Source organism: Oryctolagus cuniculus, chromosome 8, assembly GCF_051225735.1.
Source record: "Oryctolagus cuniculus isolate XC-2025 breed Fujian yellow rabbit chromosome 8, ASM5122573v1, whole genome shotgun sequence".
NCBI classification, from domain to species: Eukaryota; Metazoa; Chordata; class Mammalia; order Lagomorpha; family Leporidae; genus Oryctolagus; species Oryctolagus cuniculus.
This window is the reverse complement of record NC_142874.1, coordinates 1,077,596-1,221,774: the sequence shown is the minus strand read 5'-3', so window position 1 is coordinate 1,221,774 and position 144,179 is coordinate 1,077,596. Positions and strand designations below refer to the sequence as shown.

The window sequence follows — 144,179 nt, the reverse complement described above, 5'->3', positions numbered from 1 at the left end:
TTTAAGTATCTTTTGCAGGGCCGGACAAGTGGCCACAAAGTCTTTCAATTTCTGTTTGCTATGAAAAGTCTTTATTTCACCTTCATTCACAAATGAGAGCTTGGCAGGATATAATATTCTGGGCTGGCAATTTTTCTCTCTTAGCACCTGTGCTATGTCTCGCCATTCCCTCCTAGCCTGTAGGTTTCTGATGAGAAGTCTGCTGTGAGTCTGATTGGAGATCCTCTGAGAGTAATCTGAGGTTTCTCTCTTGCACATTTTAGGATCTTTTCTTTATGTTTCACTGTGGTAAGTTTAATTACCATGTGTCGTGGTGAGGATCTCTTTTGGTCGTGTTTATTGGGGGTTCTATGAGCTTCCTGTACTAGGATGTCTCTGTCCTTCTCCAAACCTGGAAAGTTCTCTGCTAGTATCTCACTAAAAAGGCCTTTTAATCCTTTCTCTCTCTCCATGCCTTCAGGAACTCCTAGAACTCGAATGTTGGTTTTTTTAATAGTATCCTGTAGATTCCCAACAATATTTTTTAGATTTCTAATTTCCTCTTCTTTTCTTTGGTTTGACTGTATGTTTTCCTGTGCTCTATCTTCTAAGTCCGATATTCTCTCTTCTGCTTCACCCATTCTGTTTTTAAGGCTTTCTAATGTGTTTGTCATTTGATCTATTGAGCTCTTCATTTCATTTTGATTTCTCTTCACTATCACACTTTCCTGTTCTACTAGTTTCTGAGTTTCATTTTGATTCTTCCTTAAAATTTAATTTTCACGAGAGAGATTTTCAATCTTGTCCAATAAGGATTTCTGTAGTTCAAGGATTTGCTTTTGAAAACTTCTAAATGTTCTTATCATAAATTTTTTGAAATCCGTATCTTGCATTTCTTCTATCTCATCATCTTCATAATCTTGGTTTGGGGTGTTTTGTTTATTTGGAGGCATCATAGTGTCATCGTTGATCTTGTTCCCTCGATTTCTGTGTTTGTTACTTGGCATAGTTAATTCTTCTTGCATCACTGTGCGTTTTTTTATTATTTTATACTATGTCCGTGTTAAGTGGACTGCCTGCTGTTGGAGGAGCTTGGAGGCTTGAGATGGGTGCGGCCTGAGAGCTCTGCTTGGTTCTTCCTGGTTAAGGGTGTGCAAAGGTGACACCCTCAGGTTATGTATGGTAAATCTCTCTCTTTTTATTTATTTATTTATTTATTTTATTTATTCAGGGGGTAAGTAACACCGCATGGCACAGCTGTGCAGAATTGATGGTATTTAGCTTCCAGTCTCTGGCTTCTACCCACAGCGTCCATTTAGGCTCCTCTGGACTCCCACTGGGTTGCCTAGGCTACTGAATTGTAGTGACTCAGTTCCTTAGCTCTCCCCCATTGATATGTAAATCCAGAAAGGGGGCCTGCTCTTTGTCTCTTGGGAATTCTTCAAGCCTTGCAGCCTTGCAACCTTTGCAAGGTTAGGGGGAAGAGAAACCCCCAAGCTTTTTTTTTCCTTCTTTCCAGTAGTGAGTTTGCTGCACTTTCCGGCCCCCATCTAGATTCTGGCCCCCGTTTCCCCACCAATGTCTCGGGTTATTGAGCTCACCTCCCCTTCCAGCGCCGATGTGTGGACTCGGAGCCCTGGACGTCCCAAGTCTCCCCGCTGTTGTCTGTGTGGCATGAACTCCCCTTCGAGCACTGGCGCGCAGACCCTGTAGCTTCCATGGCTCAGTCCCGTGGCTTGGCTTCCGCGCAGCGGGCGACCTTGTTCTCCCAGTAGGTCCTCCGATTCACAGCCACTCGATCCAGAAGAGTTTCCTCTGCAATATTTTCCTGGTTCTTTTTTCTGAGGCTACCGTAACTCCCCTTTTATTAAACTAAATTTTCCCGGACTATCGGTGCACACCCTCACTATTCCGCCATCTTGCCTTTCTTATTTTTTTTAAAGGATTTATTTTATTTATTTGAAAGAGTTACAGAGAGAGGTAGACAGAGAGGTCTTCCATCTGCTGGTTCACTCCCCAGATGGTTGCAACGGCCGGAGCTGCACCAATCTGAAGCCAGGAGCCAGGAACTTCCTCCAGGTCTCCCATGTGGATGCAGAGTCCCAAGGACTTCAAATTCTTAATTCCATTGTGATTTCTTCTGTGACCCACTGGATACTGAGGGATATGCTACTGATTTTTCATGTATTTTCCGACCTGTCAAATGTCCTTTTGTTTTTGATTTTCAGGCTTTCAAAAGTTGTTTTCTTTGGGAGCCAGAAACATGGGTAGTGTTATCCATCTGCTGGTTTGCTCTTCAAATGCTTGTAACAGCTGAGCCTTTTCCGGCCACACTGAACTCAATCCAGGTTCCTCACATAACTGGCAAGGACCAAAGTGCTTGAGCTACTAACTGCTTTTTCTCAGCATTCACATTGGTGGGAACTGGAAAGGGAAACAGAGCCAAGACTTGAACCTAGGTAATATAATATACAATGGGCATACCAAATGATATCTTAACTACCAGGCAACTCATCCCTAATTTTTCAATTGAAATCCCTCATGGCCAGAGGAAATATTTTATGGTTTAAATCCTTTCAACTTTATTTAGGCTATTACATGATCTAGTAAACAGTCTTCTCTGGCAAATGTTGCATACATACTCAAATGGAATGCATTATTGAATGGTATAAAATAAACACTTTGTTATTATAGAGTGTAAATTTTCTATATCCTTTTCAGGCTTTTTTGGTAGTAGTACTTCCATTATTGAAAGGTGGATATTGGCATCTCGGAGCACTGTTGTTTTATGGTTTATTTGTCCATATGTTTTTGTCCATTTTATTTAATTTTAAAAAGCTTTGTTAAATATATATATATATGACATATTTAATACATATTGGATGATCATTTTGCTACTTCATATTTCTTGTTTATTTTTAGTGGCATCTTTTGCCTTAAAGTCTAATATGGGGGTATAGTAGTTGAAGGTGCCGCCTACACAGCCAGGATCCCATATGGGCTCCAATTCAAACCCCAGCTGCTACAATTCCAATTCATCTTTCTGTTATGGCCTGGGAAAGCAGTAGAAAATGCCCAAGTTCTTGGGACCATGCACGCACATGGCAGACCTGGAAGAGGCTCCTGGCTTTGGATTGGTGCAGCTCTAAACCTTGTGGCCATCTGGGGAGTGAACCAGTGGATGGAAGACTTCTCTCTCTCTCTCTCTCTCTGCCTCTGCCTCTGCCTCTCTGTAACTCTACCTTTCAAATAAATAAATCTTAAAAAAAATCTATTCTGGGGGTGATGTGACATACTGGGTAAAGCCACTGCCAGCAGTGCCAGCATCCTATATAGGCACCAGTAGAAGATGTTCCATGTCCTTGAGCCCCTTTATTTACGAAGGAGACCCTGAAGAAGTTCCTGCATTCTGGCTTCAGACTGGCTAAACTCTGGCTGTTGTGGCCATTTAGGGAGTTAACCAGCAGATGGAACATCTGTGTTTGTCTCTCCCTCTTCCTCTCTATAACTCTTACTTCCAAATAAATTAATAAATCTTTAAAACAAAAAGATGAAAAGTTTAGTCTGAGCATTGTTTGCTAGTATAACCATCATTCTTACATGCTGGAAATTGTGTTTTTAATTTCTGATCATTTTGCATCTTTGAATCTTAAGTGTTATCTCTTGTATATGATGTATTACTTGAACTTATCTGCTGTTTTGTTTTAATGGACAAAATTTGCCTTTTTAAAAAAGATTTCTTTCTTTACTTTTTAAAAATAACCTTGTCTTTTAATTCCTTTCACCATGTGCTTTTCTTAAAGATTTATTTAATTTATTTGAAAGGGAAAGATACAGACAGAGGGAAGACAGAGACAGAGAGATCTTCCATACACTGATCACTTCCCAAATGGCCATAATAGCCAGGGATGGGCCAGGCTGAAACCAGGAGCCAGGAGATTCTTCCAGGTCTCCCACATGGGGTCAGGGGCCCAAGTACTTGAACCATCCTCTGTTGCTTTCCCAGGCACATTAGCAGGGAGTTGGAACAGAAATGGAGCAGCTGGGACTGAAACCAGTGCCATTTAGGGATCCTGGTGCTGCAGGCAGTGACTTAACTTGCTGTACCACAGCTCTGGCCTTAACATTTTAAAATCTTAATTTATTAATATTCTCATTTTGATGTTTGATTAAAAATCTCACTCAAATATAATGTGTCTTGGGGGCAGGTGTTGTGGTATAGCAAATTAGACCACCACTAGGAATACCTGCATACTATATTGGAGTGCCTGGGGTGAAGTCCCACCTGTGTTTCTGATCCAGCTCCCTGAAAATGTACACCCTGGAGACAGAAAGTGATGGATCAACATTTGGATCCCTGACACCCAAGTGGGAAGATCAGATAGGGTTCTATGCATCAGGATTTGGACTGACTCAAGCCTGGCTGTTTTAGGCATCTGGGAAAGTGATCAAGTGTATGCAAGTTCTCTTTGTCTCTGTCACTCAGCCTTTCCAATAAATAAAAATGTTACAATAAATATACCTTAATAGTAGACAATGTGGGGCCAGCACCGTGGCTCACTTGATTAATCCTCCACCTGCAGTGCCAGCATCCCATATGGGCACCTGGATCTAGTCCCAGTTGCTCCTCTTCCAGTCCAGCTCTCTGCTGTGGCTCAGGAGGGCATTGGAGGATGGCCCAGGTGCTTGAGTCCCTGCACCCGCATAGGAGACCAGGAGGAGGCACCTAGATCCTGGCTTCAGATCAGTGTAGCTCTGGCCATGGTGGCCATTTTGGGGGGTGAACCAATGGAAGGAAGATCTTTCTGTCTCTATCTATCAAATAATAATAAAAAAAATAGACAATGTGTCCTGGGCTTAAACATGCCCCATTTCCTGTCTACCACCTTTCCCCCAAACAAGTTTAGAATCAATACTGGCAGAGGGCCTTTTGTGTAAACTGGTCCAAGAACTTGCTTTTTCCTTACCTTCCTTACTTCTGTCTAGTGATGGGATGATTGCTTTGCTTAACATCTTAGAATTAAAGTGTTTAGGAGCTCTCATTTCTTTTGCACCATTGGCAGCCTCATTTGCATTGCCACTATTTAGATATTCAGTCTCAACAGTTTCAGTTGGTTTTAGTAGTTCTTACTTTGATGGTAGATTTTTTTTTTTTTGCTGGTCTTGGAGGGTTTCCCCTGGATAAGTGGTGGATATGTTTTGAGCCCAAGCTTAGAGGTCATGACTCAGGGTAGAGTGGTTGTGAAGATGGTCCAAGTCCTTGGGCCCGTGCACCCATGTGGGAGACCCAGAAGAATTTCCTGGCTCCTGGCTTCAGATCAGCATACTCTGGCTATTGTGGCCACCTGGGAAGTGAACCAGCAGATGGAAGACTCTCTCTCTGCCTCTCCTTCTTTCTCTGTGTAACTCTGACTTTCAGATAAATAAATAAATCTGTAAAAAAGGATGTCAAAAATTAACTTAATCTGCCAAGCAAATGGACAGCCAAGGGCAATATCTGTCTGCATTTCACTAACTGACCCTCTTCTTTCCAGGGGGATGGGCATTCCTTTTAAAGTCAGACAACAGGAAAAGATGTTTCAAAACTGTAGCTATCTTATTTCTCAGGTGTTCACGTATGCTCTACTGTCCTAATACATACACAGTACTGTCCTCTGATTTTTGAAACCCAGTTGACCCATCAATAAGAGTTAGATGCCTTCTTTTGCCCCTGATTTTCTGTCTGTAAATAGTTTTACATTACTTGAAAGCCTGCAACTATTTTGAAGAGGGAGCTGTATGAATACCTACACTTTTTCACTCTGATGTGTAATAAAAGTGTATATATAAATACATAATTATGTAATTATATTTATATGAGGATGCATCAGAAAGTTTATGGAAAACAAAAGAGAAGTTTATTTTGTTAAAATATTGTTGAACCCATGAATGGTATTTTTATTGATTGCATTTTTCATGAACTTTTTGAAGAGCAACTTATTTGCATGAGTTTTAACATTTGGTTTTCAATTTGGATTTCAATCAAAATAAACACAGCTTTTACTTCCATTTGCCACCACCTTTTAAAATTGCCCTTGCATATGTATACATGTATTTATACATGATCCAACTTGGTTATATTTTCCATACAAGAATATTTTTGCTCCAGAAAGTTATCTAATTTTCCCCAAATTCAGTTAAAATGATTTACTTTGTTGACATTAGTGGCAGGAAACATTGCTCTGAGTCAAAAATAATTCATTTTATTATTTTATTTTCTATTATCATGCATGTTTTTATGGTGCTATTAGTTACAAACTTTGCTATTTTATATATAATTTTAAAATCACAAGCAAATACAAACATATTTAATTCTCCTGGGGGAAGTCTGAATTATACATTTAGTCTGAAAGCTGCAATAACTGGAGGTTACTGCCAAACTATAGCTGTGGTGCCTCTGGGTCTACCAGGTCAAAAGGATTTCCATCAGCACAGCACAGCCCTGCAGACCTGGGTGGAATTCCAAGGGTTGACAGACACATTTGAGCAAGGGGTTGCCAGCTCCTCTGCCCCCAGAGGCTGAAGTTACCCTGGGAATCAGAGTGCATCCACCTGCCTATGTGAAAGCACAGTTCCATCCCTTAGAACCCCATTCAGCCTAGAAACTGGCTCTGGTTTTGCAGGGGTGTCTTTAGAATAAGATTTGGCTGGAACGCTTCCTACATCCATGTTAACACATGATTATTCTCTCCACCTCTTTCTGCATGCCCAGGACTTCTGCAGCAGTCCATGTGTGTGCAACACTGTTAACTGTAGAGAAAATGGTGTTATTTAGGAGTTTTAAAATATGCATTTGCCTGCTAATAGTTTACTTTCAGAGACCCATTATGTCACTATGCATACTTACATTATTTTAAGCATGTGTAATGCTGGGTGTGTACAGTATAGTACTGAATGTGTAATTTGAATCAAGTGTAGTGCTCTTTGTTCAACCTGGATGGCCTTGCAGAAATGCTTCCTGTGTTACTTGCAGCTTTTTGTGTGGCAGCTGGGGGTGGGGAGAACAACCTTAAAATGGTGGCCCCTGGGATCTCATGATCCCAAGCTATGCTTGAAGCATTCTCATCCCCAGCACTGGACATTTCAAAGTGAACTATTACAGGACAGAATTTCTATGAAATGGAAACTGTATGAGGAGCCACTTATAGAGTAGATTTTAGTAATAGTAGGAAGCTAAGGAATAAATATCTGATATTAAGCAAAAAAAAAAAAGATAACTTCATTGTCAATAAACATCCAGAAAAAATTTAAAAAAAATCCTGTTTCTTTAAAATGGTGAATTATCAGACTGGCCTAGTGTGGCATTGCAAAACTGTATACAGAACATTTCCAGGATGAATACAGATTTTTCAGGGTATTGATTACTTCACAAAAAAAAACAAACGAAATGACTACAGTTACCCTAGGGCTAGAGTTGCCTTATACTATATTTATATATGCATAGGTTACATTTAAATATTCAAAGAACAAACAAAAAGAATGGGTGCATATGTAATGAATTAAAACAGTGATTATTTGAGAATTAGTAATTTTTAGGAGCAATAATAGAATAACAAGCACATATAAGGAAATTTACCATAAAATAGTCTTCTGCAAATATACTACAAATGAAAATAAGATAAGAAATTGCAAAATGTAAATGAAACAAATATCTTGCTACTTTCTAAATAACCATGATGGAAAGATGTCAAAATATAGAAGTACTCTATTGAAACTTCTAAATATCAACAGTAAATTAATGGTCCTATAAAAATCCAGATTTATTTATTTATTTATTTATTTGAAAGAGTTACACACAGAGAGAAAGAGAGGCAGAGAGAGAGAGATCTTTCATCCGCTGGTTCACTCCACAATTGGTCACAATGGCCAGAGCTGTGCCCATCTGAAGTCAGGAGTCAGGAGCTTCCTTTGGGTTTCCCACGTGGGTGCAGGGGCCCAAGGACTTGGGCCAACTTCCACTGCTTTCCCAGGCCATAGTAGAGCGCTGGATCAGAAGTAGAGCAACCAGGTTCTCAAACTGCCACCCATATAGGATTTTGGCACTGCTGGTGGCAGCTTTACCAAATACACCACAGTGCTGGCCTCAGGGAAAATTATCTTACCAGGAAATGGTTAACGCTCAGTCTTTTCTAAGATGGCTCTGGAAAACTGTGTTCATGAATATCCCCAGGGAAATAATTAAAAATTTCAAGGGATTTAATTGTTTTACAATGATAAAGACAATCCAGATAGCCATGAATTCATACTGCTAGGATTAACTTATATTAGCATAATAAAGATATATATAGAGGTGAGCCAAAACTGCCATGGCTCACTAGGCTAATCCTCCATCTGTAGCACTGGCACCCCAGGTTCTAGTCCTGGTTGGGGCACCAGATTCTGTCCCGGTTGCTCCTCTTCCAGTCCAGCTCTCTGCTGTGGCCCTGGAAGGCAGTGGAGGATGGCCTAAGTGCATGGGCCCTGTACCCACATGGGAGACCAGGAGGAAGCACCTGGCTCCTGGTGTCAGATCAGCACAGCGCACCAGCAGTAGTGGCCATTTTTGGGGGGGTGAACCAACAGAAAAGGAAGACCTTTCTCTCTGTCTCTCTCTCTCACTAAATCTGCCTGTCAAAAAAAAAAGTTTACTCTCTTGTACACCCTGGTTAACATCTCTCCAATCAGAACTGGCATGTCCACTGATTCTAATAATACACAGGTTACTAATAGGCCCTTGTGTTATTAATTGCTGAACCCAATATATGACTAGCCACCTAAAAGCAGTTAAGTTGATGATACTTAGAACACAATGTAGTTCCTAAACCAAGAAGAATTGATGACTTGACTCCCAAACAAAACCAGTGGGGAATGCGATAGGCTGACTTAAAAAATTGGAAACTTAGGAAATTTGTGATAGAATGACTTAAGAAAATTTTTCCACAGGATAGATATAAAACTTGAGTGTGGTTTGTTTATATGCCTGTAACCAGCATGTTTTTGGCTTCTGTACAACTGCTTGCTTGCTTGCCAGACAGTAGTTTTTGCCTTTGAAAATTCCCCCACTGACGCCATGGCTCACAAGGCTAATCCTCCACCTGCAGCGCCAGCACCCTGGGTCTAGTCCCGGTTGGGGTGCCAGATTCTGTCCTGGTTGCTCCTCTTCCAGTCCAACTCTCTGCTGTAGCCCGGGAAGGCAGTGGAAGATGGCCAAGTCCTTCGGTCCTGCACCCACATGGGAGACTAGAAGGAAGCACCTGGTTCCTGGCTTCAGATTGGCACAGTGTGCCAGCTGTAGTGGCCATTTGGGGGGTGAACCAATGGAAAAGGAAGACCTTTCTCTCTGTCTCCCTCTCTCACTATCTAGGTCTGCCTGTCAAAAAATAATTCCCCAAAAATGCAACTCAGGGCTGTCTTCTCTGGACTTGTTCTGTGAGCAGGACAGCCACCAGCTGGCTACTAAAGACTCCTCAATTTGATTTCATTGATTACAGTGGACTTTGTTTGATGTCCCTGACAACAGAAGGTAATATAGAAACAGTATAAAAATTGCATGGACATATTATTTGTGTATAGTTATAAATACTGCTTTATGATTTTATCATGCACATTATAATATACCACTTTCCCCATGCTATAATCATTGCCATGAATCCATTTTGTCATATTAATATATCTGTTTTCATAAAACTAAATACAAAATACCTCATTATAAGCTCTAGTCACCCACTGTGCTGTGAAACATTAAAATTTATTTATTCTATATTTTGATATTCCTTATCTAACCATTCTTTAGCCCACCCCCATAATTAAGAGTCTCTAGTAACTATTACTCCAATTTCAGGTCAGACAGGGTGCTGGATGAACATGACTGTGGGATCCTTGGGTGACAGGACTGTGAAAATACTGTGGCTGTGTGGGAGGCTGCAGGCTGTGACTGAGACTTTGGGCATCAATGTGGGTGGCTCTACATGCTCATAGCTACCTTATTTTCTGGTGAGGGTCATTGCTGCAGAATACATGTTCACAGGGAGTACTGCTTAGATTCTTTGTGTTGTTCTTGTGGCAGCAAGGATGAGCCCACTGGGGCTCATGCACAGGCATTGGTCTCCATTGAGGAGAGGAGGTGAGCATAAGAATATGGCAACAGAGCAGGACAAATCTTCCTTCATATATATAAAAAAAGAGATTTACCACACTTAACTTGGGTGTCACCTATGGGGAACAATTCGGACTAGACTAAGTTACTGGAATTAAGACTTATTCTATGCATCTGCTCTCCCACAATATGGCGCTGGGAGAGAAGAAAACAGCTTTTACACAGCTGCCTCCAGTTCAGCCAATAAACTGTAGGACTTGCTCCTGATTGGAGGAGAGCAGCGTGTTCGGCGTGTGGGCAGCTGAGTTAGGATTGGTGGAGGAGGACTATAAAGGAGGAGAGAGACGGCATGCACCAGGAACATCTAAGGGGAACATCTAAGGGGAACACCTGTGCAGCCCCCGAGAGAGCTGGCCGGCGGTGTGCCGCTCCCCTGCGGAAGTGGGGAAAGTGGCCAGGGGGAACCGCCCTTCCACGGAGGTGGAAGGGACAGTAGCCAACCCAGGAAGAACCAGCAGCAAACACGGGGAGGGCCGAGCAGACGAAAGAACAGCGCAGGGTCCTGTGTCGTTCCTCCACAAAGAGGGGGAGCGACATAATGGTGCCGTGACTCGGATAGGAAACCTAGGATGGATAGGAAACCTAGGACGGATAGGAAACCTAGGACGGATAGGAAACCTAGGACGGATAGGAAACTTAGGAGGGAAGAAACGGGAAGAAGTGGAAAATATCGGAGAGAGAGACTAGCAAACAGCCTAGGGAAAAGCTGGACGATAAAGGTGCCGGAAGAAGCTATTGAAAACCTAGGCATAGACTCAGATACGGACTATGGGGGGAAGCTGGGAGAAATCTCTAAGGTCGAAAGCGAAAGTGAAAGCTAGAACAAACAGACTCGGATGCGGACTGTGGGGAGAGGCCAGGAGAAATGAGGGAGGAGTATTGTTGGAGGAAAGCTTGGGGAAACATACCGGGTAGAGAAAAATGTTAGGGAAATTGAAGCCGCGGGGGGCAGGCCGAGGCGGAGACGAAAGCCACTTTGGGATTCTCAAGTTAGCCCGGGAATAGGGGGCGAAAAGTTGAAACCAGAAGCGGAAACGTAAGCCAGATTGGGATCCGTCTGATTAGCCCGGGGAGCAAAGGACGGGAAGCCAAATCGTGGGGCGGAGACGTGAGCTGGGTTGAATTTGCAAGGTTAGCCCGGGGAACTTAGATTGAATGCTAGTGGCGGAGACGTAGGCTACGCTGTGTGACTCGCGGAGGCTGCCGTGCGCAGAGAGAGTGTGCGGGGCACAAGTAGATAGGGAACGCTGGGCTAAGTGCGAGACCGCGGAGTGTGCGCACAAAGCCGAGCCGCGCAGATGAGAGAGACGCGGGCTGAAGCGGCTCAGCCGGAAAGCCGCCGAGAAACAGCCTCGGGGCAGGCGCCGGGAAGCCGCGGGGATAAGAGAAACAGAAGTTTAGAAGTAAAATGAGAGAAATAGGAATGCTGGAAGATAGAAGTAAAATGGGAGAAATAGGAATGCCCGGAGATAGAGAAATAGAGAAATAGAAAGGCCTCCCTACAATACTGCAATGAGAAGGCTTGGATTCGGTCTGCCCGATTAGTGAGGCGATGAGCACCTGTGGGCGGCTAGCAGCTTATGCGCCGCAGGTCACCGAAGACAGGCACGAATTAACATCAATAAGGCCTCCCCACAACACTGCAATGTGAGAGCTTGGATTCGGTCTGCCTGATTAAGTGAGGCGATGAGCACCTGCGGGCGGCTAGCAGCTTATGCGCCGCAGGTCACCGAAGACAGGCACGATTTAACATCAGTAAGGCCTCCCCACAATACAGCAATTAGGAGGCTTGGATTCGGTCTGCCTGATTAAGGCGGTAAGCACCAGCAGGCGGCTCGACCAGAGTATGAGCCGCAGGTCACCGAACACAGGCACGCATCAGCGCCTAAAAACCTCCTCACAACATGGCGAAGAGAGGACCCGGATTCGGTTTGCCTGATTGATAGGACTTGTAAGAACCTGTGGCAACTCTAGCAAGTAGAGCAGAGTGTGTGCCGCGGGACACCGAAGACAGGCGCGTATCAACGCCAAAAAATAAAAAGAAAGGGGGATCTGTGGGGAGCAATTCGGACTAGACTAAGTTACTGGAATTAAGACTTATTCTATGCATCTGCTCTCCCACAATATGGCGCTGGGAGAGAAGAAAACAGCTTTTACACAGCTGCCTCCAGTTCAACCAATAAACTGTAGGACTTGCTCCTGATTGGAGAGCAGTGTACTCGGCGTGTGGGCAGCCGAGTTAGGATTGGCGGAGGAGGACTATAAAGGAGGAGAGAGACGGCATGCACCAGGAACCTCTAAGGGGAACATCTAAGGGGAACACCTGTGCAGCCCCCGGGAGAGCTGGCCGGCGGTGTGCCGCTCCCCTGCGGAAGTGGGGAATGTGGCAGGGGGAACTGCCCTTCCACGGAGGTGGAAGGGACAGTAGCCAACCCGGGAAGAACCAGCAGCAAACCCGGGGAGGGCCGAGCAGACGAAAGAACAGCGCAGGGTCCTGTGTCGTTCCTCCACAAAGAGGGGGAGCGACAGTCACCCTGGACACTCCCTTCACTTGAAACACTGTGCAGAACTCCCTGACCACACCCAGCATTCAACTCTAGGTATTCACTGAAAGAACACTCTTCTAAGCCAAAGAAGCAGAGTCCAAATATAAAAGACATCACAGAGGAAAAATAAACTAACAAGTATCACCACAAATGTCTAATAATAAATGAAACAATTCAATAAACAAGAAAATGGAAGACAACATGATGATCTCAAAAGGACAAAACTCTTAAATAATAGAATGTGAAGAATAGATGGAAGAAATAGCAGAAATGGAATTCAATAAATTAATCATAGAACTGTAAGTAATCAAAAACAAATTCATGAACTAATATCCAAACATGACAAAAAAGTTTCCCCATGAAATTGAGATTTTAAAATGAAATCAAATTAATTATTGGATATGAAGAATTCAAGGAACAAAAATAAATACAGTGGAAAGCCTCTCGATGAGGCAGTGGAATAGACTCAATGAGGCAGAAGAAAGAATATACAAGTTAGAAGACAAGTCTCTGGAAAATTTACAGTCAGAAAAAAAGAAAAAAGGAAGAAGAAATTACAGAAAACTTCCTTAATTTAGAGAAAGGAAGGGATGTCCAAGTACAGGAAAAACACAGAGCTCTTAATGGACATGACCAGAAAAGATTTTCACCATGACACATTGAAGTCAAACTCTTCACAGTAAAACATAAAAATAGATTGTAAAATGTGCGCCAGAGAAACACCAATTTACTTTCAGAAGATCTCCAATTAGACTCACATCAGACTTCTCATCAGAAACCCTACAGGCTAAGAGAGAATGTCAAGATGTATTCCAAGTCTTAAGCAAAAAAAATTGTCAACCCAGAATACTATACTCAGCAAAGCTCTCACTTACAAATAAAGGTGAAATAAAGAACTTTCATAACAATCAGAAATCAAGAGTTTGTCACTGCTCCTACAGCCATAAAAAATATGCTTTAGGATGTGCTATACACAGAAACATAGTCATCGCTACAAAAGGTGAAACCAGAAAATCTCCAAGTAAAAGTTTAAAGGAAAGCCAAAGTAAACAATATGAATATTTATGGAAAAATGGCAGGGCCAAGTTGTTACTTATCAATATTCACCTTGAATGTAAATGGCCTCAACTCTCTGGTTAAAAGATAAAGAGTGGCTGAATGGATTAAAAAACAAAACCCATCTAATTGCTGCATATAAGAAAAACATCCCCCAAACAAAAACACATGCAGACTGAAAGTAAACAGATGAAAAAAGTTATTCCATGTTAACAGATGGTATAGCCATCCTAATATTATACAAAATAGACTTTAACATAAAAAAAATTTAAAGAGACAAAGAAGGTATCAATTCAACAGGAGTATGTGACTACTGTTAATGGAGTTAAAGGGAGCCATAAACCCCAATACAATTGTAATGGGGTCTTTAATACTCTACTTGAAGCAAAGAACTAATCAACCAGATTGAAAATCAGCAAGAAACAACAGAGCTAATAGACCCTATAGAACAAAATAATCTAACAGATATCTACAGAACTTTTCATTTTAGATTTATTTACTTATGTGAAAGTCAGAGTTACACACAAAGAAAAGGAGAGGGAGAAAGAGAGAGAGAGAGAGAGAGAGAGAGAGAGAGAGAGAGAGAGGGATCTTCCATCTGCTGGTTCACTCATCAATTGGCTGGAATGCCCTGAGCTATGCCGATCCAAAGCCAGGAGTCAGGAGCTTCTTCTGGGTCTCCCATGAGGGTTCAGGGGCCCAAGGACTTGGGTCATTTTCAATGCTTTCCCAGGTTATAACAGAGAGCTGGATCAGAAGTGGAGCAGCCTAGATTCAAACCGGTGCCCATATGGGATGCTGGCACTGCAGGTGGCAGCTTTACCTGCTATGCCCCAGTGTCAGCTCCAACAGAATTTTTCATCCTACAGATGCAGAATATACATTCTCCTCACTAGTGCATGCAACTTTCTCTAGGGTAGACCACATACTAGGCCACAAAGTAAGTCTCAGCAAATTCAAAAAAACTGAAATCATACTATGTTTCTTCTATAACCACAAAGGAATGAAGCTGGAAATCAACAACTCAAGCATCTCTAGACCACATGCAAACACATGGAGACTGGACAATATGATCCTGAATGAACAGTGGGTCACTGAAGAAATAAAAATAGAAAAAAATTCTGGAATGAATAAAGATGACAATACAATATATGAAAACTTCTGGGATACAGCAAAAGAAGTGTTAAGAGGAAAGTTTATAGCAACTGGTCACTACTTCAAGAAATTGGAGGGGCCAGCACTGTGGTGCAGTGGGTTAATGCCCTGGCCTGAAGCACCGGCATCCCATTTGGGCACCAGTTCTAGTCCCGGCTGCTCCTCTTCTGATCCAGCTCTCTGCTATGACCTGGGAAAGCAGTAGAAGATGGCCCAAGTGCTTGGGCTCCTGCACCCGTGTGGGAGACCTGGAGAAAGCTTCTGGCTTCTGGCTCCTGGCTTTGGATCAGAGCAGCTCCAGCCATTGCGGCCAACTGGGGAGTGAACCAGCAAATGGAAGACCTTTCTCTCTCTGACTCTGCCTCTCTGTAACTCTGCCTTTCAAATAAATAAATAAATCTTTTTTAAAAAAAGAAAGATATTGGAAAGGAACCAAATAAATGAGCTATCAATGCATCTCAAGGTCCTAGAAAAACAACCATAAAACAACCCAAAATTAGTAGGAGGAAGAAAAACCTTAAAACTAGAGAAAAAATAAACAAAACTGAAACCAAAAAAGAATACAAAAGATCAGCAAAATGAAAAGCAGGTTTTTTGAAAAAATAAACAAAATTGAAACAACACTGGCCTAATTAACCAAAAAAGAGGAAGAATACAAAGAAATAAAAGTAGAGCTGGAAAAGGAAATGTAACAGTGGATACCAATGAAATAAAAAGAATCATTAGCAATTACCACAAAGAACAGTATGCCAACTAATCGGGAAACCTAGAAGAAATGGTTAATTTTCTGGACTCATAAAACTTACCTAAATTGAACCATGAGGACACAGAAAACCTAAACAGACCAAAAAACAAGATAGAAATTGAATCAGTAATAAAGACCCTCCCAGCAAAAAAAAGCACAGGACTGATGGCTTTACTGCTGAATTCTACCAGACATTTAAAGAACAAACTCCAATTCTTCTAAACCTATTCAAAACAATTGAAAGAGGGAATCCTGCTAAACTCCTTTATGACACAAGATATACTGCATAACATTTATAATCAAAACATCCAAGAATTTGCAGGATGGACAGGCCAATTAAACAGAATAGAAACTCCAAAAATCAATCCACACATCTACAACCAAATTATCTTTGACAAAGGGGCTAAAATCAATCCCTGGGACAAGGATATTCTCTTCAACAAATGGTACTGGGAAATCTGGGATTCCACATGCAGAAGTATGAAACAAGAATATTACCCTACTCTCTACAAAAAATCCATTCAAAATGTATTAATGACCTAAATCTATGACTCAATATCATCATATTATTAAATAATTCTTTGGGAAACCCTACAAGCCACTGGCATGGACCAAGAGTTCTTGGAAAAGACCCCGTATGCTCAGCGAATCAAAACCAAAATTGCCAAATGGGATTACATCAATTTGAGATGTAATTTCTGCACTGCAAAACAAACAAACAAAAAAAAACCCTTAGCAAAGTGAATAGGCCACCAACAGAATGGGAGAAATTATTTGCAAACCATGCCACTGATAAAGGATTAATAACCAGAATCTACTAAGAGATCAAGAAACTCCACAACAGCAAAACAAAAAACCCAGTTAAACAGTCATTTTTTCAAAATGGGAAATCCAAATGGCCAATAGGCACATGAAAAAATGCTCACATTCACTAGCTATGAGGAAAATACAATCAAAACCACAATGAAGTTTCAGTTCACCCACATATGAATGGCTTTCATACAGAAATCAACAAATAACAAATTCTGGTGAGAATGTGGAGAAAAAGGTACTCTAATCCACTGTGGGTGGAATTGTAAACTGGTATAGCCACTGTGGAAGACAGTATCAAGATACCTCAGTAACAAGAATATAGAACTACCATATAACCCAGCCATTCCTCTCCTGGGATTTTTATCCAGAGGGAATGAAATTTACATATGCAAGAGTACCTGTACCCCCATATTTATTGCAGCTCAATTCATAACAGATAAGATATGCAATCAATCCAAATGTCCATCAACTAAAGATGAAATAAATTATGGGGTATGTACACCACAGAACACTTACTACTCAGCAGTTAAAAAAAAATGGAATCCTTTCAGTTGGAACAAAATGGATGTAATTGGACAAATCATACTTAGTGAAATAAGCCAACCCCAAAAGGACAAATACAATCTCTGATATTTGATAACTAATAGAACACCTAAATGGTAATCTATAGAAGTAGAATTAACATTTTAAGATTTCATGACTTTGAATAGCACTTGTCTTGACTGTGGAGAAATTTTTTTTCATACAACTTGTGAAAATCACACACACACACACACACACACACAGAAAATATTCCAGATTGCATACAAGAGAGCAAACATGATTTGTAACACCTAAGACATATCTTGCAAGCAAAAGACATTCTGAGGTATTCACAAAAATGCCAAAGTAAAACTCAGTGACGTTCAGATTATAAAATAAAGATATAAGTATCAAATATATTCCTGTGTATCAAAAATAAACATTATGAAAGTACAATTAGCATTAACATTCAATGTAGCATTAAAGTGAAAATACCACTAAGAAAAATAAAAAAAAACTTGGATTTCATATTTGAAAAATACAAAATATAAGAACATGCAATTTTTAAAATAAAGCAGTGATTTCAGTAAGAGACTTAAATTTTAATACAGCAAAAAATAGTAGTCATTTGAAATGCAATCAAATCTTCAGGAAGATATAAATTCATATATAGTAAAATGACTGATTCAGCCATAGATAAATGTTGACAGGGACATTAAGAACACGGAAGCATCATATACCTAAATAAAATAGTGCAGGCATTATGAAAAATAATTTGACAGTTTTTCAGCATGTTCTACATGGGACTATTTATAGCTTCAGCAGGTTATCTCCCAGGTAGGCCATTAAAAGATACAAAATTTATATGCCCATAATGGCTCACTGCAGCAATATTCATGAAAGCCAAATATGAAAGCAACCCAAATACTAATGTGCAAGAAAAACAGAGTCCAGTATATCTTTTATAATGGCATACTATTTGGCAATAAAAATTAATTAAGAAATGAAAGACCACAAAAATAATGAAAGTCAAAATATTTTTTTAAAAAAGAGAGAAGAAATCAGAAACAAAACCCCACACATTGTATCATATTCAAAAAATGGCTAATCTCTGGATTTGAGTTTAGATTAATGCCTGTCTGCAGCTAATGGTGGATGAGAATTTAATGTAGTTACCTAGTCAATGGAACTTATGTTGGCAACATAAAATGAGGTCAGATCCCAGACACAGCTATGCTGAGAGATCAAGGTCTGGGACAGAGACCTTGCTTCCAATGTCTTCTGAAAACTTGGGGAATCAGGTCACCCTGGGAAGAAAAGAGGAGCCAGGCACCTCATAAATGACAGCCTCTCACCTGCATGAACCCCAACACACAGCCTGGATTCTCTCTAGTGACCAACTGGTCCCCACTGCACTATCAGGGAAAATGCAAGGCTGCCACCACACAGGTGCCCAGAGATGACTCCCGGACTCCTGGGCCAACAAGTCCCTGCCAGGAAGGGACAAGACTTGTGGAGTCCAGGTGCCAGCCCAGCCCTGAAACTGTGGACAGAGGAGCTGAGGGAAGCACTGTGCCAGTAGCAAGATGGGACCACAGACTCCAGAGCCCTCACCACCTTCCCCATCTCTGCATGCCTGCCCTGTGCTCATCTTCTCATGGCTGCTGAGGGGTGCGGAATTCTGTGGAGAAAGACTGTCTGAGAACAATGGATGAATTTCCCAGCAGCACAACCCCCTCCTAGGACCTCTCTCTGCCATAGAACTGGACAACGATTAATATGTCAAGATCCCATGTGATTATGTAATATTTATTCCACCGCCACTGATTGGACAGTTTAGATAGCATGTACAACATCACAAAAGATGCAACCAATCACCATCCTCACAGCGCTGACGTGCCAGATGGGAAAAAATAAGAGGGGAGTCCTGGGTTCAGTACCAAAACTTCATTCTCTATGGCTCTGCCCTACCTGTAGTGGGAGGGCTTTTCACCCCTGGTTCTACCTCCTGCTGGGCTTCCTCCTGCTTTCTGGTCCCTGTCACTCAGAGGATCCTACCTGGAGGTCACAGCACCTGTTTCAGGTGAATTACAATCTAATGGCTATTTACTGGCATCTGAGCCTTCTTTTCAGCTTGCATGTGACACATTTCTCTGTTGAGACTGTTGGGCACCAAAAAATATGTTGTGCCCAGATCATTAGATCTCCGCAGAGACCCCAGAGAGTCGACCACACTGAACTGCAAAAGTAAGGTTTACTCGGGAGTACAAGCCGTGACAGGGACCTCATCCATCCAACCAGCACAGTGGAGGAAGGAATGAGGCCCCGGTCTTTGGGAGAGTTTTTAAAGGAAAAAAGGGCTACATCAGCAGGAACAAGAGTTACATACAGCATGGAAGCTTTGGGTACAGGGAGTTACTTTGTTTAGCAATCTCTACTGTGCTGTCCGTGGTCTACCGAGCTAGCTGTCCCTGGTAAGCTTTGATATCTCCAGAATGCCTGAATGCCTGCTTTTACAAGGATTCAGGTCTGCTATGGGAAATGGAGGCTGCTTTTTTTATTGTTTTAAAATGGAGTCACTTTGGTTCTTCAGAGACATTTGTGAGTGTTTTTTTTTAAATAGTGACTTAAAGAACATTTAAAGACATCGCATTATTTACTCATTTCCCTTTCCCTTTTCATTTTTTTCTAATTTGCCTATTGTCTTAATTTTCTATTCACTTCCTGCTCATGTGTGTGTGTATGTGAGAGTGTGTCTTTCCAGTAATCTCATTTATAAGTTGTATTTGTTTTTGTATTTCATGGATTAGCCATTATATAAACATCATCCAATATATTCATATTTTACTGCTCAGAAATTGACATTTAAACCTTATACTTCCTTTTTTATTGTAATATTTCACTGACTACTCCTGCAGTAGAAAGTTGAAGAGATAGTGCAGGCATCAGGGACTAGGTTTACCCCTAGAGAAAACAATTTCAATGATTCTGCATTAGTGGTGGTTGTTGTAGGTTCCCTTCTCTGTTGATTAGATTAAGACACTGGATTGTTGTTTTCTTTGTTACTCTGTATTTTTTTTTAACTGGATGCTGAACTTTGCTTTTAAACATGTTACCAGAGTGAGCATGTGATTTTTGTCGCTCCCCCTCTTCGTGGAGGGACAACACAGGACCCTGCGTTGTTCTTTTGTCTGCTCGGCCCTTCCCGGGTTTGCTGCTGGTTCTTCCTGGGTTGGCTGCCGTCCCTTCCACCTCTATGGAAGGGTGGTGCCCCCTGCCACTTTCCCCACTTCCACGGGGGAGTGGCACACTGCTGGCCGGCTCTCTCGGGGGCTGCTCAGATGTTCCTAGGTGTTCCCCTTAGATGTTCCTGGTGCATGTTGTCTCTCTCCTCCTTTATAGTCCTCTTCCACCAATCCCAACTCTGCTACCCACATGCCGAGTACGCTGCTCTCGTGCAATCAGGAGCAGGATCAGCTCCTGCAGGTTATTGGTCAAACTGGAGGCAGCTGCGTAGAAGCTGTTTACTCCTCTCCCAGTGCCATATTGTGGGAGAGCAGATGCATAGAATAAGTCTTAATTCCAGTAACTTAGTCTAGTCCGAGTTGCTCCCCACAATTTTCTTCTTGTAATTTTTTACCTGCCTGGATGACTTGTAAGGGAATCTTAACAACCCTTGCATTTTTATTATATATTGCTTACTTTTGATTTTTTATGTTTTCATATGTAATTTCATTTATTATATTAATATTTTGTTTAGGATAGTTCTAGCTCTGTTTTTGAAAGGGATACTTTTAAGAAACTTAATTTTTCTTTCAAGTCATGTTCCACCTGCATCATTATCAATGTAATGCTGATTTTCCAAAAGAAATTTTAAACCTTTCTCTGTTTATTTCTACTTTGGGTAGGTCTGGGAAACATAGATTTTTCTTCCTAAAAGTTTGAATTATTCTGTAAATGTGGATCAAAATTTAGATTTTTGTGACTCTTTTCCTTCCTGTACTCTTTGGAACAGGGTCACTATGAATAGCCCATGCTTAAGAAGTAGAGTTGACACATATCCTTGAGGTTGGAATTTGTTTGGGATTCTTTGCCTGGAAGTATTATCTCTCATTTATTTATGTATTCAGTCATTCATCCATGTCACTGTTGATTCAGCAATATTTACTTTATATTTTGAATATTTCCAATTACACAGAAAATACACATTATGAAAAAAGAACCCTATACATGTGTATGTTATTATTTAACTTATTCCAGTTTTGGCCATTGGGGAATTTTTCATCTGGTTCCATTGTCACACCCCCTCATGATGGAATTATTTATTCATTAGGGGAACATCTTATTCGCTGGCACTGTGACATGTCCCAGGCTCATATTTGTATATCTCCTTGCCTGAGACAGACTCAGCCATTTTTCCAAAGAGCCCTGGATCCTTTGATTGTAGAATAGTTTTGGAAATCAAGATCTGGGCACTATGTATGTTCAATGCTGCTGGGTTGTTGTTACTTCCAAGCCCTATCAGCTGTCAGAGCAAGGGAATGTATGTAAACAACTCCGTATATATGGATTTATAAATATTCCTATCCTTTATCTATCTATCGTAAGCTGAATGTGTTCTCATTGTTGTCTCCAACTCCAATCCTTGACCACAAGAATCTTCTTAGTCATCTCCCTTTGATTTTCTGTAAACTTCCTTTCCAGAATCCTAATTTTAAAACATTTCTGGAGGCCAGCATTGAGGTGCAGTAGGTTAAGCCACTAGCTGTGATGCTGGCATCTCATATGATCATTGGTTCAAGTACTGGCTGCTCCACTTCTGATCCAGCTCCCTTTTAATTTACCCTGGCAAAGCAGCAGAAGAAGGGCAAGTACTTGACTCCTACCATCCATGTGGGAGACCTGGATAGAGTTCTTGGCTCCTGGCTTCTGCATGGCCCAGTGCTGGCCATCGTGGCCATTTGGAGAGTGGACCATCAGATGGAAGATCTCGCTTTTCTCTCTTTCTCCCTCACCATCTCTATAACTGCCTTTAAACTATATAAATATTTTTAAGATTTTCCTTAACTTCATTCTAAAATGTGTCTCTGTTTATATGTATGTGTTATATGTACATCACAGAACATTTGGAAATGTAATATAGGCTATGGGTAGAGATCAAACCTCCTCCTATAGTTAGTCACTTAACATTTACACACAGATAACCACATATATACATATACTTTTACAAAGAAAACTATGACCAAGGTAGACATGGTATTTTGTAGTCTATTTTTCCTACTCAACAGTGTGTAATGAACTTTTCCCTTCAAGTTGTTAACTATTCTTTTTAAAGGTCATAATTTTAATTGGCTGAAAATATTAACCTTTCCTTTTGACCACTTAAGTTTTACAATTTTTCTATGATGAATAACTATAGTAAACACTCTTCATATAAGTCATTATGCATATGTCTGATTTTTAAGTTTAGACTGCATTATGTAAGTTGAACTACTAAGCCTGAGAGGTAATTACTGGGTCCCAGAGTAGTGGCATTTTAAGGACTATGGTAAAAAATGCTAACCTTCCCTATAGAAAAGAGAGCAGTAATTTATCTAGCTACCAAAATTGTAGAAGAGTAATTTTCTTGAGAAAATGCTTAGTAATAAGAGGTATTGAAAAATTTTAAAAGAATCAACTGAGTCATTAAAATGTCATCTCATTGTTTTGCATTAAACTTGTTTCATTATTAATGTGTGAATTTTATTTCCTAAGTTAATTGTATATTTATATTTCTTCATTTCTATACTGCATTTACTAATTTTAAAATAGTTTATACTTAAATGGATGGAGGGGCCGGTGCTGTGGCATAGTGGCTAAATCTGCCATCTGCCGTGCTGGTATTCCTTTTGGGTACTGATTCAAGACCTGACTGCTCCACTTCCTATCCAGAAACCTGCTGTAGCCTGGGAAAGCTGTAGAAGTTGGCCCAAGTCTTGGGCCCCTTCACCCCTATGGGAGACCTGGAAGAAGCTCCTGACCCCTGGTTTCAGACTGGTCCAGCTCTGATTGGCTGGGCCAATTGGGGATTAAACTAACAGATGGAAGACCTCTCTCTCTCTTTCTCTCTCTCTCTCTCTCTCTCTCCCCTCCCCCCCTCTCTGCCTCTCTGTAACTGTGTCTTTCAAATAAATAAATAAATCTTTAAAAATTTTTAAATGAATGGAACAAATTTATATATTTCATATATATGGTTTTAAGAGAATAATGATATTCCCCACTTTACCTTCTCTCTCTCCCTCTCTCCCTCCCTCCTTCTTTTCTTATTTTCCTTTTTATTTTTAAAACGACATTCTGTTTCTTTAAGATTTATTCATTTTATTTGAAACTCAGAGATACACAGAGAGAGAAAGACAGGCACAGACCCCCAGAGACACCTGGGACCCCCAGAGACTCCCCTGAGAACCTGAGATTCCCTGAGACCCCAGAGACCCCCCCCCAGAAATCCCCAGAGTCCCCCAGAGATCACCAGAGAGCCCTGACCCCCTGAGACCCGCTGAGACCCCCAGACACCCCCTGAGACCCTCAGAGATGCCTAGGACCCCAGAGACACTTGGGACCCCCAGAAACTCTCAGAGACCCCCAGAGAACCCCTGGACCTCCAGTGACTCCAAGAGAGGCCCAGGGACCCCCTGAGATCCCAGAGACTGTGAGAGAACCTCAGAGACCCCCAGAGAGACCAGAGACCCTGAGAGACCCCCAAAAGACCCCATAGACCCTCACAGACACCTGGGACCCTCAGAGACTGTCCTGAGACACGCTGAGATCCCAAGAGACCCCCTGGGACCCCCAGAGATTTCCAAGACACCCAGAGATGCCCAGGGACCCCCTGAGGCCCCCAGAGATCTCCTGGGACAACAAAGAATCTCAGAGACCCCCCAGAGACCCTGAAATACTTGGGACACCAGAAGTGGACTGAAAGTGACTTAGGAACCTGGAAGTGGACCAGAAGTGAGTCTGAGAACCATGAAGCTGACTGGAAGTGACATGAAATGGACTGAAAGTGAAATTAGGAACCTGGAAGTGGATCAGAAGTGACCCTGGGAACCCAGAAGTGGACCTGGAAATACCGGAAGTGACTCTGTGAACCTGAAAATGAACCAGAAGTGGGTTTAAAATGACTGGAAGTGGGTCTGGGAACCCATATGTGGTCTGGAAGTCTACTGGCAGTGGGCCCAGGAACCCAGAAGTGGGCCAGATGTGACTGGCAGGAGGGAAGGAGGGAAGGAAGGAAAGAGTGAAAGAAGGGAAGGAAGGAAGGAGGAAGGGAGGAAAGAAAGGAGTGAAGGAAGAAAGGAAGGAAGGAAAGGAGGGAGGGAGAAAGGAAGGGGAAAGGAGGGAAGGAAGGAAGGAAGGATGGAGGGAAGGAAGAAAGAAGGAGGGAGGGAAGGAATGAGGAAAGGAATGAGGGAAGGAAGGAAGGAAGGAGGGAGGAAAGGAAGGAAAGAAGGAATTCATGAGTCAAGCTGAAATTCCTGCTGAGTCATCATAACATTTCTGCTGACTCATCATTATTACATACCCACTCACTCAGCATTATTATTTACCTAGTGAGTCATCATTATTACACACCTGGTGAGTCATCATTTCATACTTGCTGAGTCATGACTATTATACACTTAGTTACACACCTGCTAATGCATCACTATTGCATACCTTCTGAGTCATCATTATTACATACCTGCTGACTCATCATTATTACATACCCAGTGAGTCATCCTGACATATACACTCAGTCATCCTACTATAATTGCTGAGTCATCCTACTATACATGCTGAATCATTCTACTATACTTGCAGAGTCATCCTACTACACTTCCTGAGTCATCATTTCACACCCACTGACTCATCATTACCTGCCTGCTGATGCATCATTAACATACATGGTAAGACATTATTACACACCAGCTGAACCATTGTTATGACATACCTGGTGAGTCATCGTTATTACACACCTGCGGAGTCACCATTTCAAACCTACTCATTCATCATTACATATCAACTCAGACATCGTTCTGTACCTACTGACTCACCATTTCATACATGCTGAGTCATCATTACCTACCACAAGTACACACCTACAGTCATAAAACTACACCTACTAAGTCATACTCCTTGACCTACTGAGTTGTACTTCTAAAATTGCCAAGTCATGCTTCTAGACTTCCTGAGTCATGCTTCTAACACTAACCCAAACCCAAATCCCAAACCAACCCTAACCCTAACACCAAACCTAACCTGCTGAGTCATGGCACTAGGCCTGCTGAGTCATGCTTCTAACCCTAACCCTTACCCAACCCCAACCCCAACCCTAACCTAGCCCCTACCCCTACCCGAACCCAAACCTGAAACCTAACCATAAACTCAACCCTAACCCTAACACTAAGCCATACCCCAACCCCAACCCCAACCCTGGCCTTGGCTCCCAGGCCCAGCCCCAACCCCAACACCAGCCCCAGCCCCAGCCCCAACCCTAACCCCAACCCTAACCTGACCCTAACCCTAACCCAACCCTAACCCTAGCCCTAGCCCTAACCCTAACCCCAACCCTAACCCTAACCCTAACCTAACCATAACCCTAACCCTAGCCCTAGCCCTAACCCTAACCCCAACTTTAGGGTTGTTGTTTTATCTGTGTACGCTTAGAAATAGGTGAGTTTGTTGATCGACTTATGGATGGTTCTGTGGATTAATTGTCCATGTCCCACCTTAGAGGACCCGTGTTCAAATCCCAGCCCTGGCTCCCCAGTCTGGCCTCCTGCTCTTGCTGACCCCCGGAAGGCAGTGTAGATGGATAGAGTCCCGGGAGGCAGTGTAGATGGATACCAAACCCCGGGAGGCAGTGGCCATGACATCATAAAGACAGCAATGTCATTATGAGAATTTAGAAGGCAGTGAGTTGACACAGACTATGGACTTTGGGCCAAGCGTGGAGGGCTCAGCAGAGAGAGAGAGGAGGGTTAAGGGTGTGCTGGTGACACCTCCTCTAGTTGGGGGTAGGGAGGAGAGATGGCTGCAGTGTCTATCCTGAGGGGCCCGCAAGCCACCAGCCTTTTTCTCACACCACGTCTGGTTCATTTGGACACTGCACAGCGGGTGAGTGGACCCTGACTCCCCCTGCTGGGGACCAGGATGGAGGTCCTGGGGGTGGGCTCAGGGCTCCATGCACCTGTAGAGACCTGGATGGATTTCAGGCTCAGGACCATTTGTGCACCTGCTGAAACCCGGATGGAGCTCCTGGGGACCCCGTGCACCTGCTGAGACCCGGATGGATTTCTGAGTCAGGGCCCTTTGTGTACCTGCTGAGACCCAGATGGATTTCTGGGTCAGGGCCCCTGTGCACCTACTGAGACCCGGATGGAGGTTCTGGGGGCAGGCTCAGGGCCCTGTACATCTGCTGAGACCTGGATGGATTTCAGGCTCAGGGCCCCACAATCCTCCCTGAACAGTGGTTCATGAAATCTGTGTTTTTTGTTGTTGTTGTTGTTTCCTCTCTAGTCTGCGTCTCTGCCGTGAAGCCGTGGGTCTGTCGGCTGCTCAGCCTCCTGTGTGTGGCATTGTCCTGGGCCCTGGCCTTGAGCCTCGTCTGCAGCACCTCGTGGCACCTCTAGGAGTTCTGCAGCAATTTGGTGCCCTTTGTGTCCATCGAGTTCTGGGCGGCCGTCTACTACCAGTGGGTCAACGTGTCGGGGGCCCTGCGGGCGGTGCCCATGTGCAGCCACATCGACGGCAGCTGGGTGCTCCCGGCCAAGATGGAGTATGGCCGGGACCTGCTGTTCTTCACCAACTTTGCCAAGGCTGCGGCGCTGCTGCTGGGTTGGGCCCAGCCAGGGTTCCGGGAGCTGCCGGAGCTAGACTCCAAGACATCCACCTTGTTCCTGGCACTAAGTGGCGGCTGCACCTTGACCGCCATGACCTGGAACGTGGCAGCTGATCGGTGGGGGCACAACGCCCTGGGCTTCCCCTTCCTGCTGCACTTCCCCACATCCAGGGAGAGCCTGGCGAGGGCGCACGGCACCTACGTGCTGCCTCTGAGCCTGGCCACCGCCGCGCTGACACTGGCCGGTGCCCTCCTGGGAGGTGTCCTGGTACAGCGGCATAAGCAGGTAGCGCCTGGAGCAGACAACCTGGGCTGATAACCCCGCCCCCTGGGCTGAGAGCCCCCAACCAGGGCTTTTTTTTTTTTTGTCCCCTTCCAAGTCTTCTTATCATGAATATGCAAATATTGCAAACATCTGAAAAAAAATTCCGAGAACCAAAACACTTCTGGCCCCAAGCATTTCGGATAAGGGACACTCAGCCCGTGCAAACCTGCGGCGGGCACCATTTGTAGAGCCTCATGTCAAGTCCCCACAAATTTTTTATGTTCTCAGAAGTGCTGTAAGTGCCAGCATAATGCCAGCAGACAGAAATAGCTCTGAGGAAGGCTCCTGCCTCCATCGTGGCAGGACCAGGGTCTCTGCTGGAACAGTTGGCACGCTGTGCTCTTGCTGGCCGAGTGTGTGGCTCCAAACGGCACAGCTCTTCCCACCCGGCACATCCCATCTCGTCTGTTGTAGCTTAGTATCTCCAGCCCAAGTCAACATCTTGCCCCGAGAGCCCCGCCCCCGGCCTGGGCGGAGAGCCCTGCCCCCCTGGGCTGAGAGCTCCCCCACCTGCACTGAGAACTCCACCTGGGCTGAAAACACCACCCTACCTGGGAAAAGAGAGCCCCCCATCTGGGCTGAGCACCCCCTACCTGGGCTGAGAGCCCCCCCACCTGAGCTGAGAGCACCCCCCCACCTGAGCTGAGAGCACCCCCAATCCTCCTTTGGAAAATTTTTTAAAGAAATTTTGGCATCCTTGGCTCTTGTCTACCGAGTCCATGTCCTAGCACAGCGTCCTGCGCCCTCTGCCATCCACTGGGTCCATTCCTGAAATGCCCACAGCAACAGCTACCGAGTGGGGCCAGGCTGGAGTCAGGAGCCTGGAGCTCTCCATCCGGGTCTCTAGCAGGTGCACAGGGCCCCTGCGGCCTCCATCCAGGTCTCTAGGGGCTCCATCTGGATCTCTAGGGGCTCCATCCGGGTCTCTATCAGGTGCATGGGCTCCATATGGGTCTCTAGGGACTCCATCTGGGTCCTCCAGGGCTCCATCTGGTCTCTGGGGCTCCATCTGGGTCCCCCAGGGCTCCATCCGGGTCTCTATCAGGTACATGGGGCTCCATACGGGTCTCTAGGGCTTCCATCCTGGTTCCCCCAGGAGCTCCATCCGGGTCTCTAGCAGGTGCACCGGGCCCCCAGGACTGGAATGCATGTAAACAGTGACAGGCAGACAGAAGAAAAGAGGAAACACAAAATGGAGGTTGTGGAGACCATTCATGCATTTTACACTTGGGTGATGATTTATAACGCCTAATAAAATGTAACCTATATGTTGAGTTATTATGACAAGAAAAAAAACATGAAAGAATCAAGATGGTGGGCAGCAGCGTTGCACAGGGGGCGGAGCTGCCTGGGAGGCGTGACCGTCGCGGGCCCCGCCCTTCCGAGGAACAAACATGGCCGCTTGGAGCTTGGCCTCCTCGAGCCCCGCCCCTCCCGAGAAACCAAGATGTCAGCTCGCAGCGGGAACGGAGGGGCGGCCGGCACGGTGACTCCGCACTGGCTGATGGCGCGGCCAGGCGGGGCCAGGATGCCAAGGCTGAGCGGGGGCGGCCGGCGGCGGGGACGGGGACCGCAGGGCGATGCCGCCCGGGAGTCGCCATCCCCGTCCCCGCCGCCCTCACCGCCCGCGTCCCCAGCGCCCGCAGCGCCTCAGCCACCGCTGCCGCCAGCCCGGGAGAGCCCTGAGCTGCCGCTGCCCGCCGGCTGGGAGCGGACGAGCGACTACGACGGCCTCCTCTTCTACATCGACCACGACACGAGTCAGACCTCGTGGATGGACCCCGCGACCGGTCAGTGTGGGGTCATCGACAGCGCCCCGGGTCCGGAAGGCAGGGGTGGAACCCATCCCCAGGGCCCTGGGCTCCGTGTGACCCCCTGGGAGGGTCCAGGCCGCCAGATCCCTCCCCCAGGGCCCTGGGCTCTGTGTGGTGTCCCCAGGAGGGTCCAGGTCGCCCCGACCCCATCCCCAGGGCCGTGGGCTCGGTGTGACCCCCTGGGAGGATCCAGGTAGCCCCGACCTCACCCCCAGGGCCCTGGGCTCTGTGTGGGGTCCCCAGGAGGGTCCAGGTCGCCCCGACCCCATCCCCAGGGCCGTGGGCTCGGTGTGACCCCCTGGGAGGATCCAGGTAGCCCCGACCTCACCCCCAGGTCCCTGGGCTCAGTGTAGGGTCCCTGGGAGGGTCCAGGTCACCCCGATCCCACCCCTAGGGCCCTGGCCTCCCTCCAGTCACCTTTCGCAGGGCGGACACTGTGTTCCCTCACATCACCCGCCATTCCGGCCCTTGGAATTTCCTCTCCCGAGCTCATGGGCTGATGGACGGCCCTGTCTTCCTGTCCCTGTCCTGGACCTCTGGGAATACCCCTCCCACCCCCCCGGAACACCCAACCCACCCCAGTGCCTGATTCCCATCCTGTGAGACCAGGTGTAGTTGGCTTCGTGGCTCTGTTCCCATAGCCATTGAGGGAAAGCATCTGTCCAAGCCCAGAATTGAGCTCGGATCCACTGCCTGTCACTCTGAGAACGGCCGGCCCCCTCTTTGTCACTCTGAGCCAAGTCACACCCCCTCCCTGTCACTGTGAGCCAAATCGCGCCCCCTCCCTGTCACTCTCACCCAAGTCCCGCCCCCTGCCTGTCACTCTGAGCCTGGCCCTGCTCCCTCCCTGTCTCTCTAAATCAAGCCCCATCCCCTACCTGTCACTCTTGAGCCCGGCCCCGCCCCCTCCAGTCACTCTGACCCAAGTTCCTGCCCCCTGCCTGTCAGCCAGTAGAGGGGATTGGCAGTAAGATGAGGTTGGTAAACTGTATTTTGACTGTAATGAGAATGAAGCACCACCAGAAAGCATAGATGACATTCACTTACGGAAAGGAAGGGGTGTGGTGCATCTAGGCAGATGCACAGCCCTAGGACATTTCCAGCTAAGGATGTGTCTTTGGTTACAAAGAGTAAATCAGGGACCTTCTGGAGCTCAGCCACTGGAATCAGCTGATGGCATTGTGGAGTTCCATTTCACCATGCCCTTTCTTTTTTTTTTTTTTAATTTAATTTTATTTTTTTTTAATTTTTTGACAGGCAGAGTGGACAATGAGAGAGAGAGAGACAGAGAGAAAGGTCTTCCTTTTGCCGTTGGTTCACCCTCCAATGGCTGCTGCGGCCGGTGCGCTGTGGCCAGCGCACCGCGCTGATCCGATGGCAGGAGCCAGGAGCCAGGTGCTTTTCCTGGTCTCCCATGGGGTGCAGGGCCCAAGCACCTGGGCCATCCTCCACTGCACTCCCTGGCCACAGCAGAGAGCTGGCCTGGAAGAGGGGCAACCGGGACAGAATCCGGCGCCCCAACCGGGACTAGAACCCGGTGTGCTGGCGCCACTAGGCGGAGGATTAGCCTAGTGAGCCATGGCGCTGGCCCACCATGCCCTTTCAAATACTCAAAGCAGATATATCTGCCATGAAATGGATAGTGTTTTCACATATTCCAATAAATCAATCAAATTTGTGCCGAGGGTTAACTTAAAATTCAAAGTCTCTTGAACATATGTGTTATTTATATTGTACCTTCAGTTTCTGTTTTTTTTTTTAATATAGATGGCAGATTAAAAATAAGTAAATAAAATTCTTCATTGCTATAAATTCTCTAGATTATTATCTATTCTACTTTGACCAATAAGCTTGCTTCTTGCTCTTCAAAGTTTTGGAAACCAACTTATTTTCTAGTCTAAATCTTGTTCAAAGATGTCATGATGGGATACCTCATTGTAACTTTCATGAGGTAACACTATACTACTTTTTATTCTCTTTCCAATTTTTTTTTTACATTTTATTTCAGATTAGTTTTAAATTTATAAAAGATAAATTGTGAAGTGGTTATACAAAGAGTTCCCATATATCCTTCTCCCCATTTCCTTTGTTAACATCTCATAAACTAAACTCGGCTTCCCTTTTTTTTTTTTTTTTTAATCTGGAAACCTTTTATCCTTCCTATTCTGACCAGCCTCTAGTAATCAACATTCTGTGTTCAGGTTGGTTTTTTTCCCTTTTAGCTTTAGCTCCCACGTGTAAAGGAGAATGTATGCTACCTGTCTTTCTGTGTCTGGCTTATTTCACTCAATGTGGTGTCCTCCAGTCTCATCAGTTTTGCTGTAAATGACAGGATTTCATTCATTTTTTAAACCTGAATTCCACTCTGTGTGTGTGTGTGTGTGTGTGTATGAGATTTTTCTTTATACATTAGAGAAATGGACAGTGTGGTTTATTCCATATCTTGGATACTGTGAACAATGTTGTTATAAAAGTATATTCATTTTTTTGGGGGGGTATATACCCAGATGTGGATTTCTGGATTTTATGGCAGATCCTTTTCCAGTTTTTTAGAAATGTCCATGCAGTTTTCCACAGTGGCTGAACTAATTTAGTTACACCAAAGTATGTAAGGGTTCCCTTTTCTCCATATACTTGCTAGAATTTCTCTCTATGTCTCTCTCTGTCTCTCTCTCTGTCTCTCTCTCTCTCTCTCTCTCTCAGAATAGCCATTCTGACAGGATGAGGCGATACCTCATTGTGGTTTTGATTTGCATTTCTTATTTTGAGAACTATTAGGTCCTTTGCCAATTTCTTAAATTATTTGGTTGTTTTTTTGCTATTGAACTTTTTTTTAAGATTTATTTTATTTATTTGAAAGACATAGTTACAAAGGGGGGGGGGGAGAGAGAGAGAGAGAGAGAAGTCTTCCATCCACTGAGTCACTCCCCAAATGGCCACAACAGCCAGAGCTGAGCCTATCCAAAACCAGGATCCAGAATCTTCTTGCAGATCCCCCTTGTTGGTGCAGGGGCCCAAGGACTTAGGCCATCCTCAGTTGCTTTCCCAAGTACATTAGTGAGGAGTTGGATTGGAAGTGGAGCAACCAGGACATGCACAGGCACCCATATTGGATACTGGTGCTTCAGGCCAGTCCTTTAACCTGCTGTGCCACAGCAGCTTCACAGTTGTCGAGTTTTTGAGTTGTTGCTATATTTTGGATATTAATCCTCCCTATCACAATGGGTTACAAATATTTTTGACTGTTTTGTTGGATGTCTCATCTTTACTGATTGCATCCATTTCTGCATAGAGCTTCTTAGTCCAATTTTCCTGATTTTTACTTCCTTTTGAGTTATGTCCTTAGAGCTACACATTTACAAATCTAATTAGAAATGCATTTTGACTGATTATCATATCTGAAAGCATATTTGTCTTGTATAGATTTGGTATAGGTTGTTTATGTCAGAGTCATTGAGCCAGTAGATTTGTTATCATATTTATGAACATTCTGCTAGCATCCAAACTTGGATTTCTAATACTAGATTTTTTTCCTTTGCTGGTTATTATGTTTTCACATTAATGGTTGTAATCATGTTCTCTCTTGCACTGACATTGTGAAGTTTTGGTAGGATAAGCCTCTTGTAAATTTTCCTTCACTCTTGACATATGATGACCCCATTAAAATGAAGATTTCAGACCTGGAATTTTTTGCCTTATATATATTATATTTTATCTTTCTTAAAGTCTAATTGAAGTCATAGAAAACTCCCCTTTTGTTTTTTAAATTATTCCAGTTTAATAAAATTATTTGATTATTAAACTCCATATTTAAGTTCTTCCTTAATTTTATTTAAGCAATTACATTTTTATTTCAAAGAGCTGTTATTCTTTCTCATTTTTCTTTTCTGTACCATTCTTATATTGTTCTGTGCAATATACAATTCCTTGCAAATACCTAGAAAAACTAGAAATTTGCTGCTGTATATTTAATCTTTCCCGGAAACTATGTTGATCATTCATCAACTAATTCATTTTTGATTGATGACTATGTTATATATAGTTTTGTATCTTTATATAGATGGGTGGTTGTCTCTTCAGGTGTAAATACGAAGCTCATGTGAAACTGTGACATTCTAAGCTATTTCATTTCTATATGCAAACAATATTCTGAGTATTCCCTAGATTCTGCTTCTAAAAGGGAAGGCAGTTGAGAGTCAATGTGTTGGATAATGACAAAGCTTTGCTTTACAGTGAAGCCTGAGTCCTGGATGATAAAATCCTCCATCAGTGCCAGGAAGTGCATAATGCCTAGTAATTAGGCATTCAATGTTTATACCAGGTGACTTAATAAATATTTCTGTGGAGACCATGAATGTTACTGAAACTATCCTAAATTTTAGATTATAAAATGATGATTGTATCTTTATGGGATATACCCTGGATTGAGCATTTAGTTATTTTATATGAGCAATAAGAAAAAGATATTAAATACTCTTTTGGCTCTGTTATAAATTATGTATGACTTACAATGTATATCTCTAATAGTCTAGAGATTCAGAGTATTCAGCATGCATGCATAATAAATTTCATGTAAAATATCAGTCCATCGAAATTTTTTCAAGAAGATTTGTTAAATGTATGACTGAAAAAATTGGAATTTATTACAATTGATTGTGAATTCTTTTTTTAAGATTTATTTTATTTATTTGAAATACAGAGCTACAGAGAGAGATAGAGGCAGAGAGAAGGGTCTTCGTCTGCTGGTTCACTCTCCAGATGGCCACAATGGATAGAGGTTCAATAGATAGTTGGTTCACCCCTCATTGGCCAGTGCGGCTGGTGCGCTGCACTGATCCAAAGCCAAGAGCCAGGTGCTTCTCCTGGTCTCCCATGTGGGTGCAGGGCCCAAGCACTTCGGCCATCCTCTACTGCATTCCTGGGCCCCAGCAGAGAGCTGGACTGGAAGAGAAGCAACCGGGACTAGAACCCAGTGTGCTGGCACTGCAGGCGGAGGATTAACCTATTGATCCATGGTGCTGACCAATTCTTTAGTGGTAAATTTAATTTATCTTTCACTTTTTTCTGATTTAATTTTGTAAATAATGAAGTAGAACAGAGAGAAATTCAAATCATCTTCTTTAAAAAGGAACAAAATTTACATTTCACCACATTTCATATTGGAAACAGAAATAAAGTTTCAAAAAGACTTTAAAATAGTTATTTTAAAATACTGAATTTATTATTTAACAATAGAAGATGATATTGTTATGCCATAATATAAATATGTGAATCTTATTTCATAAGAATTAGAAACTAACTAGAATACATGTGGCCACAAACTTTCCTCTCACATTTCTAAATCTCAGAACTGCTGCTTTGATCCAGGTATTACAATGTCTAGAGATATTTGACAAAAATAATAATTTTTAAGTAAATGTTAGCAATATCAATGCATGCGATATGTTATAAAGTTTCTAAATTGTAATACCTTTTCAAAAATTTTATCATATAGGTACATTATTATACACTGACTATATGACACTATCATTTTAAGCAATATAGAACATATGTATACATTCAGCACTCATTTCCCAGAATCCATTTGGTAAGTGAATTGAAAAAAGCAAATGGCATTAATAGTCCTTTTCCTACAGAAACTCATGAGTTGAGGGTACTTCAAAAAGTTCATGGGAATATATTTGTGAGATACCTAAACATGGATTTCAATTTTTATACCAAATAAATTTATCATTTAATTCAATTTCTCATGAACTTAAAGTATCCTTTTATATGGCATTGGTCCCAAAAAGACAAGTACCATGTTTTCCCTGATCTAAGGTATCAAACAGAGTACAAAAAAATCTATAGAAGTGAAATTTCCACTTTGAGATTGGATGATTGTTTACAGTCCTTGTCTATACTGTTGAGGAACAGTGTTTTTTTCTTCTTACTATTTATTGAACTCTTAGTGTATGGTTATTCTTATGAGTATCTACTTTATGCTTATACTGATGAGAATCTACTTTATGCTTTATACCCACATATATGCTGTGGTATATTATATCTGAGTTACTTTTTTTTTGAGTTGTTTTGCTGATAAATAGAAGTATAATTGATTTACAACTTATGATCAAAAGTAAAAATTGATATTATCTCTCATTTCAGTATTTAATATATAGCTCAGATATAGTAATCTGTTGTGGGATTTTTCTTTGTAAGATTGTTTCATAGTTGTGGTAAGATTTATGCCGTATATTTTATCTGTTCATTTTTGAAAGTGCTATTTTCTTAGCGATTTATCTCTTTGGTCTAGCTTTTCAAACTTATTGATGTAAATTTTCTTGTAATTCCCTCTTAGCATTTCAATATTATATTAGATTTTCAGGTTTGTAGTTATGACACTTTTTGATCATTGTTGTTGAATATCTGCATTTCTTTCCTTTATTCTTTTTAGTTTTGTCAGCTAGTTGGTTAGATTATCAAAGGAATCAACACCTGCCTTTGTTGCCTTATGTTTTATACATTTTTTTTTTTTGACAGGCAGAGTGGACAGTGAGAGAGAGAGACAGACAGAGAGAAAGGTCTTCTTTTGCCGTTGGTTCACCCTCCAATGGCCACCACCGCCGGCGCGCTGCGGCTGGCACACTGTGCTGATCCGATGGCAGGAGCCAGGTACTTATCCTGGTCTCCCATGGGGTACAGGGCCCAAGCACTTGGGCCATCCTCCACTGCACTCCCTGGCCACAGCAGAGAGCCAGCCTGGAAGAGGGGCGACCGGGACAGAATCTGGCGCCCCGACCGGAACTAGAACCCGGTGTGCCTGCGCCACAAGGCGGAGCATTAGCCTAGTGAGCCGCAGCACCGGCATGTGTTATATATTTTCTATTCCATTATTTCCCAAAGTTATCCTTATGATATTTATTATTCTTGTCTTCTTTTAGCTTATTTTTTATTTACACAAGTTCTTATTTTTTTATTTTTTTAAAAAGATTTATTTAGTTATCTTAAAGGGAGAGAGAGAGAGTTCTTCTCTGCACTGGTTCACATCACATCTGCTATTTGCAACAGCTGGCACTGGCCAAGCTGAAGCCAGGAGCCCATAACTTAATTTCAGCCTCCCACATTGGTGGCAAGAGTCCAAGAACTTAGATAATCTTCCACTGCTTTCTAAAGCACATTAGCAAAGAGATCAGAAGCTAAGCAGCTGGGACTTGAACCAGTACTCCAAATGGGATGTAGGCATTGGAGGAGGCAGTTTAGCTATCCTCACAATGCCAGCCCCTTTATACAACTTCTTGGGTTAGTTTTTTTTTTTTTTTATTATCTGACAGAATTACAGACAGTGAGAGAGAGAGAGACAGAGAGAAAGATCTACCTTCTGTTGGTTCACTCCCCAAATGGCTGTTATGGAGCTGCACCGATCCAAAGCCAGGAGCCAGGTTCTTCTTCCTGGTCTCCCGTGTGGGTGCAGGCGCCCAAGCACTTGGGCCATCCTTCACTGCTTTCCCAGGCCACAGCAGAGAGCTGGACTGCAAGAGGTGCAATCGGGACTAGAACCGGTGCCCATATGGGATGCCAGTGCCACAGGCAGAGGATTAACCTAGTGAGCCAAGGCACCGGACCCAAGTTAGATTTTTAATCATTAATTTTCTGTTGTGTTCTTTTGGTCATATAGGCATTTTAGGTAATATTGTGTCAACACTCATATAAACATTTCCAAGTTTTGTTTTCTAACATTTTGATTACATTTATTATAAAATTTTTACTTAATTCCACTGTTATTGTTATTTTTGAAGAATGAGTTACTTAGGTGTTAGCTGGATATGTTTTCTTTGTTGTATTATATTTCCAGTGCCAAGAAAAGTATTTTTTTCATTTCTGAATAATTTTTTGCAGTACTCTTGTTCCAGGTTACTCATTCAGACAACATTGGCACTGGTTTTGAAGCACCTAAAATGTATACATTCACATAAATTTATAAATGTGTACATAAAATGGATAATAAATATGTATATTGCATCAAATCCTTCATTTGCTTAATATTGAAAATGATGCTTGTAGCATCATGAATGTCAAAAAGCAGATTATAGAGTGGTGCCGTGGCTCACTAGGTTAATCCTCTGCCTGCGGCGCCGGCACCCCAGGTTCTAGTCCCAGTTGAGGTGCCGGTTCTGTTCCCGTTGCTCCTCTTCCAGTCCAGCTCTCTGCTGTGGCCCGGGAAGGCAGTGGAGGGTGGCCCAAGTGCTTGGGCCCTGCACCCACATGGGAGACCAGGAGGAAGTACCTGGCTCCTAGCTTCAGACCAGCACAGTGTGCTGGCCATAGCAGCCATTTGAGGGGTGAACCAATGGAAGGAAGACTTTTCTCTCTGTCTCTCTCTCACTGTCTAACTCTCCCTGTCAAAAAAAGAATTAAAAAAAGCAGATTATTTGTGAAATGGGAACAATTAACTTACAGGAATAACTGCAATGAGGAACATGCCTAGGGTAACAGTTATATATTTACATGTATTTCACAGTGAACATAATGAAATGATCATATTTCAATATAAAATTTTAAAGTACATTATAGGACCAACACAAATAACTATAAAGAATTCATGTTACACTATATTACGTTTAGCACTGCTTTTGCTAGACTTTGCTTAGTCATTGCAAATACAGATTTCCTAGGCTAAATATGGTAAATCCCAGGGAGTTTCAGTTAATTTTGTGTCAACATGTTTAATTAGTTAACATGCTATCTAAAACTGGGAAACTACCTCATTTTTATTATTTTAATATTTTTCCGTAGCCGTCATCCTCTGATTTACAGGCATGAGAAATGACATTTTGTTATTTTCATACAAGAAAGAGAAATTATTACTTAGTTATTTATTTGTTATCAACAATGTGACTCATTTTCATAATTACAAAACAACTAAATAGTCAAGTTAGGAAATGCATCAAAATCAGCATCTTGTTAGCTAAAATAAATATTTTTTTCTTTTCTTTTTTTTGTAATTTCAGTTATTTTTTAACTTTTATTTAATGAATATAAATTTCCAAAGTACAGAATATGGATTACAATGGCTTCCCCCCCATAACGTCCCTCTCACCCGCAACCCTCCCCTTATCCACTCCCTCTCCCCTTCCATTCACATCAAGATTCATTTTTAATTCTCTTTATATACTGAAGATCAGTTTAGCATACATTAAATAAAGATTTCAACAGTTTGCTCCCACACAGAAACATAAAGTGAAAAAAACTGTTTGAGTACTAGTTATAGCATTAAATCTCAATGTACAGCACACTAAGGACAAAGATCCTACATGAGGAGTAAGTGCACAGTGACTCCTGTTGTTGACTTAACAAATTGACACTCTTGTTTATGGCATCAGTAATCTCCCTATGCTCCAGTCATGAGTTTCCAAGGCTATGGAAGCATTTTGAGTTCACCAACTCTTATCTTATTTGGACAAGGTCATAGTCCAAGTGGAAGTTCTCTCCTCCCTTCAGAGAAAGGTACCTCCTTCTTTGATGACCCATTCTTTCCACTGGGATCTCACTCGCAGAGATCTTTCATTTAGGTTTTTTTTTGTTTGTTTGTTTACCCCCAGAGTGTCTTGGCTTTCCATGCCTGAAATACTCTCATGGGCCTTTCAGCCGGATCCGCATGCCTTAGGGGCTGATTATGAGGCCAGAGTGCTGTTTAGGACATTTGCCATTCTATGGGTCTGCTGTGTATCTCACTTCCCATGTTGGATCATCCTCTCCCTTTTTGATTCTATCAGCTAGTATTTGCAGACACTATTCTTATTTATGTGATCTCTTTGGTTCTTAGTCCTATCATAAAATAAATATTACTACTCTATTGAATTCAAAATTTAGAGAATTTTTCGAAAGATTTATTTATTTATTTGAAAGGCAGAGTTACACAAAGAGAAAGAGGCACAGAAAAAGAGGTCTTCCATCCTCTTGTTCACTCCCCAATTGGCTGCAATAGCTGGAGCTGTGCCAACCTGAAGTCAGGAGCCAGGAGCTTCTTCCGGGTCTCCCACATGGATGCAGGGACCCTAGCACTTGGGCCATCTTCTACTGCTTTCTCAGGCCACAGCAGAGAGCTGGATCAGAAGTGGAGCAGCCAGAACTCGAACCGTTGCCCATGTGGGATGCTGGCACTGTGGGCGACGGCTTTACCCACTATGCCACAGTGCCAGCCCCTCAAAATTTAAAGAATTTGAAGATTCTTCTTCTGAAAAATATCTTTCTTTTTTTTTAAAGAAAATGTTATTTGTTTTATTTGAATGGAAAAGGGACAGAGACACACAGAGAGAGACAGAGAAACAAATCTCCCATTCACTGGTTCATTCATCAGATTTCTGTGACAGTGAGGCTCTGATTTTGGGTTTTCCACATGAGTGGCAGGAACCCAACAACTTGAAACTTCACAGTAATCTTGAATTCCTGTATAATTAGTCTTCCAAATTTCTTCTTCATTTTATGTATTTTGTTGACTATTCTGTCTTTATTTCCAAATAATTTATAGAATTATTTTGTTGATATTGACAAAATAGTAAAATAGTTTGCTTGGGATAATACAGATTTTGTTGGCTTTAGAGATCAGGTTGGGAAGAATGAATGAATCTTTCCACACTTCAGGTAGAAATATCTCTGAATTTATCTTTTTAAAGATTTATTTATTTGAAAGGCAGAGTTACAGAGAGGCAGAGAGTCAGAGAGGCAGAAATAGAGAGAGAGAGAAAGAGGAAGAGAGAGAGAGAAAGCGAAGGAGTCAGTCTTCCATCCACTGAATCACTCCCCAGTTGGCAGCAATGGCTGGAGCTGGGCCAATCTAAGCCAGGAGCCAGAAGCGTCTTCTGGGTGTCCAATGTGGATGCAGGGGCCCAGGGACTTGCACCATCTTCTACTGCTTTCCCAGACTACAGCAGAAAGCTGGATTGGAAGTGGAGCCACCAGACAGGAACCAATGCCCAAATGGGATGCTGGCACTGCAGGTGGTGGCTTTACCTGCTGCACCACAGTGCTGGCTCCTGAATTTATTTATATAGCTTATTATTTTTGAGAGTTTTCTGATATTGCACTTGTACATCTTCTATGTATTTTGTATCCAAATATTTCATTTTATGCTAATTAAATGGTATTGTATCATTAATCATGCATTCTAAGTTTAAACAATTGATGTTTGTATGTTAACATTTTAGCCTGAAATTTGGCTATAAGTGTATGTTAGTTCAGAATTTTTTTCTCGGTACCTAGGAATTTTGGGGATAGATGGTACAATAATCAGTGAAAACATTTAGTTGCTTCCCTAAAACTCTATCTCTTTGGTATCCTTTTTGGTTCTTACTGCACTAGCTAGGTTTAACATTATGATGTTGCATAGAAAAGTTCTGAAGTAGCATCCATACGTTGTTCTTCATGGTGGAGAAAGCTACAGTTTCTTACCTTTATGTATGATGTCAACTATAGGGTTGTTTTGTAGATGCTATTTATGAAGTTGTAGAAATGCTCCTGATTCCTAATTTACTGAGAGTTATTGCAATAAATGTGTATTAGATTTTGTTGAATGCTTCAACAATTTATAATGTATAGCTTTTCTTCTTTTATTGGTGCGTAGTTTGGTTACAATTTTTGACTTTTGAATCTTGAATTGGCCTCATATAACTCAATTTTGATAACATTTCTCCAGAGCATGTTGTGTTTATATATTATTGTATTTAATTTGCTAATAGTTGAGGATTTTAGACCTATATTCATAAGAGTTAAGGCTGAGTTTTCTTTCATGTTATGATTTTATGTGGTTTGGTTTTACTCTAACACTGATTGCATAAAATGAATTAGGAGGTATCCCCTCTGCTTCTTTGTTTTTGAAGAGATTTCAGAGAAATAGTATATTTCTTCATTTTAGCATTTGTTATAATTCACTAGTAAAACCATTTGGATCTGTTACTTTGTGATTTGGGATGATATTAACAACTATTTCTTCAATTTCTCCTCTAGTTTTACAGGACTTTTCAGACTATTTTTGTCTCCCTACAAGATCATTTTTAATTGGGTATTTCTGCATTTGCCATTAGGTTGCTTAACTTTTGAATTTTAGTATCTCATATATTTTGGATTTTAACATTTTATTATATGTAGCATTTGGAAATATTTTTGCTCAGTCTGCAGAGTGTCTTTTCAATCTGTTGATTGCTGAAGAAGCTTTTTAGTTTGATGTAACCCCACTTGTCTATATTTGCTTTTATTCCAATACTTTTGCAGTCATATCCAAAAAATCTTTGCCATGTTAACGTTAAGCTTTCCCTCTGCATACCTTTATAGAATCATTTTCTTAAGATTTGTTTTATTTGCAGGAAAGGCAGAATGACAGAGACAGGGGGAGAAAGGGAAGGAGAGAGAGAGTGCAAGAGCCAGGAGTCAGGGACTTCATCCAGGTCTTTCATGTGGATGGCAGTAGCTTCTTTTTGAAGACCAATTCACTGTATGTGCATGGATTTATTTTTGGGATCTCTATTCTGTTCCATAGTCTGTTTAGGCCAGTAGTATGTTTTATTACTGTAGCATTAAAATCATTTTTAAATTTTTTTTATTTCTTTATTTGAGAGTTAGAGTTATAGACAGAGAGGAGAGACAGAGAGAAAGGTCTTCCATCCTTTGGTTCACTCCCCAAATGGGCATAATGGCCAGAGTTGTGTTGATCCACAGCCAGGAGACATTACCTCCCTTTGGGTCTCCCATGTGGGTGCAGGGACCCAATCACTTGGGCCATCTTCCACTGCTTTCTGAGGCAATAGCAGAGAGCTGGATCTGAAGAGGATCAGCAGGGATGAGATGGGATGTTGGCACCACAGGTGAAGGCTTACCCCACTACGTCACAGTGCCCACCCTTGTAATTCATTTTTAAATCAAGAAGAATTATATCTTCCTCCAGTGTTTTCTTTGCTCAAGTTTGTGTGCTTATTATATTATATTGTGGTCACAACTGAACTTTAGAATTGTTTCCTGTATTTATATAAAGGATATTGATCTTCTTGTAGGGATTGCATAGATCAGTTTATATGCCATTTTCCTTTTAATAATGATTCTTCCAAATCACGATTAGAGGATGATCTCCTATTTGTGTATCTAATTTTATCATTGATATTTTGAAATTGTCAGTATGGAAGTGTTTCACCTCTTTGGTTAATAGTATTACTGAGTATTTTATTATTTTTGTTGCTATTGTGCCTGAGTTTGCTTTTTTATCCTTAATTCTTTTTTCTTTTTAATTTTTATTTGAAAGAATTATAAAGAGGGAGAGGCAGAGAGAGAGAGGGAGGGAGGGAGAGAGAGAGAGATTGAGAGATTGAGAGAGAGAGAGAGATTATCCATCCTGTGGTTCAATCCCCAAATGGCTGCAATGGCCAGAACTGGGCCAGGCCCAAGCCAGGAGCTGGGGGGCTTCATCTGGGACTCCCATGTGGTTACAGGGTCCCAAGGACTGGGCTATTTTTTGCTCTTTTCTGTGGCACATTAGCAGGGATCTGGATTGGAAGTGGAGCAGCCGGGAGTTAAACTGTCACCCACACGGGGTGCCAGTGTTGCAGGCCTGTCCCTTAATACATTTTAACAAATTTAGAAGTATTATTTAAAAATGTGTCATTAATCTCCACATATACTGAGATTTTTCTGACTATATTTCAAATGCTGATTTCAAGTTTAAATCATCATCAACTGATAGACTGAATAATTTTTATTTCACTAATTTATTAAGGTATATTTTATTCACCAAAATGTGGTTTATCTTTTTTCATTATCTATGCGAAGTTGAGAAGAGTGAATGTTCTGCTGTTCGTGGCTGAAATATATTATTAATGTTAATTCAATCTTTTTGATTTATGATCTTGTTCATTTCAAATATGTTTTCTGAGTTTGAACTTGTGGAATCTATAAATTACTAAAATACAGGTTTGGAAATCTCCAAATATAACATGATGTCTATTCTTCCTTATAGTTCTCTCAGTTTTGGCCTCATGTATTTTGATGCTCTGATATAAGCTACTAACATACTAAAGAAACTTTTGTCTTATAGGAGATCCTTATTTGATATGTCTGATAACTTACCTGGCCTTGAAATATCCTTTATTTTAAATTAGCATAGATATTCCAGTTTTGTGTGTTTTTTTTTTTAGATTAGTGTTATTGTGCTCTTTCTCTTTTCATGTCTGTGCCCTTATATTTAAAGGGGGTTTCTTAGAGACAACATGTAGAAGGATCTTGCTTTTATGTCTCCCTATCCTGTGGTTGTCCATGTCTTTAAGCTGATAGAATATTCACATTGATAGTGATTATTGGCATCATTTAATTCCTGTCTGTTTGTGATTCTTTTCTATTTATTATTACTGTTCTTTGTTTCCCTTTTCTATCCTTATCTCATTTCTGCTTTCTCAGATTTTAATTGTTTATTTTGAAAGTACATTCCTTCTTCTATTTTAACAAATATACTTCTTTAAAAATTATTTTTAGGGATTGTCCTAAAATTTTTGATATGCATTTACAGCTAGTCTAAGTGCATTTTTAAATAACACTATGCTATATCCTGGGTAGTCTAAATGACACATATCAAGATATTATCAATATTATCTTCTCTGATATCTATTATAATATTGTCACTCATTTAATTTATGTATATATTAAATTCACCTAATATTTCTTCTATTATAACTTGAGAGTTGTCATTTAGGTCAATTAAGGATAGAAGAAATAAAAATTTATTTTTACTTTGATTTATTTCCTCCTTGACACTGTTCATTATATAAATCTTTGCTTTATGACCTATATTATTTTCTTTTCTATGAATAACTTATTTTATGATAAACCTCCTCTACTTTCTTGTCATATGTCTTTTTTCTACTTCCTGAAGAATAATTTCATTATCCATAAATTTCTAAGTCTGTTTTTCTTTCAATAGATTAAATATTTCACTCCTTGCTTACATGGCTTCTGAAGAGAAATCCAATACATTCCTTCCCCTCCACCTCCTTTAAGGTTAATGTAATCATTTTCTTCCAGTTTATTTCATTTCAAGATTTTCACTTTAGGGTTTTTTACAGTTTAATATGATTTGACCTTGTGTTAATTTGCATACCTTTTATCCTGAATGCTGTTCTGTAGGCTTCTGGGATCCATAGTTCAGAATCTATCTTTAATTTGGGAAAACTTCATCCATTTTCAGTTTTTGGGATGTTTCTGTTGGCATGTCTCAAACTCACTGATATTTTTCACCACTTGACTGAGTGTAGTCTACTGATAAACCTAAAAAAGGCATTGTTTTTTTCATTTGTGTACAGTTATTTAGATGTTCAGTATTTTCTGCTGATTCTTTGTTAACATTATCATATCTCTGCTTATGTTACCCACTATATTTGCATTTGTAAACATGTTTTCATTTCAGTCGTTACCATGTAGTTGTATTTATTACATATTTCTTATCTACTAATTTCCAAAAACACACCCTGTCTAGATCTGATCCTGTTTCTTACTTGATCTTTTCAAACTAAGATTTCTCTTGGCTTCTAACATGACTTACAGTTTTTGTTAATATGTGGAACTTATGTGTACATTTTTTCTTACTTTACATTATTCATTGGTTTTGTTTTCCATTTTTCCTGATTAATCCTTTTTTTTTCTTCCCAAGAATTTTTCTGAAATACAGTATCTGTTTCATAGCTCTTTCCATTTTTACTCATTACTGTTGTACTGGAGGAGTCCTGTTGATGTGACATAAAATATGGCTGAGCAAAGTATTCCACGATGTTACTGAATTCTGGGGATTTGATCTTTGTAGTTGTTAGATTCTTTTGCTTATCTTTCTGGGTGACACAGTAAGACTAAAGAGATTTGAAATTGTCTCATTGCCATTCTCCAGGTTCATGAGGTCCTGATAAACTTATTTTCTCTTGGGAAGGAGGAGCTTGTCATTAAGAAACTTTGGAGCATATTTCAAAATGGTTGTTTCCCTCTTCCTGCTGCTTGAATAAAGACCTTTCTCATCTCTTTACTGTGAGAAATTGATGTGGTTCCTGGAACTGAAATTCACAAAAATGTGGAGTACCCCAAGACTGTGGCTCAAAGGAGTTTTCAGTCTCAAAGCCAATCTACACTTAGCTTCCCTCAGTTCGCTAAAACTCCATACTGCACATTTTTCTATAAAAACACTATAAGAAATGATTTTAAATATTTCTATCAAAGTAAATGATAATGTTTAAAAAGATAGATATATTTAGCCTGATTGGGCATTAAATAATTTATGCATATGTTGAAATAAATAATCTGATGGCTACTTACAATTTTTATTTAAGTTAATTTTTTTAAATAATGAAAATAGGGGCCAGTGTTGTGTTGTGACACAATATGGAAAGCTGCTATTTGTAATACCATCATCCTATGTTGGAGTGCTGATTTGAATCCCTGCTGCTCTGTGTGGGGAGCAATTCAGACTAGACTAAGTTACTGGAATTAAGACTTATTCTATGCATCTGCTCTCCCACAATATGGCGCTGGGAGAGAAGAAAACAGCTTTTACACAGCTGCCTCCAGTTCAACCAATAAACTGTAGGACTTGCTCCTGATTGGAGAGCAGCGTACTCGGCGTGTGGGCAGCCGAGTTGGGATTGGCGGAGGAGGACTATAAAGGAGCAGAGAGACGGCATGCACCAGGAACATCTAAGGGGAACATCTAAGGGGAACACCTGTGCAGCCCCCGAGAGAGCCGGCCGGCGGTGTGCCGCTCCCCTGCGGAAGTGGGGAATGTGGCAGGGGGAAACCGCCCTTCCACGGAGGTGGAAGGGACAGTAGCCAACCCGGGAAGAACCAGCAGCAAACCCGGGGAGGGCTGAGCAGACGAAAGAACAGCGCAGGGTCCTGTGTCGTTCCTCCACGAAGAGGGGGAGCGACATAATGGTGCCATGACTCGGATGTGAAGCCTAGGCAGGGCTTAGTGTCGTTCCTCCACGAAGAGGGGGAGCGACATAATGGTGCCGTGACTCGGATATGAAGCCTAGGCAGGGTTTAGTGTCGTTCCTCCACGAAGAGGGGGAGCGACATAATGGTGCCGTGACTCAGATAGGAAACCTAGGACAGATAGGAAACTTAGGAGGGAAGAAACGGGAAGAAGTGGAAAATATCGGAGAGAGAGACTAGCAAACAGCCTAGGGAAAAGCCGGACGAAAAAGGTGCCGGAAGGAGCTATTGAAAGCCTAGGCATAGACTCAGATACGGACTACGGGGGGAAGCTGGGAGAAATCTCTAAGGTCGAAAGCGAAAGTGAAAGCTAGAACAAACAGACTCGGATGCGGACTGTGGGGAGAGGCCAGGAGAAATGAGGGAGGAGTATTGTTGGAAGAAAGCTTGGGGAAACATACCGGGTAGAGAAAAATGTTAGGGAAATTGAAGCCGCGGGGGGCAGGCCGAGGCGGAGACGAAAGCCACTTTGGGATTCTCAAGTTAGCCTGGGAATAGGGGGCGAAAAGTTGAAACCAGAAGCAGAAACGTAAGCCAGATTGGGATCCGTCTGATTAGCCCGGGGAGCAAAGGACGGGAAGCCAAATCGTGGGGCGGAGACGTGAGCTGGGTTGAATTCGCCAGGCTAGCCCGGGGAACTTGGATTGAATGCTAGTGGTGGAGACGTGAGCTGACGCTGTGTGATTCGCGGAGGCTGCCGCGCGCAGAGAGAGCATGCGGGGCTCAAGTAGATAGGGAACGCTGGGCTAGTGCGAAGCTGCGCAGATGAGAGAGGTGCGGGCTGAAGCGGCTCAGAGCCGGAAAGCTGCCGAGAAGCAGCCTCGGGGCGGGCGCCCCCGGGAAGCCGCAGGGATAAGAGAAACAGAAGTTTAGAAGTAAAATGAGAGAAATAGGAATGCTGGAAGATAGAAGTAAAATGGGAGAAATAGGAATGCCCGGAGATAGAGAAATAGAGAAATAGAAAGGCCTCCCCACAACATGGCAATGAGAAAGCTTGGATTCGGTCTGCCTGATTAAGTGAGGCGATGAGCACCTGCGGGCGGCTAGCAGCTTATGCGCCGCAGGTCACCGAAGACAGGCACGATTTAACATCAGTAAGGCCTCCCCACAATACAGCAATTAGGAGGCTTGGATTCGGTCTGCCTGATTAAGGCGGTAAGCACCAGCAGGCGGCTCGACCAGAGTATGAGCCGCAGGTCACCAAACACAGGCATGCATCAGCGCCTAAAAACCTCCTCACAACATGGTGAAGAGAGGACCCGGATTCGGTTTGCCTGATTGATAGGACTTGTAAGAACCTGTGGCAACTCTAGCAAGTAGAGCAGAGTGTGTGCCGCGGGACACCGAAGACAGGCGCGTATCAACGCCAAAAAATAAAAAGAAAGGGGGATCTGTGGGGAGCAATTCGGACTAGACTAAGTTACTGGAATTAAGACTTATTCTATGCATCTGCTCTCCCACAATATGGCGCTGGGAGAGGAGTAAACAGCTTTTACACAGCTGCCTCCAGTTCAACCAATAAACTGTAGGACTTGCTCCTGATTGGAGAGCAGCGTACTCGGCGTGTGGGCAGCCAAGTTGGGATTGGCGGAGGAGGACTATAAAGGAGGAGAGAGACGGCATGCACCAGGAACCTCTAAGGGGAACATCTAAGGGGAACACCTGTGCAGCCCCCGAGAGAGCCGGCCGGCGGTGTGCCGCTCCCCTGCAGAAGTGGGGAATGTGGCAGGGGGAACCGCCCTTCCACGGAGGTGGAAGGGACAGTAGCCAACCCGGGAAGAACCAGCAGCAAACCCGGGGAGGGCTGAGCAGACGAAAGAACAGCGCAGGGTCCTGTGTCGTTCCTCCACGAAGAGGGGGAGCAACATAATGGTGCCGTGACTCGGATGTGAAGCCTAGGCAGGGCTTAGTGTCGTTCCTCCATGAAGAGGGGGAGCGACACTCTGGTTCAAATACATCTCCCTGCTAATGCACCTGGATAGACAGTGGAAAATGGCCCAAATTCTTGGGCCCCCACAATGCATGTGGGACATCAGGATGCAGTTCCTGGCTTTTGGCTTCAGCCTAGCCCAAACCTAACTCTTGTGGCTATTTGGGGAATAAATCAGCAGATTAAAGACCTTTCTTATGGTGTTTGGGTGCTGTGGTGTAGCAGGTAAAGCTGCTGCCTTCAGTGCCGGCATCCCATATGGGTGCCGGTTTGAATCCTGGCTGCTCCACTTCTGATCCAGCTCTCTGCTATGGCCTGGGAAAGCAGTATAAGATGATCCCTGTACCCATTTGGGAGACCTGGAAGAAGCTCCTGGCTCCTGGCTTCAGATGAGAACTGCTCCGGCCATTGTGGCCCATTGGGAGTGAACCAGCACATGGAAGACTTCTGTCTCTCTCTCTCTGTCTCTCTCTCTCTCTGTTTCTCTCTCCTTCTACTCACTCTCTGTGTAACTCTTTCAAATAAATAAAGAAATCTTTTTAAAAGAGACCTCACTCTCTCTCCCTCATTTTCTGTCTCTTTCTCTGTCACTCTGCCTTTCAAATAAATAAATATATAAATAAATACTTAATAAAATTAAACAAAAATTAGCTATGTACCAATGAATCCTAAATTTATATATTTATTCTGGACCTCTTCTTTTTACTCACTTCTATTAATCTGCTGTACAATAACCCATTTAAATGTTTAATAAGAACATTCTCTAATCTGACATTCATCTCAATAGCTGAGAATTTCAATTTTCAATTGTCCAACTGCAAATAATCATAGTGATGCTCATCAACTCCTCAATCATCTTCTCTCTCTTTTCCTTTCACATAAACTAATTAATACATAAAAACCTCCCTGTTACTGTCTTTGAAATATTTCCCTTATATGACAATTTTTGACCCTATCCTTTCCTAGCACTCTGGTTCATGTAATCACCATTTTTATTATGGGTTATTGAAATAGGCAGCTCTATTGTCTTTACTTCAATTGCATAGTTTTCCATTTTCAATACTCTCTATCTGGTTTTATTATTAATTTAGAAAATAGAGCAATTTACTTTCAAATGAAATTAAAGCATGTCATTCCACTTACAGAATTCTCTGATTGCCATTATTTCAGAACTAAACTTAAATCCTTTACCATGATCTAGAAGACATTCTCAAACTTACTTCCTGCTGTATTTTTATTGCTTTTATGTTAATGATGAAATTGGGTATTTTGAATTGGTCCTCTGGACCCAGTTTAGATGATTCCAATTTTGCTATAAAATCCAAGCATCATAATCCAGAGCCATTTCATTAAATGCTTTCTTCTCTCCATCAGCCTGATCAGCATGTTCACCTTGGCCACATCTAAGTCGGAGTTGCTTCACAGCTTGTCTGATCTGGTGATAGCTGGCCTTGACATCCTCAAGAAATGCAAGTGTGTGTGGCCTTCCGTCTTCCTCATGGAAGCTCTGCTGTCAGGGGGAATTGATGGCATGCCAATCCAACTTGTTTCTCCTGGAGGTGCACTTTCAGGGATCTTTGGGCTTCCTCCAGAGTTACACTGTTTTATTTGTTTTTCTTCATTCTTTCCTTCCTTCTTCCCTCCCTATGTTTTTTTTCCTTTTCCTCCTCTTCCTCTTTGTCCACCTCTACTTCTACTACTACTACTACTGCTACTACTACTACTACTACTACTGCTACTACTACTACTACTTCTCCTTCCTTCTCTTTTGCTCTTTCTCCCTTCTTCCCTCCCTTTCTCTATCTCTCTCTCCATTTCTCTCCCTCTCTCCCTGTCTCTCTATTACAGGTGGCTGTAGATAGCTTTCAGTGCTGTTTTCTTGTCCTCAGCATTTGCCTTGACATCCACTTTGGAAGGGGCAGGAGCTTTTTTGTTTTGGTGCCATCTTGTTCAAAAAGGCCATATTTTCTCACTTTGTTTAAATATAACTTATGAGTCATTTTGTTTCAGAATTACACTGAAGGAGGAAAATCTAGTCACTCTGTATTTTTTTTTTGAAGATTTTCTTATGTATTGGAAAGGCAGTTACAGAGAGAGAAGGAGAAACAGAAAAAGAGAAGAGAGAGAGAGAGATCTTCTATTGGCTGATTCACTTTGCAAATGGCAGCAGTGGCCAGGACTGGCCAGGATGAAGCTAGAGGCTTCATCTGGATCTCCTACATTGGTGGCAGGGGCCCGTACCCCTACTCCATCTTCTCATCTTCTGCTTTTCTTGAGCCACCAATAGGGAGCTGGATAGGGCATGGAAGAGGTGGGACTCAAACAGGTGGCCTTATGGGATTTCAGTGTTGCAGGCTGTGGCTTTACCAGTTACACCAGGATGCTGGTTCTAGTTATTATGAAAATTTATATAGTTAAGTATGTGAAAGTTTTAAGCAAACAATATCCTATGTCTATTGTCATTAACAGGAAGTTTGTAGAAAAATATATCTTGTAGCACTTTTTATCAGTGAAAAATGTATGTATTTTGGTAGTCAACCTCATTCACTATCTCATAGTTTTAAATAAAAATACCATCTGGTGCTGTGGCTCAGTAGGCTAATCCTTCACCTGCAGTGCCGGCACACCAGGTTCTAGTCCCGGTCGGGGCACAAGATTCTATCCTGGTTGCTCCTCTTCCAGTCCAGCTCTCTGCTGTGGCCTGGGAGTGCAGTGGAGGATGCCCCAGGTTCTTGGATCAGCACAGTGCACCGGCTGCAGCGCGCCGGCCACAGTGGCCATTGGGGGGGTGAGCCAACGGAAAAGGAAGACCTTTCTCTCTGTCTCTCTCTCTCACTGTCCACTCTGCCTGTCCAAAAAAATTATAAAAAAATCAAAAGACTATGTTATGTTGAAAGAATCACATCACCTCCTGAGTTATAATAGGAAAATAAACAATGCAATATTAAAATAAACTAGTATATGCTCTGAAAACATATTTAACCTCTCTTAATGGCATAAATAGTAATTAAAACATTAAACATTGATACACATATATATGTAAAACATTTACTCATAACAGAAGATAAATAGTATAAATGGTATAGAATATTAGCAATGGGTTTCCATCCTCAAGCCAAGTTTAATTGTTTGGTAGTGACTGGTTCAAACATGTTGATTGTGAGTAATGACTTCTCAGGAATGATTGCTATGGAGTTCAGAGGGAAGAACTGAATTAAAGATAGTGTGCTTCACTGTCTGTGTGTCTCATCAGTTATGGTAGAGAGACCTAACATTATTTTTCTCTCAGACATGTAGTTTACCTATTTTCCAGTTGAAGACACATAGATATGAATACAAAAAGGATAGTAACAAATATATAATATAGGCATTAGGTATATTAAATTTCATGTACTGGCATTAAAATGAATAGGTATCATTAAAAAGTGAGTATGACAGACTCCAAAGATTATGCAATGCTAATTTGTGTTTTTGATACTGATCTTCTGTAATTTGAATCTTGCTTCTACAACATACCAAGTACACGATGCTAGTAAATATTCTTAACAAAATATGAATAACAACTCACTTCATAGGGTTATGTTATTGAAAAAATCACCTTAATACAGTAAGTAAAATCAACATTGTTATGAAAATTAAAGTGTATTTTAAAGGCATCTGCCTAAATAACCTGGATATTTTGCTACCAGTTACAATGGAAGTGGATATAGAGCTTGTTAGCTTCCAAGATGTCTTATTAATTGCAAAGGGGGACCCTAGATTTTATCTTTTTCTAATTTTTTAAAATTTAAAGTAAACAACATTAATGTGTTTAATATATACAGATTTAGGGACATAATGATACTTTCTACCCTACCCTCCCTCTGACCAACACCCCCATCCTTCCTCATTCTTCCTCTCTCATTCCCTCTTAATTTTTACAATGATATATTTTCAGTTTTTGTTATGCTCATAAGATTAACTTTTTCATATGCTGATTTCCTTTTCCTTGGGTAAATTTTCAAGAGTGAGAATGCTCATCTTATAGTATATCTATTTTTATCTTTCCAAGGTATCTCCATTCTTTTGAATTCCTTTTCAGGCATTTCATCAATCTCTTGATCTTCATTCTTTTAATTAATTAATTTTTTTGACAGGCAGAGTGGACAGTGAGAGAGACAGAGAGAAAGGTCTTCCTTTTCCGTTGGTTCACCCCCCAATGGCTGCTGTGGCCGGTGGGCTGTGGTTGGTGCACCGTGCTCATCTGAAGCCAGTAGCCAGGTGCTTCTCCTGGTCTCCCATGTGGGCACAGGGCCCAAAGGCCTGGGCCATCCTCCACTGTACTCCTGGGCCACAGCAGAGAGCTGGCCTGGAAGAGGAGCAACCAGGACCGAATCCAGCGCCCCAATTGGGACTGGAACCCAGAGGATTAGCCTATTGAGCCACGGCTCTGGCCTTCATCTTCACATTCTAATATTGATGTGTTGTCGTGTTTCTTTGGGAAAATCATGCTTTCTTTCTTATTCTGATTTCCTGCCTTTCTGCATTTATTTTTAGTCTTTTGTAAAAAACTTGGTGTTCTCCTCTGATGGATTTCATCTTTAAACCATGCCTCTGTGGCTTAGTGAATTGTCTGTTCTTTCAGATGCTTCTCCCCAACCGGTACTAGAACCCCAGGGTACTGGCACTGCAGGCAGAGAATTAGCCTAGTGAGCCATGGCCCCAGAACAATATGATGTTCTAATACATGAATACCATTTGCAATGATCAAATCAGAATATTTAGCACACCCATGAACTCAGATATTTATTTCTCCATTGTGGTGAGTACAATAAAAATTATGTTAATTTTTACAAGATCATTTTGACTTGAATGTAAGCAATGCTTAACATAAGGTTAAGTTACAGCTATGCAAAACAAGGAGGATATTATTGCACCAAATGAAAGAGATAATTGGGAGGTTGTTACAGTACTGAGTTCATTTTCTGTTGCTGTAACTGGTTAATTTATAATGAGGTTGATTTTGGCTGCTGATTCTGGAAGCCAGTGGGTTCTAGAGCATGGCCACAGCATCTGGCAGATAGGTAACCATATGCATAGAGGAGACAAAGCATGTAGCATTCCCAGGCTTCACAGCAACTTGTCCTTGAAGTAACTAATCCAGTGTTGCAAGAGCAATAACTCACACACCTCTGAGAAGAAACCCAGTCCTTCCAGGACAACATGAATCCTAAATGACCTAATGACTCCTGAAAGTCCTCACTTCCTGATACCGTATAAAAGACAATCAAATTTCAACATGTGTTACGGAGAAAACCATATTCAAACCTAGCATAGTGCAGAGAAACTAACAAATTGTAAAGGAAAAATGATTTTGAAAGGTAGGAAGTTTCTGATTGGATGCTGGAGATGAATCAGACTCCACAAAAGGATTAATGAATATAAATCATATTTAGGGCACAATAAGAGATGCTAGGGAAGAAAGTAAGATAAACGAGAAATATCCAAATGAGAACTTTTCCATTTTAGTCCTTTCCAAAAACATGAGCACATATCTAGGAATAGTTCCAATTCTGTGAAAACCTGAAAGTCACATTTGAAGAATGCTTAATGAATGTGAAAGTGATTTTTCACAAAAGACAAAGGATCTTTTAGGTAGTAAAGTAGCTGTTAGATTGATGTGAGGTATTTTTTTTTCAAATTGGACAATGAGTAGATATCATAGGTAAAGACTTCTGAATCCAACTTAATAATCAAACATAAAATAAATTTAAATTTGATTTTGTATATAAAATCAACAACTAAAAATACATGATAGTGGTTGGCATTATGACACGGTTGGTTATGTCAGTTTGCTGCTCTGCTTCTCATTCAGCTCCCTGCTAATGCACCTGGGAAAGAAGTACAATGGAGCTTGAATGCTTGGCCTTTGCCACCTTTGTGGGAAATCCAGATGGATTTCAAGTTTCTTGGCTTCAGGCTGTCCCAGAGTTGTCCCTTGCAACCATTTGAGTAGTGAACCAGCAGATTGAATATCTCTGTCTGTCCCTCTGTCTCTGTAAACTCTGAATTTTAAGTAAATAAATAAATAAAATATTTTAAAAAGCATGTGAAATAAATCACATATTGTTGCTTATCCCTTATCTTAGAAAAATACTGTTCACAATTTTGTAATTTAGTTCATTCAGATGAAATCTGAATTCCATTCTTAAGCAATGCTAACCAAGATAAATGAAAACATGTCCACAGAAAAACTTCTACACGAATATTCCTTCCCATAGTTTTTCACTGTAGTTGGTGAACAAAAATCTACTTGGAGGTAGAAATGGGAAACAAGCCAGAGTGTTAGGGGTATGTCAAGACTTTTCCTAGGAACTGATAGAATCAGCCATTGTTTTCTGGGTAGGTTCTGGGTAGCTGGGCAATATGTTGAGAGGAAATGGGATCCCAGAGGAATATAACTTCTTCTGGTGGTAATACCCATTTTTCTGGATCTGAGATAGGTGGGGCTTCCTTTTATAATATGGATAATACATCTATTCTTGATACTTTTAATGATTCTTTTGCACAAGTTATTTTATTCTTTTTCTAAACTGGAACAGATTCTAAACATGAAATCTCTTCAGTAACAGATTAAGTACTTCAGAAATCATAATTTTTCTGTTTTTTAGAGGCAACTTAAGCCAGTAAATTTAGTCTCAGTAATTGCTGATTTGTAAGGATTTATTGCTGAGTATCAAAATAGGGTTTTCTCCATTTTTGACAGCTTTAAAAATATGGTAGTGGGGCTGGTACTGTGGAACAGCAGGTTAAAGCCCTGGCCTGCAGTGCCGGCATCCCATATGGGTGCTGGTTTGAGGCTCGGCTGCTCCACTTCCAATCCAGCACTCTGCTATAACCTGGGAAAGCAGAAGAGGTGGCCAAGTCCTTGGGCCCCTGCATCTGCATGGGAGACCTGGAAGAAGCTCCTGGCTCCTGGCCTCAGATCAGCTCCGCTCTGGCCATTGCAGTCATCTGGGGAGTGAGCCAGCAAATGGAAGACCTACCTCTGGCTCTATCACTCTCTGAAACTCTTTCAAAAAATAAAATAAATCTTTTAAATAAATAAACAAAATACGGTTGTTATTCAATTTCATAGATGTTATAGGGGTATCAATTGTCATGTGCTTTGAAATTCTAACACAAAATGAGAATCATATTACTTAACATATCAACAAAACATGTTAAAAATTAAAAATAACATAAAAATCCATCAACTGATGAATGGAAAATCACAAATATATCTGTTCAATGAAACATTATTTGGCCATAAAAAGGAATGAAGTTATACATACTACAACATGATTTTTTTTTAATGATTTTTTTATTTATTTGAGAGGCAGAGTTACAGAGAGAGGGAGAAACAGAGAAAGGTCTTCCATCCATTAGTTTAAATGGCCACTATTGCAGGAGCTGGGCCAGTACAAAGCCAGGAGCCAGGAGCTTCTTCTGGGTCTTCCATGCAGGTGCAAGGACCCAAGCAATTTGATTGGACTGTATTCTACTGCTTTCCCAGGCCATTAGCAAAGAACTAGATCAGAAGAGAAGCAGCTGGGACAAAAGCCTGTACCCCTAATGGAATATCAGCACCATAGGCAGAGGCTTAACCCCCTGCACCACAGCACTGGCCCCCATGGATGTGTTTTGAAAGCATTATGCTAAATGAAAGAAGCTGTTCACAAAAAACAAACAAACAAACAACAAAATACCATGTTGTATGATTCCACTTATATAAAATGTTTAGAATCAGCTAAGCAATAATATTTTGAATCATTGAGTTTCTTCCTTTTGTGGCTCATATTCCCTCCAGCCCTGCTACCAATCCCATATATTCCTCCTGGTTGAAAAAAGTCTTCCTTTTCTCTCAGTATGTTATTTGTTTCTTATGTTATGTGCCAGCAAATATTTGAATTTTGCTTAAATTATTTTGGCAGGAACCAATTTTAGTACATATCCTTAAATATATTTATGGGTGAATAAACATGATAGTTTTTCTTGTCCCTAGCTATAGATACAAAGCCAATTTGGGAAACATTTGGCTACATATCACTACTTTTTTTCCCTAATAAGTCTACCACTGTACTGATCAACTTGTATGCCCTAGGGACATTTCCTGATGTAGTATCCCCAGCAGGGTCCTTTTTAGTCATTTGGAGTTGGCTTACAGCATGAGACCTGTTTGTCATTCCTGAGATGAATGTAACTGAAATCTAGAAAATTTTAGAATATGACATTTTGTTTCATTATATCTCTTGGAGAGCATGTCAAAAAAAGGTAATTTATTTTGTTATATTATTAAAAGTGAAACTTCCTAAGAAGTTAAAAAAATTTTTTTTGACAGGCAGAGATAGACAGTGAGAGAGAGAGACAGAGAGAAAGGTCTTCCTTTTCTGTTGGCTCACCCCCCAAATGGCCGCTACAGCCAGCATGCTGCACTGATCCGAAGCCAGGAGCCAGTTGCTTCCTCCTGGTCTCCCATGCGGGAGCAGGGCCCAAGCATTTGGGCCATTCTCCACTGCCTTCCCAGGCCACAGGAGAGAGCAGGACTGGAAGAGGGGTAACCAGGACAGAACCTGTGCCCCAACCAGAACTAGAACCCGGAGTGCTGGCACCACAGGCGGAGGATTAGCCTAGTGAGCAGCGGCACTGGCCAAGAAGTTAAACTTTAATATAATGATAATAGTTGTGGATGGTTAGATTTATATAATGTTTACCTTCAACCTGAAAAATCCTCCTTTTTCTTTTGTTTTTAAAATTGAAATCATCATTACCAGAAGGGAAGAAACTGTTAACTTCTGTGGCTTAGGAGCTAAATATTACCCTCTGTCTCCCTCTCTCTCTCTTGTTTTTTTGTAATAATAATTTTCTTAAATCATTCAAATCTTGGAAAAGACATGAATTAGTGTTTAAACTTGCTTCATTTTTATCTTTGGTAAATGGAATAGTGGCAAACAGAATTGCTTCTTTTGAATAGCTATGCAAGGTCAAAAGTGAAGACTTCCTATTTATTTAACTGTCATATTGAAAGGAAACTGGAAGGATTTCTTTTAGTACAGTGTAATGTGAAAATTCATAAGGTTAGAAATAATTCCCATCCCAACTGAAAACTCATAGGTAACTTTTAAAAAAGATTGAATTACAGTTTTCATTTCTGTGATTTCAACAGAGAAAGCAGTAGGGAGAATACCTCACTGAATGTTCTCCCTCATTTCTGAATAATTACTACATTCTTTGAATAATGACCTTGTCAGGTGACACTTTACTGGGAAGGCCAGAGAGCATATGATTTTCGAAGTGCTTGAATTCATGCATAGTAATTGCACCTGTTTTTTTTTTAAAGTAGCATTTTGACTAAGTGAATCCTTTAACTTTTAGTGGTACTCTAATATTGGCTCAAGTGAGTATTTGCCCTTGATATATTGATTGAAAAACAGAAAAATCATTTTGAGCTTTGATGTTTGGGGAAACTTTAAATTTATTGGTTCGTGGCATTTTTGTGTGTTAAAATATATTTTAATCTCTAAAAAGAAAGATGGAGACTAATCAAAGCAGTGTCTATTTGACTATTATACAAGTTAATAAATGAATATTTTGTTCTGATTGCTGTCGCTCGCTCCGCAGGCTTGCGGAGGAGCTGCAACGGATTTGCTGTTGTCTCTTTCCCCGGTCTTCCCTGGATTAGCTGCCACACCCCCCACCTCCACGGAGGGGAGGCACCCCGCCACTTCCCCCACTTCTGTGGAGGAGCAGCAACCCACTGGCCGGCTCTCTCAGGGGTTCCTCAGGGGTTCCCTCAGGTGTTCCTCTGGCATGTTGTCTCTCTCCTCCTTTATAGTCCTCTTCCACCAATCCCGACTCTGCTGGCATTCTCTCCCCACGCACTGAGCACGCTGCTCTCCTCCAATCAGGGGCAGGATCAGCTCCTGCAGCTTGTTAGTTGATTTGGTGAGGCAGCTGTGTGGAAGTTGTTTACTCCCTCTCAGCGCCATATGGTGGGAGATCAGATGCATAGCGTTAGTCTTAGCAGTTCCAGTAATTTAGTCTAGTCTCGGTAATCTCAGTATTTATCCTCAGTATTTATTTGTCCATAGTCTTGGTATTTATTTGTCTCCTGGGTGATGGGCCCTGCTCCCCACAGATTCCCCCTTCTTTTTATTCTTTGGCGTTGATACATGCCTGTCTTCGGTGCCCCACGGTGCACACTCTATTCTGCTCTGCTCTGCCCACAGGTGCTTATCGCCTTACTAATCAGGCAGACTGAACCTGGGTTTTCTCATTGCCATGTTGTGGGGAGGCTTTTAGGTGCTGATGAGTGCCTGTGTTCGGTGACCCGCGGCGCATACTCTGCTCTGCTAGAGTTGCCCGCAGGTGCTTATCACCTTACTAATCAGGCAGACTGAATCCGAGCCCTCTCATTGCTATGTTGTGGGGAGGCTTTTAGGCGCTGATGCGTGCCTGTGTTCAGTGACCCACGGCGCATACTCTGCTCTGCTCTGCTAGAGTTGCATGCAGGTGCTTATCGCCTTACCAATCAGGCAAACCAAATCCAGGTCCTCTCATTGCTATGTTGTGGGGAGGCTTTTAGGCGCTGATGCATGCCCGTGTTCGGTGTCCTGTGGTGCATACTCTGCTCTGCTAGAGTTGCATGCAGGTGCTTATCGCCTTACTAATCAGGCAGACCGAATCCGAGCCCTCTCATCACCATGTTGTGGGGAGACTTCCTTATTTTTCTCTATTTTGTTTTTCTCTATCCGGCTTTCTTATTCCTCTCTTATTTTACTTCTATCTCCAGGCATTCTTATTCCTCTCTTATTTTACTTCTATCTCTGGGCATTCTTATTCCTCTTATTTTACTTCTATCTCTGGGCATTCTTATTTCTGTCTTATCCCTGCGGGTTCCCGGCACCCACCCCGCAGCGGCTTCCCGGCATCACACAGCTTCCATGCCCCACTGCTTCTCGCGTGCGCTCCATGGTCTTTGTGCCCTTCACGCTCGCCCCGCGGCCTCCATGCTCTGCGGCTTCTCCGAATCACGGCCTAGCTTACATCTCCACTTTTGGCTTAGTTTTCTGTCTTTGCTCCCCGGGCTAATCTGACGAATCCCAACCTAGCTTACGTCTCTGCTTTCGGCTTAGATTTTCGTCTTTGCTCCCTGGGCTAATCTGACGAATCCCAACCTAGCTTACATCTCCACTTCAGCCAACCCCCGGCTTCACTTTCCCCTAGCTTATATTTTTCTCTCCCTGGTACTTTTCCTAGCTTTCTTCCAGCAGTATTTTTCTCTCTATTCTATTACTCTTTATCTCTCTATTCTATTTCTCTATCTCCCTCTAAGCTTTCTTCCAACAGTATTTCTCTCTCATTTCTCCTAGCTTCTCCCTGCAGTCCATATCCAACTCTAAGTTTTTTCTAGCTTTCACTTTTGCTTTCAATCTTAGATTTCTCCTAGCTTCTCCTGGGCATTTTCCAGCTTCTTCCCCCAGTCCGTATCCGAGTTTTTCCCCAGGTTTTCGCTAGCTTCTCCCGGAACTTTTTTCCATCCGGCTTTTCCCTAGGCTCTCCCTAGTCTCTCTCCAGTATTTTCATGCTTCTTCCCTCCTAGGTTTCATATCTGAGTCACAGCACCATTTGTCACTCACTCCCCAGGCTCGCGGAGGAGTGGCAACAGATTTGCTATTGTTTCTTTCCCCGGTCTTCCCTGGATTAGCTGCCGCACCCCCCACCTCCACGGAGGGGAGGCACCCCGCCACTTCCCCCACTTCTGTGGAGGAGCAGCAACCCACTGGCCGGCTCTCTCAGGGGTTCCTCAGGGGTTCCTTCAGGTGTTCCTCTGGCATGTTGTCTCTCTCCTCCTTTATAGTCCTCTTCCACCAATCCTGACTCTGCTGGCATTCTCTCCCCATGCACTGAGCACGCTGCTCTCCTCCAATTAGGGGCAGGATCAGCTCCTGCAGCTTGTTAGTTGATTTGGTGAGGCAGCTGTGTGGAAGTTGTTTACTCCCTCTCAGCGCCATATGGTGGGAGATCAGATGCATAGCGTTAGTCTTAGCAGTTCCAGTAATTTAGTCTAGTCTTGGTGATCTCAGTATTTATCCTCAGTATTTATTTGTCCATAGTCTTGGTATTTATTTGTCTCCCGGGCAATGGGCCCTGCCATGTTACGGGAGACGGGCCCTGCTCCCCACTAGGCCCTGCTCCCCACAATTCCTACAGAATTTTTGATAATAATAATGTTACACTGTAGATAAAATTCATTACCAGACCCATCACCTTTCTTAGCTGTTACACCATGAACTTAGCATTTTTTAAAGATTTTTTCTTTATTTGAAAGGCAGTTACAGAGGGAGAGACAGAGACAGAGACTTCCTTCCACTGGTACACTACCCAAATGCAACAGCCAGAGCTGAGGCATACTGAAGCCAGGAGCTAGGAACTTCATCCCTGTCTCTCACATGTGTGCAGGGGCCCAAACATTTGGACCATCCTCCACTGTCTTCCCAGACATTAGCGGAGAGCTAGATCAGAAGTGGAGCAGCCAGGTGCCAGCACTGTAGCATAGCAGGTAAAGCCGCCACTTGCAGTGCCGGCATCCCAGACAGCTTTTTTGTTTGCCAATTTAATTACCTTTGGGTAAATTCCAAGGAGTGGGATGGCTGGGTTGAATGATAGGGTTATATTCAGGTTTCTGAGAAATCTCCATACTGACTTCCATAGTGGCTTGACCAGTTTGCATTCCCACTATCAGTGGGTTAGTGTCCCTTTTACCCCACATCCTCTCCAGCATCTATTGTTGGTGGATTTCTGTATGTGAGCCATTCTAACCGGGGTGAGGTGAAACCTCATTGTGGTTTTGATTTGCATTTCCCTGATTGCTAGCGACCTTGAACATTTTTTCATGTGCCTGTTGGCCATTTGGATTTCCTCTTTTGAAAAATGTCTATTGAGGTCCTTGGCCCATCTCTTAAGTGGGTTGTTTGTTTTGATGTTGTGGAGTTTCTTGATCTCTTTGTAGATTCTGGTTATCAACCCTTTATCTGTTGCATAGTTTGCAAATATTTTTTCCCATTCTGACGGTTGCCTCTTACTTTCATCACTGTTTCTTTTGCAGTACAGAAACTTCTCAATCTGATGCAATCACAAATGTTAATTTTGTCTTTGACTACCTGTGCTTCTGGGGTGTATTCCAAGAAGTCATTGCCGGTCCCTATATCTTGCAGGGTTTTTCCAATGCTCTCTAATAATTTGATGGTGTTGGGTTGTAGATTTAAGTCTTTAATCCATGTTGAGTGGATTTTTGTGTAAGGTGAAAGGTAGGGGTCTTGCTTCATGATTCTGCACATGGAAATCCAATTTTACCAGCACCGTTTATTGAATAGACTGTCCTTACTGCAGGGATTGGTTTTGGATCCTTGATCAAACATGAGTTGGCTGTAGAGGTTTGGAATGATTTCTGGTGTTTCAATGCTGTTCCATTGGTCTATCCATCTGTTTCTGTACCAGTACCATGCTGTTTTGATTACAACTGCCCTGTAGTATGTCCTGAAATCTGGTATTGTGATGCCTCTGGCTTTGTTTTTGTTGTACAAGATTGCTTTAGCTATTCGAGGTCTCCTGTGTCACCATATGAATTTCAGCATCATTTTTTCTAGATCTGAGAAGAAGGTCTTCGGTATCTTGATTGGGATTGCATTGAATGTATAAATTGATTTTGGTAGAATCGACATTTTGATGATATTGATTCTTCCAATCCATGAGCATGGAAGATTTTTCCATTTCTTGGTATCCTCTTCTATTTCTTTCTTTAAGGTTTTGTAATTTTCATTGTAGAGATCCTTAAAGTCCTTGGTTAAGTTTATTCCAAGGTATTTGATTGTTTTTGTAGCTATTGTGAATGGGATTGATCTTAGAAGTTCTTCCTTCAGCCATGGCATTGCCTGTGTATACAAAGGCTGTTGATTTTTGTGCATTGATTTTATACCTGCTACTTTGCCAAACTCTTCTATGAGTTCCAATAGTCTCTTAGTAGAGTTCTTTGGATCCTCTAAATAAAGAATCATATCATCTGCAAAGAGGGATAGTTTTACTTCTTCCTTCCCAATTTGTATCCCTTTAATTTCTTTTTCTTGCCTAATAGCTCTGGCTAGAACTTCAGAACTATATTGAATAGCAGTGGTGAGAGTGTGCATCCCTGTCTGGTACCAGATCTCAGTGGAAATGCTTCCAACTTTTCCTCATTCAATAGGATGTTGGCTGTGGGTTTTTCATAGATTGCTTTGATTGTATTGAGGAATGTTCCTTCCATACCCAGTTTGCTTAGAGTTTTCATCATGAAAGGGTGTTGAATTTTATCGAATGCTTTCTCAGCGTCTATTGAGATAATCATGTGGTTTTTCTTCTGCAGTCTGTTAATGTAGTGTATCACATTGATTGATTTGCGAATGTTGAACCATCCCTGCATACCAGGGATAAATCCCACTTGGTCTGGGTGGATGATCTTTCTGATGTGTTGATGCATTCTATTGGCCAGAATTTTATTGAGGATTTTTGCGTCTATGTTCATCAGGGATATTGCTCTGTAATTCTCTTTCAATGCTGCATCTTTTTCCAGCTTAGGAATTAAGGTGATGATGGCTTCATAGAAAGAATTTGGGAGGATTCCCTCTTTTTTGATTGTTCTGAATAGTTTGAGAAGAATTGGAGTTAATTCTTCTTTAAATGTCTGGTAGAATTCAGCAGTGAATCCATCTGGTCCTGGGCTTTTCTTTGTTGGGAGGGCCTTTATTACTGTTTGAACTTCTGTCTCAGTTATGGGTCTATTTAGGTTTTCTATGTCTTCCTGGTTCAATTTAGGTAGGTTGTGTGTGTGCAGCAATCTATCCATTTCTGATAGGTTTCCCTGTTTGCTGGCATACAAGTCTTTGTAGCAGTTTCTGATGATTCCTTTTATTTCTGTGGTGTCTGTTGTTACGTGTCCTTTTTCATCTCTGATTTTATTGATTTGGGTCTTTTCTCTTCTTTTTTTAGTTAGTTGGGCCAATGGGGTGTCAATTTTGTTTATTTTTTCAAAAAACCAGCTCCTCATTTGGCTGATTTTTTGTAATTTTTTTTTGATTCAATCCTGTTGATTTCTTCTCTGATTTGAATGATTTCTCTTCTCCTACTAGATTTGGGTCTGGTTTGCTGCAGATTTTCTAGATCCTTGAGGTGACTGAAAGCTCATCTATTTGGTGCCTTTCCAATTTCTTGATGTAGGCACCTATTGATATAAACTTTCCTCTTAACACTGTTTTTGCTGCATCCCATAAGTTTTGGTATGTTGTGCTGTTATCCTCATTTACTTCCCAAAAATTTTTGACTTCTCTTTTAATTTCTTCTATGACCCATTGTTCATTCAGGAGCATGTTGTTCAATCTCCATGTGTTTGCATATGCTCTAGGGATTCCTGAGTTGCTAATTTCCAACTTCATTCCTTTATGGTCTGAGAAGCTGCATGGTATGATTGTAATTCTTTTGAATTTGCTGAGACTTGCTTTATGGCCTAGTATGTGGTCAATCCTAGAAAAGGTTCCATGTACTGCTGAGAAGAATGTAAAATCTTTAGCTGTAGGATTGAAAGTTCTGTATATATCTGTTAGATCCATTTGGGCTATAGTGTCATTTAAATCTACTGTATCCTTGTTGATCTTCTGTCCTGTTGATCTGTCTATTTCTGAGAGTGGAGTACTGAAGTCCCCCAGTACTATTGTATTGGGGTCTAAGTCTCCCTTTAAGTCCATTAATAAATCTTTTAGATAAACTGGTGCCCTGTAATTAGGTGCATATACATTGATAATTGTTATATCTTCCTGTTGAATTGATCCCTTAATCATTATATAGTGTCCCTCTTTGTCTCTCTTAACAGTTTTTGTGGTAAAGTTTATGTTGTCCGATATTAAGATGGCTACGCCTGCTCTTTTTTCATTTCTGTTGGCATGGTATATCTTTTTCCAGCCTTTCACTTTCAGTCTCTATGGATCTTTGTTAGAGAGATGTGTTTCTTGTAAGCAGCAAATAGATGGGTTTTGTTCCTTAAGCCAATCAGCCAATTGGTGTCTTTTTTTTTTAATCTAACATTTTATTTATTTTTTTAATTTTTTTTTATTTTTACCTTTTATTTAATGAATATAAATTTCCAAAGCACGACTTATGGATTACAATGGCTTCCCGCCCATACCATCCCTCCCACCCACAACCCTCCCCTTTCCCACTCCCTCACCTCTTCCATTCACATCAAGATTCATTTTCAATTATCTTAATATACAGAAGATCAGCTTAGTATACATTAAGTAAGGATTTCAACGGTTTGCTCCCATACAGAAACATAAAGTGAAAAATAATAGATGATTTTTTTTAAATGATGATGAAATCAGATCAGACCTATTGTCATGTTTAATCCCAGTGAGAGTCAAGTTGGGAATTGATAATTTCTTTCTCTTTTTTTTTTTTTTTTGCAGAGGATCAGTTTAGTATGCATTAAGTAAAGATTTCAACAGTTTGCACCCCCATAGAAACACAAAGTGAAATATATTGTTTGAGTACTCATGATAGCATTAAATCTCAATGCACAGCACATTAAGGACAGAGATCCTACATGAGGAGTAAGTGCACAGTGATTCCTGTTGTTGACTTTACAAATTGACACTCCTGTCTATGGCATCAGTAATCTCCCTATGCTCCAGTCATGAGTTTCCAAGGCTATGGAAGCCCTCTGAGTTCTCCGACTCTTATCTTGTTTAGACAAGGTCATAGTCAAAGTGGAGGTTCTCTCCTCCCTTCAGAGAAAGGTACCTCCTTCTGTGAAGACCTGTTCTTTCCACTGGGATCTCACTCACAGAGATCTTTTGCCAAAGTGTCTTGGCTTTCCATGCCTGAAATACTCTCATGGGCTTTTCAGCCAGATCCAAATGCCTTTAGGGCTGATTCTGAGGCCAGAGTGCTATTTAGGACATCTGCCATTCTATGAGTCTGCTGAGTATCTCACTTCCCATGTTGGATCACTCTCCCCTTTATTTATTCTATCAGTTAGTGTTAGCAAGTACTAGACTTGTTTATGTGCTCCCTTTGACTCTTAGTCCTTTCATTATGATCAATTGTGAACTGAAATTGATCACTTGGACTAGTGAGATGGCATTGGTACATGCCACCTTGATGGGATTAAATTGGAATCCCCTGGTATGTTTCTAACTCTACCATTTGGGGCAGGTCAGCTTGAGCATGTCCCAAATTATACATCTCTTCCCTCTCTTATTCCCACTCTTATGTTTAACAAGGATCACATTTCAGTTAATTTTCAACACTTAAGAATAACTGTGTGATAATTACAGAATTAAACCAGTGATATTAAGTAGAACAGAGAAAATAACTACTAGGCTCAGGGCCAGTGCAGACCTTAGGTCGCTCTGCTTATGACGTATGTCCAAGATGGTGCCTGCTCTTTGACTTCCTCGCCCTTGAGACGTGATCGGAGAGAGAGAAACCCGTGTCCGTACCAGTCACCTTTTTTTTTTCTCTCTCTCTCTCTTCCAGTTAGCCTAGTGAACTTTCCCCTCCCGGGGGTCGTTCCTTCTAGTCTCCTCTCTCCGCTTGCCTGCCGGTGTCTCGGGCTATTGAGGTTCGGCTCACCTCACGTTCCAGCGCTGTTGTGTTGAGTCTGCCGCTGGTGTCCCGAACTGTGGGCTCCCACGCTCTCCACTCAGGTCTGCTGTGAATCACGCGTTCCGGAAGAGTTTATTCTGCTGTTTGCTCCCCTACTCTTCCTTGAACCTGCAGTATCTCCACTTTTATTAAACTATCTCTCCCCAGACTATCAGTGTGCTCCCTTCCTATTCCGCCATCTTGCCTCCTCCCTGTCCAATCGGTGTCTTTTAAATGGACAGTTCAGGCCATTAATGTTCAATGTGACTAATGGTAAGTGATAACTTTGCCCTGCCATTTACCAAAGATAAGTTCTAATATATGCTTTGAATTCCTTTGTGATCTTTTGCTGTGAGGTTTCCTTCCTTTACCTTCTTTCATATTGATGACCGTGTTTCTGTGTTTCTGTGTGCAACACATCTTTAAGCATCTTTTGCAGGGCTGGACGAGTGGCAACAAATTCTTTCAATTTCTGTTTGCTATGAAAAGTCTTTATTTCACCTTCATTCACAAATGATAGCTTTGCAGGAAATAATATTCTGGGCTGGCAGTTTTTCTCTCTTAGTACCTGGGCTATGTCTCGCCATTCCCTCCTAGCTTTTAGAGTTTCTGATGAGAAGTCAGCTGTGAGTCTGATTGGAGATCCTCTGAGAGTAATCTGACGTTTCTCTCTTGCACATTTTAGGATCTTTTCTTTATGTTTCACTGTGGAAAGTTTAATTACAACGTGTCGTGGTGAGGATCTCTTTTGGTCGTGTTTATTAGGGGTTCTGTAAGCTTCCTGTACTAGGATTTCTCTGTCCTTCTCCAAACCTGGGAAATTTTCTGCTAATATCTCTGTAAAAAGGCATTCTAATCCTTTCTCCCTCTCCATGCCTTCAGGAACTCCTAGAACCCGAATGTTGCACTTTTTAATAGTATCCTGAAGATTCCCGACAATATGTTTTAGATTTCTAATTTCCTCTTCTTTTCTTTGGTCTGACTGTATCCTTTCCTGTTCTCTATCTTCTAAGTCCGATATTCTCTCTCTGCTTCACCCATTCTGTTTGTAAGGCTCTCTAATGTGTTTGTCATTTGATCTATTGAATTCTTCACTTCAGTCACTATCCCAGTTTCCTGTTGTACTAGTTGTTTCATTTCATTTTGATTCCTCCTTAATATTTCATTTTCACGAGAGAGATTTTCTATCTTGTCCATTAAGGATTTGTGTAGTTCAAGAATTTGTTTTTGAGAACTTCTTAATGTTCTTATCAATTTTTTGAGATCTGCTTCTTGCATTTCTTCTATGTCATCATCTTCATAATCTTGAATTGGGGTGTCTTTTTCATTTGGGGGGGTCATAATGACTTCCTTGTTTCTATTATCTCGGTTTTTGCGTTTGTTGTTGGGCATATTGGAGATATTTGGTTTCTTCACTGTGGTGCTTTTTCTTGTTATACTATGACTCTAGATTAAGTGGACTGTTTGCTTTTGATGGAGCCTTAGAGGCTTGAGATGGGTGTGGCCTGAGAGCTCTGTTTGGTGTGCCAAAGGTGACACTCCCAGGTTAGGCATGGTAAATCTCTCTCTCTCTCTCTTTCTTTTTTTTTGATTCAAAAGGGAAGTAATTCCTCACAGCTGAATGAAGTTGGAGGTAGTTAGCAGGCAAATGATATACCCACAGGAGCCAGAGATCGGAAGCTCTTTCCCAAGGACCACACAGGGAATCTGTTCTGCCCTCAGTGTGGGCTCAAATTCTCCTTCAGTATCCCACTGGGTTGCCAAGGTTATGGAATTGTAGCGTCTCTGGAGAGTACTCATGTGAATTCCGTGAGTTCTCTCCCCCACCGTCTCTTTTCACAGTCTCAGTTCAGTAGCACCACAAATTCACTAGGTCCTAATCTCCTGTTAATTCGCCCCATCCAGAGTCAGGTTTTTGTGCTAGGCTCAGGGCTGGTTCAGACCTGAGGTCGCTATGCTTATGGTGTATGTCCAAGATGGTGCCTGCTCTTTGTCTTGCTCACCTTTGAGAGGTGAGCGGAGAGAGAGAAACCCGTGTCCGTATCAGCCACTTTTTTTCTCTCTCTCTTCTAGTTAGCCTGGTGAACTTTTCCCCCCAGGGTCGTTCCCTCTAGTCTCCTCTTTCCGCTTGCCTGCCGGTGTCTTGGGCTATTGAGGTTCGGCTCACCTCGCGTTCCAGCGCTAGTGTGTTGAGTCTGCGGCTGGTCCCGAACTGTGGGCTCCCACGCTCTCCATGCAGGTCCACTGTGAATCACTAGTTCTGGAAGAGTTTTCTCTGCTGTTTCTTCCCCTACTCTTCCTTGAACCTGCAGTATCTCCACTTTTATTAAACTGTCTCTCCCCAGACTATCAGTGTGCTCCCTTCCTATTTCGCCATCTTGCCGCTCTCCGTCCACAATATTTCTGATGTCCATATTGTCACATGTGCGTGTGTTTCATTATTTTCTTTTGTAGAATAGTACTACCACATTTCATTTATTTGTTATCATTTGATGATTATTTGGGTTATTTCTGCTTCCTGCTGAGAGTGAATAATCATACTATGAATATAGATGGGTAAGATTTTTATGGATATATTTTTATTTCTCTTGGGTATATGTCTGGGGGTAGAATTTATCTGGATGATCAAGACAACTATATTTAACATTTTGAGGAAGTGGCAAAAATACCTACACTATCTTATAATCACCCCAGCAATATCTGAAATGTTCAGTTTCTGTGTACCTTCTAATATCTGTTATTGTATCTTTATACATCCTCATATACATGAAGTGGTAGCTTGGAGTTTTGGTTTGCATCTCCTTAATAACTAATGACTAATGAACATCTCTCCATATATTTGTGGCATTTCTGTATCTTTTTTAGAGAAATTTCTGTTCAGATCTTTTACTCATTTTTAAAACTGGATTTTTAGTCTTTTCATTGTTAATTTTATGTGTGTTTTACACATTTTGAATATGTGTTCTTTTTTAGCTATATCATTTTCAAATAGTTTCTATGAGTTATCTTTTCACTTGCTTCATGGTGTCCTTTGAAAAACAAAAGCTTTTAATTTTGATAAAGTCCTGTTCATTAAGTCTTCCTTTTATTGCTTGTGCTTTTGGTATCATATCCTAAGCCAGTGTGAAGAATATTATCCCTATGTTTTCTTTCTTTTTTTTTTAAGATTTGTTTATTTGGAAGGCAGAGTTACAGAGAGGCAGAGGCAGATAGAGAGAGAGAGAAAGAGTGAGAGCGAGAGAGAGAGAGATCTTCCATCTGCTGACTCAGTCCCCAAATGCCCACAACAGCTGGAACTGAACCAATCCGAAGCCACGAGCCAGGAGCTTCTTCTGGGTCTCCCACATGGGTGCGAGGGCCTAAGGACTTGGGCCATCTTATACTGTTTTCCCAGGCCATAGCAGAGAGCTAGATCAGAAGTGGAACATCTGAGTCTTGAACTGGCGCCCATATGGGATGCCAGCATTGCAGGCTGCAGCTTTACCCACTACACCACAGTGCCAACCCCCTTCTGTTTTCTTTTAGCATTTTTTATAGGTCTTTAATCTGTTTTGACTTAATTTTGTATATGCTGTGAGGTAAGGGATTACATAATTTATTTGTATGTGGATAACACAGCATATTTGTTGAAAAGATTTTTCTTTCCTCCATCAAATTATCTTGGCACCCTTGTTGACACTCAATTGACCAGAAATATATGGGTGTGCTTTTAGGATCTTAATTCTCTTTCCTGGGGTATTCTGGGTCCCTTGCATTTCCACTTAAATTTTAGGATTGGTTCGTCATTTTTTTAAAGAAAGTATCTGAAATTTTAATAGGGATCCTTTTGAATCTATACATTAATTTGAGGAGCATTGCTGTCAACAGGTCTTTCTGTTTACTTGAAAACTGTTAGATATCTTTACACTTATTTTGATCTCTTAAGATTTTTTAACATTTTTACTTTAAGGTATAGAAATACACCTTTTTCTTTTAACATTTATTTCTATGTATTTATTTTTGTTGATGCCACTTTAAAAAGAATTATTTACTTAATTTTCAAATATTGTAGCCCATATATTGGTAGCATATTGATATGCATTTGATCTTTGCACAGCATATTGATATATTCTACAATTTGTTGACCCCATTTAATAGATCTAATAGCAATTTTGGCTGATTCCTCAGGATTTTGTATATACAAATTCAAGTCCAGAGTTTATCCATGTTATTGAGTTAATTTCATTGAATACTTCACGTCTTTTGACCCTATCTTCCTGTTCTTATTTTATTCTTCCTTTTTGATGTTACAATTTCTGACTTTGGCCAGAAATTCTTCCTTCATTTATATTTTCAAACATTGTAAATGTACTTCTCTTAACTCTTTGTCAGATGGTTTTTTTTTTAAGATTTATTTTATTTATTTGAATGAGTTTCAGAGAGAGGTAGAGACAGAGAGAGTTCTTCCATCCAATGGTTCACTCCCCAGATGGCCACAACAGCCAGAGCTGTGCTGATTCTAAGTCACAAGCCAGGAGCTTCTTCCAGGTCTCCCACACAGGTGCAGGGGCCCAAGCACTTATGCCATCTTCAACTGACTTCCCAGGTCATAGCAGAGAACTGGATCAGAAGTGGAGCAGTGGAATTAGACCAGCACCCATATGGGATACCTGCACTTCAGGCCAGGGCTTTAACCCACTGTACCACAGTGCTGGCCCCTGTCAAACTGTTTCAATTAAACTAATTTTACATGGAATGATAGAATTTTCTGACTGTCAATTGTTCATTCTGTTTGATACCTTTTTGTTGTTGTTGTTTAAAGATTTATTTATTTATTTGAAAGTCAGGGTTACACAGAGAGATGAGAGGCAGAGAGAGTGAGAGGTCTTCCATTTGCTGGTTCACTCCCTAATTGGCTGCAATGACCAGAGCTGCACCAATCTGAAGCCAGGAGCCAGGATCTTCTTCCAGGTCTCCTATGTGGCTTTAGGGGCCCAAGGACTTGGGCCATCTTCCATTGCTTTTCCAGGCCACAGCAAAGACCTGGATCAGAAGCAGAGCAGCTGGGACTTGAACTGGTGCCCATATGGGATGCTGGCACTACAAGCAGCAACTTTTCCCACTATGCCACAGCACCTGCCCTGATACCTTGTTTGTATTAGATTTTTGTGAATTTTGGTTTGCAGGCCTATTTTGAGTGGGAGGTTTTATGAGCTTAGTGTTCTTTTTATTTGACTTTGCTCTTTACTCCCTATGATGATTTTTCAATTACCTGCATCTGGTTCCCTAACATGCCCGTCCATAGGTTTTATAATGACAGTTTGATGTTCAACCCAGAGTATTACTGGGTATTGGTTTACACATTCAGCTACTGCATTTTCTTTCTTTTTTAAAGATTTTGTTTGTTTGTTTGAAATACAGGATAACAGAGAGAAGAGGAGAAAGATCTTCCACTTCTTGATTCATTCCCCAAATGTCCACAGTAGCCAGGTTTGGGCTATACCAAAGCCAGGATCCAGGAACTCCATCCAGACTTCCATCATGGGTGGCTGGGACCCAAGTGCTTGAAACATCTTCCACTGCTACCCTAGCCTGTTGGCAGGAAGCCAACTTGGGAGCAGAGTGTTTGGGACTTGACCAAGCACTCCTATATGAGATGCTAGTATTGCAAGGGGTGCCTTAATCCCCTGCTCCACAACCACAGCCCCCACTGTACTCTATTTCAGGTGAGCAGGAGCCTTGTACCAGCCCTCAATGTCCCATGTACTCTTTTCACAGCCAGTGCACTGCAGCCAGCGCACTGCGCTGATCCGAAGGCAGGAGCCAGGTGCTTCTCCTGGTCTCCCATGGGGTGCAGGGCCCAAGCACTTGGGCCATCCTCCACTGCACTCCTGGGCCACAGCAGAGAGCTGCCCTGGAAGAGGGGCTACCGGGACAGAATCTGGCACCCCGACTGGGACTAGAACCTGGTGTGCCAGCGCCGCTAGGCGGAGGATTAGCCTGTTGAGCCACGGCGCCGGCTGTCCCATGTACTCTTTCCTTCCCATTTCTATGAAACATATGTTCTTACCTCACTGGAGCCCCACCTCTGGCTACCATCATTTCTCTTTGGATCCAGCATGCCAGTAGCCTCAGCCCTGCACCCTGCTTTGAATTTCTTTTTCTATGTTGGGCCATGGAGGTTTTTATCTTATTTCTGAGCTTGGTTATGCTTTTTGTTTTCCATTTTATATTTCATATACAATGTTTTCTGTTTTGAGTAGCTGCTCTACTTCTGGTCCAGCTCTCTGCTAATGTGCCTGGCAAAGCATCAAAGGATGGCCCACGTGCTTGGATCCCTGTGCCCACATGGGAGGCCTGAAAGAACCTCCTGGCTCCTGGCTTCAGTCTAGCTCAGCCCTGTCTCTTACAACCAGAGGATGGAAGATATTCTCTCTCTCTCTCCCCCTCTCCCCCTCTCCTCCTTTCCCTCTCTCCCTCTCTCCCTCTCTTTCTGTATGTTATTCTGCCCTTGAAATAAAACTTTTTTAAAAAATGAATATTTCTCCAGTGGATTTTCCCCCAACTCACAGGAAAATCCTTTCAGTTTCAACTAACAGTTGAATATTTACTTGCTATATTACATTTGCTATGCTGAACATTTTACCTATTTCATTCAATTACAGCAACCCTACAAAATTTATATGATTGTCATTGTATAAAAGAATAATTTGAATCTTAGACTGTTGAAGAACTTGTCAGTAGTCAGTAGAATCAGTACTCAAATGCAGGTATATCTCATTTGAGTCTGTGCTTTAAATCACTTTTTTATGCATTTCTATGCTAATTGAGAGAAGTTTGCATTATATTCTCTTCTCCTTTCTGACAGATTAGTACAATTTAATGATATTTTCATACAAAAAATAAGAAATTAGAGAAGGGAACAGACTGCATGATTTCTGCATTTGTCAGAACTTCAGCTTGTGTTTACTGTAATATAGGATTTCATAATGTGTTTGAGGAACATTCCCTGAACTGCTGGGATTTTTCCTAATAGACTATCATTTATGCTATTGTTAATGTTTAGGAGGTGGTGATGAGAGACTTTGTTTTTCCCCATTCTTCCATTTTTATTAATATGATATTTGTAGATGACTTCCAAAGAGGCATACTTGTGATTGTGTGGCTTTGGTATATTTTTTTAAATGCTAGATTAATCACAATAACTTTTTGCAATCTAAAGGAAAGCATCATTTTTTCCAAGTTAATATTTCAGACTCTTGGTATCTGTTGTGCATGCAATCACTCTAAGAAATGAGACAGACATACTTTACAGAAGGGTAAAAGATGGTGAGAGTTGTCATTACTGAACTGAGTAGTATATTGAGAAGTTTTAGCAACATTCCAAGTATAGGAATTTGTGGGTGAAGAATTAAACTTAAATCTCATGCCTTGCCTGCATTAACTAACTAAAATATGCCCATTATTTACTTAGTAGCAATTGTTAGGCCAGTAAGAAAAAAAGGAAGCTATGCAAGCTTTCAACCTATACTAGGTAATTGGACTTATAGCTGAAGAATAATAATGACTGGGGCAGGTGCTGTACCTCAATGTGTTAAATACCTGGCCTGCGGTACCAGCATCTGATGTGGGTGCCAGTTGTAGTCCCAGCTGTGGTACTTCCAATCCAGCTCCCTGCTAATGGCCCTGGGAAAGCAGTGGAAGATGGTCCAAATACATGAGTGCCTATACCCTCATGGGAGACCCAGAAGTTTCTGCTTCCTGGCTTCGGCCTGGCTCAGTCCTGGCTCTTGCAACCATCTGGGGAGCGAACCAGAGGATGGAAGGTCTCTCTCCCTCTCCCACTCTCTGTCTCTCCTCCTCTCTCTTTATAACTCTGCCTTTCAAATAAAATAATAAATTTTAAAGAATAATAATGACTGTATAAGAGTAGTGCTTAATTAAGTTTGCAAGAAATCAAGAATTAAGATAATGAGTATTACAGTCAGGTAATAAAAAGAACACATGTGCATGCTAGTGCTTTACTAGGCTGATTATAAATGAGCTTTTGTGTTAGCTTGGAGTGAAACATTGAAGGAATACAATTTTAGTTAGATTTCTAGTGATGAAATAAGTAAGGAAGTATAGAATAATTCTTAATGGGTTGCAACTCTTTGATGAAATGAATTTCCTCTATGCCTTTCCTCTAATTGTGGAGAGGGTTTATTGGAAATCGCAAGTTTGAGCTACTCAGACTGTATCCCATGTATCCCATTTCTCTAGGGCCAGCTCAGCCCTTCATCCTGTCAAAGCAGATAAAATAGAACAGGTTGCAATTTGCTATAGAGGGGTCTTGGGATGAAGCATTTTAATGTCTATAAAGAGTAGGCAAGACCTTTATTTTTAAAGACTCCCATGGAACATTTCAAATGGCATGGATATTTCTTGGTGCCTTTGCCAAAATTAATGGATTTGTGCTATGGAATTAAAGGAAAGCTAAGCATTTAGGCCTGCTTATCAACCATTAACATTTTACTAAGTTTATTTTAGCTGACTTGCCCTAAAACTATCACATATTTGAGTAAATAATACCTTGAAAAGAAAGTCCATTAATTTTTTTTAACTTTTATTTAATGAATATAAATTTCCAAAGTACGACTTATGGATTACAATGGCTTCCCCCCCATACCATCCCTCCCACCCGCAACCCTCCCCTTTCCCACTCCCTCTCCCCTTCCATTCACATCAAGATTCATTTTCAATTATCTTAATATACAGAAGATCAGCTTAGCATACATTAAGTAAGGATTTCAACAGTTTGCTCCCACACTGAAACATAAAGTGAAAAATAATAGATGATTTTTTTTAAATGATGATGAAATCAGATCAGACCTATTGTCATGTTTAATCCCAGTGAGAGTCAAGTTGGGAATTGATAATTTCTTTTTTCTTTTTTTTTTTTTTTACAGAAGATCAGTTTAGTATGCATTAAGTAAAGATTTCAACAGTTTGCACCCCCATAGAAACACAAAGTGAAAAATACTGTTAGGGTACTCGTTATAGCATTAAATCTCAATGCACAGCACATTAAGGATAGAGATCCTACATGAGGCGTAAGTGCACCGTGACTCCTGTTGTTGACTTTACAAATTGACACTCCTGTCTATGGCATCAGTAATCTCCCTATGCTCCAGTCATGAGTTTCCAAGGCTATGGAAGCCCTCTGAGTTCTCCGACTCTTATCTTGTTTAGGCAAGGTCATAGTCAAAGTGGAGGTTCTCTCCTCCCTTCAGAGAAAGGTACCTCCTTCTTTGAAGACCTGTTCTTTCCACTGGGATCTCACTCACAGAGATCTTTTTGCCAGAGTGTCTTGGCTTTCCATGCCTGAAATACTCTCATGGGCTTTTCAGCCAGATCCAAATGCCTTTAGGGCTGATTCTGAGGCCAGAGTGCTATTTAGGACATCTGCCATTCTATGAGTCTGCTGAGTATCTCGCTTCCCATGTTGGATCACTCTCCCCTTTATTTATTCTATCGGTTAGTGTTAGCAGATACTAGACTTGTTTATGTGCTCCCTTTGACTCTTAGTCCTTTCATTATGATCAATTGTGAACAGAAATTGATCACTTGGACTAGTGAGATGGCATTGGTACATGCCACCTTGATGGGATTGAATTGGAATCCCCTGGTATGTTTCTAACTCTACCATTTGGGGCAGGTCAGCTTGAGCATGTCCCAAATTATACATCTCTTCCCTCTCTTGAAAGTCCATTAATTTTTAGAACTGTGTCACTTCAACATAGGAAGAATACAGATTTACAAAAATATCATTTTAAAAATTAAGAATCATGTGTTATGGTCAAGATAATACATCAGATTGGTACAGTTTGACCATTGTTTTTAAAATTTTTGACTCAGTCTGAGATTGAATTGCCTTTTTTATGATTTCAAATAGCTATTCCAGCCAAGAACCCTGATGAGGAGATGGCACGGAGAAACTGGAATGTAATAAAGTGCCAAGTATGAATTTTTGGATTCTTCTCATGCTTTGAGAATAGGAGTATCTTAAGACTTGATAAAATGGTGCAATTTTATATTTCCCATTTGACTACTTTAAAAGGTTGATTGTCTTTTAGTTAAGCTATAGAGGGGAAGAGCAGAGATTAAAAGATGTAGTTCTTAAAAGGGGATGGCTTTAACTGCAAGTTACATGAGTGACGACACCCCACTAAAACAAGATGCAGTGCAGCAACAAATATTTTTCATTGAATTCTCCTCTTTTCTGCAGTAATTTAGAGTTAATTGGTGCAGCTTCTCAATAGAAGACTTTGTGTTTTATGTTCTTTGATTCTTCCTTCTATCTCTTCCCAGCTGCTCTTTTATCTTCCCTTTCATGTAGTGCAGTACAGCTTAGGCAACTAGATGTAATAATGATGTAAACTAGTTTAGGTGAGAAACTTAGATCAGCATGCAGATAGCAAGAAAACAGTGCACACTAACCATTGCCAATTTGTGTTTGCTTAGCCTTTGCTTGGACTGTGTACATGCTAAAACTATAGGTTCCCATAAAATCAATAGATAATGCTAGCAAAACTATTATCACTCTCTCTTCAGGAAATTGGCTAATAACAGAGAACCTCATGAAGTTTGGTATTAAATAATTTTAAGACTTGCAAGAATCTTTCCTCTACTATCTTACATAACTGAATAGAAATGTAGAGGTATCAGGCAACAAAGTGTGACTATCAATGTAACTATAGAACTTCCCATCTCTATAATGTCACCTTAGGGTGGTATGGGATGGGGAATACCCGAGAGACTAAAGATTGGTTAAAAGTGAGTGAAAACTGGCAATAAGAAAATGCCTACTGAACATATGATTGGAGCCAATTTATGAAAATCTATGTTTTATAAGTGTTTTCCTACCATTATCTTTGCAAAACAGATAATGAACTTAGAAATAAAGTAATATTGGGTTGTAGTATTAGCAAGATAAATGAACTTTCATAAAATTACACAGGAAAATATGTACACATTATATACCTTATGCCATATCTAAGCTCTTTGTCTCATCCTTTGCTCAAATATTGCATATCCAATGGGTAATATATGTATTTATATTTAGTTCAGAACCCATTACTTTTATTACTACAATATAATAAAAATGAAGTCAAAGACACATTGCATACTGATTTCCAAACAGATGGTATATAGCTGGAAAATAGACTAAAGCTATAATAAAATGGGGAAAATGGGTTCATGAAATTAAAAGAAAGCTTAAAATACTCAGGGTGTCAATGAGTAACAAAATATGTAGTAACCGTGGGAGATGATGGCTTTATTTGAAGTGAGGGGAAGGAGGAGAAAGCTAGAAGGAGGCAAAAACACAATTGGGTCTAAAATTGAATTTCTCTGATAAGGCATTTCAGAAGCAGCTTGTCTTATTCACTCAGCAGCAAAATAATCATATGCACTTTAATAATCTTTATTTCACAGGAGTGCATTGCCAGAGTAACAGAATGTAAGCAGAGGAACAGCACCTTGCAGATCACAAAGGCAAATTTATGGAAAGAAATTTCACTGAGTTTCCCTTTTTCTTGCCAGGGTAATAACGGCTCTTATTTTTCCTGCACTATTTAATAATCTCACATAGACATTCTTTTACCTTTCCCTTTTTCATATCTGTTCAAACATGGACTATAGCATAAATCAGGAACTGTCAAGCTCAGTGAGCTAAGCAAAAAGCAGATGTTATATCTTTAGCATTTTTATATAATTATTTTTATTGCTATTTTACCACTGTCTCCAACCCTTCCAACTTTATTGTTGTTTTCTTCTCTCCATAAACCAATCTGATGATAATATTCCAAGAAAGAGGGCTTAAGGTGGGAATTGGTATTCAGCTATATTAATCTGTATTTATTAACTAAGCTTGCTTGCATGAAGATTTTAAGGAGATGATTGCAACTGAGGCATTATTTTTAGAAGGAAGTAAACTGATTTGTAGCAAGTGGACTAAAATGCATTTAGGCCAGAAATGCATTTACTGCAAAAATAATGATTTCTTTATACTCATGAACACACACTCAAATATACATACACAAGGGGGGAAGTTAGAACCAAAAGGAAGCAGAGTTAGGTTCTTTCAGCTGTCCGTAGGACACAGAATCTAATAAATTGGCCTTTTTTAATATTAACAAAATGAAAGTTTCCAGTGCTTTTTTTTTAAAGAGAGTAAAAACTGGAGCTAATACTATGCTTACTAAACATCTGATTGGGGCCAATTTATGAAAATCAATGGTTTAGGCCAGCGCCACGGCTCACTAGGCTAATCCTCCACCTTGTGGTGCTGGCACACTGGGTTCTAGTCCCGGTCGGGGCGCCGGAGTCTGTCCCGGTTGCCCCTCTTCCAGGCCAGCTCTCTACTGTGGCCAGGTAGTGCAGTGGAGGATGGCCCAAGTGCTTGGGCCCTGTACCCCATGGGAGACCAGGATAAGTACCTGGCTCCTGCCATCGGATCAGCGCGGTGCACCGGCTGCAGCGTGCCGGCGGTGGCGGCCATTGGAGGGTGAACCAACGGCAAAGGAAGACCTTTCTCTCTGTCTCTCTCTCTCACTGTCCACTCTGCCTGTCAAAAAGAAAAAAAAAATCAATGGTTTATAAATGTTTTCCTACTATTATCTTTGCAAAAAGCTATACCTTGTAAAAGTGAATTTAGAAATAAAGTTATATTGGACTGTGGTATTAGCAAGATAAATAAATGAGCTTTCATGAAATTACACAGGAAAATATGTTTACATGATAAAGGTTTGACTTCCACCAAGAATTTTAAGTCAATGCTACCTCTTAGTTTTAGCATGTCCTCTGAATGCAAATCTGTGTAGTTTATATAGTTCTTTCTGTGGGTATGAAGGAAAGGTATCATCCACAAAGTAAACTGTGCATAGTTTCATCCTAACATATTCTGAACTTTGATAAGATTTATTAAAATGTAATTTTTAGAAATTATTCTTTCTTACCAGGTAAATCTTGCACAAATACCAAAACTTAAATTCATAAAGCTACCCTAGAAATAGTTAATGGCAAAAGAAAAAGTAAAATTTGAAAATGCCAAGCAAAAACATGTTAAAACAGCAAATTACAGGAAAAACATTCCACAGTGTTGTAGCTAGTGTGTTTCTGATGCTCGTGGAAATGGGTCGTGTTGAAATACTAAGATTTCTGATATTCAAGAGGAATTCCAAACCCAAATGCTGTGGAAGTCAAAGCCTGATTCTCATTAAGCACAATTCAGAGTTCTAGAGATTTTTAAACCCAGCAGACTCTATTTTAGATTGTTTCTCCATATTACAAAACTATTGATTTAAAATCGGCTCCTGATTTTCGTTCTACATAGAGTCACTTTATTTGGGGCTTTCCGGGAGCCACGATCTTCTTTGATGGAAAATCTATTATTTGACCTATCTGATGTTAATTATTTCTTAATAGCCTATGAGTTCCATAAGATAGTATTACCAGAAAGGCAGATATTCCTCTCCTTGAGTTCTTCTTGACCTGTAGATTCTCTAAGGAGAGTCCGCTGTGGAAGAAAGATTATTGGTTTGTGAAAAGAGTAGCGTATCTGTTTTCTTGGGATTTGAGCCTTTATCCCTGCTACATGAAAATCATCAACTCCACCACATTTTTAATTGTTATAAAGATGAGCATGCGGCTGCCAATAAAAGCTTGGAGATAGGTGAATACAGGTCAAATGGTGATCTCACTTCAGCTGTAAATATCTTGAAATCATCTGCTGATAGGGCAAGCATTTAGCCCAGGGTAAGATGCTGTTTATAATGCCCATGTCCCATACATGCCTGAGTTCAAAGCCCACCTGTGGCTCCTGACTCCAGCTTTCTGCTAATGCAGACTCAGGGAGTCAACAGTGGCAGCTCAAGTATTTGGGCTCCTGCCACCCACATAAGGTTTCTAGACTGGGTTCGCAGCTTCTAGTTTTGGTATTGGCCAAACCCTGGCTGTTGGGACATCTTAGGAGTGAACCAACCAAAGGGAGCTCCCTGTCTATATGTCTTTCTGCCTCTCAAAAAAAAATCACCTGTCACCATTTGGTCTACCTCATTTAATAAAAAAATAATAATTATTTTTCCTTACTTGAATTCAAGGCAGTTTTGGAACCACATGAGACAGAATCTTAAAATGAGACTCCTTATTTATGTTAGCTGAGGCACTAGACAAAGGGTTTGAAGGTGAGAGAATAAAACATGATCTAGTTCTTACACGAGGAGGAGGAGGAAATGAGTTACATGATTTTCAAGATATTTAACCATGTCAAGTTTATAAAGGATTGGGAGTGTATGAGTCAGGGAACAGACTGGTCTTCCTGTCAATAAAAACAAAAACAAAAACAAAAACAGAGACTAGCTACTGTGCTAAGTGTCCTATCACACTTCCAAGGGGAAGGAGTCAGGATGCAACAACTCCCTTCATATGATCAGGAGAGAGGGGCTTTCAGAAGATTATCTGGGGAGCATAAATAGTGACTCCTGCCATGTTGGACTTGAATCTGACTCATGCCCAAGACTGATTGGCCACATGTTTTGAAAGTGGAATGACAAAGAGATGGCTTTTTTAAGTGACCTGTATTTTTAGAGTTTGTAAGAACAATTGTTGCTTAAGTTTATGTCATGGAACAGAGGTGGTCCATGTGCACAGGAGAGATGATACAGATTGCCTTAGACCCATATACCTGACTAGAAAGTGCCAGTGATGCCAAAAGTCAAGTGAATTACCATCTTTTCTAGCATAGTAAGTGAAGAGAGAGCTTAACTAAATCAGATTATCTGCAGGTACCTGTCACATCCTATTTCTCCTGTAAATGGTCAGCCTGTATTAGGATTGAATTGGGAAAAAAAGGTAGCTATAATTTTGATTATTGAAAGTTTTTATTATTTTACTAAGATTAGATGTGCCCATGGTGTATTTTGATTATCTGTTAGTGAAGAAAAACATCAACTCTACCCTAAATTTCATGAACAGACATGGGAAGCCCCATAGAATAAATTAAGACATTCTGAATGTCAACAGTAAAGTTTCTTTATAATAAAGAAGTTTTGCTTTTTCAGCCTAATGAGTATGTATGTGTGTGTGTGTGTGTGTTGGAAAATGGTGATCTTGAAAGAATAGAAAAGTTTGGTGTTGGGGAAAAAACATTGCCAATTTGATCCTTTTGATCCTCAGATTATTATCTCTGGCTCTGGGGCCAGTAAATCAATGCTTTATTCTTGGCCCTGTCCATACTTTAGTGAGAAGATACTAAAGTCAGACAAAAATCATAGTTATCAGGAAGATTTTCATTAGATTATTTTATCCATGTAATCTTTTCTCTTCTTTAGAAGTCCTTCTACAGCTTTACTTGTTCTGATATCGCCCTACTTTCTGTTTTTGCCCAGAGCTCAAGTAACGGAATCAAAATCAAGGAGAATTGATTAACCTTAAAAATCAATCAGATTTTCACTAAGTATCTGAATGTTCCAGATAGTATTTTTTAAAAAGATTTATTTACTTATTTGAAAGGCAGAGTTACAGAGAGAGGCAGAGGCAGAGAGAGAGACAGAAAAAGAGAGAGAGACAGAGAGAGAGGTCTTCCATCTGCTGGTTCTCTCCCCAGATGGCCACAATGGCCAGAGCTGAGATGATCTGAAGCCAGGATCCAGGAGCTTCTTCCTGGTCTCCTGCATGGGTTTAGAGGCTCAGGACTTGAACCAGTTTCTACTGCTTTTCCAGGCCATAGCAGAGAGCTGGATTGGAAATGGAGCAGCCGGGATTTGAACTGGAGCCCATATGGGATGCTGGCATTGCAGGTGGCGGCTTTATCTGCTACATCACAGTGCTGGCTGTGCTTTAAAGAAAAAAAAAATGGCTGCTTTAAAGAAAAAAAATAAAAGAGTTGTTTTACTGCCTTGCTAAAAGTAGGCCTAGACAAAGGGATTCCTTCCCAGTGAGGTCTGTTTGTTGAGTGCATATGAGATGGGCTTTCTATAAAGCTAGTTGCAAGGAGGTGTTTGTTCTGAGAAAGCAGCAGCACCAAGGAAATCTGTGCAAATCCTGCTGGCTTTTAGAGTCACTGGTCCAGAATGAACAAAACATGAGCAGGAGATGGATGTGGTCCTATCAAGTCAAGTCAGACTCTAGTCGAGGAAACAAGGGACTCTCACTTCAAGTTGAGGGGACCTGACCAATGTGTGCCATGCCCAGGTGCCTGAGAGTTCTGTCAGTGCAGATTTTTTAGCTGTGTTCACTGCTGCTATGAACACATACTCATTATTTGGGTCATGCACACTTGATTGATATTTCTCTTTTGTAAGCTGAAAAATAAATATGCATTCAAAAATGTAGACTACTGCAAAAGCTGCACATCCTATGGGTAACCAGAACTTCACCTGGCAACAGAGCTTGTGATTCATAAATATGCAAATATTCTCCTCTGAGAATCTCTACTTGAAAAGGAGGAGGGTCAAAAATTGATAGTTTGCAGAAGTAATAGCTGGCATGAGAACTGTCCAAATTATATAGGAAAAAAGAAACTGTTGCTGCATAATTGATATTGACAGAATTTCAGAGCCTTAATGGACACCATGTTTCCACTCTCCTTTGTCTGCCTGAAGTCACAGAGGACTTGTCTCCCTGTCAGCAGCTGCATTTTGAATTGCAGGACAATCTCGGGGTATTTGCATAAAATTTGAACACCTCCATTCTGAAATGTAAACATCTCATACTTGGCAGAGTCATTGATGTCTCCTTAAAGCGATTCCAACACAGCCAAGGAAAGGTTCAGGTGTCTGGAGTTCTCTGCTGAAGACCTCACTGCCAAGCCCCATCTTTGGGCTTTAAAAGCTGTGGCAGGGGCCAGCACTGTGGTATAGTGGGTAAAGCCACCACCTGCAGTGCCAGCATCCCATATGGCTGCAGGTTCCAGTCCAGGCTACTCCTCCTCCGATCTGGCTCTCTGCTATGGCCTGCAAAAGCAGTAGAAGATGGCCCACATGGGAAACCCAAAAGAAGTTCCTGGCTCCTCATTTCGGATTGACGCAACTCTGGCCATTGTGGCCAAATGGGGAGTTAACCAGTGGATGGAAGACCTCTCTCTCTCTCTCTCTCTCTCTCTCTCTCAGACTCTCCTTCTTTCTCTGTGTAACTCTTTCAAGTAAATAAATGAATCTTTTTTTAAAAAAAAGCTGTGAAAGACTAGTTACAAATGCTGGCAAATTTTCAGATTCCCTTAATTGATACCATCTTTAATTTACATTTACAGAAAAGGTTGTTTTTTAAATGTAATTATAATGAGCTACTTCTCAGCAATTTCCCTTTTATCTCTGTCATTTTATTATAGTTCTGACCAAGCTACTGATTTTTTTTCACAGTAATGACAATATATTGTATATCGTAAGGTGTGTATCACTTTTAAACTTTCTTTTCTTTGAATTTAGACATATCACTTATGAGCATCTTTAGTATCTTAGCTGAAGGCAGTACTTACACTGTGAAGCTGAGTCACCAGCTTCCTCAGAGTTCTATAAGTTGTCCTGATGATGTTCATATACAAAATTTTTCAGGGCTATCTTTGTCCAATGTAGTCATTCACAAGTACCAGGTAATATACTTAGTACATTTCTTGATTATTATGGAACTTTAAATTTCACTAGATTTAAAAACTAACATATTTTGAGCTAATTCTAATAAGCAGCACAATCTTTGACTTACAATTTTATTGTTTTTTAAAAAATATTTCTTTTTTAATGTATTATAATAGTCTATTTTTCACTAGCTTTCCCATTATCTCATTGCCTGTCTATTATGGCTCCTACTGAATTACTCCTTTCTACTCACAGTCATCATTTTATTTCATAAAAATCCAACATGTTTTTATTACTGTCTTTAAGATTACCATCACCTGTATTTTTCTTTAATATCCCAGTGTATTCCAGACCTGCCACTGTGAATTCATGGCCATGTTGGTTAAGTGTTCATTATGAGGTCATGAACTCCATCAAAATTCTCTAAGTTGTGCTAGCAACCGTCATGCACACATGTTTTCAGAGACATTTTAGACCCACATGATAGTCACTCTTTTCAGGTACTACATTAGGTTCTTTTCAAGTTCTTTTTTATATTTCATGAAATTCTAAACTTCCTATTAATATATGAAAGTTTCAATAGAATGAGTTAAAATCCATCTATTTTAAAGATTTCTCTGATAAGTGTATGATCTTCATTTGATTTACATTTTGTGAAAATTATTTCATTTTCCTTTTTTAAGGTAATTATTATCATTTCCAGTAATTTCCCTCATATTTGCTTGTCATTCTGCTATTACTTCTAGAAAATAATTGTTACTTACCCTGGTCACAGTGTATTTTATTTCATAACACCTGGATTCTCTTTTTATGTATTTATTTTGTGTGTGTGTGTGTTTGAGCTTATATCACCCACATGTATCCTTGGTATCCCATTTAAAGCTAATCTAACCACTGTGAACTTGAGGCCATCTTGGTTGTATTTTTTTTAACTTTTATTTAGTAAATATAAATTTCCAAAGTACAGTTTATGGATTACAATGGCTCTCCCCCATAATTTCCCTCCCACTTGCACCCCTCCCATCTCCTGCTCCCTCTCCCATTCCATTCACATCAAGATTCATTTCCTTTTTTTTTTTTTAAATTTTTTTGACAGGCAGAGTGGACAGTGAGAGAGAGAGACAGAGAGAAAGGTCTTCCTTTTGCCATTGGTTCAGTCTCCAATGGCCGCCACGGCCAGTGTGCTGTGGCTGGCACACCACGCTGATCCGAAGGCAGGAGCCACATGCTTTTCCTGGTCTCCCATGGGGTGCAGGGCCTAAGCACTTGGGCCATCCTCCACTGCACTCCCGGGCCATAGCAGAGAGCTGGCCTGGAAGAGGGGCAACTGGGACAGAATCTGGCACCCTGCCTGGGACTAGAACCTGGTGTGCCAGCGCCGCAAGGCAGAAGATTAGCCTATTGAGCCACGGCACTGGCCAAGATTCATTTTCAATTATCTTTATATACAGAAGATCGATTTAGTATATATTAAGTAAAGATTTCATCTGTTTGCACCCACACAGAAACACACGGTGTAAAATACTGTTTCAGTTCTAGTTATAGCATTACTTCACATTGGACAACACATTAAGGACAGATCCCACATGAGGAGTAAGTGCACAGTGACTCCTGTTGTTGACTTAACAATTTGACACTCTTGTTTATGGCATCAGTAATCTCCCTATGCTCTAGTCATGAGTTGACAAGGCTATGGAAGCCTTTTGAGTTTGCCGACTTCAATCTTATTCCGACAGGGTTGTATTTTGTTTTTAAAGAAACTTTCATTGGCCACAAAATTGCATAAGTTTTTCTGACAATTTTCATGTATACAATTTTTCAGAGACTTCTTAGGCAAATTTGGTCATTCTCCCTTTCCAAGTATCATATTTGATGGCAATTATGAATTTTTCCAGAACTATGACATTTATCTTTGATTTCTGAAAGTGTCAATAGTTTAATTCAAGTTACTGACACTTTTCCTTCATGGTTATAATGGTATTTGATGTGGATTTTTAAATTTTGTGAAAATTTTTAATTTATATTTCTTCTTAATATATTGTAATTGTTTAGTTTTCAACAATTTCATTTATATCTGTTGGTCACTCTATATTGCTCCTACAAAATTTCTCACATCTTTCAAAGTGATCATCATTTATTTATTTCATATCATCTGCATGCTTTTTCATCTGTTTAATAAATTATAGTTAATACTAATACCTGTATATTAACATCCTAGTGCAAGTCAATCTTAGCAGTAGAATCCCATGGCCATCTTGGTTGGCTTTGTTATTATGAGGTCCCCAACTCCATCACAATACTACAACTGTTCCTGGCTACCATATTTTACACATATTTTTAGAAATATCTTAGACTCATTTGATAATTCATCATTTTCAAGTTTTTTTTTACTTTTTCTGGACTTTATGGAATTTTAACTTTCTCTTTGATTTTTAAAGGTTCTAATAGAATATTTCCAGATATAGACATCTTTCCCTCAAGATTTTTGAGGTACATTACAAATTTCCCCATACCTCTGGCCCCTTATGCTCTAATAATATTTCATATCATTATACTTATATACTTATCACAATTAATGAACCACAGCTATATTTCTAAACTTTTTAATCCAAATTTCTTTTATCTCTTTCACCCAGCCCAGTGTCTGTCAATTAACATTCTGTGTTCAGGATAAGTTTTTCTTTTAATATTAACTTCCACATGCAAAGGAGAACAAGCAGTTTTTGTGTCTCTGAGTCTGGCTTATTTCACTCAATGTTATGTTCTCTATTTGTAGCACCCATTTTGCTACAAATGACAGGACTTCATTCTTTTCATAGTTGAATAATAGTTCATTGTGAATATATATCCCATTGTCTTTATCCATTCATCTTATTAAGCATATTTGGTTGATTCCATATTTTCGTTATTGTGAACAGTTCTGCTATAAACATGGTTGAGCAGAATCTCTTTGATACAATGAGTTTAAATATTTTGGATAATACTCAGTGTTGGGATCATTGGAGCATATAGAAATTCTATTTCTAGATTTCTAGGACATCTCAATATTGTTTTCAATGGTGACTGTATAAAGTACACTCCTGATAACAGTGTATAAAATTCTAGTTTTTCTATATCCTCACCAACATATTAATGCTTTCTCCTTTTTGGATAATATTCATTGTGATAAGGGTGAAGTGATATTAATTTGCACTTCCCTGATAGCTAACATTATTGAGCATATATGTGTGTGTGTGTGTGAGTGTGTGTGTTGATCATTTGCATTTATACTTTTGAGAACTGTCTATTCAGGTCCTTTGCTCATTTTTTAAATATGTATTTATTTATTTGAAAGTCTGAGTTACACAGAGAGAGGAGAGGCAGGGAGTCAGAGAGAGAGAGAGGTCCTCCATCCAATGGTTCACTCCCCAATTGGCCACAATGGCTGGAGCTGTGCCAATCCGAAGCCAGGAGCCAGGAGCTTCCTCTAGGTCTCTCACACGTGTGCAGGGGTCCAAGGACTTGGGTCATCGTCCACTGCTTTCCCAGCCAATAGCAGAGAGCTGGATTGGAAATGGAGCAGCTGGGTCTCGAACTGGCATCCATATAGGATGCCGGCACTTCAGGCCAGGGTGTTAACCTGCTGTGCCACAGTGCCAGCCCCTCTTTGCTCATTTTTAAACTGGTATCTATAGGGATATGTAATACACTTTATGTGAAAAACCTCATGAAAATCACTCATAGAGTTTTTATTTTCTCATTTATGTTCAAATAACATGTTCATGGTGCTGAATGCCCCTCATCATCCTCAAAGAACTGAGACTGGGATCTCATTAGTACCCATGATGGTGGATGCAGCTGTATTCTGCGCAGAGCTGTAAGGGAGGAAGCAAAGGCAAGTTCAGGGACCAAAAGGATTCATGACAATGGATAAACTAGATCGACAGCATAATATATAATTATGTATCTTTAAAATTATGAGATTAAACTTTTATATATACATACTTAAATAAAAGTTAATATGAGCTTTTCAAAAAAATATATGGATATACTCTCATATTAACCCTTTGTTGGAGCTTGCAAATATTTTCTCCCAATTTTTCAGACTTCTCTTAACTCCCTGATTGCTTCTTTTGCTGTGCAGAAGCTTCTGAGTCTGATATAAATTCATTTGTCTAGTTCTTCATTTGTCAGTGTTTTGGGGGTCTTATCCAAGAAGTCATCATGTTACACAAATATCTTGGAGAGTTTCCCCTTATATTTTCTTTCAGAAAGTTCAGAGCCATAGATTAAAATCTTAAATTTAGGTTTTTGATCCACCTTGAGTTGATTTTATATATAATGAGAGGTTAATACCACACACACACACACACACACACACACACTTTAGTTTTGAAGAACTGTTTATTGAAAAGACTACCCCTTTTTAAATGTACACTCTATAGAACTTTGGTCAAAAATCAGTTGCCTGAATGCACATGAAGTGATTTCTGGACATTTTATTTTCTTCCATTGATCTATTTGACAATTTTATGTTATTACTGAAACTTTGTAATATGCTTTGAATTAGGTACTATGATGCCTCGACCTTTATTGAAAAATGAAATGACACAGATTGCTAGGTACAAGATCAATATAGGGCTTGGCATTGTGGCATAGCATGTAAAGCTACTGCCTGCAAAGCTAGCATTCCAAATCGGTACCAGTTTGAGTCCTGGTACCTCCATTTCTGATCCAGCTCCCTGCTAATAGCCTGGGAAAGCTGTGGAAGATGCCCCATGTTCTTGGACCCCTGAACCCATGTGGGAGACCAGAAAAAGTTCCTGGTTTCTGGCTGGCTCTGGCCTGGCCTAGTTTAGTTGTTGTAGCCATTTGGAGAGTGAATCAGTAGATGGAAGATTCTCTCTCTCTCTCTCTGTGTCTCTCCTCTTTCTCTCTCTCTCTGTAACTCTGCCTTTCAAATTAATAAAGAAAAAAGTTAAAAATTATTTTAAATGAGACATATCTATCTATCCATCTAATCAACAGAATTGCTATGTACAAAGAAGACACAAATAGGAAACAATTTTAAAGGACACAGACAGACTAGAAAATGAATACCCATACAAGAAATGAAACAAGGAAGGACTAATCTATGTAATATCTTCAAGTGTTATTTAAAAAATATAGAGTAGTACATAATTCCTATCAGTTTGTTTGACAAAGATTTTAAATGAAGTTTGAGAAAACATTGTATTCTCATCAAAATTGATACAGGCCTTTCTTTTTGGTGATTTTAGCTCCCACATATAAAGGAGAACCTGTGGTATTAGTCTTTCTGTGTCTGTCCAGCATGTTTTTGTTTTTGTTTTTGCTTTTTTGCTCAAGTTTACTTTGCTATTCTGGGTAGTTTTTTCATACATATTTTTGGATTGTTTTTCTACTTCTATAAAGAATGTCATTTGTATATTGACAAGGATTGCACTGAATGCATACTTAAGATGCTATAGATTCTTAATGATAATAAATCTTACAATCCATGAGCAAGAAATATCTTCACATTTTTATGTCCTTGATGATTTCTTTCATCCATATTTTATAAATTTTATTGTAGAGATCTTTCATTTCTTTGGTTAAATTTATTCCTAAATATTGGATTGTGTTTGTGATATTGTGAATGGGATTTCAAACCTGATGTCTCTTTCAGTGAGATCATTGTTGGTACATAAAAATCCTACTGTTTTGGTTTGCTCCCTTTGTAACTGTGATTTCACTGAACTGATTTATAAATTCTAACAGCTTTCTGCTGTAGTGCTTGGTTTTCATCCAGGTACAACATCATGAAATTTACAAATGTTAATTTTAAAAGTTTATTTATTTATTTGAAAGGCAATTACAGAGAGGGCAAGGCATAGAAAGAGAAATATTCCATCTATTTGTTCACTCCCCAAATCGCAGCAACAACCAGGCCTGGGTCAGTCTGAAGCCAGGAGCTAGAGATTATCCAAGTCTCCCACATGGGTTCAGGGGCCCAAGCACTTGGTCCATCCTCTGCTGCTTTCCCAGGTGCATCAGTAGAGAGGTGGATCATGAGTGGAGTATCCAAGAATCCAACTGGTGATCATATGGGATGCTAATGCTGCAGGCGGTAGCTTTACCCATGATACCACAGAGCTGGTCCCAAATATGGCTATTTCGAATTACTACTTTCCAATTTTAATTACCTTATTTATTTTCCCTTCCAAAATGTTCTTGCTAGTACTTCCAACAATATACTGAATAAGACTGGTGAAAAATGGACATTTTTCTCTTATTCCATATTTGAAAAGAAGTGATTTCTGCTTTATACTTTTCAGTATAAAAGTAGCTGTTGGTCTGTCTTATAAAGGCTTTATAATTTTGAGATGTGTTCTTTTTAACCTAATTTGTAGAGGATTTTTTTATTATAGAGATATTCGATTTTATCAACTGCTTTCTGTGTCTGTTAAAATGCTCACATGATTTTTTTCCCTCATTCTGTTGATGTGATTTATGAGGTTTTTGATTTCCAAATGTTGAATCACCCTTGCATCTTTAGATGAAATCAAACTTACTGTTTTGTATAATCACTGATGTAGCTTTGGATTTGGTTTACTAATGTTTTGTTGAAAACTTCTGCATTTATGTTCATCAAGCATACTGGTCTGTAGTTTTATTTTTTGTGTTGTGTCTTTGGTTTTGGTATTGGTAATGCCAGCTTTCTGAAAAGTATTTTATAGTTTTCTTTTTTAAAAGTATTTATTTACTTGAAAGGCAGTTACACAGAGGTGGGGGAGGGTAAGATAAATAGCAAAAGCAAGAGTGAGCAAGAGAGAAAGAGTCTTTCATCCATTGGTTTACTTCCCAAATGGCTGCAATGGCCAGGGCTGAGCCAATCCTAAGACAGGAGCCAGGAGCTTCTTCTGGGTTTTCCTCATGGGTGCAGGGGTCCAAGGACTTGGGCCATCTTCTACTGCTTTCCAAGGCCATTAGCAGAGAGCTGGATCTGAAGTGGAGCTGCCAGGCTTCAAATTTTCAAATTGGCACCCACGTGGGATGTTGGCACTCAGGCCAGGGCTTTACCTGCTTCTGCCACAGTGCTGGCCCCTTACAGTTTTGTATACTCTAAAATATTTTGCAGTAATTTGAAGAGTATTTGAGTTATTCCTTTTTAAATGTTTTATAGAATTTAGGGTTTTCTTTGTTGGGAAACTTTTATTAATTACTACTTCAGTAGTATTATTCAGGAATTTACTTGAGGCTTTTAATTTGTTAACACACAGTTCATAGCAGCTTTTTATGACACATCATATTCTGTAGTATCAACTGTAATGTCTACTTTTCTTCTCAACTTTTATTTATTGAGGTTTTTTTTCTTCTTTTTTTGTTACTCTGGATAAAGGCTTTTCTATTTTGTTTATCTTCTTAAAGAACCAGCTATTTGTTTTATATCTCTAATATTCTTTTAGTTTCAATTTCATTTATGACTGTTCTTATATTTATTTTTTCTTGTGCCCTGCTAATTTTTGCCTATGGCTTATTTTTCTTTTTCTGTTTTTTTTTTTTTTTTTTAAGATTTATATTTTTTTGAAAGTCAGAGTTTTTTTTTTTTTTTTTTTTTTTTTTTTAAGTCAGAGAGAAGAGGCAGAGAGAGAGGTCTTCCATTCACTGGTTCACTCCCCAATTGGCCATAACGACCAGCGCTGTGCGAATCTGAAGCCAGGAGCTTCCTCCAGGTCTCCCACACAGGTGCAGGTTCCCAAGGACTTGGGTCATCTTCTACTGCTTTCCCAGGCCATAGCAAAGAGCTGGATAGAGGCTGGCACCATGGCTCACTTGGCTGATCCTCCACCTGTGGTGCTGGCACCTCAGGTTCTAGTCCGGGTTGGAGTACCAGGTACTAGTCCCAGTTGCTCCTCTTCCAGTCCAGCTCTCTGCTGTGGCCTGGGAGGGTAATGGAGGATGACCCAAGTGCTTGGGTCCCTGCACCCACATGGGAGACCGGGAGGAAGCACCTGGCTCCTGGCTTCAGATTGGCACAGCACCAGTTGTGGCAGCCAATAGGGGAGTGAACCAACAGAAGGAAGACCTTTCTGTCTCTCTCACTGTCTATAACTGTCTCTGTCTCTCTCTCTCTCTCACTGTCTAACTCAGCCTGTCCAAAAAAGAAGAAGAAGAAGAAGAAGAAGAAGAAGAAGAAGAAGAAGAAGAAGAGCTGGATAGAAAGTGGTGGAGCAGCCGGCTCTCCAACCGGTGCCCATATGGGATGCCAGCACTTCAGGACAGGGTGTTAAACCACTGCGCCACAGTGCTGGCCACTTTTTCTGGGTTTTTGAGATGCAGCATTAGACCATTTATTTAAGATCTTTCAAATTTAAATGTAAGCACTTGTCATTATAAAATTTCCTCTTAATACTGCTTTTGCTGTGTTCTATGCTTTGATATGTTGTGTTTTCATATTCATTTGGTTTAAGAAATTTTCTGACCTCTTTTTAATTTTTTAAAATGATACATTGGTCATCATGTTGTTTAATTTTCATGTACCTGTGAACTTTCCAGTGCCCTTTTTTATTATTATTGATGTCTAGTTTGATTGATTTCAGTCTGAGAAGGTAGGTACATGGTATGATTTCAATCTTTTGAAGTTTTTGAGACTTGATTTCTTCATTAGTAATCAGTGTCAGCATTGTCTACATGTGCCACAGGTTTCCGTTCTTCAGCCTTTTGTGGATGTTACAGTATGACTTTGAAGTGGCGTGAGCTTCCATAGGTTCTTAGTCCCTAGAGTTGTCAGTCATACTGGGGTTTGTGATGTCTGTATCCACATTTCTGGTCATGCTACCCTTTTCTACCAGGCAAACATGAATATTTCTGGTGCTTGTGGCAGCAAAATTTATGGCCTTTTTACTATACTATGTGGATAAGACATTCCCCAGGTCCTGATATGTTAGCCTGAATAATACCCAGAAATTTAGCATCATGAGTTCAAGTCCCAAGTCTGGGAAATGTTAAGGAGACATTCCCTGAGTCCTACAGGGTGAATACAGTTTATGCTGAGGGTTGTGTATCAGCAGGTCTGGGGCTGGAGCACTGGAATGCTTATAGGCTCCATTCCCTAGGGTCTAGGTGTATTTACATGACTCTCTGAAATACAGTACACAGAGTGCCAGCCCTGGAGATACAGGATACAGCGGGGTCCTTATCCAGGTCTCTCAGGTTGACTGCCAATTATTCCAGGGATTGAATTCCAGCCTGAAGCATACAAAGATAGGACTGTATAACTCCCACAGATGAGTGTTATTCCAGGGCTTATAACACCAGCAGCAGCAATCCTAGAGCTTCAGATAGTGGAGAGAACTTTCCTTTGTGCCTACAAGGCATGCAAAAATGATGCACTGTCCTGCCTTCCAGCACCATGTGCCAAGAGTTTCAGAAGAGGCCTCTTTAGTTCTGGTACTCTGGAATTCTGTATGAGATGCTACTGGTTACTAGCCATATGAGGCTGTGAGAATTTCTCTATATCATACAGAGCAAGCAAGTAGAGCTCCAGAGCTCCTGCAGTTGCAGAATTCACAAGGGCTGTCTCTACCATGGAAAATGCCCATGCTGTTTCTGGGGAATTCTGGTAGCAAAGGGGCTGCTTGCTTCATCCAAGGCAGGTGGAGTACAGTAGCTTCTTAAAAGTAGCTTGGGTCTGGCACTTTAGGGACAGATGAAGGTAATGTTGGTTTTGTCTTTGAAGCAAGGAAGTTGCTCAAAACCCAATCATCCCCCACAAATCTGCTTTCACTTGTAGGAAGCCTCCAAAAGGAGACACTGTATTGAATATTTTCCCATTTTGTATTAAAATGAGTATCTTGGCTGGGAAAGAAGGTTTTAAAACATAGTCTTATGTTTATATAAGGTAAATAAATTTTTTACTAACCACTTTTTATGCAAACTTAAAGTTATCATTAAATTCTAGAATTAATTCCAAAGACTGAAATGACTACCTCCACTGAGATAGCTACAACCTTATAGCTAATGTGTGCTCTTCCCCTCCTCCCTTTTGTTCAACAAACAGACCCACCAATCATCATTTCACTAGCTGAAAGGCACTAAATAATTTTCTTCATAGTACCACAGTGACCTAATATCTCCAAGTCAAACAGATAATTGGTTTCTTGATTTTGACAGCAAGAAATGAATCAGTAAGTTATCAGAGGATGACTTCATAATTGCAGAAGGGTTTTAACTTGCTAGCCTTTTTGGGAAACGAAATTATATTTTCCAATAGACATATCTACCACAGTACCTGACAGAGATGATCAATACATCATCATAAATAAAACCAGCAAACATACCATAGTGATTATTTGCACTTTTAATGCATTTGTTAATCTTTATTGAATAGATTTATTGTCATACAATGAAGATAACTGGGTAAAAGCTCTGTCAATCATATGGAAAAACATAAAGGTCACTTTTTATAAGTAAAACTTTCAAGTTTGCACTTAAAAAGCAAAACTAAACAAAAAGCACACTGGCAAGGTGGTTTTCACAGAATGACACACTATATTCAAAACTGAGAAAAGGAAACAATATTGATGCCCCATTCTTAAAAATTAGTCAGATTTTTCCCAAAAATTGAGGTAGACACTCCTAGGGCTGAGTTCTGCTGAACTTTAAAATATATATTAAAATAAAAATACCAAAAGTGGACAGCTCCACATAAAATGAGAACACATTTCCCTAACAAAATTCAGAAAGAGTCCTGATTTCCCCACCACTGAAATCCTGTCATTGGGCTAATGATGCTTCACTGCCCTACTCTGTTATTAGTGGTCAACAAATGTAGATTCTGAATCTACTTTTTTTCTATCCAACTAAAGAACTACATTGGTGATGAGGCAGAAAATGAACAAATTAAATGCAAATACTTTAATTTTCAGAAATTTTGATTTTTTTCATTACTTTACCTCTCCCCAAATTGAAAGAGATATTTTTGAAATGTTTCTAATAAATTAGTATAGAAAAATTATTTTTGGTACATTAACAGAGCAGTTATCCATTTTCTCAAAGTATAGGAATTTCAATTATTTTATTATTTGGTTTGTGGTCATTTGTATTATCACATTGCCATAAAAATGATAACTTCAAAATTAAGCCTACAACTAGAGATAAATAGCTATATTTCTATGAATTGTCCATGAGGCAAATGTTATCCAAACATCTCTTGTAGATTTCCATTATTCATTATTCCTGAAAAATCACTTCAGAGACAAAACAATTTTTTGTTTCAAATTTGTGACAACATCTTAATACTTCTGATAACTATAATCAATAGCAGGTAGTAAGACTTGTTTTCCAATGTGTTATATTAATGTATTTAAGTAATTAATAATGTATTTTAAGATAATTCTATTAATGTGTAAGTTTAGTGAAGAAATCTTAATAACACCAGAGATTGCTTAAAAGTGAAAAAATATTATAATTTTAATGAAACTGGATGATATTGAAGGTTCCCTTCCAAAAATGAAATTCTATAAATCAATAAACTTAAAATTTGCTTTTATTACTAGGCATTTATCTTCATAAAAATATAACATTTAATTTATATGTAATAGTATAGTTCATTTGTATATTATAAGTACTACAGGATTTTTCTTCGCTTATTCTTAAAAAAAAAAAAAAAAAAAAACACTACAAGATAACACTTTGGCTCTCCTGAACTGAAAATAATGAAAATGTTGTTCAGTATGAACTGCTTAAAAGAAGTACATAGGCTGGCGCCATGACTCACTTGGCTGATCCTCTGCCTGCGGTGCCAGTACCCTGGGTTCTAGTCCCGGTTGGGGCCCCAAGTTCTATTCCCAGTTGCTCCTCTTCCAGTCTAGCTCTCTGCTGCTGCCCAGGAAGGCAGGAGGGTGGCCCAAGTGCTTGGGCCCTGCACCCACATGGGAGACCAGGAGGAAGCACCTGGCTCCTGGCTTTGGATCAGCACAGCACACCAGCCATAGCAGCCATTTGGGGGATGAACCAATGGAAGGAAGACCTTTCTCTCTGTCTCTCACTGTCTAACTCTGCCTGTCAAAAACAAATATAAACATATGACCTTGGGAACATTTTTTGAAGCACAAAATCCCTGACATGACACCAGAAGTACATAAGGACATTCAACACACACGGGTCCTTTCTAGCATGTCACATGACAACTTGTAAGATTTTCTTGGTAATACTCAGGCAATATGCATGTTCATGATTCAGAAAATCTGATGAGGTTGCAAGCAATGAAAATAATAGGTGATCCTAGTAGGAAGAAAAGCTTGAAGTCCTTTCCTTTTTTCCTTGAAAGCCCTAAGAAAGGGTGCCTTCTTCCACATGAGGGACACAAGCACTAAATCTCAAAACTAGGTGGGAGGAGACCTGGAAATTTAGGGACCTCCTGCTAGCCTGCATGCTCTCTATTAAACATGGTTTATCCCCTCTGAAACTCATGGGCACGGTTAATCCAGTGATGAGAAATTCAGCAGTGAGAACAGGTGAGGCCCTGTAGGAAGTGATCAGGATCCATTCATGTGTTCATGGATTAATGCCTTATCCTTAGGGGACCGCAACATAGACCACTTTGGATTGGCCCCCTCTGCACCCCTTCTGTCTGTCCACTGGTCTCTGTGCCACCCCAGGACTCTACCAACAAGAAGATCATCACCTGATGCTGCCCCTAGACCCTGCACCAAAACCATGAGGTCAATAATACCGCTTCCTTCTCACACACCAAGCCTGTGCTGCTGCACGATTAGCAACAAGAAAACTGACCCAGACCCCTACGCTGAGAGGACTGCTTGAGATCTGCTGCCTCAAGGAAATCAGGTCATACTGGAAGTTAAAGTTCTCCCTCACCACACAGAGATTGGAAAGCTGATGCCCCAGGGTTCAAAGAAGCTGCAGTCGGGGACTGCACACCACCCCGTGGTCCTGACGGCCAGCCCACTGCATACCAGAGTCCTAGCATCCTCCTGAGGGCTCCTGCGGTGTGGAAAACACAAACAGTAGCACTGGCTGAGCCGCCTGGAGCCCCTCTCAGGAGATATACCTTGTTCGATGACCGTACTTTGTGTAGTTCTTCTTGTCAGTGTATACACTTTAGAAATTGATTACAGCAGAAAACACATATGAACATGTATTTTTTAAAAAAACTTGTTCTTTAGGAAAATTTTAGACCTTTAGAGCTAAAGAAAAAAAAAGGTACAAAAGTGAATTTTTGAATAAACATCTAGCTTTCATGAATGCATGGTGTTCTAAACCACACTAAATATATCACTGAGAACCAGAAGTAAATTGGACTGTCTTATTTTGTGATTTGAAATCTAACATCCTTTACTTTTCCTGCACAGAAGGTAAATTATGTTGTGATATGAAACTCAGTCTAAGTTTAGATACACAGGGGCAAGTTGCTTGCTCTAATGAAAACTTAGATCACTTACCCCAGATATTCCACTACCTTTAAAATAATATATCTATTATGGTGCATCATGAAGAAAATATACTTATGCCTAAAAATTTAAGTACAACTATTATAAACTGTTCAACAAAACTTAAAATTGTATGTTTTCAATATTGTGAAATGGAACATTTTTCTTTGCTTCCCAATAAAAGCATGTCGCAGTTTAATGTCTTGAGAATAAGAAGTGAGAGTTTATAAAGTGAAATACATTTTAAGGAGAGAATTTATAATGTTTATTTTTGAACCATTTATAAAATGTTCATTTTGAAATGCATTTTTTATTTGCATGTTAAAATTGTAACATTATCTATATATAAGTATTTTCATTCATCCTTACTGGTTATTGCAAACTACCACCTACCAGAATTAATTGCTTCCAACCATTTACAATTTGTTTCTTGACTTCAATTAACAATAATCGCACCTCGGATAAACCTCATTGGCTACGATACTGCCACTGTGCAAAGCTGTCTCTTCACTTCAAAGAAAAATAATTGATATATCTCTTGAGAAAACAAGTAAAAATAATTTGGCATCGTTTTACAAAATTGAAGTCCACAGAACTCTAAAACCACTGCAGGAATATTCTATAAACATGTACTCATACATATTGTTCTTACAATAGATTCATACCCATGTCATATGAGAGGAATTCCTTGCTCAAATTCAAAATTTTCACATTCTTCTCAGTATTTAATATGGTGACTGTAGTCGGCACAAGAAATTCTCTTTTTTAATATGTATTTATTTGAAAGTCAGAGTTACAGAGAGGCAGAGGCAGAAGCGGTCAGAGAGAGGTCTTCTATATGCTGGTCCACTCCCCAAATGGCTGCAACAGTGGGAGCTGCACTGATCTGAAGCCAGTAGCCAGGAGCTTCTTCCAGGTCTCCCATGTGTGTGCACGGGCCCAAGGACATGGGCCATTTTCTACTGCTTTCCCAGGCCATAGCACAGAGATGGATTGGAAGGGGAACAGCCAGGTCTCAAGCCACCACCCATGTGGGATGCCAGCACTGCAGGCAACAGCTTTACCTGCTGTGCCACAATGCTGGCCCCACACAAGTGATTCTCTACAATTAAAAGAAGAAATTTGGGTATGATCACCTTTCTAGCCTTCTTGTTTTTTGGGGGGCAGAGTGTTTGAATTTAGACTGACAAGGATTCAGCCCACTCCACAAAGAAAAATGCCTAAATATTAGAGCATTGCTCCTGACCTCTCCTCAGTTGTTCCTCTATATGGGATTTCTTAATGACTTACATGATTCGAGATATGGGAAGGAGTAAATGAGCTACCATACTTCCTTGTGTTGTACTTAGAATGTTTTTAGGATGCCTACAAATGAACATGAGTTCTTGTCTGCCTTCATTTATACTGTAAATTTAGAACATAATATGTGCACTGCAAGTGACTAGGTAAGGATGCAAGGTACTGGGGCAACAGAAGGGAGTCTTTTTTGCTAAGCACCAAGACTAACAACTCTGTGGGCTATAAAGCTCACATTTCCTTCCATGTCTAGCTTTAAATCATTCAGAATGCAGAGAAAGTAGGAATGTAAGTTATGAACATTCTTCACTGCCACAAATTTTATGATACTCATGAGTTTATATTCAGGAATGACTTAAAATTTAAACAAAAATACCATAGTGAATTTTAAGGGATTCATCAATATCTATATTTGTAATTAAAATTCACATCTATAATTATATCTACTTTCACATGATTTGACAGAAATTATTATCTGGGATGGGTATTTAACAATGCCTTTTATAATTATAATATTGTATTAAAAATAATCCTTGAAACACTTGGGAAGTTGATGCTATAAACATGTTTACCCAAAAATTAAATATCTTGGAAAAAATTTAAAGTTGTGAAAGATCTCCACAATGGAAATTATAAAACATTAAAGAAAAAAAAAACAGAAGAACACAAAAGAAAATGGAAAAATATTCCATGTTTGTGGATTGGAAGAATTAATATCATAAAAATGTTCAAACTAGCCAAAGCAATTTAGATTCAATGAAATCACAGTAAAAATACCAAGGACATTATTCTCAGATTTGTATGGAAACACTAGAGACCCCAAATAGCTAAAGCAACTTTAAACAAGGAAAGTAAAGTCAGAATCATAACAATACTAGATTTCAAGACATACTACAGGGCCAGGGCAGTTATAAACAAAACAGCCTAGAAGTGACACAAAAATAGACATGTGCACCAAAGAAACAAAATATAAACCACAGAAGTTAATCCATGCATCCACAATCAACCAATGAACTAAAAATCAATCTCTGAAAAAAGGACTATCTCTTTAACAAATAGTGCTGGAGAAATTGGACCTCTATATTCAGAAGTATGAAATAAGACCTGTATTAACACCCTATACAAAATCAACTCACAATTGATCAAGGATCTACATCTATGACCTGATACTATCAAATTACTAGAGGAAACCATTGGGGAAACTCTGCAAGACATTGGCATAGGCAAAGATGTCTTGGAAAAGACCCCAGAAGCACAGGCAATGAAAGAAGAAAGAGCCAAAAGCAAAGAAGCTTCTGTGTTGCAAAGAAAACACTCAGCAGCAAAGTGAACGTACAGAACTGAAGAATATAGTTGTACTCTATATAATTGATAAAGGGTTAATATACAATATCTATAAAGACCTGAAGGGACTCAACTACAATAAAACTTATTGTGGCATAGCATGTTAAGCTTCTGACTGCAGTGCCAGCATCCCATATAGGCACTGGTTTGAATCCCAACTGCTCCACTTCTGATCCAGCTCCCTGACTGTGTGTCTGAGAAGGCAGCAAAGGATGGCCCAGGTGTTTGGACCACTACACCTAGAGGGAGTTCCTGGCTCCTGGCTTTGGACAGGCTCATCTCTGACTGCTGTGTTCATTCAGGCAGTGAACCAGCAGATGGAGGACTTCTCTCTGTCCATCTCTCTCTCTAACTCTGCCTTTCAAATAATGACATACATACATACATACATCTTTTTAAAAAAGAGATAGGGGGAGACAGAGAGAAAGAGAGAGCACTTTCATTTTCCAGGTCACTCCCCAAATGTCTGCAATGGCCAGGGCTAGGTTATACTCAATCCAGGAACCAAGAGATTTATCCAGGTCTCCCCCATGGATCACAAGGTCCCAGGTACTTTGTTATCTGCCACTGCTTTCCCAGGTACATTTCTAGGGAGCTGGATCGGAAGTGGAGCAGCCAGGACTTGAACCAGCATCACAGGTTGCAGCTTATCCCAGCATTACAGATTGTGGCTTATCCCACTATGCTACATGCCAGCTCATGTCCTGTCAAAGTTCTAAACTTCTATCAAAAACCACCATGACTGTGCACAGACTCCCCCACTGTGTGGTTGTGGGCCTCTTCTGGTCAGCATTTCAGATAATTTTCTGCAAGAGCATCGATCATTATCTTTAAATAATTTTAAGTTACCAATGTGCTCTAAGGCCATGAACTTCAGACTAGCTCTCTATAAGGAGAGTTGTATAATATCAATTACAGGAACAGGCATTTGAGCACAAAATGTTCAGAGCAACTTGGTGGTTCCCCACTGTTTCTATTGGATCTCAGACTGAATCACTCAAATGTGGTGTTCAAAATTTTAAGGTTAGCATTTTGAAAGTGCAGTATTGAGGCCAGCACTGTGGCACAGTGGGTTAAAGCCATGGCCTGCAGTATTGGCATCTCATATGGGTGATAGTTCAAGACCTGGCTTCCCCACTTCCAATACAGCACCCTGCTAATGCACTGAGAAAGGCAATGGAGGATGGCCCAAATGTTTTGGCCACTGCACTGATGTGGGGGACCCAGAAGAAGCTCCTGGCTCTTTGTTTCAGCTTTACTCAGCCCCCAGTTATTGCAGCCATTTGGGAACTGAACCAGCAGATGGAAGATTTTTCTCTCTGTCTCTCATTCTCTCTAACTCTGCCTTTCAAATAAATATATAAATAAATAAATATTAAAAAGTGCAATATCTTAACTGTTGATGATTGTAGATGGAGACAGGGAGAAACATACAAAATTAGTATATGAACTATTGTAAGAAATTTCTTTATATCAAAATGAACAGTTGGAATTCAAATGTTAAAAATATGCCATTTGCAATACCCCTAAAAATAAGTATTAATCTGGGGCCAGCATTGTGGTGTGGCCAGTAAAGCTGTCACCTGTGGTGCTGGCAGCTCATACAGGTTCCAGTTTGAGTCCTGGCTGCTGTACTTTTTTTTTTTGACAGGCAGAGTGGACAGTGAGAGAGAGAGACAGAAAGGTCTTCTTTTTGCCATTGGTTCACCCTCCAATGGCCGCCACCGCCGGCGCGCTGCGGCCTGCACACCACGCTGATCCGAAGGCAGGAGCCAGGTGCTTCTCCTGGTCTCCCATGGGGTGCAGGGCCCAAGCACTTGGGCCATCCTCCACTGCACTCCTGGGCCACAGCAGAGAGCTGGCCTGGAAGAAGGGCAACCGGGACAGAATCCGGCGCCCCGACCAGGACTAGAACCCGGTGTGCTGGAGCCGCTAGGTGGAGGATTAGCCTATTGAGCTGTGGCACCAGCTGGCTGCTCTACTTCTGATATAGCTCTCTAGTATGGCCTGGGAAAGCAGCAGAAGATGGCCCAAGTCCTTGGGCCACTGCACCTGCATGGGAAGACCTGGAAGAAGCTCCTGGCTCCTGGCTTCAGAACAGCACAGCTCCATCCAATGCAGCCAATTGAGGAGTGAATCAGCAGATGGAAGACTTCTCTCTGCCTCTCCTTCTCTCTCTATGAGGCTCTGAATTTGAAATAAATAAATGAATCTTTTATAAAAAGCATTAATCTACCAAAATGCATATAGATAGTTATGAAACTGGGCAGAAAGAAACAAAATCAAATATAAATAAATGGAGTTATTCTAAATGATCCTTAAATTCAATTTTAATATAGAAATTCTTTTCTTCATATGTCTGTTGGCCATTTCAATTTCCTCTCTTGAAAAATGTGTTTAGGTCGGTGCTGTGGCATACCAGATAAAGCCACCGCCTGCAGTGCCAGCTTCCTATATAGGTGCTGATTTGAGTCCCAGCTGCTCTACTTCATATCCAGCTCCTGCCATGGCCTGGGAAAGCATAGAAGACCTGGAAAGAAGCTCCTGGCTCCTCATTTTGGATTGGCACAGCTCCAGCTGTTGCAGCCAATTGGGGACTAAACCAGAGGATGGAAGATCCCTCTCTTTCTCTGCCTTTCCTTCTCTCTGTGTGTAACTCTGACTTTCAAATAAATAAATGTGTGTTAAATAAATGTGTGTTCAGAGGCTGGTATTGTGGCGTAACGAGTAAAGCTGTTGCCTGCAGTGCCAGCATCCCATATGGATGCTGGTTTAAGTCCTGGCTTCTCCACTTCCAATCCAGCTCTCTGCTATGGCCTGGGAAAGCAGTAGAAGGTGGCACAAGTCCTTGGGCCCCTGCACCCATGTGGGAGACTTGGAAGAAGCTCCTGGCTCCTGGCTTCAGATCAGCTCAGCTCTGGCCATTGTGGTCATTTGGGGGAATTAACCAGTGGATGGAAGGCTTCTCTCTCCACCTCTGCTTCTCTGTAACTCTTCTTTCAAATAAATAAATAATAAATGTTTTTAAAAAATGTTTGTTCAGCTCCTTTGGCTATTTCTTTCTTCTTCTTCTTCCTCTTCTTCTTTTTTTTTTTTTTTTTTTTTTTTTTTTTTTTTTTTTTACAGGCAGAGTGGACAGTGAGAGAGACAGAGAAAGGTCTTCCTTTGCCATTGGTTAACCCTCCAATGGCCGCCGCAACCAGCGCACCACGCTGATCCGAAGCCAGGAGCCAGGTGCTTCTCCTGGTCTCCCATGGGGGTGCAGGGCCCAAGAACTTGGGCCATCCTCCACTGCACTCCCGGGCCATAGCAGAGAGCTGGTCTGGAAGAGGAGCAACCGGGACAGAATCTGGCACCCTGCCTGGGACTAGAACCTGGTGTGCTGGCGCCGCAAGGTGGAGGATTAGCCTATTGAGCCACAGTGCTGGCCTTTGAGTGGAGTTTTTTGTAAGGTGTAAAGTAGGGATTTTATTTCATACTTCTGCAGAGTTCCAGTTTTCCCAGCATCAAACTGTTGAAGAGACTGTCTTAGCTCCAGGGATTGATTTTTGCTCCTTTGTAAAATTTCAATTGGTTGTAGATACATAGATTGATTTCTGGAGTTTCTTTTCTGTTCCAGTGATCTACATGTCTGTCTGTCTGTCTTTTTTTTTTTTTTCTTGTCACTACCAGGCTGTTTTGAGTATAACTGCCTGGTAGTATGCTTTCAGATCTGGTATTGTGAAGCCTCCAACTTTATTTTTGTTGTTTAAGATTGCTTTAGCTATTCAGGATCTCTGTGTTTCCATATAAATTTTAGCATCATGCTTTTTAGATCTGAGAAGAATGTTATATTTATTGGGATGGCATTGAATCTATAATTGCTTTTGGTAGCATAGACATTTTGATGATGTTGATTTTTCCAATCCATGAACATGGAAGATTTTTCCACATTTTATGTCTTCTTCTATTTTGTTTTTTTAATTTTTTTGAGATTTTCTTTGTAGAGATTTTGACATCCTTGGTTAAATTTATTCCAAATTATTTCAATTTTTTTTTTGTAACTTTGTGAATGGACTTAATCTTAGAAGTTCTTTCTCAGCTATGGCATTGTCTGTATATATAAAGGCTATTGATTTTAGATCCTGCTATTTTACTAAACCCTTTTTCTGAGTTCCAATAGTCTCTTCATGGAGTCTTTTGTGTTCCCTATATATAGAATCATGCCATCATCAAATGGTGATAGTTTGACTTCTTCCTTCCCAATTTTTATCATTTTTATTTCTTTTTCTCGCTTAATGGCACTGGCTAGAACTTTCAGGACAATATAAAATAGCAACAGTGAGAGTAGGCATGCTTGTCTGGTTCTGGATCTTAACTGAAATACCACCATTTTTCCCCATTCAGTAGGTTGCTGGCTGTGTGTTTGTCATAATTTTGCCTTATGTTGAGGAATATTCCTCCTGTACCCAAATTGCTTAACATTTTCATTGTAAAAGGATCTTGAATTTTATCAAATGCTTTATCTGCATCTATTGAAATAATCATATGGTTTTGTTCTTCAGTTTGTTAATATGATGTATCATATTTATTGATTTTCACATGTTGAACCATCCCTGCATACCGGGGATAAATCCCACTTGGTCTGGATCAATGATCTTTCTGATGTATTCAATTGGCTGGTATTTTGCTAAGGATTTTAGCATCTATGCTCATCAGGGAAATTGGTCTATTATTATTTTCTAAATTAGGAATTAAGGTAATGCCAGCTTCATGGAAAGTGTTTGGAAAAATACTCTCCCTTTCAATTGTTTTGAATAGATTGAGAAGAGTTGGAATTAGTTCTTATTTAAATGTCTGGCTTTTCTTTGTTGGAAGGGTCTTTACTACTGATTCAATCTCCATCCTGGTTATTGGTGTGTTTATGTGTTCTATGTATTCATGTCTCAATTTTGGTAGATTGTGTCCAGGAATCTTTGTTGTTTTTTTTTTTTTCCCAAAGGAACCTTTTATTTCATGAATACAAATTTCATAAGTACAACTTTAGGAATATAGTGATTCTTCCCACCATAGCCCCCTACCACTCACACTCCCACCCCACCTTCTCCTCCCTTTTCCTTCCCAGTCCCATTCTCTATTAAGGAAAAAAACTCGTTCCTCAACAGTCAAGACAAGAGCTGTTCAAGTCATCACTTCTCAAAGTTTCAATTTCACTTCTACAGATTTCCTGTTAGGTGCTCTATTAGTTCTCACAAATCAGAGAGAACATATGGCATTTGTCCCTTTGGGACTTGCTTTTTTTAAAAAGATTTATTTTATTTATTTGAAAGACAGAGTTACAGAGAGAGAGGTAGAGCCAGATAAAGTCTTCCATTCCACTGGTTCACTCCCCAGATGACTGCAATGGGCAGAGCTGAGCTGATCCAAAGCCAGGAGCCAGGAAACAGGAGCCAGGAGCTTCTTCCGGGTCTCCCACATGGATGCAGGGGCCCAAGCACTTGGGCCATCTTCTAGTGATTTCCCAGGCCATTGAAGAGAGCTGGATCGGAAGAAGACCAGCTGGGACACAAGCCAGTGCCCATATGGGATGCTGGCACAGCAGGCTGGGGATTTAATCCACAGTGCCACAGCGCTGGCCCCAAAAAGGCCTTCTAATTCTTTCTCTTTTTCCACACCTTCAGGAACTCTTATAATCCATATGTTGGGTCATTTGATTGTATCCTGTAGATTTCCAATCGTATTTTTTAGTTTTCTAATTTCTTCTTCTTGTGTTTGGTCTGACTATATAATTTCCTGTTCTTTGTTTTCTAAGTTGGATATTCTTTCTTCTGTTTCCCCAATTCTGTTAATGATTTCCACTGTAAGTATTATCTTTTCTATTGAAATCTTCACTTTTAATATTTCATTTTGTTTTCTCTTTAGAATCCCAATTTTGTGGCAGAAATGTTCTTTCATATCATGTAGGGATTTCATTAGTTCATGAATTTGCTTTTGATTCCTCCTAGGTAATCCTATGATTAATTGTTTGAATTGCATTTCTGGCATTTCTTCAATCTCATCATCTTTACAATCTAGGTTTGAGGTGTTGTATTCTTTTGGGGGTGTCATGTTGCCTTCCTTATTCTTGTTTCTTGAATTGGTGCATTTATTTTTGGCATTTGTGGAGATACTTGTTGTTTTCTTTTCTTTTCTGTTTTTTTGGTATGGTGGCTTTTGTCTTTGAGCTGTGTCTGAGTGACTAGTGTCTGCTTTCAGGGAATATCTAGAGGTGTCTGGTGGGTATGGCCAGGGAGCTCTGTTCTGTACTCCAGGGTGAAGGGTGTGTCTGAGGTGACACATCCAGGTTTGGTGTGGTAAATCTCCTTTTCATTTTTAATCAGAGGGGAGGTTTCTTCTTGTCTGTTTGCATAGAATTAGCTGAGCTCCTCACCTCGAAAGAGGCCAGTGCCTGGGTGCTAGCCCCAATGAGTATATTATTTGTCCATTCTGCCACAAGAACCTGGACAGTCTTCAGTGTAAGCTCAGATTCCCCAGCAATGTCATTTGCCAGGTAACCAGGGAGCCCTGATCATGTGGAGCCTCCCACAGTGACTGCTCTTGCCTCAGCCACACCCTGAGTCCTCCCACGCATCATGAGTGTTTTCGAAGTCCACACACACAAGCCTCCCACAGTCACGAGTCATGTTCTCCCCACCACACTCAGGAGTCTCTGCTTGGCTGGTTGCTGGGAGCGGACACAAGCTGGCACAGGTGTTACATATGTTGAAAATGACACTTTCTTGGTGTCAGCTTGTTACATGATGCCTTTGCAGTGTGATCAGGGAGAGAGAAAACATGTCCCCCCTTTGTCTTGTTTTCTCCGGTTTGACAGGTACACTATCCCCCACAGTGCTCCAAGCCAAATTCCTTCTAGGCTTTTCCTACAGCATTTTTGCCAGTGGCTTGTGCTGCTGAAGTCTGGTCTTACTTCACTCTCCAACATTGGTGCAGAGGCTCTCCACTGCTGGACTCCTAAGTTGTGCATGTCCTTGCCCTCTAAGTAGTTCCATTATGTTCCTCCAATTTGTGTAGTTTCCTCTGCTGTTCTCTCCCTAACTTTTCCCCGAGACTGCACTCTTTCCACTTCATTTTTAAACTGTCTTCTCCTAGACTTGGGCCTATTCTTTTTGGTTTCCTCATTTGTTTGTATATAACTCATTGTAATAACTCCTGATCACTCTTTTTATTTATAGGGTGACCATATCTACATTTTCTTTTTCATGGCTGATTTTATTTATCTGAGTCCTCTCCCTCTTTTATTTGGTTATATGGGCCAATGGTAGGTCAATTTTATTTATTTGTTCAAAAAAGCAGTTCTTCATTTCCTTAATCTTTTGTGTTTTTTGTTTCAATTTTGTTTATTTCTTCTTTAGTTATTTATTTCTTCCTACTAAATTGGGCTTTAATTTGTTGTTTTTCTAGGTCCTTGAGATGCATTCACAGCTCATTTATTTGGTGACTTCCCAGTTTTGTGATGTAGGCACCAATTGCTATGAACTTCCCTCTTAACTCTGCTTTTGCTGTGTCCCATAAGTTTTTATATGGTGTATTTTGTCTTCATTTGTCTCCTGGGTTTTTTTTTATTTCTCTTTTGATTTCTTCTATGTCCCACTATTCATTCAGGAGCATGTTATTCAATCTCCATGTGTTTGCATATGATCTAGTTCATTCCATTGTGATCAGAGAAGATGCAGGGTATGATTTTGATTTTTTTGAATTTGCTGAGACTTGCTTTATAGCCTAGTGTATGGTCTTTCCTGGAGAAAGTTCACCACACTGATGAGAAGAATGTGTATTCTGCAACTGTGGGGTGGAAAGGTCTGTAGATATCAGATAGGTCCCCTTGGTCCATAGTGTCAATTAGCTTTGTTGTTTCTTTGTTGATTTTCTGCCTGATTGATCTATCCAAGGATGAAATTGGGTGTTGAATTTGCCTGTTACTGTTGTATTGGAGTCTATGTCTCCATTTAGATCCATTAGCAGTTCTTTTAAATAACCTGACAGGTTCCCTGTCATTGGGTGCATATACATTTATTACAGTCACATCTTTCTGTTGAATTGATCCCTTAATCATTACACAGTGCCCTTCTTTGTCTCTTTTAACCATTTTTGTGTTAAAGGTTATTTTCTCTGATATTAGATGGTTAAATCTGCATTTTTTGATTTTCATTAGCATCAGATATCTTTTTCCATCCTTTTGGTCTTCATGTATCTTTGTTAGTGAGATGTCTTTCTTGTAGGCAGAAAGTAGATTCGTCTTTTAAAAAGAATCCATTTAGCCAGCCTGTATCATTTAACTGGAGAGTGGAGTCCTTTACATCCAAAGTAACTATTTATAAGTAACTGTTGTCCCTGCCATTTTCCATGAATATTCCTATCATTTACTTTGGATTTCTTTCATACTTTTATTGGGGAATTTTCTGCCATCACATTTATTCATGATGATGGCTTTCTTTTTGTATGTCTGTGTGTAGCAAATCCTTTAGCATATTTTGTAAGGCTCTATGAGAAATGACAAATTATTTCAATTTCTGTTTGTTATTAAAGGTCTTGATTTCACCTTCATTATTAGATAAGAGCATTGCAGGGCATGATATTCTGGCTTGACAGTTTATTTCTCTTAAGACTTGAAATATATCTTGCCATTCTCTCCTAGCCTGTAGGGTTTCTAATGAGAAATCAGCTGTGAGTGTAGTTGGAGATCCTCTGAAAACAATCTGGCATTTCTCTCATGCACATTTTAGAATGTTTTCTTTATGCCTTACTGTGGAAAGTTTGACTACAATGTGTCATGGTGAAGATCTTTTCAGGTCATGTTTCTTATGTGTTCTATGTGCTTCCTGTACTTGGCATCCCTTTCTTTCTCCAAATTGGGGGAGTTTTCTGTGATTATTTCACAAAATAGGCCTTCTATTCCATTCTCTCTTTCTACATCTTCAGGTACTCTTAAGACCTGTATGCTGGGTTATTTGATTGTTTTTTTTTTTTTAAGATTTATTTATTTATTTGAAAGTCACAATTACAGAGAGAGGAGAGGCAGAGAGAGAGAGAGAGAGAGATCTTCCATCTGATTGTTCACTTCCCAATTGGCCACAACAGCTGGAAATGCACCAATCCAAAGCCAGGAACCAGGAGCTGGGAGCTTCTTCCAGGTCTCCCACATGGTGCAGGGGCCCAAGGACTTGGGCCATCTTCTACTGCTTTCTCAGGCCATAGCAGAGAGCTGGATCAGGAGAGGAGCAGCTGAGCCCTCAAGTTGCACAAAGATGTCATTGATTCCTTTGTGGAGCCTCCAAGTAACAGATCCGTCAGCTGGAGTACCTTTAACTCTCCTGTGGCTCTCACTGACCACATGGTCAGGAACAATATCCAGGAAACAACTCCAACACACCATTGCATTTGAGAGTTTATGGTATGGTCACTTACATGCTCCATAGAGTACAATTGAAAAATTTCTCAATTTCTATTCATGGAAAACTTGAAGCAAGTTTACTCATCAGTAAAATGTGTGAACCACTGAGAGTAGTTCTGAGTTAAAGAACTGGGGAGACATTTGTCTTTGAGTCCTTTCCCCCTAAAGATAAGAATGGGCCCTGGTATGTGTACAGTTTATGTGTGTGTGTGTGTCTTTTTGTGTTTTTACTATTTATAAGTATTTCCCTTATTTCACACATTTGCAATATGGCAATATTTCTACAATATCAAGGGTTATATTTATTTTAAAAATATTTTGTCAATCAGTCTACATTGTAAAAGAAAAATGAACTCTAAATCAATTTTTTGACTTTCTCCTGTTGTTTTTCCCAATGAACTGTCTGATAATTTTGAATTTACAAGAAAGTAATACATGCATAAGCACTTTGCTTAAGCAGAAATATCATAGAAAATAAGTGTGTGCTACATTTGAGTTTCCTTTTCAGAAAAATTTCTTTCCTTAAAACAATCTCATGAAAAAGCCCTTACCAAAGTGTCACTATTTCTATGGGCCCTGAAAAAAAAAATCACATATAACTCCTCTGCTTTCTTTTTCCATCCTTTATCTCTATTTTTATTTTTCAATAATATGATTGTGTAGGTAATGAAAAATTTATCTTCATGCCTAAGTATCTATGTAAAACTTACCTACACAAGTCTTGTGTTTGCCCATAACCTCTATCCATAAACTCCTACAATATACAGCATATCCTAATGTGAATTCATATTTAAAATCCAATATTCTAACTTGCTGTGTTATACATGCTTGTTCTGGGGCTGGCATAGTAGTGTAGCAGGTAAAGCCACTGTCTGCAGTGCCAGCATTCCATATGGGCACCGGTTTGTGTCCCAGCTGCTCCACTTTTGATCCAGCTCTTTGTTATGGCTTGGGAAAGCATAGAAGATGGCCCAAGCCCTTGGGCTCCTGCACTCACATGGGAAGACCTGGAGGAAGCTCCTGGCTCCTGGCTTTAGATCACACAGCTCTGGCCATTGCAACCAATTGGGGGAATGAACCAAATGAACAAATGACCTCTCTTTCTCTCTGCCTCTCCTTCTCTCTCTGTGTAATGCTGACTTTCAAATAAATTAATAAATCTTTTAAAAGAAAAACTGCCTGTTCTGCATGATCATGCTACTCAATAAGAGGTTTAAATTCTTTATTTCTGGACATGTTTTCTCTATAGTTGTGACATTTGAACACAATATTATATTTTTGTTTTTGAATATCTGAAAGGAGACCGCACCTGCATTTAAACTGAACTCCCATGTGGCTTTCACAAATCAGTATACACCAACCAAATTTCAGACCAACCATTCTAGATATGTCTGCCTGAATTGTGTCCAATGAGATGAAACCCTTAATCCACTTCAGGGAGAATTCAACAAAAAGAAGGGATACCATGACTGTTTCATACCAAGTGCATGCATGCAAGCCACAGCAGGCAGAAAAGGCAGGTTAGCATCCCCTCTAGCAGCTGTGACACATAGAATAGGAAAGCAAGAGGATTTGGTGAAGTGGCAGTCATGGGCACTTCATGTTCTTCACTAAATCATTAAAATTCATTTTTCTGACAATCCACTGACATTATTTTGGAAATTCAGAGAGAAATACCTGCCATTATTTTATATATGATGAGACTTGATGGAAATTACAGGAAACCAACTTAACTGGCAATATAGAAAGTAAAATAATACTATATATACCAGACATGGACAATTTGAATTTCAAATAACACAAAAATTTACAATAAACCAAAAATAACAAGACATAATAAGAGAAAGAAGTGAGAATAAAAAAGAATAATTGAGAATAAAAATAATAGAATTATTGAAGCATCATTTCATCAAATTTATATAGATGTGTGTGGAATTTTTTTTAAAATCTATTGAAAGACAAGAAAATTTAAATCAATTTGTGTATATATGTCTTTTTATTGATCAAATGATATATTATTAAGATGTAAATTCTTCCAAGTTTGAGCAATAGATTCAGTACAATCTCAACAATAATCTCAGTAAGCTATTCTGTAGACAATTAAAAGCTATTTTTCATCCTTGAGAAGTCTGGAAAATAAAAAATAAAAGCAAATTTGAGGAATCTACAATTCCTAATTTTATGCTTTAATCTAAACATACAATCAAGAATATGGGGCCAGTACTGTGGCTTAGTGGGTAAATCCTCCCTCTGTAGTGCTGGAATCCCATATGGCCACCTGCTCAGATCCCTGCTGCTCTACTTCCAATCCTGCATCCTGCTGATGTGCCTAGGAAACCAGTGGAAGATGTCCCAACTCCTTGTGCCCCTGCACCCAGGTGGGAGACAGAAGAAGCTCCTGGATCCTGGCTTTGGATAAGCCCAGCTATGGCCATTGCAACCATTTGGGGAGTGAACCAGTGGATGAAGATTTCTCTCTTTCTCTCTCTTTCTCTCTCTTTCTCTCTCTGAAACTCTACCTTTCAAATAAATGAATCTAAAGAAAGTTCATAATGTTGGACAAAGAATAGACATATAGGTAAGTGGCAAGGTATAAATGGTCTCAAATACTTATTAATTTACTAATCTTTGTCAAAGGGACAGAGGCAGCCTGGTACAGGTAATGTAGTCTACAAAAATAGTGAAAATGCAAATGGGTGATAATAAGGGAAAATCAAAAAATGCAAACTGTGCAAATAACACATGAAGTCACTAGTGAATAAGGGGTCAGATTTGTGGTTTAGCAGGTCAAAGTTGGTGCCTACACTGCTGGCATCCCATACGAACACTGATTTGAGTCCTGGCTACTCCATTTCCAATCCAGCTTCCTGCTAATTCACCTGGGGAAGCAGCAGAAATTGGCCCAAGTCCCTGAGCCTCTGCCACTCACATGGGAGATCTAGAAGAGGTTCTTGGCTCCTGGCTTTGGATCGGCCCAGCACCAGCTGTTGCAGCCATTTGGATAGTGGATCAGCAGATGAGAGCTAGCTCTCTCTCTCTCTCTCTCTTCCCCTTTCTTTGTGTATAACTCTGCCTTTCAAACAAATAAATTTTTAGAAAAACAAGCACAAACATGCTGAATAAACTTGTATTTTTAAAAAAGTAGAAAGCACAGATATGTAAGAATAAAATGTATAAGAATTCTGTACAAAAATTAGTTTTACATACAATACTGAAAGCATTACCCATAAACATAATGTGGACTTTGAACAGATGTAAGAGAGTAGTGATAAGGAAGGTAGCAAGAATTAATGGGTAGAGAATTTGTCAGAATGGATGGACCCCTCTCTAGACAGAATCTGAGAGAGTACTCAGCCATTCAGACAGGTATAAGCAAAGTTACACAGTTTAATGGAGAGAACACACTTGACTGCTCAGATGTGCATCTCAGCAAAGAACTAGGGGGGGCTGAAATACTCCTGATAGATCAAGTGGACATCTCAGGAAAGAGCTGAGTACATAGTCTATATTCATACAGGAGCTTATCAGGGAATGGGATCAAGTTAGTCCCACAATTTCTCCTTCCCTCCACCCTTCTTCCTGAATAAAGGACTTATTGGGTGTGAAATAGGTAAAATTCATTCTAAGGCTTTAAAAAAACATTTAACTAAGCTCTTTAATACAACATGACACTTTATGGCTGTTATGTATTATAACATATGTAGAGTTGCAGGCAGAGAGAGGGAGAGACAAAGGTTTTAAATTTGTATATTTACTCCCCCAAATAACTGCAATAGCTGGAGCTGGGCCATTCCAAAGCCAGGATCCAGGATCTTCTTCTGGGTCTCCCATGAAGGTGCAGGACCCAAGCACTTGCACCATTGTCCACAGCTTTCCCAGGCCGTTAGCAGAGAACTGGATTGGAAAAAGAGCAGCTGGTACATGAACCAGCACCCATATGGGATGATAATGCCCCAGGTAAAGGCCTAACCTAGTACAACACAGCACCAGCACATGCTTCTAGACTTTAACTTGCAGCAAATATAGTCTGTTAGTATATAAAATAATACTTTGTTTTGAAAATAGTAAATACATTATGTAGGATTTTCCAAAATATGTAGGTTGCTTTTTAAAACTGACATCAGTATATCCTTATTCCACTAAAAACAAATACAATAATCAAACTGGTATGCACTTACTAGGAAGCAATTTTAAACATTTGGATTTTGTTTAAATTGCTCAGATTTGGAAGAGGACTCTCTAAGCATGCTAACAATACCTTAACCATGAACATAGCAAGGACTTTTTTAAAAAAGATTTATTTAGAGGAGGCAAGATGGCGGAATAGGAAGGGAGCACACTGATAGTCTGGGGAGAGATAGTTTAATAAAAGTGGAGATACTGCAGGTTCAAGGAAGAGTAGGGGAGGAAACAGCAGAAGAAACTCTTCCAGAATGCGTTATTCACAGCGGTCCTGCGTGGAGAGCTTGGGAGCCTACAGTTCGGGACACCAGCGGCAGACTCAACACACCAGCGCTGGAATGCGAGGTAAGCCGAACCTCAATAGCCCAAGACACTGGCAGGCAAGCGGAGAGAGGAGACTAGAGGGAACGACCCCCGGGAGGGGAAAGTTCACCAGGCTAACTGGAAGAGAGAGAGAAAGAAAAAAAAAGGTGACTGGTATGGACACGGGTTTCTCTCTCTCTGCTCACCTCTCAAGGGCGAGCAAGACAAAGAGCAGGCGCCATCTTGGACATACGTCATAAGCAGAGCGACCTCAGGTCTGCACCGGCCCTGAGCCTAGCAGAAAAACCTGACTCTGGGCGGGGCAAATTAACAGGAGCTTAGGACCTAGTAAATTTGTGGTGCTACTGAACTGAGACTGTGAAAAAAGAGATGGTGGGGGAGAGAACTCACGGAATTCACGTGAGCACTCTCCAGAGACGCTACAATTCCGTAACTTTGGCAACCCAGTGGGAGACTGAAGGAGAATTTGAGCCCACTCTGAGGGCAGAACAGATTCCCTGTGTGGTCCTTGGGAAAGAGCTTCCGATCTCTGGCTCCTGTGGGTATATCATTTGCCTGCTAACTACCTCCAACTTCGTTCAGCTGTGAGGAATTACTTCCCTTTTGAATCAAAAAAAAAAAAAAGAGAGAGAGAGAGAGAGATTTACCATGCCTAACCTGGGAGTGTCACCTTTGGCACACCAAACAGAGCTCTCAGGCCACACCCATCTCAAGCCCTAAGGCTCCATCAAAAACAGATAGTCCACTTAATCTAGAGTCATAGTATAACAAGAAAAAGCACCACAGTGAAGAAACCAAATATCTCCAATATGACAAATAACAAACGCAAAAACCGAGGTAATAAAAACAAGGAAGTCACCATGACGCCCTCAAATGAAAAAGACACCCCAATTCAAGATTATGAAGATGATGAGATAGAAGAAATGCAAGAAGCAGATCTCAAAAAATTGATAAGAACATTAAGAAGTTCTCAAAAACAAATTCTTGAACTACAGAAATCCTTAATGGACAAGATAGAAAATCTCTCTCGTGAAAATGAAATATTAAGGAGGAATCAAAATGAAATGAAACAACTAGTACAACAGGAAACTGGGATAGTGACTGAAGTGAAGAATTCAATAGATCAAATGAAAAACACAATAGAGAGCCTTACAAACAGAATGGGTGAAGCAGAAGAGAGAATATTGGACTTAGAAGACAGAGAACAGGAAAGGATACAGTCAGACCAAAGAAAAGAAGAGGAAATTAGAAATCTAAAACATATTGTCAGGAATCTTCAGGATACTATTAAAAAACCCAACATTCGGGTTCTAGGAGTTCCTGAAGGCATGGAGAGGGAGAAAGGATTAGAATGCCTTTTTAGTGAGATATTAGCAGAAAATTTCCCAGGTTTGGAGAAGGACAGAGAAATCCTAGTGCAGGAAGCTTACAGAACCCCTAATAAACACGACCAAAAGAGATCCTCACCACGACACATTGTAATTAAACTCTCCACAGTGAAACATAAAGAAAAGATCCTAAAATGTGCAAGAGAGAAACGTCAGATTACTCTCAGAGGATCTCCAATCAGACTCACAGCTGACTTTTCATCAGAAACCCTACAAGCTAGGAGGGAATGGTGAGATATAGCCCAGGAACTAAGAGAGAAAAACTGCCAGCCCAGAATATTATATCCTGCAAAGCTATCATTTGTGAATGAAGGTGAAATAAAGACTTTTCATAGCAAATAGAAATTGAAAGAATTTGTTGCCACTCGTCTGGCCCTGCAAAAGATGCTTAAAGATGTGTTACACACAGAAACACAGAAACATGGTCATCAATATGAAAGAAGGTAAAGGAAGGAAACCAAGGAAGGAAACCTCACAGCAAAAGATCACAGGGAATTCAAAGCATATATTAGAACTTATCTTTGGCAAATGGCAGGGCAAAGTTACCACTTATCATTAGTCACTTTGAACGTGAATGGCCTGAACTGTCTAGTTAAAAGACACCGATTGGCTGATTGGGTTCAGGAACAAAACCCATCTAATTGCTGCTAACAAGAAACACATCTTTCCAACAAAGATCCACACAGACTGAAAGTGAAAGGCTGGAAAAAGATATACCATGCCAACAGAAATGAAAAAAGAGCGGGCATAGCCATCTTAATATTAGACAACATAATCTTTAACACAAAAACTGTTAAGAGAGACAAAGAGGGGCACTATATAATGATTAAGGGATCAATACAAGAAGAAGATATAACAATTATCAATGTATATGCACCTAACTACAGGGCACCACTTTATCTAAAAGATTTATTAATGGACTTAAAGGGAGACTTAGACCCCAATACAATAGTACTAGGGGACTTCAATACTCCACTCTCAGAAATAGACAGATCAACAGGACAGAAGATCAACAAGGATACAGTAGATTTAAATGACACTATAGCCCAAATGGATCTAACAGATATATACAGAACTTTCAATCCTACAGCTAAAGATTTTACATTCTTCTCAGCAGTACATGGAACCTTCTCTAGGATTGACCACATACTAGGCCATAAAGCAAGTCTCAGCAAATTCAAAAGAATTAGAATCATACCATGCAGCTTCTCAGACCATAAAGGAATGAAGTTGGAAATTAGCAACTCAGGAATCCCTAGAGCATACACAAACACATGGAGATTGAACAACATGCTCCTGAATGAACAATGGGTCACAGAAGAAATCAAAAGAGAAATCAAAAACTTTCTGGAAGTAAATGAGGATAACAGCACAACATACCAAAACTTATGGGATGCAGCAAAAGCAGTGTTAAGAGGAAAGTTCATATCAATAGGTGCCTACATCAAGAAATTGGAAAGGCACCAAATAGATGAGCTTTCAGTCACTTCAAGGATCTAGAAAACCTACAGCAAACCAGATCCAAATCTAGTAGGAGAAGAGAAATAATTAAAATCAGAGAAGAAATCAACAGGATTGAATAAAAAAAACATTACAAAAAATCAGCCAAACGAGGAGCTGGTTTTTTGAAAAAATAAACAAAATTGACACCCCATTGGCCCAACTAACTAAAAAAAGAAGAGAAAAGACCCAAATCTATAAAATCAGAGATGAAAAAGGAAATGTAACAACAGACACCACAGAAATAAAAAGAATCATCAGAATTTACTACAAAAACTTGTATGCCAGCAAACAGGGAAACCTATCAGAAATGGATAAATTCCTAGACACATGCAACCTACCTAAATTGAACCAGGAAGACATCGGAAACCTAAACAGACCCATAACTGAGACAGAAATTGAAACAGTAATAAAGGCCCTCCCAACAAAGAAAAGCCCAGGACCAGATGGATTCACTGCTGAATTCTACCAGACATTTAAAGAAGAACTAACTCCAATTCTTCTCAAACTATTCAGAACAATCGAAGAAGAGGGAATCCTCCCAAATTCTTTTTTTGAAGCCAGTATCACCTTAATTCCTAAGCCAGAAAAAGATGCAGCATTGAAAGAGAATTACAGAGCAATATCCCTGATGAACATAGACGCAAAAATCCTCAATAAAATTCTCGCCAATAGAATGCAACAACACATCAGAAAGATCATCCACCCAGACCAAGTGAGATTTATCCCTGGTATGCAGGTATGGTTTAATGTGCGCAAGACAATCAATGTGATACACCACATTAACAGACTGCAGAAGAAAAACCATATGATTTTCTCAATAGATGCCGAGAAAGTATTTGATAAAATACAACACCCGTTCATGATGAAAACTCTAAGCAAACTGGGTATGGAAGGAACATTCCTCAATACAATCAAAGCAATCTATGAAAAACCCACAGCCAACATCCTATTGAATGGGGAAAAGTTGGAAGCATTTCCACTGAGATCTGGTACCAGACAGGGATGCCCACTGTCACCACTGCTATTCAATATAGTTCTGGAAGTTCATGCCAGAGCTATTAGGCAAGAAAAAGAAATTAAAGGGATACAAATTGGGAAGGAAGAACTCAAACTATCCCTCTTTACAGATGACATGATTCTTTATTTAGGGGACCCAAAGAACTCTACTAAGAGACTATTGGAACTCATAGAAGAGTTTGGCAAAGTAGCAGGGTATAAAATCAATGCACAAAAATCAACAGCCTTTGTATACACAGACAATGCCATGGCTGAGGAAGAACTTCTAAGATCAATCCCATTCACAATAGCTACAAAAACAATCAAATACCTTGGAATAAACGTAACCAAGGACGTTAAAGATCTCTACGATGAAAATTACAAAACCTTAAAGAAAGAAATAGAAGAGGATATCAAGAAATGGAAAAATCTTCCATGCTCATGGATTGGAAGAATCAATAGCATCAAAATGTCCATTCTCCCAAAAGCAATTTATAGATTCAATGCAATACCAATCAAGATACTGAAGACCTTCTTCTCAGATCTGGTAAAAATGGTGCTGAAATTTATATGGAGGCACAAGAGACCTCGAATAGCTAAAGCAATCTTGTACAACAAAAACAAAGCCGGAGGCATCACAATACCAGATTTCAGGACATACTACAGGGCAGTTGTAATCAAAACAGCATGGTACTGGTACAGAAACAGATGGATAGACCAATGGAACAGAATTGAAACACCAGAAATCAACCCAAACATCTACAGCCAACTTATATTTGACCAAGGATCTAAAACCAATTCCTGGAGCAAGGACAGTCTATTCAATAAATGGTGCTGGGAAATTTGGATTTCCACGTGCAGAATCATGAAGCAAGACCCCTACCTTACACCTTACACAAAAATCCACTCAACGTAGATTAAAGACCTAAATCTACGACCTGACACCATCAAGTTACTAGAGAACATTGGAGAAACCCTTCAAGATATTGGCACAGGCAAAGAATTTCTGGAAAAGACCCGGGAGGCACAGGCAGTCAAAGCCAAAATCAACTATTGGGATTGCATCAAATTGAGAAGTTTCTGTACTGCAAAAGAAACAGTCAGGAAAGTGAAGAGACAACCAACAGAATGGGAAAAAATATTTGCAAACTATGCAACAGATAAAGGGTTAATAACGAGAATCTACAAAGAGATCAAGAAACTCCACAAAAACAAAACCAACAACCCACTTAAGAGATGGGCCAAGGACCTCAATAGACATTTTTCAAAAGAGGAAATCCAAATGGCCAAAAGGCACATGAAAAAATGTTCAAGGTCATTAGAAATCAGGGAAATGCAAATCAAAACCACAATGAGGTTTCACCTCACCCCGGTTAGAATGGCTCACATACAGAAATCTACCAACAACAGATGCTGGTGAGGATGTGGGGAAAAAGGGACACTAACCCACTGTTGGTGGGAATGCAAACTGGTCAAGCCACTATGGAAGTCATTCTGGAGATTTCTCAGAAACCTGAAGATAACCCTACCATTCGACCCAGCCATCCCACTCCTTGGAATTTACCCAAAGGAGTTTAAATTGGCAAACAAAAAAGCGGTCTGCACCCTAATGTTTATCGCAGCACAATTCACAATAGCCAAGACCTGGAACCAACCTAAATGCCCATCAACGGTAGACTGGATAAAGAAATTATGGGATATGTACTCTTTAGAATACTATACCGCAGTAAGAAACAATGAAATCCAGTCATTTGCAACAAGATGGAGGAATCTGGAACACATCATGCTGAGTGAAATAAGCCAGTCCCAAAGGGACAAATACCATATGTTCTCCCTGATCGGTGACAACTGACTGAACACCAAAAAGGAAACCTCCTGAAGTGAAATGGACACTATGAGAAATGGTGACTTGATCAGCATAGCCCTGACTGTTAATGAACAACTTAGTACATTATCCCTCTTAGTAGTTTTTTTGTCTGTTCTACTTAATATGACTGGTTTAATTCTGTAATTATCACAGTTATTCTTAAGTGTTGAAATTTAACTGAAATGTGATCCCTGTTAAACATAAGAGTGGGAATAAGAGAGGGAAGAGATGTATAATTTGGGACATGCTCAAACTGACCTGCCCGAAATGGTAGAGTTAGAAACATACCAGGGGATTCCAATTCAATCCCATCAAGGTGGCATGTACCAATGCCATCTCACTATTCCAAGTGATCAATTTCAGTTCACAATTGATCATAATGAAAGGACTAAGAGTCAAAGGGAGCACATAAACAAGTCTAGTATCTGCTAACACTAACCGATAGAATAAATAAAGGGGAGAGTGATCCAACATGGGAAGTGAGATACTCAGCAGACTCATAGAATGGCAGATGTCCTAAATAGCACTCTGGCCTCAGAATCAGCCCTAAAGGCATTAGGATCTGGCTGAAAAGCCCATGAGAGTATTTCAGGCATGGAAAGCCAAGACACTCTGGCAAAAGATCTCTGTGAGTGAGATCCCAGTGGAAAGAACAGGTCATCAAAGAATGAGGTACCTTTCTCTGAAGGGAGAAGAGAACCTCCACTTTGACTATGACCTTGCCTTAACAAGATAAGAGTCGGAGAACTCAGAGGGCTTCCATAGCCTTGGAAACTCATGACTGGAGCATAGGGAGACTACTGATGCCATAGACAGGAGTGTCAATTGGTAAAGTGTCCTTAATGTACTGTGCATTGAGATTTAATGCTATAATGAGTACTCAAACAATATATTTCACTTTGTGTTTCTATGGGGGTGCAAACTGTTGAAATCTTTACTTAATGCATACTAAACTGATCTTCTGCAAAAAAAAAAAAAAAAAAAAGAAAAGAAATTATCAATTCCCAACTTGACTCTCACTGGGATTAAACATGACAATAGGTCTGATCTGATTTCATCATCATTTAAAAAAAATCATCTATTATTTTTCACTTTAAATTTCTGTGTGGGAGCAAACTGTTGAAATCCTTACTTAATGTATACTAAGCTGATCTTCTGTATATTAAGATAATTGAAAATGAATCTTGATGTGAATGGAAGGGGAGAGGGAGTGGGAAAGGGGATGGTTGTGGGTGGGAGAGACGGTATGGGGGGGAAGCCATTGTAATCCATAAGTCGTACTTTGGAAATTTATATTCATTAAATAAAAGTTAAAAAAAAAACATAAAAAAAGATTTATTTATTTATTTGAAAGGCAGAGTTACAGAGAAGCAGAGGCAAAGAGACAGAGAGAAAGAGAGGTCTTTCATCTGCTGGTTCACTCCCCAGATGGCTGCAGTGACTGAAGTTGGGCTGATCCAAATCCAGGATTCAGGAGATTCTTCTGGGTCTCCCACTCAGGTGCAGGGCCCAAAGACTTGGCCATTTCCTACTGCTTCCCAGGCTATAGCAGAGAGGTGGATCAGAAGTGGAGCAGGCAGGACTCAAACTGGTGCCCTTATGGTATGCCAGCACTACAGGTGGCAGCTTTACTGGCTGTGCCACAGTGTCGGCCCCAAGGACTTTTTTTTTATAAAGATTTATTTGTTTATTTGGAAGGTAGAGTTATAGAAAGTCAGAGAAAGAGAAAAAGGTCTTCCATCTGTTGGTTCACTCCCCAAATGGCTGCAATGGTCAGAACTGGGTTGATGTAAAGCCAGAAGCCAGGAGCTTCTTCTGGGTCTCCCATGTGGGGCCCAAGGACTTGGGCCATCTTCCACTACTTTCCCAGGCCATAGCACAGAGCTGATTGGAAGTGGAGCAGCTGGGACTTGAACTAGCATCCATAGGAGATGTCAGCACCACAGATGGCAGCTTTACCTGCTACACCACAGCACCGGGCCCAGGTATAGCTAATTTTACAGGAAAGCCTGGAAACAGCTTCATCTCAGCAAGTTCTCTCAGTTTGCTTAAATGCTCGAAGGGAGGTATTACTTCTAAAACATTCAATAAAAAATAACACTATACCTAAGGGAATTTCCTGGCTCTCATGACTATCATGCTTTTAAAAGTTTTTGTTCAGGGCCAGCATGGTGGCATGGAGATAAAGTCACCGCCTGCAGTGTTGACATCTCATATGGGTGCTGGTTTGAGTCCTTTTCAGAAACTTTTGAAAACTGGCCTGGGCTATAGACAGACAAGATTTTAAAGTAAGAAAAATGCAAGGATGAGCATGGGTCAGAATTTTAGGAGATGGTGTTACTGGATAGCTGTGGGGAGCAACTCGGACTAGACTAAAGTTACTTGAATTAAGACTTATTCTATGCATCTGCTCTCCCACAATATGGCGCTGGGAGAGGAGGAAACAGCTTCTACGCAGCTGCCTCTCGCCAGCTTGAGTGATGACCTGCAGGAGCTGATCCTGCTCCTGATTGGAGGAGAGCAGCGTACTCGGCATGTGGGCAGCCGAGTTGGGATTGGCGGAAGAGGACTATAAAGGAGGAGAGAGACAACATGCACGAGGAACATCTAAGAGGAACATCTATCTGAAGGAACACCTGTGCAGCCCCCGAGAGAGCCGGCCGGCGGTGTGCCACTCCCCCGTGGAAGTGGGGAAAGTGGCTAGGGGGAACCGCCCTTCCACGGAGGTGGAAGGGTCGGTAGCCAACCCGGGAAGAACCAGCAGCAAACCCGGGGAGGGCCGAGCAGACGAAAGAACAACGCAGGGTCCTGTGTCGTTCCTCCATGAAGACAGGGAGCGACATAATGGTGCTGTGGCTAGGATATGAAGCCTAGGCAGGGTTCAGTGTTGCTCCTCCACGAAGAGGGGGAGCGACATAATGGTGCCGTGACTCGGATAGGAAACCTAGGAGGGAAGAAACGGGAAGAAGTGGGAAAATACCGGAGAGAGAGACTAGCAAAGAGCCTAGGGAAAAGCCGGACGGAAAAGGTGCCGGAAGAAGCTATCAAAAACCTAGGCATAGACTTGGATACGGACTGTGGGAAAGAAGTTAGGATTGGACGTTAGGATTGAAAGCGAATGTGAAAGTTGGGAGAAATCTCTAAGGTTGAAACCGAAAGTGAAACCTAGAAGAAACTTAGACTTGGATATGGACTGTGGGGAGAGGCCAGGAGAAATGAGAGGGGAATATTGTTGTTGGAAGAAAAGTTAGGGAAACATACCGGGTAGAGAAAAATATGTTAGGGAGGATGAAGCCGCGAGTGCAGGCTGAAGTGGAGACGTAAGATATCTTGGGATTCTCCAAGTCAGCCCAGGGAGCAAAAGGCGAAAATCTGGAACCAGAGGCAGAGACGTGGGCCGCCAGGTTGGAATCCGTCAGATTAGCCCGGGGAGCAAAGGACGGGAAGCCAAGCCGAAGGGTGCAGACGTGAGCTGGGTTGAATTCGCCAGGTTAGCCCGGGGAACTTGGACTGAATACCGGTGGCAGAAATGTGAGCTGTGCTGTGTGACTCATGGAAGCCACCGCGCGCAGAGAGAGCGCGCGGGGCACAAGTAGATAGGGAACGTGGGGCTAGTGCGATGCCGTGGTGCGGGCGTGAAGGGGCGCGGAGACCGCGGAGTGCACCCGCGAAGCTGGGAAGCCACGCAGATGAGAGAAGTGCGGGCTGAAGCGGCTCAGAGCTGGGAAGCCGCCGAGAAGCAGCCTCGGGGCGGGCGCCGGGAAGCTGCGGGAAGTTTAGAAGTAAAATGAGAGAAATAGGAATGCTGGTAGATAGAAGTAAAATAGGAGAAATAGGAATGCCCGGAGATAGAGAAATAGAGAAAAATAAGGCCTCCCCACACCACAGCAATGAGAGAGCTTGGATTCGGTATTCGGTCTGCCTGATTAGTAAGACGATAAGCACCTGTGGGCGGCTGCAGGTCACCAAAGACAGGCACGTTATTAACACCAATAAGTCTCCCCACAAGACGGCAATGAGAGGGCTTGGATTCGGTTTGCCTGATTGATAGGGCTTGTAAGCACCTGCAGGCAGTTCTAGCAGAGCAGAGCATGCACTGCAGGGCACCGAACTCAGGCACGCATCAGCGCCTAAAAACCTCCTCACAACATGGTGAAGAGAGGGCCCGGATTCGGTTAGCCTGATTGGTAGGGCTTGTAAGCACCTGTGGGCAACTGTAGCAAGCAGAGCAGAGTGTGTGCCATGGGACACCGAAGACAGGCGCATATCAACGCCAAAAATAAAAAGAAAGGGGGATCTGTGGGGAGCAACTCGGGTAGACTAAGTTACTGGAATTAAGACTTATTCTATACATCTGCTCTCCCACAATATGGCGCTGGGAGAGGAGGAAACAGCTTCTACGCAGCTGCCTCTCGCCAGCTTGAGTGATGACCTGCAGGAGCTGATCCTGCTCCTGATTGGAGGAGAGCAGCGTACTCGGCATGTGGGCAGCCGAGTTGGGATTGGCGGAAGAGGACTATAAAGGAAGAGAGAGACAACATGCACGAGGAACATCTAAGAGGAACATCTATCTGAAGGAACACCTGTGCAGCCCCCAAGAGAGCCAGCCGGCGGTGTGCCACTCCCCTGTGGAAGTGGGGAAAGTGGCTAGGGGGAACTGCCCTTCCACGGAGGTGGAAGGGTCGGTAGCCAACCCGGGAAGAACCAGCAGCAAACCCAGGGAGGGCCAAGCAGACGAAAGAACAACGCAGGGTCCTGTGTCGTTCCTCCACGAAGACGGGGAGTGACATAATGGTGCCGTGACTCGGATATGAAGCCTAGGCAGGGTTCAGTGTTGCTCCTCCACGAAGAGGGGGAGCGACATAATGGTGCCGTGACTTGGATATGAAGCCTAGGCAGGGTTCAGTGTTGCTTCTCCACGAAGAGGGGGAGCGACAGATAGCAAATATTGTGATTTCAGGCACAATGTTGGATGTATAAATCTGTTGGCATAGCTGCAGGCACAAGGGGATAGAGAAACTGGGAGGCAGACAGGGTCTGCAGGTACAGGACCTGGAACATAAGAAGGAATACATCAGGTGTTATTTAAGGCAGTGCTTAGAGGAAATTTTTAGCCTCAAGTGAATGCATTAGAACAGAAGACTGAAAGCTCTTCATTTTGGTTTTCTTCTTAAGAACTAAAATGAGCATCCTAAAATAGCATAGAATAAATGCAAAGAAAAAAAGAATAGTAAACATCCATGAAATACCTGTAGTAAAAATGTACAGCAGAGACTAATAAGCAAGAAAAAAGTTTTAAATCGTATTGTAGGGCAAGAGGGACCCTGAAGCAGGGTTAGAGAAAAGAGTAGACTTTGGGAGAATTCCAGAAAAATTCTACCTCTCCAGGGGAAAAAAATGTAACAAAGCACAATTTAGAATAGACCAAAGAGAGGAAGTGGGGTGATATGGCACCTAAGACAAGGATATGGAAAATATTAGTCAATTACCAACACTTCCTGCACAGAGGAAGGGGATCCAATTACTTATCCCTTCTGTACTCCTGGACAGAGACAGGGAAGCCAACCCAAACATGACCTCTACTACATGCACCAGGTGAGGGACTAGTACATAACACATAAGAGAGGGAAAATAGAAATAGCATAAAACAGACCAACCCCCTGGAGGCAATGGATTGCCAACTCCAAGTCCCTTCCCCAACATGTGCGAGCTTCTGTCATTTATTGCAAATAAGCTTGCTCTCACTCTTGTACTCTCTCTTGGACTTTTCTCCTTATTTCTTTTTTTAAAGAGCTATTTATTTATTTGAAAGTTAGTGTTGGGTATGGGGAGAGAGTGAGAGAGACAGAGAGTTCTTCCATGTGCTGGTCCACTCCCCAACTGGCCACAACAGCAAGGGCTGGGTGAAGCACAAGCCAGGAGCCAGGAGCTTCTTCTTGGTCTCTCATGTGTGTGCAGGGTGCCAAGTACTTGAGCTATCTTATCCTGCTTTCCCAGGCACACTAGCAAGAAGAAAGCTGAATCAGAAGTGGAGCTTCCAGGACATGAACTGGCACCCATATAGGGTGCTGGCATTGGAGGTGGTAGCTTAACCCAATATGTCACAGTGATGCCCTCTTCTTTTTATTTCTATGCTGAACAACAAGTCCATAGACTATGGGAAGCAGCTCCCCAACCAGGATGTGACAATATTGACAAAATTCGTATCTGATAAAAGTGTTTAAGAGAAAAACAGGAAAGCATCACAAATAACAAATTTCACAAATCAAATAGAATTAGCCTTACAGATGTCACATATCTTAACAAGATATTAAGAGAAGAGGTTGGCATTGTGGAAAAGCAGGTTAATCTTCCACCTGTGATGCCTGCATCTTACATGGGCACTGCTCAAGTCCCAGCACCTGTGAAAGCAGCAGAAGATGGAAAAAATATTTGGGCCCCTGTCACTGATGTGGGAGACCTGGATGGAATTCCAGGCCCCTGTCTTCAGTCTGGTCCCACCCTGACCATTGTAGCCATTTGGGGGGTGATCCAGTGGAAAAAAGATCTCTCTCTTTCCCTCTCTAACTCTGCCTTTCAATATATATATATATATATATATGTGTGTGTGTGTGTGTGTGTGTATGTATATATATATATATATATATATATATATATAATATATTAAAGGGGCCAGCGCTGTGACGTAGTGCATGAAGCCATCACCTGCAGTATTAGCATCCCATATGGGTGCTGGTTCAAGTCCCAGCTACTCCACTTCCAAACTAGCTCCCTGCTACGGCCTGGGAAAGCAATAGAAGATGGCCCGAGTCCTAGGGCCCCTGCAGTTGTGTGGGAGACCCAAAAGAAGCCCCTGGCTCCTGGATTTCAATTGGCATAACTCTGGCTGTTGTGGCCATCTTGGGAGTGAACCAGCAGATGGAAGACCTTTGTCTCTCTCTCTCTCTCTCTCTCTCTCTGTCTCTGTAACTCTGCCTTCAAATTAATAAATAAATAAATGTTTAAAAAATATTAAGAGGAGTTTCTGAATTAGGAGTATAATTTTTAAAAGAGATCTAAATCTGTTGAAGTGGATTCATTCTGAGAGGAGGAACGTGGTGGGGCAAGAGGCACGAGTCACCACACAGACCCCGGGAGTTGGGTGAAAGCAGGCTTAAGGCGAGCAATCCACAGACTCATTTATTTCAGTTGGTACAGCAGCTTAAATAGCCAAGGCAGCCAATCTGGTCAAGGGGCTGTCTATGCCCTAACCAATCACAGCCTGTTGCCAGGCAGTTTCCATTGCCAGCAGCCATCTTGGCATGACCTTCTCATTCCACCACATTTCCCCCTTTTTTGCTTATTTTTGAGCAATAGGAGGCATGATTCTTGGCCATACCATTGTTGACCCCATTTCCATGTGGTCTCCATATGTGGCTGTGCCTGTCTTAGGTTGTCCCCCAGGGGATCGTACCCTCGTAGACTAACCAGTGCTCAAAATGGGAGACCACGGGAGTGCTTGCTCAGATGGAGGTAGGAATGAGGGACAATGGCAATCAGGAATGGCATAACCACACACAGGCTGTGGGCCATATGAGTGACTGACCAGAGCTAAGTGGGGTATAAAGCAGTAGCGGATGTGGCCATGGGCAGTTTCTCAGGCTAGGATGATAGGGCAGGTGCGTCTGCTAACAAGGTGGGCTCTCAGTCTTGTTCAGCTGGTTCTGGTTGACTGTCAGTTGCAGGCTTGATGTTTCTGGCTGCTGCCCAAATGGGTTATCCTGCATTCTCTGGAAAGACACAAGTATATCCTCCACCCTTGGCTAGCAGAGGGTGTGGTCTCTTCCATTCTCCTATTAGGGGGGTCTTTCCACCTAACCATATGGGTTTGGGTCTGGGATGGAAAGGATCCCCAGTGTTTGTAAGCTGGGCTGATCCCTTGGGAATCAAAAGTAAGAAAATTGATAGTGAAAGGGACCTCAGTCAAAGCAAGCTGTGGGTCTGGGGGCATATGATTGTTTTTCTGTTTTTGTAAGAGATCTTTAATTGTCCTATGAGTTGTTTCAATGATTGCCTGTCCCTGTGGGTTGAATGGGATACCTGTGACAGACTATGTTCCAGGATTTCAGGAAGGAATTGAATTCCTGTGATGTATATGCTGGCCTGTTATCAGTCTTTATGATCCAGGGGACACCAAGGATCAGCATGGCTGACTTGACCACCTTTATCACATTACTAGCCTTTTCTCCAGATTGGGCTGTTGAAAATACAGCCTTTGAATAAGTATCTACCACCACATGGACAAACTTAAGTTTACCAAAGGAGTTAATGTGAGTGGTGTCCACTTGCCAGAGCTTATTAGGAGCAAGGCCTCATGAGTTCACTCCTGCTTTTTGCAGTGGGCCTAACAGGATGAGGGGTGCACAATTCTTGCAAGAGTGCACTAGGTGTTTGCACTGGATCATTGTTAGCTCTGGGAAAAGCAATTTTATGTTGCTTGCTGACATATGAAATTTTTGGTGTAGAATATGGGCTTGTTCTAGGTGTCCAATGGTAGCCGTGTTGCAGGAGATAAGACGATCAACCTTTTTGTTGCCTTGGAAAATAAAGCCAGGTAACCCAGTATGTGAACTTCTGTGTGAGATATACCATGGGTGTTTTCTGTTCTCAGTTAGCTCTTTAAGTGTTGTGAACATCTGTCAATTGGCTTATTGGTCAGATTAAAGACTGCAAAAGGGATCACCTTTGCTACCTGTACTGAGTATTTGCTGTCCAAAAATATATTTACCGGCCCATCCTGGCTAAGGAGTAGAACCTTGACTATTGTCCTTATTTCTCCCAACTGTACTGATCCCCCATGGGGTTCTACATGGATCTTATCTTTTTCTGTTGAGGATTTGATCACTATTCCAAACAGTGACGTGTTGGCATCTGTAAACACACATGGTGCCATGGGTATAGGTTGATTAGCAGGGAAAGCATGTTTTGGATAGTCTATTTTCTAAGGTTTGTAATGTCTGGAGTAGCCTGTCCACTGGCAGGTGATTGTCAACCTGTCCTGGGAAATTTATCATTAAAGTATGAAAGAGCATGCTATTCTGCATCAATGTGGACAGTTCTAGTTGTGATAGGGATAGGACCACTATGTCTGGTTCTATGTTAAATATCTTATTGGCATAATATATAAATTTAAGTCCCATCATAAGGATGGCATCTTCTTTGTTAACTATTTTACGACACTTGCTCCAGGTTATGTGCACCCAAAAAAGTGGTCTGTGTTGTTGCCAAATAACTCCTTAAGGGGGTCTTGAGGGTACATATGGTTATGGCAAACAGAGGCACCTGAATGTTTTAAAATTTGATATCTAAATGTTTTAAAATTTGACAACTGGGTGTTTATCTTTCCTATAGTGGATTTGGCTGCTGGTGTCAATGTGATTTTTGAAGAAGGGCTGTTCCCCATAGTAAATTCAATAACAGTCTAAGGGGAAAGTCTTAGGGGAAGGAAGGGTTTCAGCCAATTGATTTGGCTGCATAGTTGCTGAAGTTCATTAAGTGAGTATTTATGCTTGACTTTTAGGTTTGGGCCCATTGGAGATATATGGGAGGAGATTTGATAATCCAAGAATTGAAAGGGAGGAAAATATGGTACCTTTTCTGTGGCAATAGACAAACCCAGGAATTGTAAATTTCTTTTTTTTAAGATTATTTATTTGACAGGTAGAGTTACAGATAGGGAGAAAGAGAGACAGAGAAAGGTCTACCTTCTGTTGGTTCACCCCCCAGATGGCTGCAATGGCTGGAGCTATGCTGATCCAAAACCAGGAGCCAGGAGCTTCTTCCCAGTCTCCCATGTGGGTGCAGGGGCCCAAGCACTTGGGCCATCCTCCACTCCCTTCTCGGGCCACAACAGAGAGCTGGACAGGAAGAGGAGCAACTGGGACTAGAACCCGGTGCCCATATGGGATGCTGGTGCCACAGGCAGAGGATTAACCTAGTGCACCACTGCACTGGCCCCAGAATTGTAAATTTCTTACTGTCTCAATTAGACAGGCCTTCAGAGTTGCTGCATTCTCATAAGCAAGTAAGATATCATCCATATAATATATGACCAAGCACTGATCTTTAAGTGTGCTAGTCACATGAGAAATGTATCTTTGGCAAATGGCAGGGATATTTTTCATACCTTGTGGGAGAAATGTTTTTGCAGGGGGCTGGAAATTGGGCTCCCATACTGTAAAGGCAAAGTAAGCCTTATCCTCCTCCACGAAGGGAATGGAAAAGAAGAAATCTTTGATATCAATAGTAACTATGTGCTATCCATTAGGAATGGCCCCTGGATGGGGAATGCCACCTGAAATGTTCTCATCTTTTTTATGATTTTGTTGATGGCCCTCAAATCCTATAGTAGCCTATATTTTCCCTGTTTCTTTTGTATCACAGAAATGGGGATGTTGTGAGGGCTAGTGGAGGGCTCTATGTGTCCCTTTTCCAATTGTTCCTGTACCAATTCTGTAAGATGCCAAGTTTGGGTTGTAATATTGGCCACTGCTCTACCCAGATGTTTCCTGTTTTTCCCCATTCAGTGGGGTTTGGGTGTGGCTTTTGTATGAGGTGAACAGTGGCTCATAGAATTGGGGGTGAATCTTACTTGTAGGTTCTCCATTAAAGCTGTTGGCTCGTGGAGATTTGTGATCCATAGTAAGGACCATTTGCATTTGTGAGAGCACATCTCTCCCCCATAGGGTCATGGAAACCACAGCAATTAGTGAAAAGATGGTTCCTGTATCTCTGCTGTCATCTCGCCACATTATAGGTGTGCTGACATGATCAGCCAATTTTAATCCTCCAACACCTTGGAGGTCAGGCCTGGGCACTGTCTTCCAATGTTGCATTTTTCTTGCATCCCTAGCTTTTTTTTTTAACTTTTATTTAATGAATATAAATTTCCAAAGTACAGCTTATGGATTACAATGGCTTCCCCCCATAACTTCCCTCCCCCCACACAACCCTCCCCTTTCCCACTCCCTCTCCCCTTCCATTCACATCAAGATTCATTTTCAGTTCTCTTTATATACAGAAGATCAGTTTAGCATATATTAAGTAAAGATTTCAACAGTTTGCACCCACACAGAAACATAAAGTGAGAAATACTGTTTGAGTACTAGTTATAGCATTAAATCTCAATGTACAGCACACTAAGGACAGAGATCCTACATGAGGAGTAAGTGCACAGTGACTCCTGTTGTTGACTTAACAAATTGACACTCTTGTTTATGGCATCAGTAATCACCCTAGGCTCTTTGTCATGAGCTGCCAAGGCTATGGAAGCCCCCTGAGTTCTCTGACTCTGATCATATTTAGACAAGGCCATAGTCAAAGTGGAAGTTCTCTCCTCCCTTCAGAGAAAGGTACCTCCTTCTTTGATGACCCGTTCTTTCCACCGGCATCCCTAGCTTTTAAGATAGTCGCATCTGCCCCCATATCAATTAAACCCACAAAGGCAATGTCATCTAAGTATAGGGTCCATTTTGGCCTCAGATTGAAGATATTGACCAGTTAGTGGTCAATATCTTACTTGCTGGGCTGAGGGCCACCCCACTGGGAGTGTTTAAAGGCTTGGTCTTGCAATCTTGCCCAACGAAAGCCTTTTTTACATCTGGGTCACAGCGTCTTGGGCTTGCCCCATCTGTCAGTGTTTGGGCAGTTTGGCCATAGGTGTTCTGTTTCCCGACATCCCCAATAAACTGGAGGGTCATTTGACTTCCTTGTGTTCAGTTTGTTAATGGCTTCAGTTAGGGCTTGTATGGCTTGTATGGGTGTATCAGCAGAGTTTACCTCCTATGTAGCTACTATCCATTTAGAAAGGTCTTCTTTACAGACTGGGGCAATTGCAGCTTTTGCCTCTAGTAGCGCCTTCCCAAGATAATTGTTTGACCAAATTTTCTTGATTGAGGCCAAGCAGTAATCTTTTCTCTACTGCTTCCAAGACTCTGGCAAGGAAATTGGTCTGGGCCTTGAACTAGGTTTCTAAAGAGCTGACTATATTTAGGAGGATTTATATTTTTTAAGGCTCTAAGTGCCAAATCTCTGACCTGATCAAAATAGGCAACTACTTCAATGAGGGCCTGTTCATGAGAATATATGTAGGTGCCACGGCCTCTAAGCATATCAAAGGTTACTGCTATTCCATAGGCAGCATTATTCCTCACCACGGTTTTATCCTCTTCCTCATAGGAGGCTTTTGACTGTAAGAACTGTGGTCTTGACAGATATGCTTTGAGCAGTGTAACCTAGTCAAAATGAGTTTGAAGATTCGCTGCCCATTGTGTGAGCACCTGTTCAAAGTAGGGAGAGTCAGGACCTGACTCTTGAGAAGCCTTTTTTAGCATAGTAAGGTCATTTTTTAAAAAATTGTATTTATTCATTTATTTTTTGACAGGCAGAGTTAGACAGAGAGAGAGACAGAGAGAAAGGACTTCCTTCTGTTGGTTCACCCCCCCAAATGGCCACTACAGCCGGTGTGCTGCACCAATCCGAAGCCAGGAGCCAGGTACTTCCCCCTGGTCTCCCATGTGGGTGCAGGGCCCAAGCACTTGGGCCATCCTCCACTGCCTTCCCAGGCCACAGCAGAGAGCTGGACTGGAAGAGGAGCAACTGGGACAGAACCGGCACCCCAACTGGGACTAGAACCTGGAGTGCCAGCACTGCAGGTGGAGGATTAGCCAAGTGAGCCACAGTGCTGGCCAAGATCATTTATTTTTTAGCACAGTAAGGTCACCCAGTCCTGAATTCTGTGTCCACTCCTACATTAATGGCAAACATATGGGTGGGGCTGCCCTGAGAGCCTGAGGTGCCTGAGGACTGCCACAAGTGTGGGAGTCCTCACTGGGTGTGGATGGGATGACCTTGCATGGGTTATTGCCTCGAGGTTGTCTAAGTTCATTCCATGAGTATTTGGGGGGTGGCTGGCTAGGCATTGTTGCATTGTCTGCTGTCATGTCATTTTCACTGTGGGAGCTCTCTCTCCCTAATTCATCAACTGTTGCCTGTGAAGCAGAGGCCTGGAGTGACAGGCTCTTTTTACCCACAGATTCATTGTGTTTGGTAATATGTGTGTGCTTCTGAGAGGGGGGTATCTTTCCCATGCTTGAATGCTTAAGAGCAGTGCGCCACACCAACTCTAGCCAAAGGAAAGACATGCACAGCACTGCTGCCATAACAAAACAAATTCCTAGCACCTCAGTGGCTGATGGCATTCTGCAGGGGTTCCCTACCTTAGACGGACAGACAGTGGTGTATCAGATCGTACGTATGTCCTGTGCTTAGTGGGGGACTTCCTTGATTTATTAGGTCAAGGCCGTATGCCCACATGGTGTCTCTGGAGTGTCACCTCTCTCAAGTGAGGGAAGATGACTTGGTTCTGAATTCTGGGATGATCAGCCCCTTATGTGAATTTGACGGGCAACCTGAAAGTAAAAGGAGGCGCCGAGAAGCAGTGTTATGCTTCTGGGTGATGTGTGCCTACCTGGGGCACTTAGACTGAGGACAAAGACAAGGAAACGGGCATAGGAGGGGGTTCTGTGCTCACCCTTACAGAACCAAACAGCACACAGAACACCGAGGGGCCTACTTGCCGAAATCAAGGGGGGACCTTGTGGAGTTTGATAGGCTATTTCTCTCTCAGTCACGTTGGGCACCAGATTTTGAGGTTGATGCGTTCTGAGAGGAGGAGTGTTATGGGAGCAGGAGGCATGGAGTCACCACACAGACCCCGGAAATCAGCCTGAGGCAAGCAGCCCACAGACTTATTTATTTCAGTTGGTACAGCAGCTTAAATAGCCAAGGCAGCCAATCTGGTTGAGGGGCTGTCCATGCCCTATCCAATCACAGCCTGTTGCCAGGCAGTTTCCGAAGCCATACAATCATAGCCTGTTACCAGGCAGGCTCCATTGCCATGTGGTTTCCAAAGCCATCCAATCACAGCCTGTTGCCAGGCAGTTTCCATTGCCAGAAGCCATCTTGGCATGGCCTTCTCATTGCACCACAAAAGTCCACCAAATTTTTGAACTCAGAATATTAAAATGTGAATGTAACATAAATAGGAAAATGTCTCATAAACTAAACAGGGTGAATCAATATTTTACAAATGAAAAGAGCCAACAAACCATGTCTACAAACAAAATTTCAGTCCAAGATTTATGGAACAGCCCAAAGTTGTTTTTTTGTTTTGTTTGTTTGTTTGTTTGTTTTGACAGGCAGAGTGGACAGTGAGATAACTTTTAAGGAAGAAAAAAATTCCAAAATTTTGCAGATTCATCCAAAGTGGAACCAAACAGGAAATAGTTTTAGTGTGAATCAGCATTACATTGATGACAAAGTCAGACAAGGACATGAAATAAAAATGAACTTAAGGACCATCTCTCTATATAAGAGATACAAATATTTTAAAGTATTATCATATTCAATTACATATTGTGACTGAACCCCTATAATGTAAAGGCAGGACCATCATCTCATTTGTTTCCCTAGACCAAGGTCCTTGCTTGTCCTTTACCAAAAGAAATTCACTGAATTGAAGAAGTGATACAGCTGTGCTGACAAATCATCAGGCTCATGTGATATGGGATAAGGTAGCTAAGTGAGCTGGAGTTCAAAAGCCATAAAGCCCTGCCCCCGTGTAATTCTACAATATTTGTCAGAACACCTCCTTTCCCAGGAAACCTTCTTTTCATCTGGGACCTAGGGGAAAGTCATGTAAATATGTATATTGAGCTCCACTTGGAATTTTATGGAGCTTCCATAAACCTCACAAGTGACCACATTATCTCATAAAAGGAGGTGCTGGGAGGTGCTTATGCTGTCTTCCATTGGAGATCAAGACTAATGGAGGTGGTGAGGTGCCATCTCTATATTTCCTTTCCCCTACACATTCTCTCTCTGACCAACTCTACTCTTCAATTATGCCCACTCATGTTTGTGTTTGCTTTCTTACCTTTTAAATAAACTTTATTACTTCATTCATCACCTATGTTCCTGCACCTAGAATGCTTTTAATGTAAAAGGCAAAGGATATGATTAAAATTAAATGCCATTCTCCCACAGTACAAGGAAGCACTTGCTCCTGCAGTAGATCAAATACTGCTGGTCAATATTCCCTGGATGGGTTAGTTTAGGGGGATTCCAGATTCAGCATGGAAATTCCAGGTCTGGGAAAAAGATAACCACCACTTACATGTAGTCCCCCAGACTAACTGAAGCCCACTGGGCCATTATAAAAAAAAATCCCCCAAAGTGCACCATGCCACCAATCAAAGGAAGGTCATGAGTACCACTGAAACACCAGGGCCTTGCACACAAGACAAACCTCTACCTGTCAGCCCTAGCTTTCATTTATAAAAACCTTCAACCCTACTCCTTGGGGAGTCTAGGAATTAAGCAATAGCTGCATGGATTCTTGCTCTGTCTTTGAAATAAACACCTCTTTGCTTCTACATTGATGTCAGTAATTGGCTTTCTGCATGTTGAACAAGTAGGCCATGTTTGGGGTTCTAAAACAACACTTCCAACTAGTTTGGGGGGTTGTTCTGCAAAAATATGAAATGATCATAAATTAATAATGAACAGAATATACTAAAATGTTCAAAGGGGGTTAACAGTCTGGAACAAATAGAGTAAACATTCACATGGGTGAAAAATACAAGAGAATAATGTGATCATTTAGAGTAAATGTTAAAAAACATATAATAAAATTCATCATTGGGCCATAAACACACAACAACTAATAGAATATTAAAATAGCAACTTCCACATTCCAACTAAGATTGTGTAAAATGAACCTAAGGCAGCATAATTACTACAGAACATTGCAAGCTTTTTTCCTTGGAACAGATCTAGACAAGTCTATCTCTTCTCATTGTTTCTCTCCAACTTCATCTTGGAAGTATAATCAGGTAAATAAAACAACAAAAAAGGAAATATTAGGTATAAATTTTTGATAAACTTTTAAGCAACAAAATTGTTAATATATTGGATGATACTATTGTATACAGAGAAAATACAACATAATCCCTAGATAAATAAAACTGATAAGAGAATTAAGCTTACTAGGTATAAAATAAATACATAAAAATCAACTGGGTTACTATGTACCAGTAAGAAACAAATAGAAAACATTTTAAAGGACAAAACACAGACTAGAAATCAAATACTTATAAGAGAAATGAAACAAAAAACTAACCTACATAATATTTTTAGTCTTAAAATCAATATAAAAAAAGTCAAACAACCTCATAAAATAAGCTATGAATACAAAGAAAAAGAAAGGCCCACAGTCCAGCCAACATTTTGTAAATTGTAGCTCATGTGAAGCAGGTTACTGCAAGCACAGGATCATGAGATCTCAGTAGGATTGTGATCACTGGAGGGAGGGAGGGTGGGAGGGTGAGGGGGGGATCCAAGGAGGTGGGACCATCGAGAGTGGAAAGTGCTCTCCTACCGCCAGAAGAGTTGCAGCTTAAGTCCAAGCTTCTCCCCTCTCCAGAAATAGTCACAAGGAACCTTAATGGGATTCTGATTGGCTACACCTTTTCTGACGTCGTGCATTCTTGCCGGTTGGGCAAATTGTTCAATCAAGGCGCCCAGGGGCATCATTGGGGAACCACGTGCGATATTATTTTTTGTCACCGCTGTACTCAACTCCCCGATCTGCTCCCGAGAGAGGCCTTAGCTGGTCCGTCGCTCTGCAAATTTTGGTCATCACAAGACCCCTCAAGAGGGTGCCTGGATATCACGGAAGCAAGGAAATGGTGAGTGTGTTGGGCCAGTTTGCTCGAATTGAGCAGGTAGCTGGGCCCCTCAGCATTCTGTCCTGTTCCTGCACACAGAAACTTCTGGTCAGTGCTGGAGGCCCTCTGGATAGGCGCACGTCTCCCTATATAGTGTGGTAGGATGAGAGGTCCTCAGAGGGAGTATGTCTGCAGATATGCTATTCACTGGGGGGATCTGCTGTTATCTGTAGGATCCTTAAACCTTCCTCTCATACCAGGGGTGATCTGGTCCCCCTGAGTTGGGAAACAAGATTTCTAGTCCATGACCCTGACCTCTCAGCACGGCTCTTCCTCGGGATCTTAATCTGTATTCTCTTGTTAATAACACAGTATCAGACTGGGTAAGTTACAAAGAAATGGTTTTATTTGGCTCAAGGATTAGGTCCCAGGTTTGAGGGGCAACATCTGGTGCTGGCCTTCTTATTGGCAAAGGCCTAGCACAAGAACCATGTGGACCAATAAAGCTGAGTATAGGAGAGGCTAATGTAAAGTGACTGCTGAAACAGACCCCTGGAGATAAACCTGTAACCCATTAATCACATGAAAGAATTGATCCTAATCACCTCCTCTAAGGTTCCACATGATCTCATCTCTTACTATGATAATTTGGATTAAATTTCCCCATAAGTTTCAAAGGGGACAAACCATTATATGTGGAAATAAATCCTAAATATCTGCATTCAGCCCCACATTGTCAAATGGCACCTTCCCCTCTGAAGTTCCCAACACTATTAAATATTTTCTGCCATGATACCTTTCATTCAGCTTCAGTATTTCAGCATTCTTCCAAAGAACAATCAGCATTTTTCCACAGGAATAAAAAATGGTTTGTTTTCTATTTGTGAACATTTCACATAAGAAGAAAGTGGAGAAAACCTATTTATCATTCTCATGTAAAAACTCTGCTTTGGTGGATGTTTAGAGCAGTGTTGCATCCATTCGTCAGCTAAAATAGAGTATTACAAAAACAAGTGACAGTCACACGTGAATTTAATTGAAAATGAGAGGCAAGGCATCTGATTGGGACCATCACTCCTTACCAGAGTGTGGTCCCCAACAGCGAGTTACACAGTTTTTTACAATATTCTTCCACTAAGGCTCACAATTTCGAATCCCTGGTATGCAGTGAACAATAAAAAAAAAACAACAACAGAATATGGTTGTAAGATAACAGTTAATAATAACAAACCCAGGAACAATAGCAACTCTAAAATATGGTTGCAAGATAACAGTGCAGGACACATTTCTCTCAACTTATTTCCTTGGAATTTTGGCCCACATAGTTTTACAGGATACACCCTTAGCCATTAGCAAGCAAAGCTAATATGTACAGAAGCAAGAGATCTGAAATCATATCTTAGCCACACTCACTCCATTTTGATTTTGACTCTACAGCAGGTGTTAAGATGTCACTTCAGATGTCCATATTCCATATCAGAGTATCAGCCTTCCTTCCAATCCACTTTGCTGCTATTACACACTCTTGTAAGCAGTGGATGATGGCCTAAGTACTTGGGTCTCTATCACCCATATGGGAGACCCAAATTCAGTTTCCTGCTTCTGGCTTCAGCCTGGTCCATCCCTTCAGCCTGGTCATCATTGTTGCATGCATTTGAGAAGTGAATCGATGAAGGAGGAAAACAAATCTTTCTTTTTTCTGTTTCTCTGCATTTCAAATGAGTAAAATAATTTTAAAAAATATTTTCACATGTCCTTTTAGTTACCATAAATGCAGATATCTCATCATGAATGTCATTGGCTTGTTCCCTTGGAAAGTTTACAAGGTGGTGTCTCCTCAAAGCTCCCTTCACTCTTTTCCTTGTCCTAAGTTTCAAAACTGTGTGAGTGGTGATCTAAGATGCTCCTGGTGGCTCAGTCCCTAGGACTGTGCAGTTTACTCCTAGCTCATTCTTTCTGGAAGAAAGCAAGGTAGTAGCTTATGCCCTAAGCCTGAGAAGTAGCTATAGTATATCCTTGATCTGAAGAGCTAACCCATAGGGACATTAAGATTCTCCTCTCACAAGAACATTCTCATTCCTGGGAGACATGTTAGTATCTGCTCATTCAGTCATATATCTTCCATCCACTGGTTCACTCCCCAAATGGCCAGCAACTGCCATAGCTGGGCTGATCTGAAGCCAAGAGCCTGGAGTTCATTGAGGTCTCATGGTGGGACAGGGGCCTAAGGACCTGACATCCTCTGCTGTTTACTCAGGTTCATCACTAGGGAGCTGGATTGGAAGTGGAGCAGCCAGGACCTTCCTTCTCTCTCTCTCTCTCTCTTTCTCTCTGACTCTGCAACTCTGCCTTTCAAATAAATAATCTTTAAAAAAAATCATGAAGAGCTACTACAAATAGCTATACATCAATAAATTGGAAAATCCTAGAAGAAATGGAATGTTTTATGGACACATACAATCTGCCAAAATTGACTCCCAAAGACATAGAAAACCTAAATAGGCCAATAACCAAGATGGAGATTGAATCAGTAATAAAGACCTTTTAACAAGGAAAAGCCCAGAACCGAATGGCTTCACTGCTGATTTAAAAAAAAATATTTAAGGTATACAAATTTCATGTATTTCATATATACTGACTTAGGAACATATTGATACTTTTCATCCCACCCTCCCTCCACCGCGGCGGGGGCGGCGGCGGCGGCGGCGGCGGCTTCCGCTCGACCACCTTCGCCAGCACGTCGGCCACCCCTCAGCAAAGCAACGGCAGCGGGGGCGGCAAGCAGAGTAAGCAGGAAATCCACTGGAGGTCTGCTCGGCTGAGAAACACTAAATACAAATCCACTCCAGCGGCCGAAAAGAAAGTGTCCACCAGAGGCAAAGGGAGAAGGCATATTTTTAAATTGAAAAACCCCATCAAAGCTTCCAAGTCGGTCTCCACCATAATTACTGCAGAGTCCATCTTCTACAAGGGTGTGTATTACCAAATTGGCGACGTGGTTTCTGTGATTGATGAGCAAGATGGAAAGCCCTACTATGCTCAGATCAGGGGTTTCATCCAGGAGCAGTACTGCGAGAAGAGTGCGCCTCTGACGTGGCTCATTCCCACTCTCTCCAGCCCCAGAGACCGGTTTGATCCTGCGTCCTATATCATAGGGCCAGAAGAAGAGCTCCCAAGGAAGATGAAATACTTGGAGTTTGTTTGTCATGCACCTTCTGAATATTTCAAGTCACGGTCATCACCTTTTCCCACGGTTCCTACCAGACCTGAGAAGGGCTATATATGGACTCACGTCGGACCTACTCCTGCAATAACTATCAAGGAAACAGTCGCCAACCATTTGTAGTTGGAAACTTGCAGTGGGAGGGCGCCTGGTGTAGCAGTGAAGCTGCCAGTTGGGAAGCCACAGCCCATATCAGAGGGCCTGGGCCCAAGGCCTGGCTCCCCTCCACATTCCAGCTTGCTGCTAATGTGCACCTTGGGAGGTAGCAGGTGATGTATCCAGCACTTATCTCCCTGCCACCCGTGTGGGAGACCCAGGTGAAGTTCCGCACTCCTGGATGTGGCCTGGCCCAGCCCTGGCATTGCAGGCATTTGGAGAGAGAGCTGGCAGGTGGGAGCTCCCCGCTTTGCCTGTCTCTGTGTGTGTGTGTGTGTCTCTGTCTCTCAATAGGAAAAAAATAATTAGAACTGGATTTCCAGTTATCTTGTACTCATATTATTACAAGATAATGCCACATGTTTCTTAAATGAAATTTTTAGCTGGAAAAATGAGTAGGTTACAGTTTTTTTCCCTACTACCCGATAATCATTATCATCTTCATTGCTGGTCATTTAAAGAATTAAGAGGAATAGAAAATAATGGACTGTATTTGAGGTTAAATACGACCTTCTGTATGTGTGTTTTCACAGGCAAGGTCTGTAAAGCCCAGGGAGACCATGGACAGCAGGTAGTTTCTATTTTTTTCTCCATAATTTATTCCTAGAAACTCATAAAATGGGATTGTATTTTTCTATAAGAACACAATATTATGGTTTAGATTTCTGACCAGCGTCTTGGCCACGTAAAATGTAGCTGTGACAAATAGTGTCTATCATAAAACCACGCAAGCCTTATTTTGTGATCTAGAATGGATTTTTGGCTGCTTCAGCCATGAGTTAAGTGACTGGTGGGTGATTTTATTAGTCCAGTCTTTTTTAAACTTGTATCTACTTCTGTTGCAAACAGGCACTGTCAGTCGTGTAGTGAAACCATTTGCTGTGGACTCAGCCTGGACCGGACAGGCCTGTTGTACAGAAGTGTCCAGAATTCAGCTGCAGGTCTTAGTTCACGTGCAGGTCAATTAAGTAGAGGAGCAGCAGCATGGGTATAGTAGGAAACAGGGTGGCACACACGTGCCTCTACTATCCCAGTTTAACCAGTGTTTTTCAGTCCTGGAAAATTGGTCAGGGTCTCATCTGATCATAACAATTTTGAGCTGAGGCACCATTCAACTGTTAGCCTTTCTGCACTGGTTTCTTTGTATTTTGGGAAGAAGCAACTGTAGACGGCTCTATGTATATAGGTGCGTTTCTATTCATAACAACTAGAGTAAAATTGACTGTAAATACCTTTGTATATAATTTCCTAAATGCTGTTGTTCACAATTTTGGATTAAAATGTGTTTTTCACCAAGTAAAAAAAAAAAAAGACTTCGACTACGACTCTCCATTCTTTCCTAGCCTATAAGGTTTCTGATTCGAAATCAACTGTTCATCTAATTGGAGCTCCTCTGAAGGCAATATGGCATTTCTCTCAGGTACATTTTAAAATCCTTTTTTTATATTTTCCTGTTGAAAGTTTGACCACCATGTGTCATGCTAAAGATCTTTTCTGGTCATGTCCATTAGGAGTTCTATGTGCTTCCTGTACTTGATTGTCCCCTTTTCTCCAAATTAAGGATATTTTCAGTTATTACCTCACTGAATAGACCTTTTAATTGATTCTGTCTTTCCACACCTTTAGGAAATCCTAAAATCCATCTGTTTGTTTATTAAATAGTATCACAGAAGCTGGCACTGTGGCTCAATAGGCTAATCCTCCGCCTTGTGGCGCCGGCACACCGGGTTCTGGTCCTGGTTGGGGCACCAGATTCTGTCCCGGTTGCCCCTCTTCTAGGCCAGCTCTCTGCTGTGGCCAGGGAGTGCAGTGGAGGATGGCCCAAGTGCTTGGGCCCTGCACCTGCATGGGAGACCAGGAGGGGCACCTGGCTCCTGACTTCAGATCGGCGCAGCGCACCAGCCACAGTGGCCATTGGAGGGTGAACCAATGGTAAAGGAAGACCTTTCTCTCTGTCTCTCTCTCTCTCTCACTGTCCACTCTGCCTGTCAAAAATAAAAAAAAAAGAAAAAGAAATGAATAGTATCACAGAGTAGTTTTTTTCAGGTAGAGTTTTTGCCCATTGAGGATGCCTGGGAAAGTTAGCTTTTGCTGGCTGAGAAAGGGTTTATGAATTTGAGAGTTTATTTGAGAATGTAGTTATAAGAAACAAATTATTTGGCTTTCTACTTATTGTCTAACACAGAGATTTTTAAGGCCTTTATAATTTCCTGAGTAATAGGTGTAGCTCTGATTCTTCATAACACACCCCTTTCTGGCAATAACTGTGAGCTCACTATACAACTTCAGAATGGAGAGAGTTGACCATAAACCACAAACATGCTTGGGTCTGGCATCTTCAAGTTCTCTTCTAGCTCTAGATGGGATCAGAATTGAACTGTCTGATAATTAGTAGGTGTTGGAGAACTGGGTTGGTGTTCAGGAAGCATGACAACTTTGGTGTTAGAAGTGACATCCAAAAAGATTCCAGGGCAGGCACTATGTTGCAGTAATTTAAGCTGTTACCTGCAGCACTCACATCCCTTATGGGTCTCAGTTCAATTCCCAGCTGCCCCATTTCTGATCCAGCTCCCTGCTAATGTGACTTGGAAAGCAGCAGAGGGTGCACCCATGTGGGAGACCTCTAAGTTTAGTCTGAAGTGAATATAGCTATTTTGGGTTACTTTGGACTATTGTTCTAATGGTCTATCTTTCTGCATGTTTTTATATTTAATTTGTGTCTTTATATTTATGTCACTTTTATAATACTTATTTGAGATCTTGCTGCTGCTGAGTGTGGGCACCAGAAGATCATGGAAAAACTCCACCTTGAGACTCCGACCCACACTGCTTGGCACCCAGTGCTTACCTCATCGATGAACATGTACTCCCATTTTGCCACTACTCAAGCTCTGTGGAGAAGTTCCACAGCCACCACAGCCTTCAGAATGAAATTAGAAATGCTGAGGGGCCACTGTCATCACCAGACCAAAGAGTAAAGGTAAGGAGGTAAATAAAGCCCTAGAGATTAGAACAGAATTCATTTTATCTAAGTGGAAGTCAACATTTTACATTTCAGCTTTTTTAAGATTGTCCAGTTTGGATTTTGGCTTCTACCCTTAAAGAAGTTTCAAATTTCATTAACATTATTATAATTTATCAAAGCAGAATGATTTATTTCTAAGGTATTTGTTTCTTTGAAAACTGATAATGCTGAGTGACCTTAAGTAAAATGTGAGGAGGCACCAATATGCAACTCTTTTCCTAACAGCCTCTGCATATGTGATAAAGTTCCTGTTTAGGGATGGTGCCTCTCAGATTGCAGTTTTTTTACTTAACTCCTCAAATAAATATAGTTTGTCTCAAGTTTCTAAATTTACAACTATGGTCTCAATTCATGTATTTGCTAATGATATATATTTTTCTTGCTTAGGTAGTAACCTCCCAGTCTAGTTCTGCTGTATACTAGAAAATCTCAAATCATAATTCAAATATTTGAGGTAAAGTTCTCAACATTATTTGCAGGAATTATTTTATTAACTTGTATTCAATGTGGAAATAGTGTAGTTCTATATTTTATTGCACTTCAAGTAAGGAATGGAAGTGGTACTCAAAAATTTGTTTTTAACCTTTTGGTTATACTCTTTGATCCCTATAATATGATACTTTATGCAGTGCTCAGAAATAGAAAAATATTTGAAAAATCTTAAAATAAAATGCTTATTTGAGGGCCAGCATTGTGGTGCAAAGGCTTAGGCCATATGGGTACTGATTTGTGTTTTTGGCTGCTTCACTTATAATCCACATCCCTAATAATATGCCTGGGAAATCAGCATAGGATAACCCAAGTGCTTGGGCCCCTGCCACCAACATGGGTGACTCATGGCTTTAGCCTGGTCCAGCCCCAGCCATTGCAGCCACTTGGGGAGTGAACCAATAGATGGAAGATCTCTCTGTCTCTCCTTCTATCTATATAAGTCTGTTTTTCAAATAAATAAAATATTTTAAAAATTAAAATACTAATTTTAATGTTTATCTTAAATTCACAAAAATTGATTGCATTTAGCACATAGAAATGATGGTTGAAAATATTTGCATAATGTAAAATGGATAAACCAAGGTAATTGCCACATACATTCTATTATACACCTATTCTTTATGTTGGAGCTATTTAAAATGTAATCTCTTATTTACTTTCTATAGTCAAATGCATTGTCATTAACTACTGTCACCATGATGTATGCCAGACCTCTTTTGAATTTTTTCCTATGCAAATGAAATGTGTTTTCCTTAGACCGATATGTCCTCAAACCCCTCATATGTCTTTATATTTGTTTATTTAAAATATATTCATTTAAAAGGCAGAGTGACATAAAGAGAGGGAGAGACAGAGAGAGAGATATTTCACCTGCTGGTTTACTTCCTAAATGGCCACGATGGCTGAGACTGAACAATGCTGAAGCTAGAAGCCTGAAACACCATCTGGGTTTCTAGCATAGGTGCAGGGGCCCAACCACTCTAGTGATTATACAGCATTTCCCCTGGCACATTGACAGGCAGCTGGATTGGAACTGGAACAACTGGGACTTAAACCAGCACTCATATGGCATGCTGGTATCACATGCAATGGCTTAGCCTATTGTAGTGTAGCACCAGCCTTTGTCTGTATATTTAAAATGGTTTTCTGATACACAGCACAGATTTGGGTGTTGGTTTAAATTTTCCCATGTGAAATTCTTTTAATTGATGTATTTAGCTGAAGCACATTTGAAGTGGTTATTGATATTGTTGGATTAATATGTACTATGTTTGCAATTAATTGCTATATGTTTTAGTTATTTTTTAAAAGATTTATTTTTTTCATGGACCCTATATTTATTATTGTTTGTAATAATGAGTAAATTATACAGCATCTCAAATAGAGAGAAGTTGGAAAATAAAGCAGAGAAGAGATGGGATGGAGGGGAGGGAGGGAGTACTTGGAATACCTGTTTAAATAGGGCACTCAGGGAACATGTGCTTGATTGGAACCTAAAGAAAGGAGGGAGGAAGCGAGCCACGCAGACCCCTGCAGAAGGAAGGAAGCTCAGAGAGGAAGGAGATTCC

General features: G+C 41.0%; 1 protein-coding gene and 2 pseudogenes across 1 annotated transcript; 1 reads left to right on the top strand and 2 right to left on the bottom strand.

Moving 5' to 3' along the window:
* Positions 1-81,743: 81,743 nt before the first annotated feature.
* Positions 81,744-135,578, bottom strand: LOC138843456 (inducible T-cell costimulator-like; annotated as a pseudogene).
* Positions 96,997-97,120, bottom strand: LOC138843619 (U4 spliceosomal RNA; annotated as a pseudogene).
* A 155-nt stretch (positions 135,579-135,733) lies between the features above and the next one.
* Positions 135,734-139,086, top strand: LOC100339942 (GATA zinc finger domain-containing protein 1). The gene is made up of 2 exons (XM_089302993.1): positions 135,734-135,873; positions 138,359-139,086. Exons 1-2 carry the CDS (start codon positions 135,734-135,736, stop codon positions 139,059-139,061), a joined length of 843 nt encoding a protein of 280 aa, XP_089159119.1. The 3' UTR covers positions 139,062-139,086.
* The last annotated feature ends 5,093 nt before the right edge of the window (positions 139,087-144,179 follow it).

What these genes read in the sequence shown, in the direction of transcription:
- LOC100339942 (XM_089302993.1), top strand. Translation starts at nt 135,734, where the DNA reads ATGGTGAGTGTGTTGGGCCAGTTTGCTCGAATTGAGCAGGTAGCTGGG. An exon ending in ACGTCTCCCTATATAGTGTG is followed by an intron (nt 135,874 to 138,358) that starts GTAGGATGAGAG and finishes ATACTGACTTAG; the next exon opens with GAACATATTGATACTTTTCA.